At 36.9% G+C, this 121,896-nt stretch overlaps 7 protein-coding genes across 27 annotated transcripts; 3 read left to right on the top strand and 4 right to left on the bottom strand.

Annotated features, from left to right (window-relative positions):
* Positions 1–12,021: 12,021 nt before the first annotated feature.
* LOC110378548 (fork head domain-containing protein FD4) lies at positions 12,022–19,592 on the bottom strand. Its single transcript, XM_049835957.2, has 3 exons — positions 18,692–19,592; positions 13,479–13,637; positions 12,022–12,249 (listed from the first exon to the last, which is right to left on the bottom strand). Exon 1 carries the CDS (start codon positions 19,478–19,480, stop codon positions 18,695–18,697), a length of 786 nt encoding a protein of 261 aa, XP_049691914.2. The 5' UTR covers positions 19,481–19,592; the 3' UTR covers positions 12,022–12,249; positions 13,479–13,637; positions 18,692–18,694.
* Positions 19,593–67,273: 47,681 nt separating this feature from the next.
* LOC110378551 (peptide chain release factor 1) lies at positions 67,274–68,714 on the top strand. Its single transcript, XM_021337868.3, has 2 exons — positions 67,274–68,230; positions 68,316–68,714. The coding sequence occupies exons 1-2, from the start codon at positions 67,286–67,288 to the stop codon at positions 68,538–68,540; spliced, it is 1,170 nt and encodes a 389-aa protein (XP_021193543.3). The 5' UTR covers positions 67,274–67,285; the 3' UTR covers positions 68,541–68,714.
* A 451-nt stretch (positions 68,715–69,165) lies between these two features.
* Positions 69,166–70,799, top strand: LOC110378556 (peptide chain release factor 1-like, mitochondrial). The gene is made up of 2 exons (XM_049836583.2): positions 69,166–70,303; positions 70,459–70,799. The coding sequence occupies exons 1-2, from the start codon at positions 69,332–69,334 to the stop codon at positions 70,687–70,689; spliced, it is 1,203 nt and encodes a 400-aa protein (XP_049692540.2). The 5' UTR covers positions 69,166–69,331; the 3' UTR covers positions 70,690–70,799.
* A 648-nt stretch (positions 70,800–71,447) lies between these two features.
* Positions 71,448–72,631, top strand: LOC110378563 (peptide chain release factor 1). Its single transcript, XM_021337884.3, has 2 exons — positions 71,448–72,233; positions 72,395–72,631. The coding sequence occupies exons 1-2, from the start codon at positions 71,448–71,450 to the stop codon at positions 72,629–72,631; spliced, it is 1,023 nt and encodes a 340-aa protein (XP_021193559.3).
* Positions 72,632–72,724: 93 nt separating this feature from the next.
* Stj (straightjacket) lies at positions 72,725–89,071 on the bottom strand. Of its 12 annotated transcripts, none has more exons than XM_064043618.1 (29): positions 88,542–89,071; positions 88,147–88,228; positions 87,692–88,067; positions 87,489–87,620; positions 87,000–87,259; positions 86,711–86,857; positions 84,595–84,714; positions 83,460–83,642; positions 83,088–83,222; positions 82,840–82,932; positions 82,361–82,417; positions 81,650–81,676; positions 80,788–80,868; positions 80,633–80,707; positions 80,326–80,430; positions 80,092–80,163; positions 79,122–79,327; positions 78,657–78,814; positions 78,397–78,459; positions 78,173–78,266; positions 77,968–78,000; positions 77,124–77,228; positions 76,538–76,805; positions 76,244–76,366; positions 76,041–76,166; positions 75,798–75,909; positions 75,201–75,218; positions 73,986–74,392; positions 72,725–73,706 (listed from the first exon to the last, which is right to left on the bottom strand). In XM_064043618.1, exons 1-29 carry the CDS (start codon positions 88,652–88,654, stop codon positions 73,608–73,610), a joined length of 3,870 nt encoding a protein of 1,289 aa, XP_063899688.1. In that variant the 5' UTR covers positions 88,655–89,071; the 3' UTR covers positions 72,725–73,607. The 12 variants fall into 12 exon arrangements, with proteins under 12 accessions (XP_063899688.1, XP_063899690.1, XP_063899692.1 ...); XM_064043620.1 differs by having other exon boundaries at positions 84,601–84,714; positions 88,542–89,070; XM_064043622.1 differs by lacking the exon at positions 81,650–81,676 and having other exon boundaries at positions 88,542–89,070.
* Positions 89,072–89,339: 268 nt separating this feature from the next.
* On the bottom strand, positions 89,340–102,166 carry Ca-ma2d (Ca[2+] channel Muscle-specific alpha2/delta subunit). 2 transcript variants are annotated; one of them, XM_064043632.1, is made up of 19 exons: positions 101,489–102,166; positions 100,728–100,809; positions 100,338–100,448; positions 97,676–97,955; positions 96,934–97,457; positions 96,413–96,632; positions 95,728–95,864; positions 94,900–94,938; positions 94,485–94,631; positions 93,986–94,060; positions 93,410–93,591; positions 92,796–92,999; positions 92,439–92,593; positions 91,969–92,239; positions 91,459–91,765; positions 91,107–91,346; positions 90,770–90,890; positions 89,796–90,193; positions 89,340–89,505 (listed from the first exon to the last, which is right to left on the bottom strand). In XM_064043632.1, the coding sequence occupies exons 1-19, from the start codon at positions 101,563–101,565 to the stop codon at positions 89,401–89,403; spliced, it is 3,675 nt and encodes a 1,224-aa protein (XP_063899702.1). In that variant the 5' UTR covers positions 101,566–102,166; the 3' UTR covers positions 89,340–89,400. The 2 variants fall into 2 exon arrangements, with proteins under 2 accessions (XP_063899702.1, XP_063899701.1); XM_064043631.1 differs by having other exon boundaries at positions 89,796–90,226.
* Positions 102,167–112,072: 9,906 nt separating this feature from the next.
* LOC110378547 (glutaminase kidney isoform, mitochondrial) lies at positions 112,073–121,332 on the bottom strand. Of its 9 annotated transcripts, none has more exons than XM_049836567.2 (10): positions 121,118–121,332; positions 118,612–118,664; positions 118,137–118,181; positions 115,234–115,330; positions 114,794–115,154; positions 114,564–114,716; positions 114,128–114,408; positions 113,737–114,045; positions 113,498–113,652; positions 112,073–113,041 (listed from the first exon to the last, which is right to left on the bottom strand). In XM_049836567.2, exons 1-10 carry the CDS (start codon positions 121,295–121,297, stop codon positions 112,681–112,683), a joined length of 1,995 nt encoding a protein of 664 aa, XP_049692524.2. In that variant the 5' UTR covers positions 121,298–121,332; the 3' UTR covers positions 112,073–112,680. The 9 variants fall into 9 exon arrangements, with proteins under 9 accessions (XP_049692524.2, XP_021193533.3, XP_049692526.1 ...); XM_021337858.3 differs by having other exon boundaries at positions 118,137–118,184; XM_049836569.2 differs by lacking the exon at positions 121,118–121,332 and adding an exon at positions 118,828–119,200.
* Between the last annotated feature and the right edge of the window lie 564 nt (positions 121,333–121,896).

The following is a 121,896-nucleotide window of genomic DNA, read 5'->3' on the forward strand; positions in this document are numbered from 1 at the left end:
CTAACACAATCGTCTATGCCTATGTGTTTGGTAGTAGGAAGGTAGGAAGTATAACACAGGTTTCTGGAATCGGCGTGTTGAAAGAAAGAAGAGGAAATCTTGTGACTACCCAAATAACAGGAGATTGAAACCACTGCCCATAGACTTAATATTTTGTGTCCAAAGCTCAAAATGAGAAAAAATACTGGCGATTAATATAAAAAGAAGTTTTGATAACATATATTTTTTATTTAATGATCTCGGCAATAAACGACTAATGAAAAATAATAAAAGATTGTCGTGTTGAGAGCCGCTACTAAACTCTACCCGCGGACTTCTCTCACTGACAGATTTTTAATAATGACTGCGCTCCGTCAACAACATAAATCATAATATATGACGAAGTATTTTTATTACTTTTTAGGTGTTATCAAATCGAATTTATTAAAATGGAGGTGATATAACGAACTAAAATATCGCGTTGCGCAATTTGCCATAAAGCTGTACCTACTAATAATTTTAATTAATATCCGGGTGATAAAACCAATGCAAATGTAGGGTAGATTAAAATTTGAATATTTAATAGCTTCTGTATTTATTTATTTTATTAGCTCATGATTTTCTATCAACTACCGAATTCTCTGACGCTATGAATCTTGAAATTTGATGTTTCCTCAACCAGCTGCACTCGTATGTAATTCGCATTTTGTTCATGTGTAATACAAGCATACTACAGATATGTAAGACAGCCGCATGTCCATTTTATGACGACACATCTGCCACATTTCACGCTCACCTTTCCCATTTTCCATCGGTTCTTTCTTAAGCCGCTATAAAACTTTATGTTTTCGAAAAGAGCTATTCACCACTGAATCCATATACTGTGACATTGGTCATGCCGTCTGTCCATGTTTGCGTATTTGCACGTGCAAACTGTATACGAAATGGGTACTTAGGCGTGCGTGCTTTAGGGTGACAACTGCTTGCGCCCGCGCGATGGTACGCAGGTGTCTCCGCGACAAGCGACGGCCTGTGTGTCACGCATGTACTCGTAACGAAGCGTTCAACAATTCTTTAGAGCTGGTTATTAAAATATTTGTTGTTCCGATGTTATTTATTTGTATATGTGGAGAGGCTTTGTGGCTCGCCGACAGACGATCGCTGTGATGTAGGTGTTCGCCGGAGCCCTGTATGGCTGCCATTGTTGACGACTGTGACCAATTCTTGTATGTGAGATAATAACATCGCGAAATTCCCTTCATTTTTTATCTGTAGAATGTAAAAAGGTTAAAAATCAAGTTGAACATTTGAAATTTAATTTAATTTGACTTCATAACCCGCCGACACCTTGCCTCAATAGCAGTTTAGACGGCAGTATAAGTGTTTATAATTTAAAACTAATATCTGATTGATCAATCGTGTAACGTATTAACCATCGTACAAAGTTAATGGTAATGGAGATTGCTTCTCATTTATAGACACTCGAATACGTATGTGCATGTATCTGTTTACCAGATGTGGGATTCGAAATAATCAATTAAAAGGAATCGATTACGTGGGCCTGAAGCAGACGCGTCGGCTTCTGCGCTGACTCCTCGCCACATAGAACGAATCGACTCAATTATTACTAACCCGAGGATGAAAATTAAATTGGACCTCGGCTTGATGCGCTCAAACGATGAGACTGTTAAAACATTATGAGCCATACAATTTTTATCTCCCTCTCGGATCTTTAAACAGAGAGGTGCGCGGAGCCCGCAGACGCGCCGGCGCAGCGCGAGCGGGACGCATGCGCGCGACAGGGACGCAGTACCGACCGGCCGGCAGAGGTCGAATATAAATGTGGAATGTTTATGGTTCTACCGTTTTATTTTATTCCTGGGCCGGCAAAGCATTAAATATTGTTTCAATTGAAAGCGGGCAGATCAGACGGTAGTGTCTAATGAAGAATAGATTAATAAAACCCGACAGTTGATTGAGTTCGATTCGCAATCGTGTCGATGCTGCATCAACAGATCGTATCTGTAGCGCGCATACTACTTGTGTTACGAGTGTTGATACAAATCTAAGTAATAGAGGCGGCGGCTATCGGGAGATAGCGCTGGGTCAGCGCAGCGCTAGAGCGGACCGCCCGCGCACAAAGGCTTTGTCGCCACCGCTGGTCTTTGATCGGGCGGCGCGGCAGAGCGCGCGCGGTATTGTCGCGCGATTAGTCGCGGCGCCGCGGTCGCCACATTTGTGTCGCGAGTGTTGTGACACTGGCACACAGCATCACACGCGCCGACACAGACGCCGACTGTTTGCATTGTACTACGTGCCGTGACATATCGTTTGTCGGCCGGCCGCCGACGATGCTGCGCCATGACTTACGATGTTTTATGGAGCTGAGCTTTGTTGCCATTGAATGACTTGGATGTTAAGGAGGGTCGCGTTAACAATTACACAACACCTAGGCATTACCTATGTTCATTGTTCGAGCGCTTTATGTAAAGATGGGCTGAAATGACACTTCTAAGTAGACGCGTGATGTTGCAACACTTACAAAAGCTAAACTCATTAAGTTATGACATTAGACATCGTTCAAAGAGTTGATGTTGTTCATCTTTATACTGGACTCAATAAACAAAGACAAACTAGTTGGTACAGTAAGTAGAAGTAGGTACATATCAAGTATTACCGGGAAACTGTTAAGTTCTAACAAAAATTTGACCAAATTCAATCAGCATGATATGGACTTTCTAGAATATTTTCTGTAATGTTCATTTACTACAATCACAAAGTGCTTGTAAACACCGTAATTAAGCGGTACTACCCATGAACTTCCCTACCAACATAAGGTACGATTTAAATGTAGGTATATTTTCTAGTTTTCCACTTTATATAAAGTAAAATGTAACTACAACAAATGTTGTGGAACTGTAAGTGCTACGCAGTTCGTAGACAATGCTACGAACGTATTATTACGCTACGAGGTTTTAATTTCTGTTGCTACGAACTATAATTGTTTCATACAATGTTTGCTACGAAGTTCTTTGTTGTAGGTATTTTTAAAAGTAATGTTTTTTGTAACCTTTCTTCACATATTATCTTGAGTAACTTTTGTAGCACATGAAAGATATAATTTAATACATAACATAGCTAGTTGAATTTGCGACCCATCTGTGCGTTTACATGAATGCATTTCAGCGCGTATTATATACCTACCTACATATTGTCGTTATGTCTGTAGTCATAATAGGTGATGATTCAAATCCAGAACAGTTAAAATATTTTAACAAAATTAAGTTATTAAAAACAACGCAGGAAGTGTAATAAAATAATATATCATCGAAACAACAACTTACAGAAGTTTATTGCGTTTATACCGGATACAATGAGTGCAGTTCCCACACGAATTAACACAACGCGCTGTTACTTCATTAGATATTAATTTAATTAATTACATATATTATTTTCTAGCGAAGTAGGTTAACATTAGTTGTATAATTAAGTTAATGATGACTTCGTAGGAACAGTAGTTGAAACTGGTGAGAGTCGACTGTCAAGTTTGAGGTTCTGGGTTCGATCATTTTGATTTGATTGTATATAGTCTAGATTCGGTTTCGGATGTCATTTGAACACCTTTAGCAGTCTTAACGGCAGTCAGAAATAGTAGCAGTTAGAACCCAGAAAGTCTGCCAACCAGTATTAATTATCAACGGATATCGGGTTTCCCGGGTAACTATGTTGAGGAGGTAAGATAGGCAGTCGTTCCATGTAAAAGACTGGTACTCGGATCTATTTTGGTTTGACTGGACGCCGATTCCAACATAGTTGGAAAAGATAAAGCATGATGATGATGGCAATTAATGCTCCTCTTATCAAATTGGAATTTAATAATAAAAGTTATTGGTGGTTTATTTATAAAGTTTTTAAGGAATATGAATAGATTTAAACCACTGCTATCAAACCGGCAATAAAAGTAACCAATTGGCTTAAAAACTTTAATTTGATTTCAGAATTTATATTTAAAAAAAAGAAACAAGAAGAATAAAGAAATACATATCATTTTATTTTCTAAGAAGAATGACTGCCCAAAAGGACATGGAGTTTTTTTATGAATTTTCATCTGCAGGTACTAATCCTTTTTTATGTGTATTTTGTTGGGAAGCTATAGTGTATCGTCTAGTAACATAGGCAATATTTTCCACCTGGACACAGGTGAAACCGCGGGAAAACATATACAAAATATGTTTAGGGACTTATTTGTAGGTATATATAGAGCTTCTGTTATTTGCAGAATTCATATTACGAAAAAATATTGCATTTTAATCAGCATACTTACCTACTTACATAATAATACATTATATTTATTTTTAATGTTTAAAGGTAAACACAGCTTTAAAATATGTAACATAAAGTATAATACTTATATATTTTACTCCTTGAAGATAGTATATTACGTCAATGTCATATGTTACCATAGGAGCAAATAGGATATAATGGAAAATATTATATTATTGTATATATGTTGTCATATAGCCAGAAATGTGACGTCAATAGCATCCGTATATGGGAACACGATTGATTAAGATTTATTTAGTTAAAACCACATTAAGTAAACAATTATATGAATAGGTAATTCAACAATGAATTATCCTGGAAAATAGCGGTAGTTTACATGCACTATTATAAAGTAAAATAATTAAGATATACAGTCATGGACACATAATTAAAGACACCCCCCGACTCGAAGTGAAATAAATAGTTATGGTACTGACATGAGCTTAAGCACGGTATAAACTGTAGTGTAATAAATATTAAAACAAACATTACATTGTGTTATTTAAATTAAGGACAAAAAATATTTTCTTTCTTTAATACTTTAGATATAAAGCTCTATGGGAAATGAACACTAACTTTTGTAGCTGATACTTGGCTGGTCAGCTAATTAAAGACAGTTAAAGCCCAGTTAAAGCCCAGTTAAGAAAAAAAAACGAAAGATACAAATAGTTGCCATAGTTTTTTTTAGAAGTGAGTGAAATACTCATGAAAACTCGAATTAGGTAATAACTTAGGTTTATTTCATTAAAAATTTTCATTTTAGTCCTATCAATAACACTAGAACAAAAATTCTGGTAAGTAAAATGTTTTAGGCTTTTTAATATTATATTTTGACATACGGATTTATTCATTTTACTTGATCTGTAGTAAGGACATGGTAATAAATTTATTATTAAAGATTTCTTATCAATGGGACTAAAAAAGGCATGGTTTGAGAGCAACTCAAAACCGACCCCAAGGAAAACTTGTCCGCAAACAGACTTTAAGGCAAATAGTGAACCATTTACATGATTCGGTACTGGTTTTTTGGGAGTCATCTGATGCTAAAAGGACGAAAATTGTGTCTGCAGAACTTTTAGACTACAACCGGGTCGGGAAAAGCTGTAAGGCATGGGTATCGGAAGATGTTACTTTTGGAAAAGCACCGCGTGTCCATACTGTAGTTGGCTATTTCTATCAAATGTGAAAGGTGCAGTTAACAAGTGTTCAAAATGTATTTTTTCTCATTAAACAAAGGGATACGAATAATTCTAAAATAATGTATCGAAATTAGTCGCCTCCAAAACATGAGATGGAACCAAAATACACTAAGAAAGTTCTCAAACATAGGAGGCGAAAAAGTAATAGTGTGGGGCTTCTCTCCACTACTTGGTGTGGTGATCTTTTAGAAAGATATTATTAAAAATAGGCGAATTCAAGTACTATAATATTTTAGAAATAGCATTTTGTTATATGCTAAGCATAATTTACCGGTCCTTAGCGCTTTCCAAATTAGAAAAGTTCTGAAAAACACTGTAAGAGTAGTAAAAAGGACTCTTTGATCGAGCAACTTATGACGGTTTTGGTTTGGCCCATCGCAAATTTTATAGAAAAAAAACTGGTGATCGGCCAGAAAACACAATGGCGATAAGTCATACATGAAACATTGATCAATTTTACACAGATTTTTATGAAGCATGGAAGAAAATTCCCGTAGCGACTTAAGACAAAACTGACCGCTTGCATTAGGGATGTCGTGCTGTCATTGAGGTAAAAGGAAATAAACCAAATATTAGTACTCATTAGTATGCTTAGTTACAGTGTAGGGAATGTTGTTATAGAAAAGTACCATCAATAATATTAATAATTTGCATTTCTTCCTCTGAGCAAATGGAGTGTCTTTAATTATATGGCCAGGCCACGTTATGGTTCATACAGCTCGAGATTCGGATAAAGCGAAAAAAAACTTGTCGCGAAGGATCACTCAAGATAGTCTTTAGTTTTAATATTTCACAATGCCCTCTTAAATATTTTAAAATAGAAAATAAAGTTCCAGTAGCAATCAGAAAAAAGAAATACAGATGAATGTGAATGGTGTGAATGGTGTCTTTAATTATGTGTCCATGACTGTATATGTAAGATATGTACCTACCTAAGTTTTTTATACATACTAATTAAAGAAACCAAGATAATTTAAATTAAAAGTTTTCCAGCACTTTTCTAATTTGTTTATTATTATTATTAATTTGTATGTCTCTACCAGACCTCGGGACTACAGAGTCCCGGATTTTTGGGAGGCGAACGTGGGGCCGAAGCCAACACGCTGAAGCCCTTTTGAGACAACTTTAATGAAACGGTGACACAAAACCGACGATTATCCCTGTATACACTATAGAAATGTACCCAAGGACAATCCCCGGTTCTGTACTAAACTATTGCTAACTATGGATGAAAACTACTTGGGCTATTTTGATGGGATGCTAGTGGACTAGGAATGGGGAAACTACGGGAACTATGGCACCTGCCGATAACTATGTAATAAATACACGTAAAAATGGCAGGTGGAGACTCGCCAACTCACTTACTGGGCCCCCGGGAATCAGTCGCTAAATCGCAACAAGGGGGCAACAGGTACATGAGCGGCTGAGAAGGGTGAGGATAAACGCAGATCACGCGCTCCCTGTGGGTCCAGCATCACCGGCCCACTCGCCACTTACCACGAGGCACCTACCCTCCGAGCAGGACTAACCTTGCTCTAGCGACTCCACTCTGACCGGCCGATGAAGGCAAGCCAAGAGGCGGGAGACCTATCCCCCGTCATGCTTCACTCCGGCAAGCCGGAGATGGGGGACAGTATACTCTCCCTGGAGCACTCGGATATATAGCCCCGCGGGGTCGCTACTCCCCGTCATCCGCCTCAGATGCCCTGCGGGGCCCTCAGATGCCCTGCGGGGCCCTCAGATGCCCTGCGGGGCCCTCAGATGCCCTGCGGGGCTTATTATTAATATTATTAATATTTCTATTTCCTTAACCGACTTTAATTAAGGGAAGTGCTTAAAAAGGAGTTTTTAATTTATCTTAGTTTTGAAATTGCATTCCTGCAATAGGTATTTAGGTTATTTTTATTCAGGAAGGTAGGTTGATAATGAATACGGTACTTCCATGGAATATAATAATTACGGTCGCGCCATTGATAAAATGCTTATTAATTTAATACTTTGACTGTAGACGCTTTCCTCAAGATAAGATCTTGACTTAACATTTTCACCTACTATGAATATGTTGATAATTTTAAACGGTTTTCCCTACGATTTCATCCACGTCTCGGAAATTACGATTCGCACACCAGGATAAAAGGTACCCTACTATCTAGACCATCTAACACTGAAATATATAATTGGCATGTTCATGCAAACAAACGCTTCAGATTTATAATCTTGAGAAGGTATCATTAAAGGGCTTATTACACTTTACTAAATTCAGTCGTCTAATTAGGTTTGTCTAATTAGGTTTCTAAATAATTTAATGAAACCTACCTTCCTAAATGCGATTACATTTGACTGAATTTAGTGACTGAATCATTTAGACGACTGAATTTAGTCAAGTGTAATAAGCCCTTAAAAAAACATACCTTGAGAGTGTGTACAATAATGCTTAAACGTTACAGATATACGTTAAGATCATGTTTGATGTTCTCTCCTTTCAACAAAATCTCTCTTACATAAAAAAAACACACAATGGCTTTAAATAAATACACTCACAAATTAAAGGATAGATTACTTCGATGCTTTTTTTGATTTTCAAAAGGCAGCATATTTGGACTCACTGGAGAAGCTACTGGCGTTACTGCAATCTCCATTGAAGTCTCTGTTGAAGCTCTATGACCCTCAGTATGATTGGACAAGACAAACTTACCTGGGAACAGGGAAGTAGACGGGAAAGAATCTGCCAACGATGGGGCACTCGATGTCGGCTGGCCAGCGGGACACTTCCTCCGCACTTGCTTCGAGTAGAAAAGTAGTCTTTCCACGAGTCAGGGTGATACAGGCACTAACAGTTAGCACTTCTAGCGAGGGTTTTTTAATTTTATAGTTTTTCTTATCGGGCGACGGACCGCGGGCGATACCAATATTTTGACAGACAGAAGAGAAAAAAACAAAAGCGAAACCCGTCATGGCAGGAAAAATAAAAAAGAAAGAAATGAGTAAACAACCAAGAAGTTTGTACAATGTCTGAGAAAAATATTTATATACCAATTCGTAGAAATATAATTTTCATATCTCTATTATGTGAATCACTTACATACCTATGTTGTATGTATTTGTATTACGGAGAAACTATTTCCCTTATAGAAACACGGTTATATGACTTAATTAGTAATAAGTTAGTCACCTTAAACTGTGTAATTATTAAATAGAACATTTGTTAAATAATTAGTTGACAAGGAAACCAGTGTTTATTTACTTATTATTTAGTTTGAATGGCATGTTACAATGAGTTGGCACTCTGGCATGCAATCGGATATGGATTCCAGAAATGACGCATAAATATATTAATGTTTAAATGTATTCTTTTATTTTATTAAGTGCTTATTTTGCCTAATAATATTCTAAGCGATAAATAAATACTTACTGGTTAATTTTATAACTGGGTTGAAGTAGTCAATTTATAGAAATAAAATATGGATGATCAGTTTGAACACACGGTTTGAAATTATTTAGTAGTTAAAACGTTAGAGGGTTTAGGAAAAGCGTCTTAAATTCCAAAATGTCCAAAATTAAGAATTACACAGTACCCTAGTTTTTTTTTTTTGGTCTGGCATCTCGCAGTTCAGCCTAAAAGGCCGTGTAGGTACTGCATACCCGGACTTTCCCTGTGGATACATAGAATTTAAGACCTCTAGCCAGGCAAGTATGTTCTATCCATTTTCTTATTGATAGCTGAGAATAGTAGCAGTATTTTTTTACGGAAAATAGTAATATATTGAGCCAACAACCACCCAACCCAAATTCCACAGATATTTTAATACATTCTAAAACTTACCCCGCCTAAATTCTTGAGAAATACTTTCACGTATGACAAAAAGCTGTAACTTAACGATCGATATCTTAAATCTCGTTTGGGTGTAACTAATTTTGTTAATGCCTGCCTTCTCATAATTCACGTAATCGTTAAAGCAATTAAAATCGCATTATCCATTGAGCCCATTGAAGCTCAGTTGCCAAGAGAAACGTTCAAGCGGGAAATCTATATTTTTAACAAAAGACCATGCATAATACCTGGGCCTATCCATTCAAAGTAATTAGTGTGAATGGAGATTTTAGTCGAGAATGAAGTTTAAATTTTCTTTAAATAAGTGATTCCTGAAAAGTGCGTGGTATTCAGAATATTACTAATTCCGGTACTAGGTCATTCTTGTTTTAAATGCTACGTGCGATCTCGTTATCGAGTGAGTTGCAAGTTTTTAACCAAATCCCTCTGACGGCCTTAGACGTGGACGCACAGTAAAACTCAGGGAAACTCAGAATGACCTAAAAGTGTTTTGGTTCAGTACAAAAAATGTTATTTTCTCTTGAAAATTGAAAGTTGTCAACTGCACAAAAGATTCGGTACCCCTATATATAGGATACTTTTGATGATAACATTATGTTAGCTATAAATCGCAAGTCCAGACATTCGCGTTGCTATTAAATTATTATTTAATTTTTAACCGACTTCCAAAACAGGAAGGATATCAATTCGGATGTTTATAAATTAAATATTTAAATTTAAGTTTCCAAATAACAATATGTTTCACCTGTAACAACGTCTGTATTTAAATATTTAAAAATATTACAGGAAGAATCGACCTTGAATTAAATCAATTGTGGTTAGAAAATTAAATATACATTCTGGACCAGGAGTTATTCTTAGCTATAGGTATGAGATATTAATTTTGTCCAGAAATACTTCTAATTAATATGAATATGGATTTTAATTCATAATATAGGTATTTCAGTTACTTATCTGAATTCTGAAAGGAATTGTTTACCTGTGTACTTAGTTACTGTATGTACTGCGAACAGGAAAACCTTAAGCCTGTGCGCACACTGCAGATTATAGTATTGAGACGGCGCATGGTAGAATTTTTTTTTTTTAGGAAATCGTGAATTTAATCAAAGTTTTTAGTCGGTTTAAACCGAACAAATATGTAATCGTTGTTACGCGTAATTATGAGCAAAAATCAACTATCGGCCGGCTACGTCTCTGTAGTGTGCGCGCATTCTAGAGTAAGTATATTAAAAATAAATATACATACTAAAAAGTATACCTACTCTTAAATATATTCCTTTCGTTGGGGTGGGCTTACGTCTTGGATACAGCTGAATGACTGCATACCTAAGTATCTGACCTCTACAATCCAGTTACCTGGACAATTACCAGTGACTAGGTAAGACTGATTGTCAGACTTTCTAGCTTCTTATTAGCTTTAACGATTGCCAAAGCACCTATTTATCGTGCCTTTTTAACCACGGAAGAACTCGTTATGACACGATGGTCACCCCATCCACGGATCGACAGGGACAAGAGTTGCTTAACTTTAATTCCAACCCTAACACTGATATGGGATGAAAGGTGTCAGTGGATTTGGATGAGGATGATTTTTATGTAGATACTAAGCGTATCGTTCATGCTCACGTAAATAGCTATTGCAGAAAGATCTTTATGTAAGACTTAAAACTTCAAGTACCTAACGTTTCAGTATTTCTATTTGCATATAACTAGATAGATGGATATGAATATAGATGGTTATGGAGAGACAATCGAATCCCGACGAATGAAGTCAACAACAACATTATACAACAACAACAACAAGCGTGTTAAAAAGTAAGAGGAGATAAATGAAATGAAATAAAAAAAATGAAAATAAAAGAGTGTGGAGGGCGGGTGTCATCATAGGACATGATGACACCCGCCCTCCACACTCTTTAGAGCTCCCGCACGCTGCAAGTACACAAATTACAAAGATCAGGTATGTAGCCGGTATCAGAATGACTAAGAACACAAGTGGAAATCAAGATTTTCTTGAAAAAAAAAATGCCTACCCTACCACCGCACCGTGTCAACTGTCGGCCGATTGTTTAGTCCCCAGTGTCCCAGTGGCTTGTTGTTCATTTTAGAAAATTACAGGCCCTGAACTTCAACGATGAAGTAATAAATAAAAAAATCTGTAATCAACTTATGTAGGTGCTGGCATGAAACCGCTCGGTGCCTATTAATGATCATAATAGAAGAATATCTACTATACTTGTGATAATAATTTTTATTATAAACTTTTAACTGGCAATAAAACACATAATTTGTCAATTGAATTTTTCATCTGTTTGGAAAACATTTTCCTGTTCTTCTCTATATCCCTTTGAAATACACACAAAGTAGGTACATACTCGTCAATAGATAGGTACTATAGAAGCAGGTAAAATTGCGGGGAACATCAAGTAAATATCATGAAGTGAGTATCTTTTCCTGAATCGGTGGAGTATTTTTACCGATTTCAAAAAAAGTCGTACTCAATTTGATCTGTATGTATTTGGCCTGTATGTACCTGTAGGTATATGTATTTTTGTACGATATTTTTTTACCTTGCTTGAATTTTTGATGCGGTTTTCAGCATAGTATTTGTCAAACTTCCATCATGTCATCCTACATATCCATAGTCGAAAAAGGAAAAATAAAACTCTCACAAACAATTAACACGTATTTTTTCTATATTTTCTTTCACTAATATTTATAGCAATAAATTATAATAATTATATTCGTATTATACCGTAGACTGTACATATTTACAAACAGTTCATTCCTAACCTATATCACAGTTTACATTATAGTATCTACGTAGCAAAAGTAGGGAATCGTTTCTATTGACTTCGATTTCAAAGTCGACTTCGAACTTCGACTTCCAACTTCTTTGTTCTTACCTGCCAATACCTGAAATGAAAAGAAAATTGGCTTTAACTTTTGTCCATATAAAATTATTACTAGGAAAAATTATCGTAGATTCATTGCGGATTTCAATAACCTATGGGACCTATCTGTCAATTTTCTAGAGAACTAAATTACATGGTTGATTTGTGTCCAAGATATATAATTTTGACTATAATGCACCATTAGCCCAATATAAATAATATCGAAATTCATATCTTCAGTAAGCAAAATAACACATATACACATAAAAAATAAAACAAAGGTTACTGAAATCCGTAATTTGTGATCTTACAGGAAACTCTTTTGGTAACTTCTTGAAGCTGTAATTTAAGTACAAAATTATACGCTTAGTAATAAGAAGAGTTAGTTTTAACGAGAGCAATAAATGTAAAATTAAATTGAAAAAAATAATTTTATAATACCTACTGTACAACTCGTTGAATAGGTATAATTTAAAACTGACTTTTTGCATTTTTTTTACTTAATTTGTATTTGTAATGTTGTTACGCAGCAAACACTCGTAATAAAATGAGATCAACAGATACAATTAACAAACGAAGAAAAGATTTATTATATTATTTTTGTTCTATGTAGCTTAATTGTTGTTCCTATCAGCACTGGTAAAATTTCAGAACTGTTCTGAATCGTAAATTAATCGCCATATGCAAGATAAAAATGTGACCATCGCTGGGGTGAGATTTGAATTTGATTCCCGCCGATCGTCTTTTGTTCTTTATCCGGGTCTACTAGTAAGACCAACCATGGAAATTTATCAGGATGGCTATGCTATGATGCTAGGATATATGCTAGGAAAAAACGATTTTGATAACTCTTTTTAGGCATCAAATCCTACATATTTGAGTTACTGAAATGAAAAAGTAAAATTATAAATTCATTCATTCATTTTTCATTTCATTTATTATTCTATTCATTTTTGATGAAGATATTCATTATAATATGTTTCAGTAATATTTTGCACGCATTACATGAAAAATTACCGGCATTACTTTTGTTTATAATTTTCCTTTTTAATATTAATGCGTTTGGCATTGTATTATGTATTTACATTGGCTATGGATCTGAATTAAATGATTTTTATTTATTTATACGCTTGGTTTTGCGGTAAAAAATTTTAAGGTCAAAACGTTAACTATACCTACAGACGAAAATATCACCATTATTATGGATATAATTTGTCCGAAATAAAGCTTAATTTAATTACATAGACTCACCTCATTGTCATCACAAGTATATCAGAGGTCCTTGTCGTAAGCCCACTGAATCCCAGTCACTATTCATCTAACTAATTAACTTGCATACATGAACTGTCTCTAGACATTTTCTTACAACTAGAGCTAATTCTGAGATCTGTCTATACACGACTGCGACATCTGTGGACAAAGAAAATTTATATTAATAAACTGATAAACTTCGTTCTTATATAAGACTAGCCGTTTTCCCTCGGTTTTACCCGCGTCCCGTGGGAACTACTGCCCGTAGGTACCGGATAGCTTAAGTTCCCCGGGAAGAGTCTAGCTTTCCAACAGTGAAAGAATTTTTAAAATCGGTTGAATAGTTTTTGAGTTTATCCATTACAAATAAGTAATAGTACATTTTTGTTCTCTTCATATAACACTTATACTTATACATAGTATACATATTTCCAGAGATTTTAAACATACTAGAGTCAAGCTGTAAATTAGGTCTACACCTTTCTCAACACATACATGTATAGCAAACAGTAAGGCATTCATCAAACTTTATATTTCCAAATAAAGTCTTTATTTGTAGCTGAGAAAAGGCTTGCAATATTTCAAGTTTACAGTATCTATTGAAGACACTTGTAATAGAAGTTAACTCAACAATATAAAGTTCAGATAATAGCATCAGTCAGCCAAGTGTCTACATACGTATAACTTATGGACTATTTCACTGAAGTAATGGCATGCTTCCAAAATATGTTTTATTGGGAATTGTGTACTAGTGAAATTACTATCGTAATACAAGTACATTAAACATAATAAAATAAATAAATGTTTTTATGTTTAATCGGCATGTGTTGTGTAGAAATAACTTTGTTGTGGTATTTAGCATGAGAAAGCGGCCGCGCGCATTGTGCTCCGAGCTTTGACGGCGCGCCGGTTCATTTATAGTTTTCTTACTATTCAGAAACGCACAAAGTCATCAAACGTTGGTGGTCAGTGTCTGCCGCGTCATTGTTTAATGATACCACTAAGTATATGTTTGTACCTATGTATTGCATAATTAAATTATACATAGATATAAATTTTAGTTACACCTATTACTTTATTCGAGATAGGTTTGTTCTATAATGTTATTAGTAATTGTTTGCAATGAAAAAATAAATAAAATAACAATGCTTTTAAAAATATTTTTAAAAGGGGCAAGAAATCGACCACATCATATTTTTAGTAGTGACACTAAGTTTATTTTACTTTTATACATTTAAATTAATTATAGTAAGTAATTTAATAAAAACACAATATGTATGCAATACACATTATTATAATATTGAATAAACAGTATAATTCATTATTATATCTATTTTCCTCATTCTCGATATGTTAATTTCATAACATAGGAGCACCGACAGCCACCTAACTGGTCCAAAATGCTTATTATTTCACCGAATAACAATGTGATTATTACCGGGTTGCCCGAATATGGAATTTTTGCCTGTGGTAATACTGCGGTTTCAGGCAGGATCCCAAAATGAATGACTGTTTTCACAGGTACGATAGAAATCTGGAATTCCTCCTTCGCAATGCAGGAGGTAAATGCACGTTGCACAAGTAACTCAAATTAATGAATCAATTAATCCGTCCTAATTTATTTTTCCCCATCTCATCTGCCTAGCCTTTTCCCAACTATGTTGGGGTCGGCTTCCAGTCTAACCGGATGCAGCTGAGTACCAGGGCTTTACAAGGAGCGACTGCCTATCTGACCTCCTCAACCCAGTTACCTGGGCAACCCGATACCCCTTGGTAAGACTGGTTGTCAGACTTTCTGGCTTCTGACTACCCGTAACGACTACCAAAGATGTTTAAATGGCAGCCGGGACCTACAGTTTATCGTGCCATCCGAAACACGGAAGAACTCATTATGACAAGATGGTCACCCATCCACGGACCGACCGCGCCAAGCGTTGCTTAACCTTATGATCGATCGATCCGCGCGGCTTTGACTTAGCCACGAGCTCTTCCTAATTTATTTTTTTTTTTTCTAATTTATTTTTCCCCAATCTCACGAAAAATGGTTTACATGTCAAACACAGCTATGATACGATGTTCCATCATGAACTTCCAGTTTATAACTTCCGGCTCCATCATCAGATTAGTTCGACAGTATTATATTACATACCTATAGACAGATGGCATTTTAGATTTTAAAGATGGTTAAAAAAGTTACCTTAGATTCCAGTACATACTTTCATACAAGTCGACCTACTAAAATATATTAAAAATAAACTCGATGATAGAGAGAATAATTGCATAGAATTTTTTTTTCTATATGTATGTGTATATGTTACTAATTAAAGGGATCTTCATGATGACTCTAAAACTGATCTTAACAATCCAAACAAAATTATCTAGGTATAGGTAAGTTAACGTAGTAGCTACGTTTGTAACTTTAGAGTTATAAATGTTCACTTTAAATAAAATGAATGAGTATTGATTTTAGATTATTAAAGAAAGTTAATTCCCTAAAATGTTGAAATAAAGAAACCCGCATAAAAAATGAACCGAAAAGGCAGAAATACTTAAGTTGACCAGTGGCCGGACCTCCAAGCCAGATAAGCAATTAGTAATATTAGTTCATTAGAATTAGTGCTCATGATTTATTATATTAGCGCCTATCTAATTAAAGGTGTTATAATAAACTTCTGTGAATAGTCACCACAATAATATCTAACAACCCGTAATAATAATTGAAGATTTTCAAATGACCGCCGTGATCAAAAACTTATCTGCTTTCCGATAAACAGAGGAATCTAAGAATTGAAATTGGATTTTTGTCACTATGAGTGAAAAGTAAGAAAAGCAAGCTGAAAGGTGTGACACGTTTTGAGGGGCCAAAGTATACCGCTTGGTTTTAAGCGTCATCTTTCGCACTTTTGAGTAGTCGTCTAAATAATTTATTTATTTAATATTTGGAGAACCAACAGCAGTAACATTTAATAATTATAAGACAATTTATGTAACATGCAGCCAATTATAGGTTTCCACTTTAATATATAAATAAATATAGAATAAGCATATCTAAAGACTAGAATATAGAAAATAATATGTAGGTATATTATAAGCCCTCTTTGCAACGCCTGATAAAGGAATTTAAGCTGTAACTTAACTTTAGTACCAATACCTGTAAATACCTTGACGAGCAAATACATATTTTGAGTTTAAGTTTGTTTGCTGTCCTCATACGTTTGTACGAATCGAGCAATGACGCTCGGAAAACCCGTGCGGAGAATCCGCTGGAGTGAAAATGCTGGATAGTCACCCAACCTATCGTAGTTTAGTTACCTATTTGGGCAATATTTTGTTATTGTGTTAATTAAGTATATTTATAATGATTCAATGTTGAAATTTAAGCATATCTACAGTATATTTTCAGGAATTTACGCAATCACCTGAGAGTTCGTATTATTATGAAATGTGTACCGCTTAGTATGAATAATTAATTTATGTTTCACATTTACTTAGCTATAACTTCCTCAACCTCTATAAAAAGAATGAACGCGAATTAGAAAAATTGAAGTAATTACTCATTAAGTAATTAAAAATTATAATTCCCGTTGTATTCTTTCTCATTAAAATAACGAGTTTAGAAAAACTTAATATCTCCTTTAAAAGTGTACCTAATGTTTCTTTTTTATTCAGTTGCTGATTAAGACAATTAAGAAGGTTCTGTAATAATTGTTCTCTTTATGAACAACTTTAAACGGCCTATTTTTATAACTACAGAGTTTTTGTTTCATGTTTATTTATAGATTCTCTTACATATTATTATACACCTGAGGAAATTGTATTAAAAAAATCTCTCACAAAATGCATAATAAGTGCTACATAGCTTATTATTATAAGCGTGTAAATGAAAGCATTGTAAGCCTCGCTATATCTGTTACTTACTAAGTAAGTTATGAAAAGTTCTGAAAGTGTAAATATCTGAAAAGTAATTTTGAGTTTTTTTTGTTTGAACCATGAACATACAAAATCTATATGTATATAAATAAATTATTATGTCGTATAAAATTCTAAAATTAAAATCTGATAAAATTCTGCAGAGATATAAAATAAGCGACTTTCATAGGCACATATACATCTTATTTATTTTATGCAAAGAAGTAGAAGGCAGGTGCAAAGCACCTCGTTCGGCCATTGCTTAGGATACGTCTACATGGTGCATGTAGCTGGAGCAAGTTAACATGCGCAAGTGAGAAGTGACAAAAGCACGCGCGTAGGTATTTTGCTTTGGAATATGCGCGAATCGCTGGACCAGCACGTTTTTAAAATGCATGTAGCCTGCGCATGTGCCTCAACATGCGCAAGCTACTTCCACCGTGTAGATGCAGCCTTATTGACTATTCGAACTCACTAACAGGTCCAAGTTTCTTTTAGATATTTCTATATCTATAAAGTTTCTCTCTTTACTAGTAATTTTATTTCTTTTAAATTAGTCAAGTCCAAGTTGCGATTTCGATTCCAATTCAGGCAAGTAGCAAAGTAACTTTTTTACGAAAGTGCATTTAACTTTCTTAGAGTAGGTATTTTGAATACCACTTGACTGAGTAAAGGTGAAGAAAAACAGCTTGTGGAAACATGTACTGAAAAAGCTTCTCTGTATGAGAAGAAGTACCTGTACCTATCAATGGGGCAGTAAAAGTGACTAAAAGAGTATATATAGTAATTTTTTTTATCAGGAGTATTCGGTAAGATATTCCAAGGAGCGACTGCCTATCTGACCTCAACCCAGTTACCTGGGCAACCCGATACCCCTTGGTTAGACTGGTGTCAGACTTACTGGCTTCTGACTACCGGTAACGACTGCCAAGAATGTTCAATGCCATGATGATTCATCACATAGAGATTAAATAAGATGCAAATACTTAGGCACGATTAAAGCTTATTTTAAAAATAGTTTAATAATCTGGTCTATATTTCTTTATCATACTGCCTGAATGCTTTAAAGACAAAAGAGACTGAGCTAATGTGTTAATGTTAAGTGAACTCCAATAAGATTCCTGATACCAGAATTCTGCAATTAAGAGCAGCAAAATTGCATGCATTAAGGTCTATTTATAATCATTATTCAATTGATTGATTAATTATGGTTTATTTATCATACACCATAATTATCAAAGTATATTAGGATGAATAAATATGGATAGATGATAGATATAAACATAGAAATCTAATCAACTTACCATTCATGAATTGAGGGTGTAATGTGAAAATTGACTGGTATCTCGCCACGTCCATAGAGGAGGTAAGCAGGACTGTTGCAAGCCAGCGAGGAGCTCTGCGTGATACCTCTGCGCGGCGAGCAGGTACGGCGGCGGCAGCGGCAGCGGGCAGTGCGGCTGCAGCGGCGGCAGCGGCGGCGGCGACGGAGACGAGCGCCGCGGCTCCGGCTCCAGCAGAGCGTCTATCGTGAACGCTCTCCGAGGCCTCGGCCCCAGCGGCAACAGCGCTGTCGTATCCACCGCCTCCGTAGGCTCCGGACTCGGCCTCGAAATAAACGTCGACGCTGGACTGTACATGCTACTATTAGGCATCGTCGCCGGCGGAGGAGCAGCACCCGCCTGCCGCGCCAAAAACGCTCTATTGAAGCTCGCCAAAGCCGCCAACTCCGCATTCAAACTATCTTTCTCCCCTTTGTGCAGCTTGAACCTCTTGCGCCTCCGGAGCAGCGAGCCGTTCTCGAACATGTCGAAGGCCTGCGGGTGCAGCGTCCAGTAGGCGCCCTTGCCGGGCCGGTCCGGGCGGCGCGGCACCTTCACGAAGCAGTCGTTGAAGGAGAGGTTGTGCCGCAGCGAGTTCTGCCAGCGCTGCGTGTTGCGCCGGTAGTACGGGAAGCGGTCCGTGATGAACCGGTAGATCTCCGACAGCGGCAGCATTCGCTCCGGGGAGCTCCAGATAGCCATCGCCGTCAGGGCTATGTAGGAGAAGGGTGGTTTCTGATCACCGTACGACTCTCGTGTCGGCCGAGGCATGTTTTCGCACAATACTGTTCTGTAATGTCTTGTTTGTCACAAACTTGGGCGACACGTCTCTCACAGCGGAGTGGAAGATAAGGACTGGGTGAGTGAGCGAGACTGCGCGCGCGAGGCGGGAGTGGCCGCGCGCCGCGGTGCCGCCCTGCCCGCTAGCCGCCAATCGCGTGCCGGGAGCTTTGTTTGTTGTTTTTGTCGGCTCCGGACCCGTTACAGAGGAATTTAAATTGTTATCACGTTTACATTATACAAAATTTATTCGACACCGACAACAGCTTGAGCTTGTTTCGAAATTGCAATGATTAAAGTAGTAGATACTTATTGATGGGTGCGGGAGAGAAAGAGAAAGAAATGATGTCTAGCGCTGATACTTACGGCAGATATATTCGTTCTGAGCTAAATGGACAGTGGCTGATATTATTAAGAGTAATATAATGTTTCATCACATCGATTGAACATCGATATGGTATCGAATTAGAATATGTTATTTATTATAAATAGGAAGTGTAGGTAGGGATTGATCAAATTCTGTATGGAAATGCATCACATAAAATATTATTATACGTTGTAGGTAGCACTTAACAATAAATAAACTAAAATGATGGGTGTCGATTAGTCAGTTTAAATGTAAGTGCTGGCAGTACTTACTTACCGTGAGCAGCTCTAGTTTACAGTCATTATCTGGCTCTATGCGCGAGCGCAGAGCTTTGCACATTTTGTGCTTTCATCTTAGTCTACCATCCACATAAAATTTTACTTAGGTGTGTTAAAAAAAAGTAAAAATTACTTGGTACCATTTTTTTATTTAAATTGTTAAATATAATTTCTCAAAGAAGCGAATGATGAATATGTATTTACAGTTTTTTTTTAATGAATGAAATAACAAAATTACAGTTTGCTCCTTTGAGTATTACTTTTGAACAAACCAAACGATCATTCTTCAAAAATGGTCGAAACAAATCCAACAATTAGAATCTTATAAGAAACCACAAAAAAACGTGCGTACAATTCCAGTGGATGGGGGCCTAGTGATTCCCGCATCTTGTCGATCCGCGCCATGGCTCGCAGCGGCACAAACGCGCCGTAATGCCGGAGTAGCTACGGGGTAAACGAGCCGTTTAGGTGCAAACGTTGACGTGTTGCTTGTATAAATTAACCAAACACCTACATTTAGATGTCATGTCATACCACTAAAGTGAACGCTGTGAATATTACAATCTAGGGAAAAATTGCTAATCTCTTTATTAAGCAAATTAAATATAGGGACACGTCATTTTTCATAACTTGATTTCAAATCTCAAGATGTTGATGTGATACATTGCCTTACAAGTGATACTAAAATACGTGAAAACTGTAAATGAAAATATGAAAAAACTATCAAACCTAAGCATGTGATAAAAAGCAAGATAAAAGAAAGAAAGAAAATATAAAATTGTACGTGCAATAATGTTAGGACAGCGAGCTTCTATTCCTTGGGAGAGACTTGTAGAGCTGTTTGGAGGCCTCATTAACGGTGACTGGTTGACATAAGTCGTGTGTAACACATAGTCTGACAAAATCAAATCGAAATCAAAAGTCATTTAATCAAATTAGGCTGAAAATCGGCACTTTTTGAAGGTCAAATTTACAAAAGACAGCCTCCAAAACGCCCGCCCTTCACCACTTCCTATGTGTTTTTGCTGTGAAGAAGAAGTGGTGGAACAAACTTCCCAGCAATACAATTCTGTCTGTATGGTTTGAAGAACCACAGTTACTTCTTGGTTAATTCTGACATTCAATTTTATCCAGTTCAGCTCAAAGATTTAAATACCGTTTCCTAATGAAATCAGTTTTCTAATTGAAAAATGGAAATTAAAAATGAAACACCTTACCTATTTCTAAATGTAGAAGTAGGTAAACCTTACTGACTGCCTCGCTCGCTAAACCGATTAATATGAAATTTTGGGAACGGTTCCCTCGAGACGAGGTTAACTAACAGGAAACAGCCAGTATCATATACATATATTATGTATGTATCATATAACTTGCATAATTAAAGACTCTTGGGTATTAACATTTGCTTTGAGCCTTCATTATGTCTCACAGCGATCAAGATATTTGTTTGGATTCGCAACATTGTTAGCAGAAAATGAATAATAAGTGGAACAGTTTTAATGAAGTCGTCTGTATGTTAATGTAAGAACTTAATACGTGGCTTTTACGATTGTTTGCGATACAGCAATTCTCATAATGAGACGTTCATGAATTATCAAATGTAACGGACTTTAAAAGGTGTATGAATATTTTTACCATTGCTTTCTATGCACATTTTTGGGCAAGTATTTTTTGAAATGTCAAAGCTACCAAAAAAGGTAACAACTTCAAAAATAAATATGCAACTTGATTAAAAAAATTCGATCGATTTTTCCTACAGCACTTACGGTGGTAAACTAGGTCCACTCACATTCATTTTTTTTCATTTTTATAATCCGGTGCTGGAATCACGTCATTTGTAAGTAACGCAGTGCTTTCATCTCGCCGCCGATAGACGTAATAGAGGCGTGTATCGTTCACCGCTCTGCACGCTGACCACGTCTCGCCAAATTGTCGGCGTCTTCGCAAATAGCGCCATTAAATTCAATCGGTCGCAGCAACGAGACAGAAGCGTCACTTACTCGTCTCCTATATAATTTAGAGGTATTAAAGTAACATATAAGGTACAACACCGCAAGGTGAATCCTGTGCTTTGTATGCCAAATATGTCTCGTCTGCTAAGGATCGTCGGTCGGGATCGTGTTCAACCAGTAAAGTTTCAGCACCAATAAATTCTAAAATGGCCTGTTCAGCAATGAGGGGCCTGAGATGAATTTCTTAGCTTTAATTGGATGATGCTGTATATAATTATAGGGTTTCAATGTCTTTATGTGTTCATGAAACTTACATTTCATCGAGATTATTTATAAATTACAAAACTTGAATGCTTTTGAGAAGTTTTGTTGATGCTTTCATATCATATTTAATCGGAAAAATGTTGGTAGGTAGACTGAACTGTAGTATTGATATACGTATTATACATTGCATTTTATTTTACGGACATCGACAACTTTTCCATTAATATAAATAAGCAGTAATATTGCAGTAATATTTTGATTTGCATCAAAATAAACTCAAACGTTGCACATAAATATTTCACACAAAAATTACAATCAAATGACATGTTCTGTTATAAATCATACAGTAAAAAGTTTATAAAAGTTACGTTGCAGTCAGGGGTTACACAATTACAATGCATTGTTCTGTCTTTTAGTCACGGGTGACGCGACGTTACAGAAATGACACGCATTACACGACAAACTGTACGATTAAATAGTTATTTTAAAATGAGTCTGCACAATACAATTAATAATAACTGTATCATTGTTGTATAAATTCAATTATTTACGATCCCTTTTTTTTCTTCCCCATGGTTGCATGGTAAGCGAAATTCCGTGTCAGCATTTCTGTAGATGGGAAATGCAATGAGCGTAGCTACTGTAATTTGTTCGATTTGAAAACTGTGCCTCGTTGAGCTCTGAGTTGGCTTGTTGAGATTTGTAGGCTTTTGCATTTTCGTAGTAAGCAGTTTAAATTTCTCTTATTTTTTAAAAATATTATACCTATATGTTAACATGTATGTACCTACGTAGTAGACACACAACATCAGTATTTTCACTTTTTACTGTTTTACTCGGATGCATCCAGTGAGACTGAAAACCATCCCCGACATACCTAATTCGAAAAAGGTACTGATGGTGTTGAGTGTTGTTGATTTTCATTAATCGTTAGTGTAAATTGTAATATCAAGAATGCAATAGTCAACTAAAACGTCATTAAACTTTATAAATCTAAGGATTCTTAAAACATATGCAAGCTTTAGATTAATAGTTACCCATTTACCTGTACTCTTAAGAAATTATTTGCAGACAGTTAAAATTAAGATTTCCTGATATTTTAAGTATGACTCACGCCAAATTCTTCAAACCGGGAACTAATATTATAGCGAGACGAAATATAGTGATATCGTTCCCAGGCTCTTAAACAACTATGCATGCCCATTGAAATTAGTTCAGCAGTTTTGTAGGATCTGCGAACAAACAAAGGAATTGATGAAAAAACAATCGATTAACATTTTATTGTCTTTAATAGGCTAATGGATAACAGCCGAAAATCGATCTCAGTGGCGTGCACTTGGAGAGGCCTATGTCCAGCAGTGGACTGCGATAGGCTGATGATGATGATGATGAGGCTAATGGATAACATACACGTGGAAATATTTTTAACAATGAAAAAAAAACATGATGGTGTTACAATAAACTAGTTTTACAGAGATCTGACACACGGTTAAGAAAATTTTGATTGCTAATTGGACTGTTGATTGGACTGATTTTTTGTCTTTTAATACTCAGTTTCCGTCACATGAAAAATATCACTTTTCAGTATCCCAGTTTTCGTACCAACTTCATGAAATGACAAATATTGAAAGGTAAAGTATTCATATCAGTATGGCAGACATCACTCAAAATACAACGACAGATATCGATCAAAATACGTGGTTAATGGGTAAGAGGTGTTTGATTCAATCTAAGGTTGATCAAATTCATCATCGTCCGAGCCCTTTTCCCAATTATGTTGGGGTCGGCTTCCAGTCTAACCAGATGTAGCCGAACCAGTGCTTTTCAAGGAACGACAAGATTGATCAAATTGAACCTTGCAAAATTGAATTGTTCACCTGCGTATAGTTTTATATAATTTCAATCTTTATCAATGGTTTTGATCAGTGAGAAATAGATGAAAACTAATACATAACACAATAACAACTGCTGAACTAAAACTATCTTATATTCAGGGTTTTCACAAAAAAACTCGTTTCTGTCCAAGAGTTTATTCTCTGAAAGCCATTTTCCCAAACAAAGAGAACTGATACCCACTTTTCTGTTTCAAATCCACGAAAAACTAGAAACGATATGGTTATTATCTCTTAGATCGCTGTCACCTGTTGCAGTATCCCATGGAGTCAATCATAGCACCTCTGCCTAATGATTCTCTTTGTGGTCGCCGCCTGGACACAACGCGAAAAAAACTAAACACCTTCGTTCTTATTAAGTGTGAATTCTACAAATTGTTCACAAATATTTGCGTCTACCTGTGCTTTTTACTAACATTTGTTAGATTTGCCGTGACTGAATCAAGGACGCCATAAAAGCTCTATATGATTAAGCACGGTGAATTAAGAATGGTGCTTTAATACGTATCGGATCTAGCGCGGATTTTTTGAATTGTTTTTGGTTGATGTAGTGCGAGGGTATGCCTAAGTTAAGTAATGGATTTGTTGGAATGCAGCGACTTGGGTGAGCCTGGGATCTACTTGATGCTTTTGTCTTGGTTTAAAATTATTAAGACAAGTTGTGGGGAAACTTATTTAAAATTTTGAATGAATTAGCTTCACAAATGTTTATGTACTAGGTATATCGAGCATATAGCAATCATAGTTAATTACTTACAGAGAATTAGTTCAGCGATACCAATGTATATTAAATGAGAATACGAATGCCTTTGTCTATAGTTCTTGGTAATTTCTAATCTCATAAATAGCCGTCCTGCCCGCTCATCTGACTGTTTAGCAGGTTATTTTCTAATACTCGTATAACGTCCTTTTTATTGAGTGTAAATAATTGAGTTTGTATCAACGCCGCGCCGCCATCTGCTCGCTGGAGTTTTAACACTCCTTTTCGGATTTCCCACTTAACTTTAATGTACCCATAAAATTTTACGTATTTAAAGATCACATTCAAAATTGTATCTTATTTTGTTTGATCAGAATTGAGAATCGCTCGCGCCTCCAAATTGTGTATCACTTCGCCGGGATTTAAAGAAACTTCATTCTGGTTAGTATTTAGATTTAAAGAAACTTCATTTACACGACATTAGTCCTTAAGCGCCTCACTGGTTGGACACATTTTTATTTGGTTTGTGTCCGCTCGGATCATTTCATGTGCTGCCTCGTGAGTTCGGTTATTACAATATTTGTTGTTGAAGGTTATTTATTTGACTAGTTGTCAGGGCTTACGTCGTCGGCTCCGACTGTTGTCGAGTCGGTGGCATTGATCTCTTTGCCATGGTATTGAGATTATTAATCTCACGCGTACGATTCAGTTAGTGTACCTTTTGGATTATGCGTTCCTAAATTGGGGTTCGGGTTGTCTGTTTGTCTTGTCAGATTTGAGTGTCCTTTGTTCAGGACGCGATGATCGCGCACAAAACCTGTAATATACATATTTCTGTCCCCGAGCAAGATGTCCGAGGCAGTAATCCAATATTCATTACCCGTGCAATGTATACAGATAGCCGATATTGAACTTAATTTATTCGTCGTCCAGATGTATATTTTATTTTTTACGCATTTTATACCAACAAGCGATACGTTTTACAGCCCATTTGTATTGGTGCGCCAATAATGGAATCCTTTTGAATTCATATTTACGGTTTAATGCAAGGTCATTTTGCATTAAATATTTTGAGATCTTGGTGATTTATAAAGGTTCGTTATTTATTGCGCTTCAATAAATCATTGGTCATAGTAAAGTTGTGTTTTCAGTAGCCCTATTGCATGTGTAATAATATTTTTTCTTGATTCTATTCAACACTTGTATTCTTGCGTTTGTGGTCAATATATTAACAGTAATATAATGGACGTAATCTTGCCGTTGATTATTAAACGAACGGACACAATGGCTCGATAATCGGTCCGATCGGCCCCGGGGCGATTACCATTATTATTTGATATTGTTGTAGGTAAGTTGTACAATGCAGTCCTACTGCTGGCCAGCGCCACATGGTGCTGTCGCCTCAGGACACGCAACTTTTAAACTCACCGCAAAATTAATTTAATGTTCTATCAGTCAAATAATGCAACTACGGCGGATGTTAATGTGTAAAGAGCTTGTGCAAGAACGGATGTTCTAACATAAAAACGCACGTAGTTGTGTCAGCTTGCAATGATAGGTATAAATGAATATAAATGGAAGTATGCAATAAAAGGTTCTAGTGTATAAAAATCCTGTCCATTAGTAATTATCGTTTAAAAGCATTTAATTTAAAGATACATTGATATCTGAAAACAAATAAACTATTGAGACACGGACCCGGATATACATCGGTCAAAACAAGGGCTCTATGCAAGCGATATCTAGATCTGAAGATTGTTACATTACGTTACACAAAAGTGCGATAATCTCCTAAAAGGTGTTCATAGTGTTGTAGATAATTAATATTTAGAGTCGGCTTGGCGCCCCGCGGCGCGCGCGCACCTCGCCGCTTTGTGCCGCGCCGCCGACACCCGCATTTGTCATGTTAGCGCGCACCAAGGTGTGAATGACTTTTTTCTAACCATTATTAATGACAATGATAGAAAATATTGTTTTTTGTTGCAACACTGTTGATTGTTGTCAATTAGTTTTTTGTTGCATCATGGACTTTTGATTATGAGCGTGGCCGATCGATTCAATCGGATTTGAATTGAATGTTTGGATTAAAATATGGCGAGCTTCATTAAAGCTTTTGATGTGATTGAATACCGACGCTTTTGTGTCGAACCAGATAAACAATGGGTTAAATATATCAGAAACTTATCGGATTGTGAGAACCCATCGTATTTAATGGGATTCAGTGATATTACAGATTTATTCTCGGTGGCTAATAGATTTGCATAAACAATGTCACTTTACCATTATTTTTTCCACAAAGCGCCTTATTTCCAACAGGGTCGGTTACTTGTTTTGTTACTTAAAAAATGAGCTAAATCACGGAGCCAAGAAAAGCTCTCAGCCGTCGCTCCCCTCGCTCTCGGCTGAACAATGAATAATAAGCAGCAACATCATCTATCCATTTTCTTTTTCACCCCAACAATAACAGGGACGCTAAAAGAATGGAAACAATCGAAATTTAAATATTTCAAGAAAAATACTTTTCTTTGAGAGAAAATATTGGGCGAAGTGAGTTGTACGAGCGAAGCCCGTTGCGAAGTAGGTACTGGCGTGCTAGCCGCTCGTTTGAGATCGCTCTGAGCACCTATTCATTACGCGCCCAGTTTATATTATATTTTTATATTTACTTGTAAGATTATACGTTCAGTTAATACTGTGAATGGGCAGGCTATTAAGGCGTATAAACTACTTTATGACTTCATTGTCAACATTATAGGATAAGCTTTATTCCTGAGGAGATAATGATTCGCATAACACACTAGCATTCCTATCTCGCCTTCATGCACTGACCTGAGGGTATCATACTTTATTCATGAAGGCATTACACCTATATAAAATCAACTTAACAATGATTAAGTAAATGAGTACACGTTTTCTCCTGTATTGATGTTTCAAAATGGATCTCCAGTTCAGCTGGTGTTGCAGTTCTGATTCCACAATAAATCAACACGCCGTGATTACATTTAGGATCGTTTTAGAACAATAGCTATTATATTCTAAACAAATGGATTCTTTTGTGCCATAACAGTAAAGCATTGCTTCCGGCTAGAGAAGGTGATTTGATATAATTCTGACACGTTAACCCAATTTAGAAGCTATAATAAATAATAATAGGTGGTGTTTTTATAATTAAATACTCTGTTCATGCGTTTAAATTGAATTTATTGCTCGTGTGTTTTGTAAAAAACGTATCGTGAAGTACTTCGAACAGATGCTTCCTATATTTTATAGGAATGAACTGTTCATGTATGGTTAGCAATTACACATTAATACATATAATAAATGCAATTCAAGAAAAAAGTATGCATATGTTTAATTTACGTACACGGAGGTACATATTTGCTGCTTATGTTTAGAATTGAATTTTTTTTAAAGAATAAAATGGCTGAACAACCGATCTTCTGTAACTATTTAATACTCCAGTGATATCAGTTTGTTAAAACCCCACTGTATGTCAAATAACCATGACAATAAGTGATAGCGATGTATTTTATATGATTTATTTCTACCAAAACCTAGATTTGTAATCAGGTTTGAAAAATAGTTTTTACATGAAGTATCGGAACCCACGAAATGAGTAAAACTTTCACTAAAGACAGATTAAAAACAAAAAACCAAATGCCTATACCTACAAACCCAACTTAAACTATTTAACTGGCCATTTAACCGTACACCAGTGATAGCAGTAAGAAACAAAACACACGCTTTGTTTGATGACGATGAGTAAGCGAGCCGAGAGGCGTCGGTACTAATTAACGATACATTTTTTATATTTTATTTATACACCAAAATCTAGATTTACTAATAAGTTATGTAAAATATTTTTTAACATGAAAAGGCAGGACATAGTGGACAATACGATGAAAAAAATTACTCAATGTTTAACTAAAATATACATACAAAACACTATTTAACCAGCCATTTAACCATACACTAGTGATAGCAGTTAGAAACAAAACACACGGTTGGGATGACGATGAGTAAGCGCGCCGAGAGGCGTCGGTACTATTAACGATATTTTATTTACAATTAATTTATATCAACAACTAAAACTAAAAAGTTATGTAAAATATTTTTACATGAAATGGCAGGACACAGTGGATAAAATGAGCAATAATTTGAATAAAGACACATTAAAAACAAAAAACGAAATGCGTTTACCTACAAACCCAACTTAAACTATTTAAGTGACCATTTAAACGTACACCAGTGATAGCAGTTAGAAACAAAACACACGGTTTGTGGGATGACGATGAGTAAGCGAGCCGAGAGGCGTCGGTACTATTCACTATACATTTTTTATATTTTATTTATATACCAAAATCTAGATTTACTAATCAGATTTGAAAAATATTTTTAGGTACATGAAATGCCAGGACACAGTGGACAATACGATTAAAAAATACTCAAAGTTTAACTAAAAATATACATACAAAACACTATTTAACCGACCATTTAACCCTAATCTAGTGATAGCAGTTAGAAACAAAACACACGGTTTGTGAGATGACGATGAGTAAGCGAGCTGAGAGGCGTCGGTACTATTAACGTGTGGTTTAGAGATAACATCGGCCGACAAACTCGATTAGCGGCTCCACTGACTCGCTTTGCGTGTGGTACAAGTTATAAACTTATTGTTTTTGAATATTTATATTTTATTAAGAGTTATCTAACCAATATTATTTAGCATGTTATGTTCAAAAAAAGAATATCAAAAAGTAATCAAACGTAGAAGTAGTATAACACTGAACACTATTGAGTAGTTTCCAAAATTTATCCCGATCTTTCAAAATTATGTAATTAATTCCTGAAAGCAAAATAAAAATACCGCTGTTTGAAACGTATGAAGTGTTTAAGTTTAACCGATAACTTAAATGTTAACTTTTTGTATCTACATTGAGTCCTTTATGAGTCAGCATTTTTTACTGCAAATCTTATCTTATCTTTGCATCTCAACAACATTTTGACGTCATAATATTAGTCGAGTAGTAATCATAATCATTTTAAGTGTGATCCATTTATTAAATTTTATTTTGAACAAAATCACTTATTTGGACCACACAATATATCACATACATGAGTTATCTGTCCGTAACAACTTTTCATAATAAGTATTGAACATCAACCGGTTCAATAAGATTTGACAGATAAAATAAACCAATGCAGAATCAATAAGACTGTACTTAACTATGCCGAGTTTTGCAATGACTACGGCGTAGGCTTGCGCTACACGCTACGCCGTAGGCATCCGACGTATTTAAAAATTTAAGAACTTAAAGATAATTTCAAAGTCATAATGTTAACTAAGTCGAAGTTAATTACTTTGGTTTTCTCAAACAAGGCTTTGGCGGTAACGTGGCTGGCTCATAACTCATCGTGGCGCGCATCCTCCTTGGTAATATGGTACGCGTAGACGCGCCGGCGCAACGTGAACGAGACAGCGCTACGTGCAAGACAGAGACAGAGCACCCCAACTCACATAATACCCAATGTTTATAGCCTGAGAACTTCCTTTTAATTTTTTTGGGAGCACTATTTCAAATATTGTTTTAATTGATTGCTGGCAGACCATTTGGCGGCGGCGGCGCGGGATGAGCGCTAATTACAGGGGTTAACTCGCTTTTATATTATCTCCGATTTAAAAAGACAGTTTAGCTGCGGTACTTTACTGACAATAGTAATTTACTAAAACTTATCATGTTGATTCTTGTCGGACCGCTTGTGCTAGACAGTCGTTATAATAATAAGAGGTATGTTTGTAATCATAGCGGTACGAAGACAGAGGATTTTATGTATTTTTGTAGAGTTTTGTTCTGTTGTGTTTATCTTTGGAGCTTCGTTTTTATAATTGTGACAAGTAGTAAAGGGCTGGCGACACAATAGGCAAGACGTTGTTTACTAAATACGCGGTTCGCTACAAAAGTAGCTATAAACAATAATTGGCGGCAGTAAAGGCGCAAGAAGCGGCACCCGCATGTGCGCGCGCGCCGACCCGCCCGCCATTGTCAGGCCGCGGCGAACACTATAAATTTTACTCCAACTCCACATTTGCATATCAACAATAATTTTATCAGTTTTCGTGGTCACGTTGCGTCTTAACGTTATTAACTGTCTCTTAACTTATAAATGTTTAGCTTTCGTGAGTACCTTTCATGAGATTTATTATGATTATTTTTCCGACCCAAATATCGACCAATAGAATTGCACCATTCGACGTCACGTGGTACAACCTACATGGTATTATACTGAAAATTTTTTGAATATTTTCTCTGGTCGTTGCTACGTCAAACTGACAGGTTGTGGCCGACATTTGGGACGGAAAAATAATCTCCGAATACACACGAGCTTCATAATTATCTGGCATTTCCCTCAGGTTCCCTGCAAACAAATAAAGTCGTCAAGTTTTTCAGGAAAAATCACTCGCGCTTCGCGCTCGTTATTTTTTAACCTGAAAAACTTGACTCCTTCATTTGTTTGCAACGAACCTATCGGAAAATACCCGATAATTTTGAAGCTCTTGTGGTATTATAAGTGATTATTTTTCCGACCCAAATATCGACCAATAGAATTGCACCATTCGACGTCACGTGGTACAACCTACATGGTATTATACTGAAAATTTTTTGAATATTTTCTCTGGTCGTTGCTACGTCAAACTGACAGGTTGTGGCCGACATTTGGGACGGAAAAATAATCTCCCGAATACCACACGAGCTTCATAATTATCTGGCATTTCCCTCAAGGTTCCCTGCAAACAAATAAAGTCGTCAAGTTTTTCAGGAAAAATCACTCACACAAACTATCGGAAAATACCCGATAATTTTGAAGCTCTTGTGGTATTATAAGTGAGTGTTTATAATAATCTAACAAACAAAAGTTAGGAGCTAAATATTTCTAGACAATAGTTGAGGCGTTAATTTTTATTGTTTCTTTGAACTGCCACTCGCGGGTCACGCCTGCTCAGGTATTCTCGCATTTTCATAGCGGTATTGGAAAAGTGTGTTTACAGACATACTTATATGTTAATAGCTTAAGCCCGTGACTCCGTCTAACCCTTCTTCTTACCCTTGGAGACCAAAATCTCGTTAGCCCAAACCTTAATCCAGCCCATTATTGACTACGCTGATGCCTGTTATTTGGATGCCACCGAGGAGCTCTTAAACAAGCTTGAGCGTCTGCAAAATATCTGTATACGTTTTATCTTTAATCTTAAAAAATATGATCACGTCTCTAGCTTTCGCAGCACTCTCAAGTGGCTCCCAATTCGACTTCGCCGGAACACTCGCATTTTGTGTTCATTATTCAACATCCTCTATAACCCTAAATTTCCTTCGTACCTTCGAGAGCGGTTTTCCTTCATCCGTCCTAATGATGCGCCTTGCAGGTCACATCTTAGAACAATTCTAAAATTTCCTTCCCATTCCACCGACTTCTATTCCTATTCCTTTACCGTTCACGCTGTTCGGTTATGGAATTCCCTTCCCCATGAGATTAGAGATTGCCAAACTGTTGGACTTTTTAAGAGAAAAGTTAAAGAACATTATCTGACCATTGCATCATAGTTATTTTATTTATTTATATATATATCTAGGTATATATTATTTTATTTTTGGGTATATATTATTGAGTAGGTATATATTCATTATTTACGTATTGTTTATGTAGGTATTATACAATATACAGCTGTTTTCTTCCATTTTAATTTCTGTTTCCTTTGCTTTTTTTACACACTGTCTACATCTCTTTTATTCTCTTTTTCCTTTCGCAGGTATGCTGGAAGAGATTTCTTAAGAAATAAGCATTACCTTTGTAAATTCTTTCTTTCCTGTCATCTTTCTCTATTATGTGTGTGTACAAAAAATTTGTAAATAAATAAATAACTACTAATAGGAAACAAAACTATATACCGGCAGAAGATACTCTGTCTTTTTCAAAAACACCAATGCCTTCCCTTAAAACTGAAAAGCATTGGTGTTTTGTTATAAACCAAACGCTATAGTTTTCTTTTATTTCTACCAAAAAGATGTGACAAAAGTTTTATACACGATTTCAGTAACTCCACACTGAATTACGAAAAAGAATGCCTTTAATAACACTTTCTATCATTGCTAAGTTAAGAAGTTCACACTAACCTTACGCGGAGCGCAGTAACACCATATATTACAACTGTCCCTTCACGGCTCACAATACATTGAGCAATATAATACTTACAAAAGTACTCGTATAAAGGTATAATAGAAAGTTTATTGAAAACAAACGAGCGTCGCTCACATGAGGTGGTCTATCGTTAATCTTCTATCTAACGCGGCACAAGCAATGTCATGGGCATGGACGAGACAGCAAGGCGAATCAAACGCGGTTGGACACACCTCCAACCATTTTAACCATACTTCACGCGTACCATATACAAAGGTTTTTAACACATTAACTTTCGTACTACCTAATGTGTAAAACCATTAAGTTGATCGCATTCGAATTTCCTTTATTCGTTTGTAATTTGGAGACATTATGGTCAGAATTCGGAGACAGGTTGAATTCAGAAATGTTTACGCGTTGTGAAAGTGAATTAGCGGGGTAATGCTTTTTGTTCGTGAATTGAAGGAAAGATTTACTTTTTGTTGAGAAAATGTAACCTAACTATAAATTCCATTATAATAGTAAGCAATCGAAACGAGGATGGTAATTCGGAAAATATGTGTGTGCTGAGTACGAACTTCACACTGGCTAACATCAGTTGCGCAGTTTTTTTGTTTTTTTTTCTTATATCCACTTATCAGCTATGAGTTAAAGACCATCAGCAACATAATCAAAGCAAATATGTAGTAATAGTCATTTACATTCACAGAACTTTTAACTAAATAGTAAAAGTAAAAGACGGAAGTGAAAAGGTTTTCTTTCTAAACCTGTAAAACAATTCGGTCAAAAAATATTTGCACAGCAACCGTCCAGTCACTATCCCTCACTTGTAAATCTTAGCTTATTACAAGCTACATCATCTCAATTCCACATCGCAGCAGACTCCGCTTCCCCTATAATCAGGCAGAGATTCCCACCAGCTACGTCACGTAAACCTCAGTTCTAAGATTGTTTATCCACCAATTTCTCGAGATGGGACCCAATACAATTGTGTTTGTCAATGATAAATGGTCGCGCGCGGTGCTTTTCATCTCGCACGGTCAAAGGCGCCGCCACCAACCGACCACAGATAAATTTAAATTCTAATATTCAAAGCATAAGGTGTATTCCCGGTTGGCTATAAATAATTACAACACAGGACTAAATGATACGGTACTAATCAAGGCCGGGAATAAATGCGGATAATGCGGTTTAATATCGTTTGAAAGGAACCTTTCGGCGGGTAGTCGCATTCAGCTATAATGAGTTTATTCAGACTTTTAATCGAATGAATCGTGGTAAGCAAATAGTGGTTCTAAAGTATTAAGCCGGGTCGGCGCAGCGGCGTCCACTAGTTGCCTTTTCAATTTTTATACGAATGATAGACGGTCGTAGATAATAAATTAAAATTATTATTTTTCATAATTGAAGTTCTTGAATTATAATTGATGCTTGTTTTTATACGTTGTGCATTTCTGTTATGATATAAGAGTTTGAGGTGTTTTTAAAAATATGCAGAATTAAAATACTAAGCATTTTTAATTCTAGGGCTGAAAATTTCAGTCATTATTTGAAAAATACTCAAACACAAGCAGCAATTATAAAAGTAAGCAAGTATAGAACTTCCTGAATGAATATTAAAATTATACTTACAGCCAGTTTTTTTAACTGGTAAAAACATACAAATTCTTCCTGTAGACCAACTTGCATCTTAGATTGCAATTTAGATTTTTTTAAAGTTTCTGTCTTTCGGCCAAAGTCACCTACTCCAGCTTCAATATTTAAATATTTCCATGTTATATATGAGTAAACTTTTTTACATAGTCTTTCCTGTAGCTATGCGGTTGACTAATTATAGTTATTCAAAATAAAATAACATCGATCAAGTTACTGAAAACAATTTTTTTTGAAACGAGTTGAAATGTGATAAAATAACACTGAGGGTGAGTTCATAACGTCAGACCAAACTAAATGACACAGAAAGTTTAAATCCTGAACGATATATTATGAAATAAAAATCTCAACATGAAAACAGGCTGCTCCACAAACGCTGTACTCAAAGTAAGTACATTCGTTAAATATAAACAAGGATGGATTCACGACGGGCATTACCCGCATTAGCGTGTCGGATGCTGCAGCTCGCATATTTCATCACATCTTAGGAGATAATGCTCCCTTTAACAAAACATTAATCTAGGAGTCGTCGGAGGCGTGGGGCGGAGCACCCGCGGCCGGCCAATGGCGGCGCTCCGCGGCCGGCGCCCCGCGCACCTGCCACCATCGATTGTCTTACCAACGTTTAAGAATTGGGGACCATCTCCATATTATGAGCACATCCATGTTTGATATTTACCGTCTCCTTGTTGTATTCAATTGCTTGAAACATTCTGAAAGTTGATGCGAAAGTTTCTTCTTGTCTTTTGTAGTTATTTTTCGTTTTGTAATTTTCTGGTATTAGTATAATTACTGTAGTACATAAGTTTGTATACTGTAGTTGTTGTTATTTTCAGGTGATGCTCAATTCTTGTTGTCAATTTTCTGTATTTTATCTACTTTTTAGTGGCAATCTAGGCAAATTCATTATTTTTTATTTCCCTTATGAGTCATGGGTACACAAACGATTTTGGCGCAATGTAATTATAACAATTCAAGTGTTTATTTTCCCTCTGGTACAAACATATCATTAGAGTATGATGAGTTATTTGTACCAACATTAATTGGCTGATAAAATTGGATTCCATCTAAATTGGCGTTTGATCTTTTTTAATAATAAATATTTATACAGGTAGCAGCTGCACTAAAATCCTCGCTCTGATACCCAAATAATAATTAGCCTGCCCTTAGCACCTCAGTCGGCGTCCGAGAAAAAAGAGCCGGTCGAGTCTCGCTCGCGAACCAACATAACCTGTAATTTGGAAATTATTATCTAACACATTGTGCCTTTCTGGTTATCCCGCCGGTCAATTTGCCGTTTTTATGGCTCCCACAGAGCCGCGGCCTCTAATTATCTCCGCCACGATCTCGGCCCGAGGCGCGAGCGCGCCGTCGCACGCGCAGCTCCGATGTGCACCCTCCCGCGCTCGCACAAGGCACAAACTCCATCGCCCCGCGCTGTCCGCGTTAGCTTAGAAACATGGGAAAATAAATAGATACCTATGTTTTGAAAGGGTAACACGTCTGCGCGAATACTATTTGTTTTACTGCGAATTCCTCTAATAGTTTCAAATTATTTTACCACTAATGTGTACAGCTCTCAGTATCTTAATACGCATTCGTACAAACGACGTGGATATATAGCTATGATAAATTAGTGCTTTGACTTTGAACCGACCAATACGATTATGTTAATATTAATGAAACTAAAGTGATGGTGGGTAGGTAGTAGTTTGATAAAATAATTTAAAGTTAGTTAAAGTCATTAAGGTGTGTTCAGATGTGCCTTGTTAGTGATTGCCCCACTATAACGCGTCACAATTTCCTCTTTATATGCCTTTATATTATGCATAATGTCATAAATTTAAATTATAATCGGTGAGTTTTAACGCCCAATTTTTAAATTAGAGAAACGTAACGAACCGGGAAAACACGGTATCGTCAGAGTGGTTGGGAGCGACGCGGCCCTCAATGTTCGTATTCTATTAGGAAGGACTACTAATAAAATTAATTTATTTCTCGATTACAACAGTAACGCGAGTTCAAAAACGCGCCGCGGCCTCGGCTCATTAATCATATTAATTAAGACGAGGCGTAAGCGCTTTTGTTCGTGGCTCTCTCGATAAACGAGCGCCTTCTTTACGCTCGTACAGTGACGGCGGAGTCGTGCTCGGCGGCAATAACGCGGCGACTGTGCGCAGTGACACGCGGCGCGGTGCGTGACGCCACTCCGCGATTGGTCAGAGACAATATTGTTAAATGGTCCTGTTTCAGCCACCACCTTGTTATTAGAGCGTTATGTGTGTAATCGGATAATCGCACTGTTATACTCAAGTTTTATTGTTGGCACGCGGGCACGATTGGTTGCGCTAGTGCAATTATTTAATTCCATTGTTTTGATGAGATTGATGAATCGAAAGTGCGCTGTGAAGTCTTTGTTATTCACAAAGCTGTCTCGCTGGTAATCAATAAAGCGGCAGTCGTTATTCAGCGTGGGCACTCGCATACAACACTCATTTAATTGAATTCAATCTTCAAGAACAGCAAACGAAATTGATAGTTTAATGGATTACAGACAGTAACAACTGCTCATCATGCCATGACTCTGCAGTGTACCTCATTAGCAATAATACGATTGCGTGTCTGTCTGTACAAACCTTACCTTGGTATTATCGCCTAGTCTAGTTAAAATCAAGCTTAACGTTGCTTGCACTTGAGTTCAGATCTGGGTATTTGTTGCATGGCAGGTACTAGGTACCTACCAATCAATTATACTTAGGTAGGGGATTGCAAGGACTTTGTTTTATCGAACTCTTGCCTAATAATCTTCTCCTCAGTTATAAATAGTAACAATTGATCTTTTTGAAAAAGTATTAGTTTCAGGAAGCAGAAATTCAATGATAGTTATAGGTCAAGCTACCTTCACCTTTGTCGTTCTAATATTTATAGACATCCTTTCCTCAAGTTTTTTTAGACCTGGTATGATCTCATTGTGATTTTAAAGAATTAAGCTCAAACTAGTCATTAATGACAACTTTCATCTTTTAATCAACATAAAATCAAAAAACGCATCCGTATTAAATGTCAATATTTCAATATAGAAAAGTTGAAGGATTAAGCTATAATTTTATAATCAAATTAAATTATCAATCAAAACGTTTTTACGACGGGTGCCATTCCAACTTCGCAAGTTCAATTTGTATCGGGCAACTCATTAAAACAATTATAGTAATGAATAAAACATGTTACTTTGGTGTGATTACGAAATTATGTTTATTTTTGATTAGCTATGTGTTGGCTGCCAATAAAATTTGATTAGATTCATCCATCCAATTAAAGATTGATACCTGCTACTTTTGATACCTGTGTCGACAATTTTTGTTGATACCTCGCTTTGTAAGGTCATTACCTTGTAAATATGGAGTCTACGTTTGAGTTTTATGTCTTTTTAAGAACGTAGTTACTTCACGTTTTATGTGAGTTTGATATGAAAGCGTATATGTGAATGTTGTTATGCTGTCGCTGTGGCTACTGGTCTGCTACTGTGTTGGTAGATAGAAGTCCGGGCTAGACAGCTATATACTTGTATTTGATTGCATACTGTAACTGCAGTGGTGATGGTATCAACTGTAGCAAATATTGTAAGAAATCTCTTTGAAAATAATAACAAGTATGCCCAAACCATCCTGCCTAGGGTCTGGTGTCGTCTTGGTGGTATAGGCTAGTTTCAGCTGCATCCAGTGAAGCTGACTCCAACACTGTAAGCAGAAAGCTAGGTTGATGATACACTGTTCATTCACAATGGTAACAAATAAGAACCAACGCCTCTTTGAGGAGATCCCGGATCCGTACCATTGACCATTGTATTTATTTGTTTTCTAGTCTTTTTTTGAGTTTCATTTTAAATCATGGAGTTTGTAAGTAGAACGAAAGCCTAGCATTAGTGCGACTTTCCGTCTGCTAATGCAGACAGGAGTACGAAGATCGCCTGATAATTGTGCAGTTAAAATGCTGCGAATCTTATTAGATATTCATAGATAAAGCGGAGAAAATTACACCTTACCACCAGTTGCTTGTTTAGAGGCTACTCCATCATTCAAGTGGCCACATATGTTAGTGAAGAATTGCTTTCGCTAAAACGGTCCATTAGCCGTCGGAATTACTCAAAGAATAGATAAAACACAGCAGATGGAACCTTCTTGCTATTCAATTTTCTTATATGGCAACATTAAATACCTTTTTTGTATTCCTTAGTTGGTAACACATTCTGAATTTAAATCGATGTGTAAAGTTATCGTACATACGTTAGTAATTTCATAAATAATTAATTATTGTTGTTTAAACCGTCTTGTTGATAGTTTTTTATGTGTTTACTTTCGAATTAAATAGGTAATTTGTGATATCGACGTGCAAGAACTTTATATTAATTTCTAACATTTTATAGTTAAAGAAAAGCACGATATTAACCTTAGTCTAAATGCAACAACGGCATAAAAACCTAAACTACGACAAAACAAATTGTTTACTTTGCAAAAAAAAAATTGTGTTCAATTCCCTACGTACATTATGTTTATAATAAGAATATAGGTATTGATTTTTTTTATACGAAAGTAAAACACGTCGAGCGTTGGTATTTATGAAAACAAAATAGCAGCACTATAGTGACGAAACTTAGCTGTTACCTATTAAATTACTGAAGCCTAATCCTCCTCTACATATAAAAGGCAATAAAAAGCATAAATATTTTGCAAGTTTGTAGAGTTGTAAAAACTAATTGATATACCTATCTAAAATTTTAACGCTAATTTAATGAAATATTTACCAAACACAATACTTTATATTAGAACATCTGATGAAAGTAATGAGTCTATTCTAATGGTAGGTTCTAATGTAAGTTATTCCGTAGGCTCTTTGTTCACATATAGTGTTGAACTGTTTCATTGAACTGGCTTTTGTACACTTAACTTTGGTAGTGTTTTAACCTGTTTCAATAGGCAGAAAATGACAAATTACAAATCAAATTCTGTTGAAAAAATTACTACTTACGTGTGGAAAGTCATGTAAGCACGGAGATTTTAAAAAACATGATTTTCTCTCCAATTTGAACGATAGACACTGAATTGAAAAGTTAGATAGGTACCGCAGCCATACGCTTAATAGACTTGACACTTAATGTACCTTTTTACCGACGTTTATCTTGTTGATGAAAATGGGCTTCACTTAGTCTCTTTAGCGTACCTATAGAAACTGCAAACTTATGAGTTTCTAAACCGGTCTATTCTTATTGAAAATCATTTATTTTTCAACACACTTCATACATACTCGTACTATTAATTATTTTGTTTTATTTATTTCTTGTGGCCTTTTTGCCTCGACATCTAACAAAAACCTTATGAATTATTATTAAAATAAGCTTGCAAATAACCATTAGTTATTCAACTATTTATTTAAACAATATATCATGCGTAAGAGTATTGTGAAGTCAAACTTCAAAGTATGAATGCACGCCGCTAGGAGGCATACTTCATAAATTATTGTAAAGCCTGTGCTATAACAACCAGCTTTAAAATATCCTCTATCGCAAGAAAATTATATTAATAATCATGAGTGACTGAAAAGCAAGGACCGGCCACAAAATTTATGGTTTTTATGCTAAAGTCCTTAGCGTGGTTTAATACATTTCACTAATGAATAACAAAACAGGAAATAAAATTGTTTTGACAGCAGTATTGTTGCAAGAAACAATAAACAAGAACAATATATTTAATCGCAAAATATTGTTTTAATCAACTATTTTCTTTTAACCTTTAGAAACTTGCGCAAACCATCACGGGCCCAATTAAAATCGATGTCCGATATCACTCGGATCATAATTACAAGTTAGCTACTAGACTTGTCCAGTGCAAACAAGTTTCAGTCCACAAGTGATCAACTGATGGATGAGGCTTCACTCGCTTATTTTCGCCAACTAATTAAAATTTCGACGTCGCCGGTAAAGCGGCAATTACGGGCGAGATTGCGCGATATACGGCAAAGGGCCCGCTTAATAACTAATGCAGGTAACTTGAGAACATCCAGGGCTGGTCACACTCATGTTTGGGGGGTATTATATGAAAATTTGCCACTTTTATGGGTCTTCATACCGTATCCAGTGTGACAAGTGCTATAACAAGGGGTATTTTTTTCATTTTTAATTTGTTTTAAAATGATGATTTTATTAATTAAGAACACACAAATTAAAGCCATTCCTGATTTTACCTTCAGTAAAGAAACATCTAATCTCAATGGATGTAACTGCAAAATGGATTAAAAAAGCAATTAACAAATCAACGTGACAACTGGCTAAACAGTCTGTTTATCGTTTATATTTTGTTGACGTTCATTGGCAAAGCATGAAGAATATCTGCTTATTATCCACTGTAAGCGGCAATTAAGAGTCACCGAGGGAACGAGTTGTTATAACGCTCGCGGCCGAAGACCAACCTGTCATTACGCATGCGCGATGAGACGCGATTTTAAAACTTATAAATGGTTACTGTGACTGAGCATAGATAGGCATCGTAAACACTCGTTAGCTTACTTTGTGATAAATGGATAGAAAAGTTACTATCTATTAAATAATAATAAAAAAAAGCTTATGGTTAGAGCGACAGAAATATTTTCTCTAATATGTGACTAGCTGTTTCTTAATCAGTTCGTACACAACCGTTTTCAATAAATATCATATGAAGTACATACATTGTAACAAAGTTATAGTGCAATAAAATGGTAGATCTCTCCGTTACATTGATATTTGTATAATTGCAAACTATACAAAAGCGATTCATCATTGATTTATAACTACACTTAAATTAACTATTACTTTCGTAGTATAAAATATTGTGATTGACATCGATATTCAGTTCCCATCAAAGAGTCAATATATCAATCCGTGATACAGATGAGATGTAGCCCTATTGGATTTTATTGTACTTTCTCTTCATTACGAATTCAAATCGGTAGCTGTTTTGTGAGAATATTAGGAAGGTACTTAATATAAGTAGGACAGGCTAGAAAACTTATATCTACTTCATCACAAATGTTTGCACCAACCGAAGATCGATTAGTCATGTAAGTACGTAAGTATGTGGCTAATCCTGCTTAATGCATGCATTTATTTACAAGTTGTGTGCATTTCGCTCATACATCTTCCATGTTTGAAAACACCGTGTTCCATGTCACAAGTTTAATTACGAACGACAGTAATTTATGTACTGAACGAACAGAAATGCAGCGAACGTAAATGTTGATATTTATTAGACGTTAGTGTACCTTCTAAAGTACACAGCTTTCGCAAACAAAGGGTGAATTTAATTTGCTCGTACCCATCACTTGAGGCTACCTTTTGCACCTTATAAAACGTTTTTCTTTATAAAAGAAGTTGTGAATTGCAATTAATACAGAAACAATCGATGTAAGCTCGCCTTTTATTAAGTTGTTAGAGGATAACTCAACGCAACCATGCAGGTATAGGTAGGTACGAGCTAGCGAGTAATTTTATGATACAATGTGTATTCAATTAGCGGAATCACATCGCATGCAAGCAATTGCGAATGGTTGCAGCTATCAACTGCGCCACTTATGTGAGCGCCGAGTGATTGCCGCGCGCGCACCGCCGCGACGCCGCGCCGCGCCGCACGACACTCGATGTAGCACGCACGACGCTCTCATTAATTCAACGAAGAATTATATCTTCATCGACTACTGTGAGCCACTGTGCTTCCTCTCTGTAATTATCTCGTATTAGGGACTATTATCCTATACGATGCACTATCAATTTAATGCGTCGCCATTTCAATAATCGGCCTTAGACAATAGCCACCGGATTGCACACACATTATAGCACAATGTGAATTTCGCAAATATCCGCGGCATGCATGATGCATGAGCACCGTGAGCACGTTAACCATACCTTACGCGGAGTCCTTGTGTAATAACTGGAAATGCTATGAATTTATCATTAAATGACAGCCGTTTCCACGTCCGACGCTTGTGCGACGACGCGCCGCGTGGAGTTATTTAAATAATTCACAAATTAATGAAACGCTTCTGTGAAGAAAAATACATTTAATTTATTTGCAATACTTCAATGGCCTTTTCAATTCAGGTAGACGCGGCCCGCCCTCGGGGCACTCGAAAGCTATTTGCGATTATTTCCGAATTTCATTATTGCGTTATCATTTTGTTAATCACTGTAGTTGGTCGGGGGGTTTGCTGCCTTATATCTGATCGTTAGGGTCGATATTTAAGCGTGGCGATATTGAAAAAGTAAGGAGATGAAAGATGCCGCCACCATTTGTCACTACTTTCGGAACGAGGTGGCGCAGTAAAGTACCGGCCCGCCCTGTTTGCACGTCGGGCCGCGGCGTTTTCTTTTTCACCACGACGTCCGCCGGAATGCGAACTTAATGGTTCGCTTTTGAGACCAGAACCAATCACTCCGTCATCAAAATTATGGAAACATTACGCGTGGCCTGTTTGCCGAAAATCACGGGCGACCGATGTAGAAAAAGTGGATTAATGTAAAAACTCCTTGCCATAATGTTTTGATAACGGTCTTCGCGAACTTGCCACGCGAAATGTTTACAAAATCATGATCATTATCTTTTAATTATATGCATTCAGCAACACTCTAGGTGTAGCAATTACGTCTAAACTGTAATTATAATTGTTGTTTAGATAATGTTGAACTTGTAATTAATTTAACAAATAATTTCGCTCACGCTATTGACAATGGAAACCATTTCAGTATGTACACGCAAGCATTTTGTTTTGACTATTTTGTTTGTAACAAAGTTGTTGATTCAGACAGTCAAGCTTGGGTGCATGTATTCAGTTCGCGTGTAAACAGAGCGACATTATAAATAGCAATTAAATAATTTGTGGCACTAATATGTAGATTTCGGTGCGTGGATCTGGCCGTCACGTCGACCGGCCATTAGACGCAAAACGCCAAATCATTTACAAGAAAGCGAGAACCCGCCTCGTACTATTTACATAATTTATTCATTACGATGTCCAAGTGTTGTAACTTGGAAATTAAATAGTCTATTCGATAGATGGATATGTAGGTATATATTAGGACTAGCTTCTGCCAGCGGTTTCACCCGCATCCCGTAGGAACTACTTCCCGTACCGGGATATATAGCCTATAGCCTTCCTCGATAAATGGGCTATCTAACACTGAAAGAAATTTTCAAATCGGACAAGTAGTTCCTGAGATTAACGCGTTCAAACAAACAAACAAACAAACTCTTCAGCTTTATAATATTAGTATAGATATCTAAATCAAAGCATGGTTTATTATTGAATATAAGTGGGATTATTTATTACTTCCTTATCTTATGAGTAACAAATGGTAAATAAGAAAATACCAACATCCGTATGGTGAACCTCTTTATTTTTGGGAAGTAGCCAGATAAAAAAAGCTTTTATTTAGGTTAAACTCATTCCTTTTAAACATTTGTTCAAGTGAAGATTGATGTATGCACATTGGACATTTTGATACAGTCCTTTCACGAAAACTGCAGTTTCAGACTACAAAATGCTATAACGAAAGCTTATGGGAACTCACATTTCCAGCAACACTTTCAAGTATCGAGTGATACAACAAAACAAGTTGCAACGCTGCTCTAATGCGGCCATGATACAATCTTCCAAATATTAAACTAATATTTAGGCAACGCTTTGGCCGCTGCCGCCTCATTTGCATAAGGTGCGGTCTCGTTCCACAGCACTATGAGTTTTCCCAGTAACCACTACTTACAATGGGACTTGTCCCACGTTTCCATTATTTTGTACGACTTTTAACATGTTATTTTTAATCTGTGGTGACCATTATATGCAGAATGTTAACATTTTACATCTCATATTTACCCAGTCTTCATATGTTTTTCAAATCCACAAAGATTGCTGGCAGAAAAATGGATACTTACAGACGAACAGAAAACTACAAGACAAAGAACATTTCGACTTTTAGCATTAACGCGACGTGTGTGTTAATTTCAACATTGGTTCGGAACAAAAGATGACGAAAACAAAAGCCAAATCGTATTCCATAAGTCGGACTGGCCGCAAAGCTAGTAAAAAGTTTCTATTACGGCGCGTAAACTCTTGGTGGGACCGCGGCTTAAGGCGAGTGTAGCTGTAAATATCATAATCATAACCCATTAGTCTGTTAATGTTATGTCCCTGCCGGCGGGCTTTGACTCGTGTTTTATTACGCCGCTATTAATTGTGTACGATCCCCTGAAGAATTCCATAAAATAAGCCTTTGTTTTCCGCGGTACTCGTGTATGATAAGAAGGCTGTATGTGAATTGGCTATTTTGTTCAAACTTTTGTGTTTGTACTTTTTTGTGTGAGTAATTTACGTTCGTTTGTTTTTTTTTTCATTGTGTATTCAAATTAACTTCAGTTTGTATGTTTGTAGAATCTTTGCGATCCACTGTCCATGTGAGCGCCACGATACTTTGTCGTTTTTGAACATCCACACCAATTATCAAATGCAAAGAAAGAAACAGAAATTAAATAACATTTCATCATAGCAAATATATATTTTTTAATATTGAGAATTACATAAGTACCTGCTAAGAAGTCATGAACAATAATATAATTTTACCAAGAATGTAATTTTACTTAGGTACTTGGCTATATTAAAACTTTGAACGTAAGTATCTAGTACCTACGTATATTCTATTTTAGTTACTGTGTTTCATTATTTTACACGAGCAAACTTTTGTTTATGCAAACATATTTTAATTACACTTGAAATCCTTTACAAAATTCAATTTGCATTTTATGAGCAGAAATAAAACTTATTTTCCTGCAAAGTTTTATTGTACCTAAATGATAATGAAGCAATTTGTTTTTTTACACATTTACAAACAAACACAAAAGATTGTGTATTAAGACATCAAGTTCTGAAGGCCAGATATAAAACAATAGCCATGCAGAGCAAAAAAGACAGACAGCAAAGTTTAAAACGTGCCCAAAGAACAATAAACTTTAACTAACAAATAAAGCTAATCGTATCATTACTAATGAATGTTTTAATTAAAGTTCTCCGTTAGTTTTCGATCGAGTTAATTAACAATTTGCACTTAAGTTTTATTGCAGGTCACATTATTCTAAGAGATCACATGGCCGGTGGATTTGCTCTACAAGACTCCAATGTTTGCAGTGATCACATAAAAAAGATAATCAGATCGTAAAATGAGTCGGAATGTAATTGCATTACGATTAGCAACTTAGTTAGTTGATTAATGAGATGAGTGGACAGGAGACAAATACTTAACCACAGAAGGTTCACTTGTAATCATTATACATAATGATAATGACATGTATAGTTAATAATTAGGTCAACGATGAAGGTTATTGTCTATTATTTGGTGACAGTACCATCACTTTAAAAAATGTACACCATACTTGCTATCACAGAAAAAAGTTTTAAACTCACCAAAAATTTTCCACGAACTTTCCATAAAAAATGTCAAATTTTCTTTTAATTAATTTTACTTTTTTTTCTTCGACTATTCTGTGCCTCGTTCAGACTTAGCACAAGGCGGTGGAACTCTCGGAGGGCCGCCCCTTTCTCCTCCGCCAATGGACGCGCTCGTCGTGTCTCCGCGAGATGATCAGCGAGGCGCCTCGCGAACACGGCACGAGCGAACAGCGATAAACTTGTGACTTGTAGATCGGGGACAGAGATAAGTGTTAAGATTAGTAGGTAGGTATATTTCTTTAGGTTCGATTTTGAATGTGGAATACAGTACCTGTATGTATATTGTAGAAGGTTTGTGAAATTGTAATAGGTTACCTTTTGCATTTGGTTAATTATAGCTTCTTATAATACGCCTTTATTGTTTGATTTTCCTTCCACCACTTTGAGTCAGTTACCCAGCTATTTCAGGAGAAAAGTAGCGTTTAATTATCTCTCCAAGAACCAAAGCTCGATTTCACTCTAATATACCTATTTTGTGTTATTTAGTTTTGCTTATCGATAATTCGTTCAGATATTACAGCGAGTTTTGTAAGTTAACTTTCCCTGTAATCGCTCGTCGCTCGCGCTCTAAGCCCACGACGACAGCGCACACCGCTTTCATAATCCAATTAAGAATAATTGTCGATAAACTGACAGGCGAGATAGCGATTTATGTGGTGATATTTCAGCATCGTTAATAAATTTATGCTTGTTCTTGCCGTTTGATTGCGCGCCGTGTTTCCATTAAGTTTATTCGATTCGCGCTCCGAATGCCCCTCAGTATTGACAGCTTGTAATCTAACTGAAATTTACACTACTTCATGTCAAAATATCAAACGCACTTATATATTGCTTCTTAATTATTGCTCTGTGGATTAAGACTACTGTTTATTAAGTACATTTAAGTCGGCTTTGTGTCAGATGAAATATTTATCGAAGCCGCAGCGCATTAAATAAAATGTACAAGGGAAACAATTTGAGCTCCCGTTTTAAATTCAGTTCGATTACATAGACTTGACAGCTCCATAAAAGACTTGAATGCGGCTACAAATAATACAGGGTGGCAGTTTTTCCGCGGGTCGTATTGTCAGGTCTATTGATTTCGCGGCACATTGCGCGGCTGAGTTACGGGCTCTGCGGTGAACCCTGACTTACGGCCGCATCCTCCCGATTTATTAGATCGTTATACCGCATCGGGGCAAAATAAATTCAATTCCGTTCCGTTTTGCGCTCCGTATTTCACAGCGTGACAAATTTGTCGACGGTGCGCGCGAGCACCGCCATGCGGGTAACGTCTTGCGGTTTTGTTATATTTGGAGTCTGATGTTTGTACTCGAGATATTCTCAGAACTTCTTTATGATACTGCCTGAGAGAAGTTCATATGCAATTCTACATAATGTATTGTAATTATAAGCTATGTTTTTACAATTTATTTTACTAGAGCTTTAAAATTTTCCATACAAAGCAAGAAAGCTAGAGTTAAATAAATCGTAAAATCATAGATACCTGAATATTACTTAGTTTCTTAAGATCAACCACAGAATACGACAAAGTTTTTGCACTTAATGTCAATTTTCTGCATGAAAATAAGTATAAATCACCTTTTGAACATTTGAAAAAAACATTTTTAAAGATTTATGATGATTACCTACAACTTGTACCTTCAGTTGTTTCTTGAAAATTACAGATAATTAGATATATCGATTACGAAATAACTTTTAAGTAATCTGTGGTATCGAGTTATTTCTATACTTACATCCTTCTTTACTAGTTGTCTCGTTAACAGATATCCATTCTTAAAGATGATTTATATAAATGAAATTACATACATATTTAGTAAACAACATGAGACATGTAAGTATACCTAAGCTATAAGGCTAGTCACCACTGATGTAGCTTCGTATCTTCAAGGGTAATTTCTACCGTGTGCACGGTCATTAAACTTATATTTACTACATTGTTATCTGAAATAAATGGGCTCGTTTTGTCATGCGGGAACTGCTGTCACAACAAACATTATTTCATTTTACTTTATGATTCTGTAACGCGCCGTGAAGCAAGACGCACATTTTGGAAAAACCGATTTGAGCATAACAATATTCGACAGTACTGTAAGGGTAGATTGTGTGCAATGTTTTGTTATTAATGCTGTTACACTTTCCAGTTACGCTCACAAAAGAAATTTAAAAAATTATAATAGCAACGATTTCTAAGAGGAAACAACAATACCCCAGCAACACAAAATGCAATGTTACATTACTTTACCGGTGTTAGACACGGAATAATAGCATAGTATGTTGATAGGCAATTAATAAAACCTGCATCGAAATTGTAAAGTATAGTGTGAAATCCAGAAACTCAGAAGACGTACCGTGAATCAATAAACACATTCGGCACTCCCGTCGCATGATAGCCGACAATAAAACCCGTAAATAAGACGAGCCGAGGAATAACAACAGTATTCAAATTTCGAATTCGTCTCGGATTTAAACAAAAACGTTCTATTTAATAGAGGAATGTGCACGGCACGGGTGTCGGTAATGGTGTGTGTACGGCTCTCGGTGTGTGCCGCTCGAATCGATTTGGTTGGTAATCGAGAACGCGTGCTTGATCCGAACTATCGGTGGATATCCACGGCACTGTTCCGGTTGATTTTGGTCAATCGTCGGTAATCGAATTTGGATCGTTTGGTTCGCGTGCGCGCCACCCGCGTCCCGAGTCCTCTGCAATCAGCGATTCGATAGACCCAATGTATTGTTATAAACATTGCATGCGTGTTAAAATATCTCACGTTTTCAGATATGTAAAATGATATTCGTTTAAATAAAGTTAACGGAATTTCTGAATTATTGATGGATTGTCTAAGCATTTTTATTGTAAAATCAATTTCAAAGCCAAACCAAATTAAAGTTACATCAAAAGCATCAACTATGACCTAAGGCCATTAAATATAAGATTGATTGAGACAACTTTTTATAACTTAGCATCAATTACAGAAACATTTACATGTAGCCTGCCCCTTATACGCCTTGTACGTCTCCCCTAAAATTGTACAAAACGCAACCGGATGTAGGGAACAGCCAAAACGATACAAAACGTATGGGCGGGCACAATACAAGCCACACTAATGATATTATTATGCCAATAGATATGACGAAAACTTACATACGGTTTATCAAACTATTCATGACAGGGAGACTTTGTGTAGGAACATCGATAAAAACGATGACTTTAATGTTTTGTAAGAAGGAACTTTAACTGTAGGCAATATAACAACAAAGTTATCTAATAAATAAACAACTTACCAACAACTGTTATGTTCTACATACATAATTGAAAAACTTCGTCCATTGTTTCCCAACAGCGATCAAACAGTTTTCAAACACCACACAAATTCGTGGACGATGTGTCCGCACAATAATAAATATTTAAAGAGGTTAGCAGGTGCAATACGCCTCAAATTGATGCCCAAATAACAGAGTACGGTCGAGCTCAAATAATAATAAAAAACAGGCTCGGCTTTGAGAGCGGCGAGCCTGCAATTTGAGAATTAATTCTATCACATTTCGCCCGCATCTCGGCCAATTCGCCGCTTTATGGCTTTCCTGACACCGCAACAGCTGATTAAGTATAAAACAATCTCGCCGCCCGCAATCTCGCGATATTATCGGGTTAATCAACAACCTTCAGCGTTTTTTATCATTATTTATATACACAGTGTTTGTTTCGTTTGTAATATAAACGCGGCCCTCGTGCGCTGTCCCGTTGTCTGGCGGAGATCCCAATGATTGGCAACATGACTAATGACCTCCGATTGTACCATGATCTATCTCATATTACCAGTGAACCTTGAATCGTACGTTTAATATTGAAAGATCGTTATGTTATATTGGAGTGTTCGGATTAATCCGACTTAAACTGAGCAATAAACGCCTCGCATTCGGACGTAGGTGTTATAATTATTCAAGTCTAATTTTTATTTTGATAGCGAGTCCACATCCGGGAGCACATTCACCATAGATTAATATCACATTAATTAATATTCTCAAGGTATCAGAATGTAACTGTCTGTCCTACAACTGAGTTATTGGCCATTGATTTATAAAACTTGCGAAGCTAATCACGTTTAATGGCCCGATAATTGATGATAGATGAATGTTTGAGCCTAATTGGAGTAATAAGGCAAGTAGAACGAAGTAATGAGCTCGTATAATGAGCACTTGATATATGCATTCCTATTTGATTGCCGGTTGGTGGATAGTTGTATTGCGAAATGCGCAATTAGTGCAATTTATTACAAAAGAATTACATTCTAGCTTTTCATTAAAACAGCCTTTAGAAACAATAATTACATATTCTATGGAATAAAAAAACTGTTGAGCTGATTTTTGTGCTTCCCTTATGTAATTTATCAACAACTATAAGTGTGTGAAAATAATAGCTTTTAGGGTAGCGAAGTTAATAATACGTCATTTGTAGTTTTAAGTTGGTCGATATACTATAGGAGGACCTGATATAGTTCGTATTGAAAATCAATTTTACATAGTTAGATGGACGCAACATTGAATCAAAGAGCGAAAGCAATTTTCAAAATATTTTTATCGTCGAACACGCTTAATTTGAAGGATCCATATAGCCCACATTCCTGGTTAAACTGGCACAACCCCGAAACCCACTGGTCTATTCACTGCATTCTATTCGACGTGCTTTTAATTAGGTACCAATCAGTATACAGCGTGACTAACCCGCGATTCGTCACGAAGGATTAAACCTATCGACCTGGCTCACCATCCCAGGAGGTCAAGGTCAAAGTAAAACCTCCTCGGACACCCGACATAAACACTGGTTGTAAATAACATCATTTGATTGGTTCCAATCAAGCATGGTCTCGATTAAAAAATATATTCGAGACTCTGGGCCGAATTAAAATCTTACCACGCTCAATTTGAGTCGACACTTTATGATTTTTTTGTTCTTTACAAATGGAAGTGTGTAATGTGTTGACATGCTGTGTTACCTCATACGAGTTTGAAATAATTCCAATCCGCCATCGTTAATTGAATTAGTAAAGCGAAGTAGAACAAATGGGAAGGGGTAGGCTTTTATGATGGTGTATAATTACTTGATAGACTATTTTTACCCGTATTAAAAATGTCTTACTGAGAAATGTTGTTCGTTTGGAATATGAATTTCCAGATTTAATTAAAGCCTGTTAGCATATTTTACTAACTTTACATTTGGCTTCTTTAGGGAGAATTTAAAAACCACATCGATTTTGCATTTCAAGAATTACATTCTCTATTCATAAGATGCATTAATATTGTTACAACGTAATTATTGTTACTTTGGTCTGGACTCGCTCAAACATAAAAGGTTCTATTGAGTGAGCAGTCGCTCTATTCATCCCATATGTGTTCTATTACACCTAATAATTATGTATAACAATGAAGCACAGAAAACAACGGAAGCCATGGAAGTGCTAATTCGAAAAACACAAACCGCAGTGTACTATAATGAGCACAAAGACGTCCCTCGTAGTGAGCGATGAAATGACTACTAAGGGCCTACAATTAGTGAACGAAGCAAAATGGCTGACCAGTCAGCCATCCTAACAGGACCTCCCTCGCCCCTTCGGCAGTTCTACGAAGACCCGAGGCAGGGGACACTTGGGTGATGTTCGGAGGCCACGCTTGCTTGGACGTTTGCCCTCCCCCGAGTTACACGATGTGCGTGTGTGTTAATTTAATTTTCTACTTGCAATAATTGCAGTTAGCCCCGGGACAGACAGGCGAGGGCTCGACACGAAATACTAGAGTTGTCTTTACATACATCGAGCGGACAGTCGCGTGTGTGTACCCGCACGGCCGGTCAAGCGTACCACTGCCACTTATGCGATTAAAACTTTATCATGACAGTTATGCTACTTACCAATATGAGGATTAAACTGGAAACTGATAGCTCTATAAAAGAAAAAGGACTATGCTTAATGAATTTAAATCATACGTGTAATTTTAAAAATATTTACTTCAGCACGATAATGTTTTAATGATATGGCAATTAGGGTGGTATTTTTGATGATGTGTTCAGATGCTGGTGGTTTATAGAGCTAATTATTATTTCTTTACGTAAAGGTTAGATCAATATAGCGATGTGCATGCACGTAATCCGCAGTATAACTGAGTCCTTAGACAGCGTGGGTCGGTGCCGATCTGTGTGGTAAGGTGTAAATGATAATGGTGCGCGTAGCGGGGCGCCCGCGCGGCTTTGTGAGCGCCGCTTGCATTTGTCATGTTAACACTGAACGTGTGAAGAGCCCTTATTAATGACGAACAGATTACACCGGCTCAAGCCGCGGCCGCATTGTTGCCATTGTCAGCGCGGCCTCGGTGTGGCCACATTGAAAAGCGCTTTTTCTTCTATTTGCTTTGGGCTTCATTCAAATAATAGGATTTTCGGTTTGTAAAGGTAATAAAGCAGCAAAAAACCTTTTGAATAAGCAGGTAGGTAAACATAAGCCGAGCGACAAAAAAGTCAAACGTGTAACGTGTTTAATTCAAGTTGAGTTGACGCAACTAATTCAAAAACTTTATCTGATTGAACTTAATTTTAAAGTGTTATGTTATAATAGGGATACACAAGATAATTGAACTATTTGTATCTAATAATATGCGACCAATGTTTTTGACTAATAAACCGTTCGTTTATGGGGCTTTCATGGAGCAATTACCAGCGGGGGTCTATCCTAAGCCGAGAGGTGTAATGCAATAAACCCATAAACTGCCGGCCGATGCACAGGTGTGTGAAGCCATTTATGATTCCTCGCTAACAGCGATTCTTTTTAGGATAAATGTATCCATTGCTTGTTGGATTAGTATTGCTCCCGAGTGAAGGTGTAGTAGACACGCAATGGAAGGGTAGATGTCGGCAGTTAAGACGCTATAAGTTCCCGAATGGCGTTTTTTTCTTCACACAGAAGTTTTGTGGTATCGTTTACAAATTTATTGTACTTAATTCTGGGAACATTGTGTCGTGCGCGCTCATTGAGTTTTGTTGTAAAACGCACCAATTATTTAATAAAACCTTTTGTGATTTAGGTTGAATGAACGCTTTTAGACGAGGCCGAAATTAGACCACGGCTAATTTGTTTTGTGAATATTGCTCCTTATCTTACGGCCCTATGTTTTATTGCGTATTATATATTTTTATCGTATCTTTCGGCTTTACAGAAAATATGACGGGATATTATTTTTTTTGAGCAAATGGAATATTTTAATGTTAATTAAAAGCGAATATAAATCCAATTTCACCAGCTTAATAAAATGGAGTCGTTACCTAATAATTTGTCATTAAACTGTTTCCATGTAAATTAATGAAGCAATAAGTCGGCCTGGTTAAATGTAAAGCAATAAAATTAACATGGACATAAAGTTCTGACGTACCGCCACATTGTGTCACATAATCGCGGTTTGCTCTCGAATGCACCGATGGTTAATAACCTAGAACTCAACTTCCTGTATGCGGTGAAAATAGCATGTACTGAGACTATTAAGTGCTTATTGATCATCTCCGATTTAATATAAGTAGGCACATAAATGTAGCAAAGATCAAAGACAGCTGAAATCTTATGCCGGCAGGAAGCTTTTGATACAAATAAATTATTTCAGTACCTATTTGAAATCTTTTATTGTTAGCGTAGATAGTATTAATCAAAAGTAACTTATTGTCTTAAAAGATTACTAGGTACATTATTGTTTCTTCATACAAAGGTTGCTGGAAAAACTAACCAGTAAGAAATTATGCTACATTTTCCTGCCTTTACGCAATTACATTATCCGTAATTTTCATACCAATGCAAGAATGCCTATCAATGGAATTACTTTACACGCTCAATTTCCGATTGTCTGTATTACAAATAATTGACAAACGACGACGTGCGACCATTCTCTGCCGAGTGCCGGTAGAGATTATGCACGGGTAAATACATTATTAAAGCTTGCCCACTGCCGCCCTGTGTTATCTTTTATTCAGAATATTCATATAGGTATTATAATAATAGCTTTTATTGGCATAAATACCCTAAGATTACAAGCTAACAATTCGCACTGAAAACAATGTCTCGTGAGCGCGGCGCTCGGCGCAGACACAGCCTAAAGGTCGTATGAAGATATATTAACGTGGCGTGAAAATAAAGAGCAAGTAACAGACACAAATACGTATCATAACACAAACGGATCTAGTATTTCGTGATCGGGGCGTGTTCGTTGCGTATTAATGTACCCGCGGAACGATAAGCATCGCCGAGGCTTTGTACCGCGCCGGCCCATTGTGCGCGCCGCCCGCGCCGCCCGCCGCCAGAAAAGTAATTCTTAATAGACAATAAGCCGGCGTTTAGCGCTTTTATTTATGTAACACAATACTACGGTTTGCGAGAGATATATGGATCGCTCGCATCCAAACCACTTAATGTACGCGCAAAATGCTCGCCTTTTTCCTTTTGCTCGACTTTAATGATCCTTAATGTGAAGGGTATTTAATAAACATTCGGCTGTTTGAGGAAAAGTTTTACATGCAAGTGCCCGTCTTCGCAGAGTCATTTTAAGTAATCACCTCCAGAAATAATATGAAAAGGTTCACTGCGGTGCATAACAAGAAAAAATTAACGTATGAAATATTGATTTGCTAATCGAGTATGACTTGAAAATGGTGCGGTGAGCGTCCAATGAGTAATAGTGTGTTTGTTCTTTTGACAGCGTAGGCTGGGGTTAAGGAACTGTTGAAATAAAACTTGACCACAATTTAGTCATTACAATCTAGCAACATGAAATGTATTTATTGCTATTCATTTGAAAGGAAAATTTTCAAAGCAATTCAAACATGATTCTAGGAAAAACTGGCGCTTAAGAATTAATCGAAAGAGTTATTAAAGTCACGTAAGTCACTTTAACCGTCGGCCATTAGTCATGAAGTTTCGATCACTCTTTCCGCTAAAAAGTAATTTCAATCATTACCCGCGTTTACGGTACTGGATATTAATAAAGTAGCTATTACCATCGATAGATCAAAGCTTGGATTCCGAGTTGCGTATCATTACGAATGCACTGACCATTGAATTGTGAAACGAGTCGTTTGCACATAAATGTCATCGGCTGTCAGTTGTCATACCCGTGGGCTGTCAGCGGTTGATCACAGAACGGTAACGTGAATCGATTGATAGCCGGGGAAGGCTAGACGAAATAATTATATGATGCTTGTCGATGGCCTGTCAAGAGCCTTGTTCATACACGATTTCCTTTATCGATGAGTAATCGTAATTGTGGAATGAACACTGTGTTCAGGTTGTGTTAGCATTGCTCGAGGGGTACTTGTAAGCCGTATTATTTCGATTATTTGTAGGCAATTGTCGGCACGTGTAGGATACTCAGTAGACTCAGTAGAATGTAGTCTTAGAAAAACATTCTAATAAATATGGTATGTTTTATTTATCAATGCTTATAAGGCAGAGTCATTCAAAACATATTTGACTAAGTAACTAGATTAATTAGGCGTCAATTGATGACCCAAATAAGGGAAAGAAAACCACAACCGTAAATAATATTATTATAAGTAATATTAATGGGAATAACACAAAGATAATAGCAAAACAACTGTAACACTCAGTAACACACCCATAACAAGAAGATCAGACGTCACTATGACGTGCGTATACGCAAATATCGTCTCGGTTCCTACTAAAATAATTACATATACACAATAACATATTGGTTACCTCCCTATATGTAAATTTAATTATAAATAAATTTGCGGTTACTTATTCATTTAGTATTTTCCTCAATTTTCGTGTAAAGAAAAGTCCCCTTTTATTTATTCTTTTTTATATACCTAGTACTTCCGACAGTAAACTGGTAGGTGACGATAAATTAAGGTACGTGCTACATAGTGAGAGGTTCCTCGGCAACTTATTCGGTGTGCGAGCAAACCTTATCAACGCGATACATATTTTTAAATACTAATCAATCATTCTTCCACGCGAGGTCAATAACCTAAACAAAAGAACTACGCCCCGATTTAAATACGTTCGAAGACTTTGTTGTTTTACTTTACCACGCTACGCAAGTTTCGTAGCGCAAACAAGCCTACGCCACCGTAGATAATGTAGCATCGAATCCATTATTAGGTGTAATAAAATCACTAATTAGACCTAGTTTCTGACCTGAAACGCACTGGTCTGTCATCAAGTGCCCAGTTGCTAGTTATGTTTGAGTTACACGTAGGGCCACGAAGCCAGTGGATAAATTAGCCGGTGAGCCGCCGCTAATTGCACCACAACACAAATATTTAATAACAATCCCAGATCCTCCGAGATGACCACTTATCTGTTCAATTGGAACAGTCGCTGCAGTGGAGTCGCTGTTCGGTTTACAAGATTTATATTTTTTTTTTTATGGACGTCTATGAATTTTGGAAAATTACTAACTCAATATGATTTATTATTCTTTTGTCATGCAGATTCTTTTGTATTTTTACCTATAGTACAGTGTATTAATTTTCTCCTTATGATTGTTTGTAAAGTTGAAGAAAAACAATTATTTCCTATCCTAAGTAAGTATATTAACATCATCACCAACATCGGAGCGATGTAAATAAAGAAAATTAATAATGTTGCAGCTGATACTATTGCATCAATGTGTTTATCATTCAAGCGCTTAATTCTAATTTCTTTACAGCTGAAGTAACATATAAAAGTATTAACATCGATACGTTTCTACTCAAGTTCTTATAAAAAAAATCGGTTAAAGCGACTCCATCGTCCCTGTTGTTCAAATTATCGCTGCACGATTGTTAAACATTATTACGTCGGGTGTTGTTTAATAGAAACAAAAATATCTGGCGGCGCGCCTCGTGTTTGATCTCGAGGTGTTCGCCCGTCGAGCGCGATTAGCCCTCTCTCAACGTATAATCAAATGTGCCTCGGGCCACCTCTACCCAGAACAAAGCCGGGCCAAACTCCTCCGTCGCCCATCCATTGCTCGTTTGATACGACACAACTTTCATCTGACTAAACAAACTTTCTTTTGGATGTCGGGTCTTTCGATACTGTTGTAATTTTCTTTTTAAAAAGCGACCAGTCGTATTGAACAGCGGCCGGCATCGGCGGACGAAGCCTCTCATTTGGCCGCCATTTGTCGGCCATTTCGGTGTACCGATCATAAATGGAGCCCGCTCCGGGTCACGTTAGCATCTCGGGAGAAAACGTGAAAAATCACACTTCGACGCGTGAAATTACTATCGATATACGCGGCCGGTTTAACTTTACGAATCATGTTTTAACGAGATTAACGAGAAGAATAGGGATTGATGATGATTTAGTTTTTGACATCATTAGAATGAGTTAAATGCAAGACAGTGTAGTGATTAGCAATCTTTTATATTCTTAGTATCTTCATTGCTTTTGATGGAAAGCTGTTCTTACAACTTTTAATGATCTTAGACAAGATTGCAATTAAAGAACACTTTACATAAATAGGTAGCTACTGGCATTCGGAAAACCAGCTCCAATTGGAAGGACCCGTTTGATTTTCAGAATAGAGGGTCCAATCTTTCACACATACAACAATAAAACTTAAACAAGAATATAATCCATCACATGACAATATTTTGTACCACAATTAATGTCATCACAATTTAGTCAAACTGGGCAAAGTAGATCACGAGTACCACTTAGTACTCATCGTCGTCATTTAGCGAGGCTCGTGAAACCCTGGTTAGGCGCGCTCCAGGCATGTTATACATCAAGCGGTCAGAACAAGGCTTCAAAAATTACATAGCGCTGCACAGCTCAAACCTTCGTAGTGCTGCGATTTATTTATTTCACTTAAAGTGCATCGTAAAAGCTCGCTATGAGCACGCCGCCAGAACACACGATGCCGCAAAATTCATTTATCGAACATAAATGAATTTACCAAGAAATATGTTTTACAATATTATTAGCTCGTTATTTAAGGTTGTTTAATTTTAATGGCATAAAAATTACTTTAATGATTAGCCGACAAAGGAATGTCAATTTTGCTATTATTGTTTTTCTATACCTAGGTAATCAAGGTATGTATGTGATTTAGGGGAAAATCTTAACACAATGAAAATCAATATGAAACAAGAAATGTCATCATCATCTTGAACATTTCTTAAAAAATACTCTAAAATTAATATTTTCACTGCAAGAAAGCTCCACAGTGCCCATACAACACACAATAATATGCCAAATTAGCGAAATTATCTCCACCGCGATTAAATCCTTCACTGTTCAAATGCGCCGACGCACTCGTCCTCGCAGACGATCCGGCGCAGAGGGAGAGAGACAAAAACCTCCGCGCTAGACAGAGATAGCCGACTTTCGAAAACACTTATTTATAAATCTCCTTCTTGTTTTTGTTTCAGATACACGTAAGAGATGGTCGTAAAAATTTCGACTCGTATTAATCTTATTTTCGCTCGATAAGTTACCAAATTTGTTTATACGAAAATCGTTATCGGTTTCAGGAATATTTTTATTTTTTCCTATAGGTAGAGAAAGCATTTCTTTTAAGAATAAGGAACATTTTATCTGGCATGATTTTTAATACTACTTTTAGCTATATTTTCTACTTACTTTTGATCTGGTAACATCCAAAGTAAAGTCTTGCTAGAGACACATTTTGTAAACGAAGTAAGTATCTAATTACTCCGGATCCATCTCAAAGTCCATCAGGCCTCCAATCCGACACGATGCAGCACAGGCTAGTATGCAGTAACCACATATTAACCTGGCTTCCCGCCCCGCGTTTACAACGAGGCCTAATGAGCCTCCCAACACATGATGGATGAGATCCCCAAATCTGTTTGATTAGCATTGCTTAAGAGTACGCACACACTACAAACTAAAACTTGTACTATAAACAGAAAAACTATTAGACAAACTTTTACTAGAAGAAGGAGCTGTAAATCAACACTTTTTGAAGGTCTTTACAAAAGACAGTCAACAAAACGCACACCCTTCACCACTTCCTATGGGTTTTTGCTGGGAATAAGAAGTGGTCGAACAAACTCCCCAGCAACACAAATCTGTCTGTACATAGTCGGCCGATAGTTGGTTTGGGCTCATCAGTAAGAAAATGAAAGGAAGTATATGTATACACTGAACAACTATCAGGTATATATCCGGAATCAGCCCGACTAGAAACACCCAAGATATTTTCACGATTTTTTTCGGGCGAGTGTTTAGTATATAGTGTGCGCGTAGGCTTAAGCCGCTTCATTTCAACCAGCCTTATTAGGAGTTCCACTGCTCCATTTTTGTATAAGGTCACTAAAGATTATCAATTCTTTCGAAACTAAATTAAAGTAATATCAATCTTCTTCTATATCCTGCAGGGTGAAAAATTCTGTCGGCGAATGATTTAAAGGAGAAATATATGATCTGTGCCAAAAATGGCGGTGTACCTGATTTAAGTCTTTTTCTTCTTTATAGCATTTCTTATTAAACTTATCATAATTCTGATAAAGAATAACCAAATTTCCCTTATAAGAAAAAAATAAATAGGAACTCCATTATTTACAGAGTATGTTTTGGTAGAAATAGTGGTAGTGGTCGATTGAATAGGTACTTTGTTCAGGAATTACAGCTTATAGGGATCAGACAATGAAATACTTGGAACTCATGCCATGCTGTAATATCATCATGCATTATAACTGTATAAAATAATATCTAAAAACCTGCACACAGAATTTGCAAATATATAGAAATAAATGGCTACCGATAAGACAACGGCGTGTGATTAGGGCATTAACTACTCTTTTCTCTATTCTACATTCTCCCACTTCACCTTCTTATTTAACTCCTCACTTCCAATATATGTATTCTCAACAGTCCAAAAATCTTCGCTCTTCAAATAATCGTCTTCTGCACTGCCCTACTCACCGTTCAGACATCATTCATTCTTCCTTTTTCGTTAAATCCATTCTTCTCTGGAATGAGCTTCCTCTGGAAATCAGGATGGTTAACAGTCGATATTCCTTTAAAAGGAAACTACGCGACCACATTAACAAGAAATTGGCAGAATCGCTAATATAGCTTGTTTTCTATTCTTTTTTATTCCTTTGTCTCTCATGGCAAATGTAATATGTATGTATGTATGTTTATATTTTATGTTTATGTATTATTGCCCATATATTCGATATATATGTTTTTTTTTCTTTGCATGTAGATTATATTAAAAACTGCACCTACCACTGCTATTTCCCCACCACCCAAAGGTAGACTGGGAGAAAACGCGTAAGGCGTTAAGTCCGCCATTGTACTATTTGTGCAAAAAGTATTATATATAAATAAATAAATACTGTGTTAATCAATAGTAAACAAAAGTGGTGCCATCTGTTGTGAAGTAGCAGACACATGATTCATTTTCTAAATACAAAACACGATAGTCCTATAAAGGAGAGATAAATTATTCGTAGTCACGACATAAATAAAATTAAATGACCAAAACGTTTCGGTTAAATTAAATTCGATTCCATTTACAATGTTGTACAACAGCAAATCACAATCAATTTGCCACGAAGCGTGTATCACCCCTTTAGCATTGTGGCTTCCCCCGGGTTCCGAGTGTTCCGACACAAGAGACAATATGGCATCGCTGAGTCTGCGTCACGCCGACTTCTCGCCTCCTCGCGACACTGTAATCGAGGGGGACGAACCTTTGTCATCCTACCCCGCAAAAACAAACGACAAACAATAACCAACCCTAACTCAACCACCAAAAGTCACTATCTCTTTATCAAGAAATTCTGCAAGCATCATAAATTTTATGGCATTTTAATACAGCCATAACAACATAACAATAATAGGGTAAATGTTTTGGTAAGTCATAAATAAATTGAATTACGTCCCGCTGGGAGACGACAAATTCGGCGTCGTAATTTAATGTTGTTTATAAACCACAATTGTGACAATTCTTGTAAACGGACCTAATTAAAGTATTTTATCAAGGTACTTATGTTGTTGTTTGTTTACAGGTTAAATATAAGCAGACTGATGTGTTGTGCCTACCGACCTGAATTATTTTGCACAACAAATTACTGAATTGTTCTGAATTTATCCCTACACTGACGTGGATACCAAATTCATGCAAAAGCTATGTCCTGATTTTCCTCGCCAAACAAGTCTCAGAATGACTAAGCTCTGGTATGGTATAGGTACAAACGTAAAAAAAGCTGAAGTACCTACTAAAAAAAGGAACTTTTCCTATATTTATACGGGTAGGTACAAAGCTGTATAAATGTACGGACCCTAAATAAAACACCAACCAACGCATTGACATTTAAAAAGTTAGTGTTACGTAATAAGGCTGCAGGTCAAGAAGTTCCGTCTATAGTCAGTCTATACTTAGTCTATGCTACTGCCACGCTGGCCGGCAAGACACGACAGAAAACAATCGCAGTGTTTGCTCGCCTCGGCTAATGGGCCATTAGCTGGCCGTACACGCGAGCCCAGCTTTGCTTTACTTGACACTTAACAATATAGAATTAAAGCAATTATTGTGTGCACTTCTGCTAGCGAGCGTACTTAGATTTTTTGTTTATTCTAATTAAATGTTTAGATTTAAATGCTAGGTCCGCACCGAGAAATCATTGTAAAAACAAACGCGACTGCTGCTGTGCTAAGCAATTACTAGAAGTAGATAATTATTGCCTATGTTTTTAGCATTAGATACTTACTGACGTATTTACCGGTTATTTAGCTGACTTACCTTACATTCTATTTCTAGTTGTAAATGCCAATTAGAACGTTTTTTTTTTCTGAGCCTGAAAGCTTTTGATAAGACATTATGAAAAGCAAAACAATGCCTACCCAGTTACTCAAAAGAACAAAGCATATTTATTTCACAAAGCAACCATTAAAGGAACTGTAAAAGTTTAAATATGTACTTGTAGGTGAAACAATAAATCGAGGGGATTTATGCGGGCGCAATAAATGTCTTCCCCAGTAAAAGTAAAGTGTGAAGTGTTGTTAGCGGTTATATTGCACAAACGTGGGATATTTATTTAAGAGGCAGAAGGCGAGTGCCGAGGACTGGGCAAACTGAGCACTCTGAACGGCAATGGGCCAAGACTAATGTGGACGGAGTGGGCGCACTCACACATAGGCCCTTCACTGAGGGCTGAGGCTTCTGTGAGGAAAATTTAACAGTATTAATATAAGAAAGCTCTACTTTACTTAGCTATTTGTTTTCATTAATTGGAGAGAACGCTATTTGAATCCAAATTAGTGAAATTCTAAAACCATATAGGTAATGATACCATGAGTTAGTGACCTCTTATAGGTAGTGGCACATATTGTGTTACATAGGACCTGTACAGTAACCCTTTGCAGCATTTATTAAAATACTAGAATACGATATTTTTACAGCAATATTCAACGGCAGACCATTAAACAAAACCTATAAAAAAGCTTGAGCTTAAGAAGGCAGTATGCCTCAGTTTTAGTGCCGGATATATCACATCCGTCGCTGCCAGGTACAGCTACATTCTCAGGAATCTTAGCACAGAAAAACTCGCAATCGTTCGTTAGTATTTATTAAAAATACTTAAGAAATATTGAAAACATAAAAAATTATAACGACCATCCTTTATAGCTCCTCAACTGGTCATAAAACAAAATTGTGGCTTATCAAAACTGTAAAGGGAATTCGCGTAAATCGGTCGACGGTTTCCATGGAGGCTTTTACGAGGTTATACCCTTATTGTGAATTTAGTGAACCAATATTTACTGGGAGCGGGAATGTTGCTTTTCTCCCGTCAAATGTGCCGGAACCCTCTGGAAATAAAGTGCGAGCCAATTTGCTCAATTACTTACTCTAGATGAAATATTTGCGCGTTGGTAACACTTGGATTTGGTGCTTTACACGGAATTGATACGAATGGTAGGAGGGCAACCATTTGCTCAGCATTGTTAACATTTAAATTAGTTACGCTTAGTTACTTTAGGTTAGGTATACGATAAACTAAAAAATGGTTAGCTTGTGTTAAAATAATAATTCAAAATACGGGTATTAGGGATTGGCATTTGACGTGCGGGCTTACCAAAATAAATAAATAAGGGATAGGTAACTGAAGTTTTTCAATCCTCCTATAGATATACTAGACGTCCTCCCATATATAGTTTTAACTTAGTTATTAAAACGATTTCTCTTTGACTTCTTGTTACTAAATAAGTTGACATGAGTGAGCATCTTTTGGGAACCGTCATTAGGAACGCACAAAATTATTTAGTCAAAACCACAGATTTATTCAAATATAGGTACGTCTTATTATCATACCGTTGGTTTAACTCTACCAAATGCAACATGCACAAATGATACAATTTTAGATCTTGAAAATCACATACCTACACACGGTAGGTTATTTTAATTAGCTTCATACATGTGTGCTGGTACATACCTACACATGCACGAATACATTGAATATAATATGCTTGTTGGTTGGTAGGTACGGGAGCTCGCTTGTAATTATGTTGCATTAGCTAACATTATCGCTTACACTGCTATCAATTTAATTCAATGCCGTTTGAGCAAACTACGGTTGACTACCGCGATTATAGTGCCTACTTTATGGGTGCCGGATAAACATGTTACGCAACATTGACGTATTTTGTATTCTATTTTCATTACAGTATGAATGGTTTTTCTGCTTTATTTTTACACCTAAAATAAAACATCTTACATATACTGGATGGATACTCAGGAACTGGCCACAAGCAGCGACCGATAGGGAAAGATGGAAGGCTGTGGGGTGGGGGGGGGGCTTTGCCCAGCAGTGGGACAGCATAGGCTAAATAAAAAAAAATATATAAAATATACTAGATTTCTTTTTTGTATGTCTTAAAGTAGGTTGTACCTAAAGCCTACGAAGACTTTTAGCAGGTAAAATGTTCATAAATTTTCAGTCGCCGCATCAGTTACAGATGAATGCTCAATTTCAGACAAAGTAGCAAACAAGTCATCTTAGTTAATGTTAACTGTTTCTGCCTGCAACATGCCATAATTTCCACCACAGCCGACGAAACAAAGGAAGCTCGGTGTGGTTGCACCGTCCGTCTGTCCGTCGTCATTAGTACTAATAACTCTATGCGCGTAACAACCTACAATAACGCAGAAGTGACGTCCTTGCGGTTTCTAGAGGAAACTCCCTTTGAGCCTCCTAATAATTCTATCAATAGGCGCATCGCTGCGGTCGATGTGGTAATCGTGTCTAGAATATGTTTGGAATGCAACCATTCAGGGGTTCTGACCATCCATAACAATTGACACAGGAAGCTTCAGACAGAAGAGCAATTTCAATGCGGTCAGACGGTTACAACATGTGTAATTTCCTCGTTGTTTAGGTTCGAATTTTAATTGCATTTTTAGGGTTCTGTACGTCAAAAGGAAGAAATGGTATCTACCTACCTTTATAAGATCATTTATTGTCCGTTTATCGAAAGACCCTGTTTAGGCAAAACTATTGATGAACTAGTTATTGATCTATCGGTAGTCTATCGCACAGAATCCTCGGTGAGCGAGACCTACTCGCACTTGTCCAAGTTTTTTTGTACCCCCAAACCAAGCAGTCATTCCTTTACTAACATTTTAATTTAAACAGGTACTTGATACTTTTAGTAAGTTTTAGGTAGGCATTTGTGTACCTAATTACCTGTAGAGGTAATTACATGTTTCGCCGAAAGGTTATAAAATTGTGACAATATTTAATATAATAATGTTTGCGGGTTTTCCCTACCTGAGTATTTATTAATTATTATTGAAGACTTACTCGCGATACGTAACTATAGGGCCCACATAACCGAATGATATGAACAATAACCATACCATAGCGAACTTATTACTTAGGAACCACACTTAAAAACTCAACAAACTAGGTAGGTACGCATGTTTTATCCTGTTTACTTGCCTAAATGTACCTATCTACTACGAAATTAAGTCTTATCCAGTCTCTCCAAAGATTGGATAGAGCCGATTTTATTCTCGAATCTCTTTCTACCTTGAATTCTTCCAAAAAACCTACCTTCATATATTAGGTAGAGTAGTTAGTATAAGTACGTACTTAGGTACCTACTTCCTGAAGCGAAGAAACAAAAAGCACTCGACAAGAATGAGTTGAAGTCGTCGTGAATGGCTTTAAAACGAAGGGCAGGTCTATGGTGACTGTTTTTTTTTTTAATTCCAAAAATGTATACAGATGCATCCTTAGCCTAGGTATAAATTGCCCTGTTAGGGCGCAGCAAATTAACTTAAGAGGACGAATTGGAATTTTTGGCGCCAAGGATGTCAATTTTTCTCAGTAAATACAAAACGGATCAAAATACAACTTGGTTACCTGAAAGTTCATGATATAAGCCTTATTTTGTTAGTTGTAGAAACATGATTAGGTAACTTTTATAACAGAGAAAAATATATCAAACATACCTCTTTTTAAAAAGAGATTCACATATTATGGGCAAACGGGACCGATTTAAGCCTCTTAACTTTTTTAGTAGTTGAGTATATACATACTCTTTAAAATGGTAGTAGGAATTTTTATTAAATTATCATTTCTAAATATTAAAATTACAAAACCATTTTGTCGCTTACGACTTTTAGTTATAAGCTAGCGCGCGTATTGTTATCCTCGCCCCGCTCAGACGCTCCGACCCCTTTTGGCGCCTTAGATGCGCGTGCCGGTTATGGAATTATTGTTGACCACTTCCTCGCCTTAAATCTACATAATTGTATCGGAATATTTTCAAAAATAATACTATTTAATTTAATTATATTAGACTTACATAAAAATACAAATTCCAATATAGATGTTTATATATTATAATTATGACTTAAAAAAAAAATTAGTTACAAGAAATTTATAAGTTTATAAGAAATTAACAATGTCTAGAAATCTACTATTTAAAAGTCGAAATGTCCGAATAAAGGGTAAATGATTATGATTATACGCTTTAAGGGAAAGGACACACAGCACCGACCAGTGTTGTCACTGAGTAGACTTCTACTTTTGTACACCTCTATTGTCGGCGGAAAATGGTAGCTGTGTTTAAAACCTGCCTCTCAAAGGTCATAAGTACGAGTGTGCGAGTTTGTTTCCAATTCTTGAGATCAACGGTAAAGGAAACTATTGGAAGCAGAACCCAGTAGGTATAGATAGGTACATACTTAGGTAATTTAGAAAGGGCTAGCCAGGCAGATGACTTGGTATTTATCCAAAGTTATCTGCCTGGCAACTTCTATCAAATAGATCAAGACTAAAAATGTTCCGAAAAAACAATAAAAAGCTTACTTATACATAATTCCATTATTTTTTTGTGTAAATCCATTTCCACATTAATTCTAGTCGGTTATACCCATACGGCATCTGTTGCTCATTCGAAGAACTAAAGTTTACGATTAGTTTTGCTACTCGACAACAGATGGCCGATTTTGGGTTGAGGCTGTAGATATGAATAAACGTTTTTACTTTCCTAAAATTAATCTCAATCATGTTATTTTTTTATTAAATAATAATAAAATATTCATACAACGATCGAGTAAAAAGGTTTTATAAAATATTCCGGCTCCCGCTTTTAGTACTGACATCAAAAGATTGACAATTATAAACGGTCTACGGCTTTTTGTCAGTTAAAATAGTGAGATGTGATTTTTCTCATTTCACCGTTCAAGCTTTTATAAGTGCTTTAAGGCTCCAGCAGACCGGATGCGGATGCGTAACCACGCGCGTAGTCACGCGCGTAGTTACGTAACCATGAGTTGTAATGTATGGTATGAGACAGGCCACACCGCTTGCGTAACGTAGACACGCGCGTCGTTACGCAAGCGGTGTGGCCTGTCTCATACATTTCCATACATTACAACTCATGGTTACGCCGTAACTACGCGCGTGACTACGCGCGTGGTTACGCATACGCATCCGGTCTGCTCGAGCCTTTATTGGATTACACAAATGCTTCCCTTAAGAATTTCACTCGGTCGGCAGATTTTGAAAGTAAAAAGTTTCGTGTCACTCAGAAGATATTATAGCCCACAGAATGATTTTAACTTGTCCGACGTTGCTGTACAGGCTTACTTTAAAAAGCTTCTGTTTGAACATGAAGAGCTGTACACTAAAATGAAAAGGACACCTGAAGAATCAAAACGCTTTTTTGAAATCAAGCCAATTGTCAATGTTTTACAGCACCGAATAACGCTATATGAAAACATCGAGTCTCTTCAAGATCTTGTTAGTAAACAAAAAAGCAAGGACGACGAGGATATGAAAAAAATGATAAAAGAAGAAGCGCAGATATATATGAAGCGTATGACAGACGTCGATCGTGAGTTACAGTCGATTTTATTGGAGCCGCAGTTGACAGAAGGCGCCGTGCTGGTGGAATTAAAGGCTGGCGAAGGAGGGCACGAAGCAATGTTATTTGCGCGAGACCTATATGAAATGTATGAACGATATGCAAAGTATAAAGACTGGGATATTCGCATGGTGTCTGTCGAAAAGTCAGACATTGGAGGTATTCTGAAGGCTTTAATGTTTATTGAAGGTGTTGGTGCGCCAGAATTGATGAGAATAGAGGCCGGTGCACATCGTGTACAAAGGATTCCGACGACAGAAAGGGGTGGCCTTATCCACACAAGCACTGTTTTAGTATCAGTTTTCTCTAAACCAAGTAATATGGTAGCAGATATTTCCAAAAGAGACTTGGCAATTGAATACAAATCGAGTGACAAGACTGCTGCACGCAATGGTGTACGTGTCGTTCATACGCCAACCGGAATAGTAGTGGAATGTAGTGAGAAACGGTCAAAGACGAAGAATAAAGACATTGCTATTGAAGCATTAAAGACTCTTTTGTTAAATAAGGAACAACAGGAACTGAAGATTGAAGGAAGACCAAAGGTATAGATTTTGTGAAAAATAAGGTTGATTAAGTTTTTTTGACGACGATACAATTAATTACCTAACGAGATCACCTTCATTTCAGATGGATGCTGTTGAAATAAATGATACAATTCGAACATATAATTTCCCACAAGATCAAGTAACAGAGCACCGTGAGGGTGGTGGCACTATTCATAGACTTCAGGCTTTCATGGAAGGGGATTACAAACTGGAACAGATGCAGCAAAATCTTTTGAGGGAGTACAAGCGTCAAGCATTCTTGGAGGAAATCAGTAAATTTTCTGAAAAACCGTCCTGTGACAAGTAACCTCTGATATTTCCATTAGGAAGCATTTCCAAAGATTTTAGTTAATTGGTATGGTAGACGGTAAACATCAAAACATAACATTGTCTAACTACATGAATAGGCACTTATTTAAAAAAGAGATTAGCAAAGTCTTTCATAGCATAAATATCATGTTTTGCTCCTACGCGATCGCAGGTGGAAACTTGTAAGAAATAAAATATGGCATTGGCTATATTATGTTATATTCTGATATATTGTATCATTATTATTTAATTAAAGAACTTTTTATAACATAAAGTGACATTAAAATTAATTGGGTACAAGATTATGATATTACATTATGAGATAATTACGCAAGTGTTGTTAAACTCCAGGAAAAAGGGCTGGCTAGCGTTCTTGATTATAAGCAAGAAATAGATCGAAATAGAGAAAACTTCTATTCGGCAACAGATGGCAGCATGTGGATATACTCGTTCTCGTTTGTATTTTAATTAAAGAAATATTTTACGAACTTGAAGCTAATAATTTACAATGAAATATTAAAATAGATACTCAAAAAATTATTAAAGCCAATAATTAACGAAAAAATATTATAGATTGGCAATTTATGAACGAAGTTTAAAGCTGTCCTTGTAATTAATGTCAAATGTCAGATCAGCTGTTCCATCAAATTATAACCTATAAAAAATAAACCGATTCAAAATAGTGTAATTTTAAAATTTCCTGAAAGATTGTATTTCAGTGTATATCAAGTCGGACATAAACACAACAGTCGAACAGTGAATAAATATTTTTTTTCCTTCAGTTACATTATGTCACTTACAAGAATAGTATTTTCACGGTCTCTATTCACCGCTGAAAAGCTTACTTTATTTCGAAGATGTAGTTCACAAAACGGTGTCAACTTATCAGATCCTGCTGTCCAGGTTTACTTAAAAAATGTGATGTTGGAGCATGAAAAACTACTCATCAAACTAAAAAGAACGCCAGAAGAGGCCAGGCGGTTGTTTGAGATAAAACCAATTGTAACTGCGCTAGAGCAGCGGATCACCTTGTATGACAACATCGAAAACCTCAAAGAGCTTAGTAAAAAACAGAGCAATGAGAAAGATGACGAAATGAAGGAGATGATAAAAGAAGAAGCTCAGATATATTTGAAGCGTATGACAGAAGTGGATAATGAGTTGCAGTCGATTCTCTTGGAGCCCCAGCTGTCGGACGGCGGAGTACTGCTGGAGGTGACGGCTGGCGCTGGCGGACAAGAAGCTATGTTATTTGCGCGGGAACTGTTCGACATGTATGAGCTCTACGCCAGGTACAAAAATTGGGAAGTTTGCATTGTTTCTCTTGAAGAATCAGACATTGGAGGTACTAGGAAAGCCTCAATGTTTATTGACGGGCATGGCGTGCCAGAACTAATGAAAGTTGAAGCTGGCGTGCACCGTGTACAACGTATCCCTAGTACCGAGAAGGGTGGACGTATTCACACAAGCACTGTCTCGGTAGCAGTCCTTCCGAAACCAACAGATGTAGAAGCCAATATCCCAGAAAGGGACTTGGTCATTGAAACCAAACGTGCAAGTGGTGCGGGTGGCCAGCATGTGAATACCACAGACAGTGCTGTCCGTATAATTCATACTCCTACGGGTACAGTTGTGGAGTGTCAAGAAGGTAGATCACAAATAAAAAATAAAGAAATTGCTATTCAAAAGTTAAGAACACTTTTACTTGAAAAGCAGCAACAAGAGCAAACATCAAAAATTAACAATGAAAGGAAATCACAGGTTTGTTGTCTTTTTATACCTCTTGTATCAATTGTCAATGGTTATCACATTGGATCAAACTGGTAACACAAGGTGTCTTAACCTTTGGATGTCTTCAACTACAATGTTGCCCTAATAGGATAAACCTCTTAATAGAACTTTGCAATTGTTTACAGATTGGCTCCAGTAACAGAAATGAGAAGATTCGGACGTACAATTACCCACAAGACCGCGTGACAGAGCACCGGGAGGGTGGTGGCACCGTTCACAATCTACAGGGCTTCATGGAAGGCCAACACCAATTGGAACAGATGCAGGAGAATCTGTTAAGGGCCCAGAAACGTCAGGCATTCTTAGAGGAGATCAGTGAATTTGCAAAACAAATAAAATCAGCAGATAATAATTAAAACCTTTGTGTGAGCAGTCATATTAAATTATTTAAGGATAGGAATAGCATTGACATTTTATATTAGTTTTGTTTGAGAATTAATTAAATAATTTTATTGTTAGTCACAAATTGTCTTCTTTTTATGGATATCAAATTATGGGCTACTTTTTGGGCTTTATTAAAAAACATTGATACTTAAATTTTTTCATCAGGCATTATTATATCTACTGGTCCGGGCAAGAAGGCTTGTATTTATAGTGTGTCCCTTTCTAAAAGGTAAAACCTTGACAAATCCGATAGCCAAGTCAGCTACTAGTAAACAAAGTCAGCTTACCTTCAGTCCTTCAGGGCATTTTATTGTTAGAATTTTTTTTTTTTTGCTACACCATCTAGAAAAGAGTATGATGCTCAGATCACTGAGAACTAGAACAATCTATTGTTTTGAAATGTGCATTTCATGTTATAACTTAGGTATGCAAAACTCTTTAATATCTACTTTTTTCACATAAGTAAGTTTTCAATAACGATCCTGGCAGTATGATTTAAAAACTTAAAAAAAAAACTTCACTCAAAACGCTTTTTAGTTTCTTTTTGTTTTATTCTTTGAGAATAAAATTTTTACTGAATTATTTATCGTGTTTCTTATAAACTATGTCTGTTTCAAGAATATTTTCTTCCATGCTAACTAACGGTAAAAATATTAGATTACTTCGAAAGTGTAGTTCACATAATGGTGTCAATATAGCCGATACTGCCGTCCAATCTTTCCTAAAAAACATGACGGCGGAACACGACATTCTAACCTCGAAAACAGAAAGAACACCTGAGGAGGCGAAACGACTGTTTGAGATAAAGCCAATTGTAAAAATATTGGAGCGCCGTAACAACCTTAGTGAGAACATAGAAATGCTAAAGAATTATGAAGACCAGAGAGACGACAATGAGAACAAAATAGAAGGTGAAATCCAGGGGTACATGAATCGTATGACAGCAGTAGACCGTGAACTGCAGACGATACTCTTAGAGCCGCAGTATACTGAGGGTAGTGCGCTTCTGGAGCTGTCGGCCAGCACGGATAAACAGGAAACCATGGTATTTGTGGAAGAACTATTCGAAATGTATCGAAGATACGCTGAGTACAAAGACTGGGAGATTTACGTTATTTCCCAACAAGAGTCGGAGGCTGGAGGCCTCGAGAAGGTTTCAATGTTCGTCGAAGGCGTTGGCGTGCCTGAACTTCTGACAACGGAGGCTGGTCTGCACCGTGTTATAAAGACCTTCGAAAATGAAAGCGGGAGAAATGTTCACACAAGCACTGTGTTAGTAGCAGTTATGGTTAAGCCTACAGATAAGGAAGTAAATATTGCCGCAGAAGACATTTGTGTTGAAAATGTCAGTTACGAACCAGATGACAACCTGTACCCTGAAGCAGCTGTCCGCATCACTCACACGCCAACAGGTACTGTGGTCGAGTGCCAAGATACTCAATCATACAAAGAAAATGCAGATATTGCTCTCAAGAAGATGGGAATGATATTATTAGGAAAGCAGCTAAAAGCACAGGTATGTCCTTTTAACCATATACCTGTTCAGTTGACTTTTTTTACAGCAGAGATCTAGGTATTTTAAACCGACTGCCCAAAACGAAGGAGGATATCAATTAGGTTGTGTAAATAAGGCTTTATGTAAGAAGCTTCTTTTTAATTATTATTTTTTGTTTACAGTCTAATTTCAGTACAGAGCATGAAGAGATCCGAACATACAGTTTCCCGGAAAACATTGTGACGGACCATCGTATGGGTGGCTTGACTTACAAAAATTTACATGACTTCATGAACGGTGAAAACCAACTGGAATTTATGCAGGAGTATTTTCTGAGAGAGAATATACGCAAAGACTTTTTGGACCAAATCAGCCAATTCACCAAAGAATTTGATATGAAATCTGCTGATAATATGTAAACATTAAAAAATCTTTTCAATAATCTTAATCATTTATTTATTAAAACCAAACAATCACATTTCAGTAATTCAGTAAATAGTCGACTTCTAAGACATATACTTAAATGACAGAGATTCAAAATACTAAATTCTAGTAATATTACAAATATTTCATCCAGTGGTGTGAACCTAGGTAGGTACTGGCTCAATGCAAACAAATTAACTTTATTGAAGATTTGTCCTAAACTGTTTGTACCTATATTAATTTTGCATATTATTGTCAAAATAATACGTGGATCCTTTAAAATGTTCACCAGCAGGACGGAAATAATTAGTTAAACATTCAGATAGGTATAAAGCAAAATTTAAAACATTAGGTACGTAAGTTTAAAATCATGCAGCCAAACGTTTTACAAAAGCTATAATTTTTATTCTAATTTTTTTATTATTATTTTGTTCACAATTTTAAAAAGTTAACCCCACATGCCAAGGGGGTAATTGAATTTGTGATATGATTTTTTCATATTGCTTCCTATTGTGGCACAAAGGGAGCACACTCGTATCATTTAAAATTTGATATGTGGGAATGACATGTAATTTTTTTAATATCTACCTATTCTAAAAGCAGAGATCAATACAATTCATAATAATCATAACAAAACAATTGTAATATAATGAAGAGTTATTTCCATCAATATATCTTTGAATTTACTAAGAAAAAATATTCCGATAAACTATGACACATTTTAACAAAACGTATAATTCAATCTATTAATATCGTACCTATTTAAAACAATACCCGACTCTCCGACTTGTCGTATTGGCTATTTAAAAAAATTACCTAAGCAGGTATGCACTTGCACACTGGTTGACATTGCAGTTAGGGTTCCTTTGATGTTATTGGCAATGCCAGTCAGGTAAATCTTCGACGTCGATGCACCTACATCGACAGTCTGGCCTCTTTATGCTTTGCCTACCCTAGCTTTGAACCTACACTTTACGCCAGATATTTGACAATCAGAAAGATACTCAGCGAAATCCATGTCTTGCTGTTGCCAGGTAGACTGCCTCGTCCGCACATGTCGATGTTACTCTCCTGAAAACACATTAATTGTTCAAATATTTTGTTTGGTTATCAATATTGTTGTGGACTAGAAGGTGGTTTTCCCATCGAAGGGTCAGTTTCGTATCGAGTATTAACAGTATGGTTTCCTATGTACCTATTTATCGTCACAGCCTTAAAACTTCTACTGTTGAACAAAATCTTCCCTTTCCTAGATTGTTTAGTATATAAATTAAAGTACCTTCCTATCTATTTATCTAACTTGGTTCGTTAAACTAGGAAAGTATATGAATTGAAACGTATTTCACTGACCTCAGTGTGATTCCTAATGCACGAAGTAGGCTGCTTCCTATACAAGGGATGCATATGCTTCAGACATGGTAGTGACTCGTTATAGTTCACTTCTGTCGCATCCACCGACATGGCCGCGACCTCATCTTTTGGGCAATTGGCGTCTACTACGATCATTAGCATGTTTGTATAGTTGACGTGTTGAGCAATGAATGGTCGGCCGCACTCCGTCACTGGTTTGTTCAGCTTCTCGTCTAAGTTGTTATATTCTAGCTGGTACAAGTACATCTCTCTGTCGCAAGGAGTCGGTCGCGTTCGGTTTATGAGTACCAGCTTCTCATAGTCTCGCTCTAATACTCGCATGTTTGGAGGTTTCGACATGTATGGGTCATCCGTTTCTTCATCGTTTTCGTAGCTCTGGTATGCAACTGTCGAAAAAACGCTATTAATTTCAAGAACGAGATTATTAGAGTCCCCATGCAGAGCAAACCAAGAGAGCTTGTTAGAAATACGGCAAAAGGTTTACCTTGTATTAAAAAAATATAATAACATGCAGAAGTAGAGATTGTTTTAAAGTAAAAATAAGTCGGCATTTCAGAATTACAGCGAAAGTGAAAAAACGTAATCGTAGTAGAAAATATTTACAAATCAGTAACTGCTATACAAAAAAGATAGAAATAGAGTAAAATATTATGTTGGGTCCCCAATTAAAAGAAAAATTAAGATGCGAAAGTGTCTCTTCAGCAAAATAAATAAAAACATTAATTTGACTACCTACCTAGGGTTCTTATTAATAAGGTTTAATTTTATCTGAATAAATTATTTAATTAAAAGTACATAGGTAGTATCTATCAAACATGCAATATCATCGTAATTTGGGTACCGTATTGTACAATCCCCCGAAAATCGAACAGTTGTTCTTCAATAGTTGGTTTGGTCTTATTAGTTTTTAACAACAGGTATTTATATCTAATTTTAAAAGGTCTAAGATCTAGTCTAACATCATGCACATTCCGGTATTCTATCAAGCCTACTCTCATTTCCACGAGCCAATTCTTATGCGAACAAAACTTATCTAAACATCAGCCTTGTTTCAGTCTCAAATAAAAGCTCGGACCGAGAATAAGCTTGCCTTCTATTGGAGCACATAACTAAAGTATCAAAATATAAATAAACTATAAGAGAATTATCTATAGGTCGACACGTGCGTATGTGCTCGCTCTACATAAAACTCACCAGTGGGTGTAACATTCTCTGAAAAAAGATGGAGTCATTACTACTTTAGTAGAAATATCTAAGTCCAATTGTTGACTCCATGAATGAATTTTGCTTTCGCTACAGATATCGTGAGAACCAGCTACGAAGTAATGTTGGGTGCAGTTGAATCGCGGTGCACACTCGCATGCACCCAAAATAACTTTCGTGTGTTGTGAACAAGTGTCCCAAGTTTTTATAACTTGACTATTATTACGTGTTCGTTTAATCTAAGTTTGACTAACAACCTAATAGTTGTGAACACAGATTTATTTCCGTTTCGTAAAGATATTCCATGCACAGAAACATTGATAAGCACAACTCTGTATCTCGCCCAAATAATGTTTGCTTCCAGTTAGACAACGTACCATTTCTACTAAGATAATTGTATTTGTCTAGTGCTCGTTGTCATGCAGATTGACAGAACATGCCGACAACGCAAGAGCAACATCGAATGCGCAGATACACAACATTTATGGCCTATCGATCCAATATTTATTTGACTGTGGAATATTCTCGAACTATCCTGGCACATGTATGAACATGGAACATGGACTTGTATTACAGTGGGTTACGTACCGTCATCGAAGGAGTAGCTGGATGCTTGAGCCAAACCTGTCGTTATGGAGTTGTAGAACCAAACCGTGGTAGCTAGGAACCACGCCATCACGAGGCGCAAGTTTTCAAGGGGCTGAAATAAGAAAGAATCTGCTCAGAAAGCACCAAAATCCGCATAGGAAATATTGATATATTTTTTTTTTTTACTAATACGACATGTTGAACTGTGGTGTCATAAAATGTAATTGAAATAATTGATGTTACGGTAAAGAGCATTGTCGCTGGGTTCGTAGTTTTCTTCTCTCTAAAGCAGACCGCTTGATAATCAACAATATGCACTGCCTTGTACACCTCATCTTCAACTAATCTTGACATGATGTCCGGTCGAATCTACAAATGAATACAAACGTGTACTTTAGCTATTCTGTATTGGAATTTAAAGTAGATTCTTGTCTGAGATATCTTACCCTCCCGAAGAACTGGCCAGTCTGTGTAGAATCTTCACTAACAATTATCCAGCCGTTGTTGTCCACCAAGTAACAATCCCAGTTGTCTGACTGGCACGTTGTACACTCCTTGTTATGTTCACACTAAAAGAGCAAAGATTTGATTTATAATAAAACATTTAAGTATAATCAGCCATCAATGGTGATGAATTATGATGAAGACCAACTGTTGATGATTTTATAACTATGGGACAGTAACCAAATTATTTTTGTGAGAAGCCATCATTGAAACAATAGAAAAAGTGTAATACTTACCGAAGACGTAATATTATCAAACCATTCACTGAGCCGCTCATGTTTGAACTGGAAGCCAACGACAGCCGCCGGGGCCTTCCTATGCCCATCTCCGTGGAAGACGGCATGTGATGCTGTGACCAGAGCCAGGCTGACGTTGAGGGGGAACTTCACAGTACTCAAGTCTACACTGTAGACATAGCTCAGAGGATCTACGTAGTGCTGCTCGACTGCGCGTCGGTACCAAACTTCTTCGATCGCTCGCGGCCATTGCTTGCCGAAGTCTGGCCTGAAAAGTGGTAACGTAGGTATCATCTTCTAAACCTTTGATTTGTTCCAAAACCTTAAAATAGGTTTATAAGATTCGTAATAATACTCTCCCTCGTAATCCCTCTTATGTCCGTTATTGACTCTTATGTACCTTTACTATTTATTCCCTTTAGTAGTAGGTATCTTTATAAACTTCTTTATGTTTATACTTAGAGGTCTTAGAGATAGTCTTCTACATACTTCCTTACGTAATCTTCCTATGGACTACCCCTATGTACTGCCTTATATACTCCCCTATGTAGTACATACCTTAATGTATCATCGAATGGTATCTTACTTGTCATTGTCATGTTCTTTGGGTGGATGAGTCTGCCAGCGCGTTAGTCCGCTGTGGGTAGACAGGAACGCCACGATGTACCCAAACCGTTGAATGAACTCCACCCTGTTTAAAATTAACTTTATTGTATATTTTTTATACCGTTTTTTTTATATTGACTTTCATTTCTGAAACGCTGCTCGAAGAATATTGTTTTTGTATTTAATAGGTTCATCCTAAGCAACATTTTCTTTTGGCATTTACAAACGTACAATAGGCTAGTTTCCTAAAAAATAATAATTAGTCCGTCTTGTAGATTGTCCAAAATTAAGCGATACGTATTTTTTCTTTTTTAAATTGGATCAGAACTTGTTAAGATATAGCGTGTTATAGTTGAGTGTGACGTCACAAGTTGCTACAATTTTCAGGACACTGTGACGTAAAAGGCCCCCACTCCTAATTTTTGAAGTGTATTATCTTTGTCATTTTATGTTTAATTAAAAAAAGAAAAAATACGTATCCAATATTTTTTGATTATCTAAAAAGCGGACTAAATATTATTTCATTATTTCGACCCTGGACACTACCCTATTAATACAAACCCATCCGAAGCTGCTTGCTAGAGAAAAATTAACACAAAAAAAGTCACGGTTTCCCCCTTATCTGAATTAAAGCTGATGACTTTAAATCCTAGTTGCGACGGACCCATTACAGTACCCTGTGGCACTCTTTTGTATCCCTTCACGTTTTCAGTTGAAACCATTATTTTTTCACCAATACATTTCTTGTCTTTTAAAAGTAACCATCCCATCATCATATATCATGCAGAATATTGGTCCATGTCGAAAGTACGAGTATACTTTACCTCGGCAACAATCCGATCACTTTTGTCAATGGGCTATCCGGGTGAAAGTAGTAAAAATGCATTCCAAATAAATTATATTGTTTTTAGAAATCATAATTGTGCTTCAATCAAATACTCCCTGTGTGTGCGCTAAATTATCCACTTGGTTAAAAATGTGAAAAAGAAAATATAAGTAATTTTAGTTAATAAAATGAAAACTACTTACGCTTTCTCATCAGATGCAGAATCGGATATGCTCTTGTTAAACCACGCGGTATTTCTCGCGTCGTATACCAAGGCCTGCATCAAGCCATGATCGCCTTGCGGGAATAAAATAACATGATATTATTGGCGTTGCCGGTAAGAAGTTGAATTCAGTATAAACAGGCGACATTTTTTTAGATGAGTAACATAAATGTAGGAAAACAATCAAGACAATTTGTCACTTACAATAATACTCATTCCTTGGGGTGCTATTAGATACTTTGCTCCTTTCTCTCGTTTCTGGTGTTCCTGGTGAGCAAAACATATTGTTAATCGCGAAATTGCTTTTGTCTTAAGAATCTTACTTAAACTGTAGTTCTTTTAGAAGTCTCAATATTTTGTAAAGCAATAACTCTTCATACAAAATATGCTGTTCACAATCTTGACCTCATTTAATAATTTCATCGATAAATGATTAAATGGTTCCTAGTTAATCAATGATTTACCATTGTTATGCCGCTCATGTCCAGGTTTATTCTTGTGGTGCTCCGGAGGCCGAGGCTTGGCAGGCCAGCGCCAGCCAGGCTTGGCTACGCGCTCCAAGAAATAAAGAAGCTCTTCCTCCGCAGTTGCAAACGTGCGTTCATAATGCCGGCAGTACATCCTATAAAGAACAACGCTCTATTTATTGACGGATAGGTAATTTTTAATCACTCATTAACTTGTAATGCATCAGAAATAAATAAATTCATAAGAGATTGGCCTATCGTTAACTCCCATTTCCGAACCAACTATTCATATATCAGACTACATTTTTGTCTAAATAGAAATTCTTTCATTAAGGCTTGCGATCTATTCCGACCTTCCTTCAATTCCATCAAAATAGGCATCTTCGATCCACTTTTATCTTCTTCAAGTCCTTGTTTCAAATTCCACAATTTTATTTCTATCTGGATAATAGGCTTACTCACCAATCAGGATGAACGCTCCACTTATCCGACAGGTACTGTCGCGCCGAGATGTTCTTGGAAGTCAGAGACAGTCTATGGATATCATCAGTCGGTGGCGGTGTGATGCGGTGGCGTCCATAGTTCTCGGGTATTGCCACTACCAGCGTGAAGGGGGAGTCGCTTATGCCAGTCCAGAAGTAATGCCTTTTTGCTCGGGATACTCTTTTCTGGAATATTATTTAGGTAAGTTATACAATGTGTCCCGGGGATAAGTGACCGCCCGAAATTTTTTGAATATTTGTACAAAATTAAGGATAATTTCCTTTATATTTGGGACTTACCGCCTTTGGCTTTTTTTTTATGATTTTTTGTAAATACTGTGACGTGCTGCAGTTTTTTTAAGATATTTCCTAAGTTTTTACATCTTTTTAAATTCTTTGTTCTTTATTGACTAGCCGACATCATAGTTTATCAATTAAAATTATCAAACATAACAAAAATGTAATAAAACATTTATTAGAAAAAAAAGAAAATAAAAATTCAAAGAAAATAACGCCTTTTTTTCAGTTTTTTCAAAATAAGTCCAATAAATGCCCCCTTAATATCACTTTCTTTTAATTTATTAATAAACTACATGATATTTCCTACAATAGCTCACAACAATGTTTGCTGCTATTTCAAACAAATGCAAAAATGCAGTCAGTTGAAATTTGAAAAAAAAGAGCAAAGCCTGTTATTAACAGGCCTGACAATATTTTTTTTTTAATGATTTTTTTCAAAAATATAAATGAAATTATCCTTAATTTTGTACAAATATTCAAAAAATTTCGGGCGGTCACTTATCCCCGGGACACATTGTATACGTTATTATTGTGTGTAGACAAACTTATTCTACGTTTATTCAATCTGATGGGACAAGTTCTCTTTTGAATGATCAGTTAGGAGTAAATAGCAAAACTACATATCTACTGTCTGTGGTTAATTAACTTACCATATCGTCCAAATGGTACTTGACACTCATCACTTTGTTGCCTGTTTTCTGATCGATAATTTCTTTTCGTAGCTGTAAAAAATAATGAAATTAGAACAAGTTCTTTGGAATTGTTAGGTTATGTATTTTTTGATGAAGAAAAAGTATGTAGGTAGAAAAGAAAATATGATCTAAGGCATCGTTACAAAGTCTATGTTTTTCTTATAAAAGTAATTGTAGTATTGAGACACTTACTGCTGTTAGTTCTTTGCTGAAGTTCCTGGGGCCTCTGTCATCGTCAAAAAGTTCAACTTCTATCATATCGACGCTGTTGTAGCTTGGCTTCAAGATTTGTTGGAACTGGAAAATAATTAACCCATTAAAAATAATTGAAGTTCTTCTATTAAAAAAAACTTGCTTGTTGCAGGTAATTCTGTCATTAGGTATATTGTGTAAGGAATTTTCAATCTTTATCAACAAAAACATTTTTTTTGTACTTCGAAAATAATAAATTATGTTCATTATAGCAAGTGTAGGTTGAAAAAATATAGGTAATACTTACCACAGGCCTCAGATCCGGGTGTATCAAGATGTATCCATTGTTTGTAACTATAAACGCGTAGCCATTCACACCGATCTACAACATCAAATCGTAAATAAATACAAATTCATTCTTATAGAGATGTTTATTGATAATATGTAATTAAATAACTGTACCTTATAAGGTGTCATGAGAGCTTGTATTTCAGAAAGAGGTACGTCAGTGCCAGCGATTCCCAACAGTCTAGCTATACGCATCTGAAAACATTCGCAAGGCAATACATAACACTGACACGAGTCAACAGAAACAAAACACAACACACTTCACATTCAATTGTTTACTATTTATTTATATTTTAGTCTCAGGCTATCTGCAAATCAATATCGCTAAAGTCTACGTTACCATTGTATAAATCTACGTTCGAAATATAAAAAATATTATAAAAATATGCTGTATGTTATTTTTGTAAGTAAACAGTCAAAAATTGTTCTAACTACAAGGTATTCCGCATCTGGCGACGTATTGGCCATCAGACTACAGTTATTATACAACATTATGACAATCTCGTAAAACTAGCAATAAATTACTGATTCTTTAGCATCTAAGCCCCGTTAGGCGAAGTTCTATATATTTATTTATATAGAACTATATTAAGGGATTCTAATTTTATATCCACGGTTACAGGTTCTAGCAAAACTACTCAAATATTAAATAATTTTATGTTAGAAAATTAAAATTCTACACTTTAGATTCTAAAAAACCCACTACCATTTGATTGTAAGTATACAAATACCCTTTGGAATGTATCCTTGTAAATATCTGTCGAAATTTTAAATTAATCATAGAAAGACAAAGATATTGCGACTTATGCTAAGCAGTGTAGACCTCAGACTGTATCCCTTAGTTAAATATGTGAACAAACATTGAAAGCAGCACCACAGGCATGGCTGGCATGGCACCCGCCGCGCTCGTCCGTCGTCTGTCAGGCATCGTCTGTCACGTCTCACGGAGGCATATGGTCTATGAGCGGTGGCCTACCTCTTTCTGGCCGTTCTCCTCTACGGACTGCGATTGGTTGTGGACGTACGAATGCAATAAAATATAATAACATATAGATAAATGCGTTGGAACAACTTCCGCTAGAAATTAAAATGGCTCCTCTTTTCGAGATACTAAATATTTCTAAAATTGTTAATATCAAAAATTGCCATTCTTAAGAAGATATAATAATAGTTTAAACTCAATAGATACTCAAGTAACAAAAGCCCCATACTAGTCATGTGTACGCCGGGCTGCACGATACTCTTATTCAAAAATATTTACATTTACTTGTCGTCATAAAAGTCAATTTTTAAAAAATTGTCTCTACGAAGACATCACTATATTCAGGCAATAATACTTTATTTCATTAGATAGTGTGTGTAGTGTATATAGATCATAACTCTTGCATAGAAAATTAACTTGATGATTGATAGAAAAGTCGTTCATAACACCCTAGTGGTCTACGCCTACGAGCTAGTAGAAACTACGTCACTACAGTAAGCCAAAGGGTCGGACAACACATCGGTCAGGCGGTGCGGGCTGCGCGCGCGCCGCCTCCGCGCACACATCTATCGAGGACAGATGCATCGCTAACGGGGCCAAATAACACTGTACCGTTACTGAAATCCAAAAAACTAAATCATAAAAACTCTCTTGTATCTTGCAAAACTTTACAATTAAATCATCAAAACTTTCTAAGTGTAGTACCTCTTTCGTAACCGATACCCAGTAAGCTTCATTTATCAGTACATTCTCTGTGATGTTCTGAGGGGAAACCATCAAACAAAACGGAGTTATTAATAGACATTGACATGTAAAAGAAGACAGACAATAGAGTAAAGTAATAAGAAGAGATAGGGCTTACGTCCAATTAGTAGGAAATATAAAACCAATCTGTAAACATAATCTTTTGAAACAGATAACAGGTTTATTCGGTTCATGCCACATGGAAAATTTAGAATTTGGAAAAGACGTAATGTACAGCTAAATAATAGAGACAAGAGAATAATTTGGCTAGAAGAGAGAAGAACACATAGGTACACTGAAAAGGATAGTTTAATTAATAATAACGCAAATTAATTAGGGTACGCAAATCATTCTCTTTCCCGAATATTTAAGTGAGATATCAGACACATTTGGGGACTTTCAAGTACAGGGTTAAGTAAAGTGCGCGGGGGATAGCTCACCTCGTTGTGTCGGAGGTCGTACACCGGCATGGACACCGATGTCATTAACTGATACTGGGAATTTCCGAGCTCACTGTACTGGCCCTGTTTCATCTGAAACCCATACCGATATGTTATTAGATTGTATTGTTAACGAATCATTTACAAATTCTCTAACAAACCTAACGTTGGTTGCACTTAGATTTTGTTCTTATACCTACTTCTTTAAGCACAATATTATTTGGTTTATTAAATGCCCTTTAACTGACCTGAGTAATTCTCCATCGTCTATCCTGTTCTTTGTCCGAATTGAAGAGATTTTTGTCCCTCCGCTGGCTCATGAAGCGTTCTTTCTGCTCCGCTCGCTCGCGTTGCTCCCATAGATAATCTGCTACCTTCGGATCCTACGCGTTTAGAAATTAAAATCACCATGATAAGTGAAAGAAAAATACTACGCATGTGTGGTAAGTTTGCCTTACTATAATAGGCTTGCCCGGTAAAATAAACGGTGTTCGTAGAACTTCCCATGACCTTGATTGGTGGGAACACTCTAAGGATCGAGAGGAGTGGAGACAAAATGGGGAGGTCTTTGCCCAGTAGTGGGACAATAAAGGCTAAGAAAAAATAAACGTAGAACTTACAGTGACGTTAGCATAGACGGGTGTCCAAACAACAGGATGCTTTTCTCTCTGCAGCACGAGCGGGCGCGCGAGCACATTCACATGTTCTAGAACGCGCTCGCGCACCTCCGCTAGAGTACTCAGATGCACGTAGAACCCGCGATTTGCGCACGCCATCCACTTCACCTCTCTTACGTCTGCGACCTACATAACCCTCAATGTGTTACTAAACATCCTTCATAAGGCTTGACACTAACGACGGCCTTGTGAGTGCTGCATACATTGTCACCTAGCTAAGTGCCCTGCAGCATGGTAAGGCTTTACAACATTTATATTTGAACTATCTACAACAACAGCGATGTTGTGGTCTAGGGTTCGTTGAATTTGTTAAATGTAATAGAAATGGTAAAGAGATTCTAAAATTACTGTAAGAAGAATCAAAGTAAGAGGGTAAGAATAAAATGCATGTCCCAAACAACACTACTTAAGAAACAGGTTTAAACAACAGATCAATTCATTAGATAAATGGTAAAAATTTACGTTAAATACTCAATTTTAATTGAATATTATAAAACTTTGGGAACATTCATTAAGCGAAAATCCAACAGATTTACTGAGAATCATGGAACCATAAACAGTACGTTGACCATTTTGAATTGGACAAGCATAGGTGAAACACAATAATTTAAACAGGGACACCAAACTTATCGTTTTTCGCTCAATAAACGTTGGTTTAGTTATAGTGTATTTGTACGATTCAAATACAAACTATTATTATTCTATTTTGTACATCCCGATATTGAAAGAGTAGAAGAAAATTATAATGACCCAATAGTTGAGTTTGAATCGTACAAAAGTGTGAATCCAGACGTGTCTTCACCAAAGTACAGTACAAACACTTTATTTAGCAACACACTTGACAATACACTGCACACATGTATGGACCCACAATAAAAAACTAACACCACGAACATGAACTACAAGCAAAAGCACATTGAGATTGGAAACAACGAACTACAGAAACACAATGCAATGTACAAGTACAATGTACAATATTATACAGACAGGGTACCACATTCTAGGCGTACTGGCAGATTGGTACGAAGGAAGGTCGCACAATGACTACGACACACAGTAAGACTTGAAGTGGTACTACCTTTACCTCACGCCCTATCAGGTACGTAAACACTCTCACTGGGGTCTCATACTTCCAGTTGTACTTCTCAAATATTTCCTTGTAATTGTACGGTACGCCGTCTGTTACCAGCATTATTGCCTGGAAGTGACAAATGTTTTATCTGAGTATGCCAAGATGTCAAAAGGTCATAAAACTGTATTTTTCATTAAAGTTGCAGCTTTCTTCTTTGCAGATTTAAAGGACAATGCCGGATTTTGTATGGACCCTGTCCCCACCCACCAACAGACTTGAAACTAGTGTCATCGGAAGCGCATCCTTCGATAGATCATGATTATCAAAACGATTTACTCCAAATGTATGGGGTTTTGGAAATACACGACATTTTAGTATCCACAATTAACGTAACGTTAGGTTAGGTTAGTAGGTATACACCGTGACTTTTTAGTCGTCTTACAACGGCAGCCGATTGTAAGACGACTAAAAAGACCGATTTTGAAATCTATCTATAAATATATAAAACTCAAAGGTGACTGACTGACTGACTGACTGACATAGTGATCTATCAACGCACAGCTGAAACCACTGGACGGATCGGGCTGAAATTTGGCATGCAGGTAGATGTTATGACGTAGGCATCCGCTAAGAAAGGATTTTGATCAATTCTACCCCCAAGGGGATAAAATAGGGGATGAAAGTTTGTATGAAACTTTGTCAATTTTAAACCGATCGGACTGAGACTTTGCATGCATAAAGCTACTATGGCGTAGGCAACCCTTAAGAAAGGATTTTTATATATTCCATCCCTAAGGGGATAAAATAGGGGATGAAAGTTTGTATACATCTTCTTAGATTTTATGAAGAAGTCCTTATGACGAATCAGAATTTTATGATGACGTTCGCTTAAATACGATTTTGATTAATTCAACCCCCACGGGTGATAAAATAAGGGATGATGAAGGATGTAAAATGTATTAGTTTGAACCTATCAGTACGTAATGGAACGAACAAAATAATGTTTACTTCTAAATGTTGAGAAGTCCTGCGGTGCCTATATCTCATTATTATTGTCGTTATTATCTCAAAAGCCTTTGTCCCAATTATGTTAGGGTCGACTTCCAGTCACGATGCAACTGAGTACCAGTGTTTTACAAGGAGCAACTGCCTATCTGACCTCCACAACCCGGTTACCCGCTCAACCCAACACGCCTTGGTAAGACTTACTGGCTTCTGACTACCCATAACGACTGCCAAGAATGTTCAATGACAGCCGGAACCTACAGTTTAACATCCCCTCCAAATAACGGTCATTGGTATCCAAAATATACGTAGAAAGTACATACGAACTTAGAAAAGTTGCATTGGCAGGCACTTGCCAGACCTGGAATCAAAGACGCACGGTCATACTTGAGAGATTGGTTCTCTACCCACTAAACCACCACGACTTCCACTAAGTCACCACGACTTTGTAATCTATTTAATGTTTTTTTAACGTAATAATACGTGTGATATTTTTTCCACACACAACTTAAATGCGGACTAATTAGAATCACTACTTTTATCCCTATGGTCACGTCTATTGCGGTTCAGTTCTCAGCGTTTTGTTTAGTCTGCTGTGCTTTTGCCGTTAAAGTACAAAAATTAAATATATGGAACGTTTCTAATGGTTATGCGTATTCCGTTGTTTTCAAGTCAACGGGCCCTTAAAATTCAATATCAGACTATTCAGATCTTTGATTTTGCTGACCCCGTAGTCGCTCCCATAAGGGACAGGATCCGCGTACGAAGTCGCGGGCAGAAGCTAGTTTTTTTTTTATAGAGAATATACAAAAAGAAAATTAAATTAGACTAACTTTGAGATAGATTCTTTAAATTAAAAACATCAAAATCGGTCCACCCAACTCTGAGTAATTGGTTAACAAACTTGAAGTTAATTGATTATTAAGGATACTAAATTGTCTTATAGTTCCTAAACCCCATACTTTTGGAATGTGTCTCCATAATAAGAAATGATCTATTAAATGAGGCGCATCCAATGACACTACTTTCAAGTCTGTTGGTGGGTGGGGACGTTTTTAGGCATTGTCCTTTGTAGCTCTTGCAAGATCGTAAACGATCTTTTATCTTGATCAATTACCTGGTTGCAGTTTGCGCCTCCACTGTTATTTCTATATATCTCCAGTAGCTCGAACGCTCTCGTCAATGCAGCTGAAAAGTTTGCTATCTCCTGTGTTTCAAAACTATCCATCGCCAACTTTAGTTCCCGTATATTTCCCAGAGTGGCCTAAAAACAACGAATAGATGTGATGTTATGTTATGGAGTAGATAAGAAAGTTATTATAGTCTTTATCTCGATATATTGTTTACATACTATGTTCAAACAAAGTGCTTCTAATAAATTACACTATCTACACATTTTTACATGCCTGCACTAGAGAATCTTCAAAACACGGTACGATTTCTTCCACGGTGTCAGCAAAAGTTAGAACGTTGACAAAATCATTGTTGCCGAGCGTGTCAAGTATGTTGGTAACGACGTGTTTAGCGATATCCCGCCTTTGCCCGGTCATTGACCCGCTTCGGTCAACTAAAATGATTACATCCTTTGGACTTGCTGCCGCTTCCATGTACCACGCTCGCGTTCGACAATCGTAGATATCCACGGGGTCAGCCCTCCATTTCAATGCTTAAACATTATGACAATTCGATTAAAAGAAACCAAAACACGAGAACTATAAATCAACGTTAAGTAATAGGACAGTTAGGGCATATCAGCACTTAGAATGTCATTAAATTAACCAGATTGACCATCATTATTTGGTTCAAATTATCTGGCCCCTGGCCCTTAACATTGACCCTATCAATCATTCGGAGATGGTGTAACTGTGCTTTTTATATTGTATGTGTTTGATTACCGGGATAATGTCTCATGAAGCCAGTAGAACTGCCGAAGTATTGCCATGACAACGTCGGGTCGCTCTGGTAGTTGTTAATGAAGTGAGTGTCCAGTCCCTCCGACCAGTGGATTCCCTTGATAACTTCAGGTGCTGCAATAAATAAACCGTTGCAAGTATTCCGTCCGCGTAATATTTATGATTACACGGTTATGGTTACTCACCCCAAGCATAAACATTTGTTGGAACATGTACACTGCTAAAATTAGTATTTACTGGAATGTTTGAGAAGTGTGGGTTTTGTTGCGTGTGCGCATTCTTTGACGGCGGTCGTACTATCCAACTTTCCTGACCAAAGTCTGTTTCAGGCGTTGTTGTGATTGACACCTCGTCCCATGGTTCCTCCATTTCTTTACTATTGTAGAACTGAAAGTCTTCAGGAACTGGCTCATTTTGTTTATCGAACGCCATGTTTTCAGCAGCTTCCACTATCCTTTTGACGGCGCTGATCTTCAGTTCCATCATAGCGCGTATATCGTCTGACATGCTCTGAACTAGTTTTTCACCATCTCTTGATTCCACTTGAGCGGATTTAAAACTCTGGGTGGAGTAAATAAAAATATTTTACTAACTTCCTACATAAGCTCAATACTTATAAAAATATAAAACGTATACATACATCCTGAACTTCTTTCTTCCTGGTGATAAACTCTCCGAAATGATACAGCTCAGTACCAAGCTTAACCGCCCATGCTTGGACCCTACAAAGTAATTGATTGACAGTACTATAAATCAAATCTACAAATCATATCGTGTCAGGGAACATTTGCTCAGCAGCATTTCCGAGTTACTCGTTCTTTATGGTTTTTTTACGATGTTAGCATACCGATATTAATAGATTCCTTCTAGTTCAAAAGCAAGTTGAACTTATTTGTGAACTATACATTATTCTGTTACCATGATTACAAATTGTAATCAATCATGTATTTAGCACGTTAATTAACGGAAGCCATTGGTGTCGGTAGATGGGTGGGGAAAATTAATAAATCAAGTAATTAGAATATAATTACTTACGAGTTGAGCGATATTTTGCCAGCGGCATCATATTGTGCACTAGCCGAGCAGTCCCTGGAGTCCAGGAACAAAACCAGCAGAAGTAACACGAAGGCGCCGACACACTTGCACATCAGAACCACTGCGTTATTGAGTTCACTGACTAGAATTGCGGCAGAACATGTTACGTTTCTAATCTAATTATGACATTGATGATGTTTAGGGATTCCGATGTGTTAGACCGTCGAGAGGTACGGGGCGACGAACATTGATAAGGTTGATAGGTATGCGGTGTAGTGCGCAGACGCGAGAGAGCGCGGGGCGGGCATGCGCGCTGGTTCCCTTGCGCGGCCCGACTGGCGACCTCCGAGCCGCGTTGTTTGTGTATCGCGGCTGTGGCGCGTTAACGTAACTTGTGGATTCACACGCCACCTGACACGCATCGATTGGTATCGCCCTCAGCACTAGGTCAGCGTGTCTATAGGACGCGTTCCGAGCTTTCGTTCCCTGCTATTTGTTATGCTTCCGCTTCAGTACGTTAATCGGGATTGCGGGTAGTAGAAAATGTTATGCTTTTAGGTAGGTACCTACTTATATGAGATAAATAGCTCCTTATAACAATAACAGTTGATTGAATAATGGGCTTTTATGCCACATCTCAAATAGGCTATATAGAAGTGGGTATATATAAATATATATAAATAAAATGATGGTTAATACGTTGATAATCTTCAGTCAAGGTATAAATAACCACGTTCTAGCGGCCTTTTCACTAACATCTTTACAGACTGTGATCATAGAACAAATAAAATACCAAACACGGGTGCAACAAGTTTTATTGCCAAAGTAACAAAGGTACAAATGTATGGAGTGTTCCGCGTCAGAGGCTGGTCTTGGCCAGCAAAGTCAACACTGCGGCTAATAGAAGGACGGCCAAGTCGACTCGCGCGATACTCCCAATACCGCATGCTGTTATATTTCGCTCCTGGTGAAAAAGGCGTACTTTAATATAAAAAAGAAAAACAAACCAAAATAGACTGATGATAAGGGTTTGACGTGACCATTTTCCCTAATGTATTATTTAACCCACACATTGCAAAAGTATATTTAGAATTCAATTTTATGGGATCAGACTAAATAAAATTACTCCACATCGCGCGACCTTTCGTAAAAACTTTGAACTTTGAAATATGTTTTCTAGTAGGTAAAAAAGTGATTTACTTGACTGATACATTATTAGGAAAATTAAAGCTATGCGAAATAGTTGAAACCTACCCCGTCGTGGTAAGTATAGCAGCCTTCAAGACGTCTTCTATATAGGGCGCCTAGATTCAGCTTGTGGCAGGGCTCCTTACTGGACCGTGACATGAGCGTCGGTTGCGGCTTAGTATCGGGCGGTTCCGTACAATTCGAAGAATAGTCATCTTGTTTCTCCACCACCACAAGTAGCAAGTTTGTCTTAGGAATGTACGAAGCCCAGTAAGCAGGCCAGCACTCCCCGGGCTCATCTTTTTGTACAGTCGGCGAAGCTCCAGCCGCCTCCAAAAAATATTTCTGATTCAGTATATAAAGCGTTATACTGTGGTCGCAGGAGAATGGGTGCTCGTCGGAATTGTCCTTCGCAGTCTCTGTTTCGTTCTCCGGTAAGGGTGCTGCAGTCGTGGTGGGCGGCTCTGTGTACTCTTTGTTGTTTAGATCGAAATACTCTGCGAGCGAGACGACCATGCGGTTACATTAAGCAGAAGAATTAGACGTGCTTACATTATATAGAAGGCTGCGAGATGCAGCATGCAGCTAAGGTGCTCAATAAGCTCTAGATTCAAGAAGGATACTTTCATTATTATGTTTCTACATATTTATATACTTTTAGTAATAAGCCCCCATTAGTTCCTTGTTTACTTAATTAATTTTACTATGAACATTCCAGTAGCGGTTAAATTACTGCACGAACTACGACTTTACAATATTGAAGCGATTAGTTTGAGATCCCTCATTTCTTCTAACTATTCTCAATCTTTTGAACATCAAAAGCTAGAGGTTATTGCCAACTTAAACTTATTTCAAGAAATTATCTCAAGGCATGATTTTATACATAATCCGACTCTAACCTATCATTTAGGTCGCGCTGATAACCTTGAAGCTCAGCATATTTTTAAAAGATTTTTCAAGGTATGATTATATTAAATTCTCCTTTTAGAGTACATTCAATCAGATTTTTCTAGGACTACAAATTAATTCTAATATCTCACCATGGTCCTCAACGATGATGCCGGCGCCATAAGCGGAATAGTCTTGATTGTAGAAGTTAGTTAACAACAACAGAGCTTCTGTCACCAGCCAGTTGAAGAAGTTGAACGCTAAACTAAAAGGCTGGAAAATATTGATGATATTAATAACAGAGTAGAGTTTAATAAAAATAATCAGTAGATTTTTATAAAATATCGTGTGAAAAGAAGGGGACGCTTAGTAGACAGTTTCATCTAGCTACTTGAAGAAGATATGTACATCAGAAAACACTGAATTCTCTCAGTTATCTATTAGATATTGCTTCACGGAAATCGTCGAATTCATAATGGATTCGCTTACCGTTCGCAAAGTCCAAGAACTGCTTTTCTTAAGTAAAACTGAGTACGGGCAAAGAGCTTGGTAGTTGAAAACTTCCACATGTTCGTATATGCCCATATCCAGGAAGGATTGCAGGACATACTTCTGCACCGTGCCGAAGAACTGGCCCACCAGTTCCTTTTCCTTAGCCAATACGATGTAACCAGAACTATCTATTACATAGCAGTCATATTTCTCGGAATCCGGTCGACATGTTGGGTCCTAAAAAATATCAAGTTTTAATTAATCAGCTGTTCCTATTAGGTACTTGTATAAAGCATTCCTGGCTTGGGTTTTGGGAAACCAAACCTTCCAAATCAGATTATTAACATACCTTCGACCCATCCACGTCAATATTCGTAATTTGCAAGAATCTTTCATAAAACTTCAAATAAGAGTACTGGAATCCAACAACTGACGCAGGGGTCTCCGAATTGCCATCTTTATAAAATATCGCGTAACTAGAAGTTATGGTTATATCTCCATCTTCATTGATGACTTTTGGAGGATTCTTTATAATGTCATCGAGTACCGGCAGGGGAGTTGCTACTACTAGGGACTCCTTGTTTATCATGTGCTGTAGAACTGCAGCTTTGTACCAAGTCTCCTCTATTGTATTGTGGTAGTCGTCACCGAAAACGCTGTAATCAGTGATAACAATGATCATTATAGATGTACTTACTATATTTTAAAGCTCAGAATAAATATAAAGCTAACTTTCTGCTTTTAAGGCCTTGTCCTCGTGGGATGTTGTCGTAAATTGACATTGCTTGCATGTTACTCGACAGCAATAGGGTCTTAAATTCAATTCGTTACATAATAATATATTTTCAAATAATCTTACTTTCCATCATACTCCTTCCTTCTGTTACCTTGATCGTCCACTTGTTCATTCTTGTCAGGATCAAAGATATAATGCCATCGTGTCAATCCACTTGACGTTGCTATGAATCTTACGCTTACATTGTACTTTCTAGCTAAGTCCCATTCTTCATCAGATGCAATCCAGTTCTCGAAGTATGGCGCAGATAGTTTGGCATCAAACACTAATTGTTTGACTAGATCTTCATTGCAATAGTAATCATCTTTGCCCAATGGTGTCATACCGCAGTGAGCTGTTGGAAACAGATTATTAATTATTAATTGTGACATTTCAAACACTGATTGACCATACAGTAGTCATGATAAAAACGAACGGAGAATAAACCTGTCGTTTTTAGTAAGAGATAGTCAATAGAACAGCAACTTTCTGATATACATTGTATACTTACTAAAATCTCTATTTACAACTTGATAGACTTTGGAGGTACTTACTTTCCAAACTAAAATCTGCGGTTTTATTCTCTGTTGGATACTGCTCTTTCCTTATATCAATTTCATTCTTAGATAAGCCAACCAAAAACTTCCAGGCTTCCACTTCAGAATTAAGTGACTCGTGTCCCTCCAAGTAGTGGTATTTGCAGTAAACCCTGCGGATTATCAAAGCACTTTGCATCATCATATAAGACCCTGAGATTAGCACGTTTAAGCGAACAAACAAACTGTTCAGCTTTACTACATTTTAGATTAGCCTCTTGAATGCCGCTAATTAGAGAACAATAGAAAATCCATTGTGTCTCGCGTAGATCTGCACACACTGATACAAGAGGTTAAGGGTAGAACCTTACTTACCAGTCTGGATGAACCCTGAAGCTATATCTAAAATAATCAGTGACATTGATGCCAGTCAGTTCCTTCCCTTGTTTAGCTTCCAAAGGATTATCTTTGAGCCATAATTCCGTGTCTCCGTATATCTTGGGCAGCGATATGCCCATAGAAAACGGTGTTCCTTCAAGTTTGTTGAAAAAGTAGTCATGGCTTACTCTGGCTATTCTCCTGAAATATTCAAAATTTAAAACTATAATTTCAAAATATACAGTTAAGGTTCAGTTCTTTTTTATATAAAATTACTATCACGTTTTGTATTTTGCCCAGAATCATTAACATTCTCTCCCTTTTACAGCATTGCAATTTCTATGGTTGAGTCTGACTCCTCGTAGATTTCATACCAACCCTATGTCGTCGTCATCACAGCCGAAAAACGTCCACTGCTGGACAAAGGCCTCCCCCAAGTTAAGGTTGATTTGCCCATACTAGTTTTGAACTTACCATACCGTACGTACCATATTACGTGTTTACGTCATAGAAAACTCTTCATCTATAGGTATATACTTTTTTCATCATCCTCCTCCTGCCCTTATCTTACTTTTTTAAAAGATTATATTAGAACAAAAGCACAAACCAACCTCATATTATCATAATGGTACAACACTGGGACTTGCGTCATGTTGCCATCTGTACCATTCACGAGATTGTACCGCAAGTTCTTGATCTGCTCGCCCAAGTCTCGAGAGCCTTTGCCATCGTCTACTTGTTCTACCTCCACGAAATCCACGCTGTTGTAGTTCTTTTGTAGGTCGCCGTTTATCTGGGGATATTGGTATTATAAAAGATGAGTAGGTACAAAATTATATTAGTTAGGCTAACGTTGATGTTTCAAAAAAGAAACTGATAGCAGATAAAAAAAAAACGTGGAAAAGCTAACAAAAAGAAAGTTAACACAAAAAGTGTACCTAATTTTGAATCTAGAATAGCAGTTAGTTCGCAAGAATGGCACAAATACACGGACAAAAAAGCTTTGCTTTTTTCAAGTGCCGTGTAGTTGTAATGCAATTATTGTGTCAATTTTTAGCATTAACCTGATTTAAAGGTGCAGAAAAAAACAGAAATTATTACTAACTTCCTTACAAACTCAACTAACCGTTCTCATTATAAACTTCTATAGAAACTGAGCTAAAACGGGATTTGTAAGAGATACTCACTGTAGTAGTTAAGAGTGGATGCAGCAACAAGTAGCCATTGTTACTGACGATGAATGAATACCCGTTCACACCGAGCTGAAAGTATCAAAATGTCATTGTGAATAAAAGTTTTGCATAATAGACACAGATGAAGTTAAAATTACAACAAAGGCATTACACTATTTTAATAGAAATAATACTGAACAAGGTGTAGAAGTGTAGATACACCTACTTAGGAAACATAAATTGTTGCGAGACACTGACAAAGGAAAAAGAAAGAATCTACATGAAACATAAGTAGCAGCAGCAGGTGGCTTTTTGTAATTTTCTTCCCATGGGGGAATGCAAAGTTTCGACGAGCGTATACACATACACACATATAAAAGTTCCAAAATTTCCGAAAAGTAAAGAAATCTGCCAATTTAGTATAACTAAAAAAAATCTCTCCAAAGGTTCATCCGTTTCCTTATGAAAGCATTACAAACACAGTAAGAAATACTTTCGATTCAAAAATAGTTACCTGATGTGGTTTAGCGAGTTTAGCGATGCTGTCAATAGGCACGTCAGTCCCCGCCACTCCAAGCAGCAGGGCGTCATTGTTCTCCTCATTGTACTTATAGTCGAACGCCGGGATCGCCACTGACGTCACCAGCTTGTCTTCATCAGGCTGGAATAGTGAGCAGTCTTGGTTGACTTTCAGTAATATGTACGTAAGTACTGGATATACTTTTATACTTATTTGAATATTATTATAATGCTATTGGAAAATTGGTTGAAAAATAATTACGACCTTGTGGTACATAGTTTTTTTTTTAAGAAACTTCTGATATATTTATTTAAGACTGAAGACATGCATTACATGATTCATGAAGATGTCCACAAGAAAAACTTGAAAAGTTACAGAAGCTATAAGTAGGGAATATAACGATAATTACCTTTGAGATATCTCCACTTACGCCCCATTTACTGGTACGCTGAAAAATTTCAACAAAAATAATTGTAATTTTATAAATAGGTACCCATATAATAACTTGGACATTGTATTATATTCTGCTGACGAATACTTCTTTAGAAATTGTTATTTCATAAAAGCAATTCAAGTTGGCTATGTTTTCCTGCATTTGTTTCCAATTTCAACAAAGTTATTCCTTTACACCTTCGCTCCAAAGTTACTCCTTGCCCTAACGGCTAACAGAATAAATGAAAATGTTCTGAAAATATGCGTTAATCGCTCTGCCGAATAGAAGTTCATTTAGTATAATGTTTATGACAGACCATAGGTACGTTTAAAACGAAACGTTTAGTGACATGGCGTGCCGCGTTGTTATTTCATAAGTTGAGTCACTCGGTAATCAATATTGTAGTAGCTACAAGTAAACAAAACGCCCGCAGACATAAACAAGTGGCTTGTTTATAAAAAGGTATTTTCTTTTATTTTTGCTCAAATTCATTTTGTTCTTCTTCTTAGAACTTTCTAGATAATACAGATGCTTAGATCGTGGGTAAAGGTACTTTTTGTATTTTTTCTAATTGTTTTATTTTTCGTTTAAGGTACATCTCCAGCGGGGCCAGGGCCTGCCGGGGCTGAGGAATAATTCGAAAGAGTTACCGCGGCCCTGCTACATAAAAGGCCTACGAGAGAAAATGATAGGTTTTAGTCAGTAAGAGTCTGACACTCCCTCACCGCTGCTAACCCACAGCCGCGGGAGAAGACATTTGATGATTTCCCATAAAAGAGGGAGCTTTTGCTTGATGATACTGACCGTATAGTCAATGTTGGCGTGAGTCCAGGTGGGCGGAGGCTCCTTCTGCTCTAGGATCATGGGCCGAGCGATCACGTTGATATACTTGAGCACTTGTTGCTGTACCTCCTCCACAGAATGAATGTGCACGAAGTAACCTGGTAGTCAGGAATTAGTTGGTTTAGTAGCCATAAGGAATGAGGGATTTGCATGATTACTAAATGCAATTCGAGTTGTTTTTCAATTTGAATTTTTTGTTTATGTTACGAAAAGGTACGTGTGGTTATGGTTGGCATGTTAGCCTAAACGGATAAAATTATTTGCCATTTCATCAACATTCTTTCTTTAAATACTAACTGCAACGCCTTTACAATCAAAAAACATTCCTGTTCCAAAATTAACTCCTTCTAATAGGCTCGATGACATGCGTATGCGTAATGAAGCGCGTATTACATAACCGCTTGCGTAACGACGCGCGTGTCTACGTTACGCAAGCGGTGTGGCCTGTCTCATACATTTCCATACATTACAACTCATGGTTACGCCGTAACTACGCGCGTGACTACGCGCGTGGTTACGCATACGCATCCGGTCTGCTCGAGCCTTTAAACATCAGATGTTGAAACTGTATGCACAGGTATGTTCAATACAAAATGTGTGTCTGTGCAGACCCGTTTCAGACTCAATCCAACAATGTTTAGTTTACCTCTATTCAAACACGCCATCCACTGTATTTCGCGTACATTGGTGACTTCCTTCCCTATGAGATAGGTGAACACTCTGACGGGGATGTATGTCTTATTGTCCACCACCTCCCGGTTGTATTCCTCGAACACTTCTGTGAGGTTGCCGGGCACATAGTCCGTGATCACCATCACTAGTTGGTTGCAGCCTTGTGTACTGCTCACGTTACAGTGTTTCCTTCTCTGAAACAGAATAGTTGTATTAAATTGAGCCTTAGTTCTTTTGAGTGTCAAAATAATCTTAAATGTGATTCTGATAAAAAACACAGCACAGAAAATGCCAACAAAGTCGTGAGAAAAGTTTTAATTTCAAACTTCATAAAATATCATCATTTTCTGTTGAAATAGGATCCCAACCTTCATGTCACAAAGACAAAGTGCTACAAACGATCCTCATTTTGAGAGCAAAAGTTATAAGTGATCGTAGTTAACTTCGATAAAGTTGTGTCCGAGCGAGCAAACGAGTAATAAACACCTCACTTACCTCTTTGAGTGTTGTAAAAGCTTTTATATACGCCGTCGTCAAGTTCGCGTAGCCTTCCAACTGAACTTTATGGGTTTTCCCTCCATTAGTAGGCTCAAGAGTATCAGTAAGAGTCTTCAAATTTTCGGGAGTAGCCTGAACCAGATCCACGAAACATTCCACTACGAAATTGGTCGCATTTTTGAAAGTGTATACGTTGACATAATCGTTGTTCGATAAGGTGTCCAAAAGGGAACGCAATGTTCTTCTTGCTACGTAGTTCTTGAAACCCGTCATTGATCCGGAGACATCAAATAGGATGATCATGTCTTTGGAGCAAGTTGCAGCTTCGATGTACCACGACATGACTCGACAGTCGTAGGTGTCCACTTCATTGGTATTCCACCGCATTCCAGGGTAGAACCGGAGGATACCATGTGAACTGCCGAAGTACTGCCATGATAATGACGGATCGGAGTTGTAATTTTTTATGAAGATTTCGTTCAACTCCTTTGACCATAATATGGAATTTAGAGCATTTGTCTCTGTAAAAATAAGCATTCATTTTATAACAAAATGATAAAGTATCGTTGTTAATTTCAGGACAATAAAATAACTGACACCCACGCCTCATGATATATTGCCAAAAACGGCAGCGGTTTATGAGGGCCTTGGGACCGTTTGAAATCCGACGCTCATTGGATTACACAGTATAATACTTATTAACAATGAAGTATGACATGAAAAGCAATTTAAATATTACCTATATCGAATATATTCGTCGGGACGTGAACACAACTGGTGTTAGTGTTGACATTGATATTGTAGAAGTGGGAGTCCCTCTCTAGAGACACGTTCATGTATCTTGTACTGTTTATGACGTATCTGGGGAGCTCCGGCTCCTCATGGTGAAGACTTGGGTCATCGTTCTCGTCTTCATAGAAGAACTTTGAGTACTTCGCTGAACAGTACTCGAATTGAAGAGTTTTGTTGTGCGTATAGTTGAAGTTCCTCGCCAATTTTTCTGCCGTCGCGTGAATGCACTAAAACGACCAATATTAGATGAATTTCAATAACTTATTATAAGCTGATGATTTACTTACTAGAGATATAGTTTTTGTGGTTATTACGTCAAAATTTTATCTTTCTATTATATTATCTTTATTTTTCATCTTTAGTAAACAAACCCACAGATAGACAGTTAAATTGAAATCCACACTATGTAAATGGATCTTTCACGAATCAAATGGCGTATCAACAACAGATTGTTTTCAAAGTTAACCCTTATCATGTATCTGTCCGCATAAACATATATGTTGTTATAATAAAGATACACGGCACCCTACGCACCCCCGGTGAGCTTAAGTGGAAAGTCGCTCTTGACAGAACATTTAGTTGCCTTCATACGTACCTTTTTATGTACGGGTATGTACCTTCGTATGTCTCATTAAGTACGGAGGAAAAGATCCCTCTAAATCGAATTTAAAGCGCAACCGTGTCTTTTCGGAGATGCTCTCAATTATATGTATGGTATGGTTGTGTTTCGGTAAAACATCTTGGTAATCTTAGATAGACTCTTGGAAAAGCAGAAATGTTATAAATTGTGCAAAGAAAGAATGTCAATAGCTTCCTAGTGTACCTTTTTATGTACGGGTATGTACCTACGTATGTCTGTCACAATGTCAATGTCACATAGTATGAAAGTGTGGGAGAAAGTTATTGAAAGAAGGCTGAGAGAAGAGAGTGATATCGCACGAAATCAATTCGGTTTTATGCCTGGTCGGAGTACAACGGACGCTATATTCTGTATTCGCCAATTGTGCGAAAAGTACAGGGGTGCACACAAAAACTTGCATATGGTGTTCGTTGACCTCGAGAAGGCATATGACCGGGTGCCTCGTGAGGTTTTGTGGTGGGCCCTTGAGGAGAAAGGTATACCAGGGAAGTATGGGCAGTTGATCCGAGCGATGTACGGCAGATGCCGTACAGAAGTCCGGTCCGCAGCGGGCACTACCACCAGCTTCAGTGTAGGTGTTGGCTTACATCAGGGGTCGGCCCTCAGCCCGTATCTCTTCCTGCTTGTAATGGACGCGCTTACGGCAGATATACGGGAGGAGGCACCCTGGTGTATGCTTTTCGCCGATGACATTGTTCTGGTGGGGGAGAGTGGGCCAGAGGTCCAGAGTAGACTGGAGGCATGGCGGCTGAGACTGGAGACAGTGGGTTTAAAGGTGAGCAGGAGTAAAACCGAATACCTTCATTGTGATTTTGGCGGTATTTCGGGACCCATGACCATAACCCTAGCCGGCATGCCCTACCAGTTTGCTCCGACTTCCGGTACCTTGGTTCACTCGTCCAAAGTGACGGTGAGGTGAACAGGGACGTTACGCATCGGATCAATACTGGATGGATGAAGTGGCGACAGGTAACTAGCGCTATTTGTGACCCGCGGATGCCCCTCAAACTGAAGGGCAAAATTTACAAATCCGTCATTAGACCTGTCGTCCTGTATGGATCGGAGTGTTGGGCATTGAAAAAGAGGGACGAGAAGAGAGTGCATGTAACAGAAATGAGAATGCTGAGATGGATGTGTGGTGTTACAAGAATGGATAAAGTGAGGAATGATTACATTAGAGGAAGTCTGAAAGTAGCGCCAGTTACAGAAAAGATGAGAAGTAGAAGATTGTCGTGGTATGGACATGTAATGAGGAGGGATGATACGCATGCAACAAAGTGGGTGCTAAGTATGAATGTAGATGGATGGAGAGGAAGAGGAAGACCTAAGAAAAGATGGATGGATTGCCTGAAAGATGATATGAATCGGAAGGGAGTGAGTGTCAGTATGACGAGTGACAGGGGAAAATGGAAGAAAATGACATATTGCGCCGACCCCAAGTAATATTTGGGAACAGGGCAGGAGAAAGAAGATGTACCTACGTATGTCTCATTAAGTACAGAAGAAAAGATCCCTCTAAATCGAATTTAAAGCGCAACAATATCTTTTCGGAGACGGTCTCAATTATATTATATGTATGGTTGTGTTTCGATAAAACATATTAGTAATCTTAGATACATTCTCGGATAAGCAGACGTTCAGACGATACTTAACTGAATATGAATATGCACATATAAAATTTGACAACAGCTTCTCAGCCTTTTAGGTCTATGCTAGTGTATACTGTTATTAGGCCTTATCATCATCTTTTACTATATGTAAAACTACAATTTTTCCACTTAAATATTTGATACATACGTATACGTATATTTATATATCAAAGCGCAAAGCACCTAGTGTGTAGGTAGTTAATATGTATTGCATTTATCCGATCATCGATAGCATTACAGACGATGTATGCCGACCAACTGAGGTCAGAGCGATATGGGCTATTACGTAAGTAAACCCTGGAGTTACGACTATGGCTTACCTTGACGGCATTGATTTTGCGAGTGAGCATTGTGCTAACAGAACGCAGTGACGAATCCAATATTTGTTTCCCATCTTTTCTTTTCACACTCGCATTCATTTGTTTGTATTTCTGGAAAATATTTATTTTGAGAATTCTGTAAATAAGAAGTAATACTAGGCGAACCTAATACATGTTTTTATCACGGTAACTGAGAACAATAATAAATTTTGAAAAATATTTTAAGCGTGAAACTTGTCACATTTTTTTTCATGTATAAATTTTCTTTATTTCATAAATACATAAGTTTGGTAAAGTCCAAGCAAGCTATTATGTTGGAATAATAAATGCGTTGTTTATTTACTATTGTCACAAGTACAGAAGTCTGAAGTCATTGTAAAGTTTACTCACGATTCTAATCTGATCTGCTTTGGTTAGTGCTTCGTTCAACTTCCATAGTTCATCCCCCAGAGCTCTCGCCCATATTTTTACACTAAAATAAAATAAATATTCAAGTTACAACCACCAAGTAAACAGCCAGTAATTGAGTAAAACAAAATCGGTTTTTAATATTTCGTTTCCCAAAAATAAATATAATGAGCAGTCATGAAGAAAATTCAGAGCCCATTATATTTGCGAGCGGCCGACGGGAGGTAATCCGGCGACCTTTGGCTCGTAAATAAAAGCCCGTTTACGATAATGAACAAAATAAATTCGGCGTTCTTCTTTTAATATAAGGGCATAACTTTCATAAATGCTGTAACTAAGTGAACATGTTCAGGTGTTGAACATGTGACGGCATTGTATGTGCGTCACGTAGTCGTCCCCTGTCCGGCGCGGCGTCCGGCGTTGTATCGTAACACTCTTTCAATAAACTTTGTAACACGTACTCCAAGCGTCCGTATAAACTTCTGTTGTTTGTGTTTTGTCCCTTTCTCTAAGCTGTGTCGTATTATGAGCTTTAGCAGAATAACAGTTTCTGTACAAACTGAAAATAGCCGCCGTTTTCAGAGAGATAGTAATACGGTATCAAAAAGTTTTTCAGTTATCTGTTTTTGAACAACGGTTTCAAACTACACAAATTATTCAGAGTATTTCCAGAGAGTACACTTTATATGAGCTTTGTGTTGGGAGCTCAGCAGATTTCACAGAAGATAATATGATAATCTTACGTGTCTGCCTTCCAGGCGGGGACAGGTTCCGGTATGAACAGCAGTGCACACAGTAATGCGAACTTGAAACTTTGCATATCTGCGGCGGTGAGTCACGCGCGCTTACTAAATATCACTCTCCTCTAGTAACCGTCGTAAACTACGCGAATATTACAGGATAAGGCACATCGTTACAGAGTTTTGTCACTTAAGTAAGGCTTGTCACGATACATCACAAAAATATATCACTCTAAGCGGCTAACGGGCTAACACGTATCTATGACAGATAAAGAACAACCGAACGAAAGGTAACAGAAAGCTTTCCCGACGAGAGATAACGAGCAAGGCCACTACAATTTCGAAGCACAGTAAACATTCAGTCACTAAATACTTTCACGTTAACGAGGTTATTAATAGTTTACGTATAGTTTTTGAGTAGAGTTTAGTCGTCCATTTACGCGGGTTCACAACACGAGTTACATGGGTGTTTGAGAAGCGCGGGGTATAGTTGCGTGCGAGTGCAGCGTGCGCGGGCTCGCCGGTGCGGGCCGGAGCGGCGGAGAGCGCGGCCGGGCCGGGAGCGGGCGTGTGTCGCGGCCGACGCACGTGCTGCGTCTATTCTGGGCGGGCGCCGGCGAGCGTTCGGGCGGCATCGAGCGGACCCGAACTAGGTCGGCCCGTGTCTGTCCACACACTGCTACCGGCGCGATTCCTACCCGCTCGCCTTCTACTACTTATAATTATAGAATTTACAACTTTTTGTCTATACCACCCTACGGCTGAATAACGTGATTTACATTTCTATTACCTCTTAGCTAATGAGAATTCGTTTACGTCAATGCCAGATTAGAGACTTACTTCTATTTATTTTGTTTGATAGAGGGCTTGAGGTAGATTTTCTCACTCTTATTTTCTCACTCTTTGTTTTATAACTTTAAGTTGGTCTAGATCCTTGGTCTTAAGTAATCTCTAAAAATATTTTGATTTTGAATAACAATTCTTCAATAACACATACAGAAACTTCTGAGAATCAATATGAGTACAACTTTTCAGTATTCTATTTTTGAACACATTTATATGCAGCGACGCTGATGCGCTCTTCATGTTTTGGAGCCGCCAGTCTTTGCCTCTTGAGTCATAAACCAATATTTATTGCATTGCCGGCAATGTTTCAATATAAAGCGAGTGCATAGTACTTACAAAGTATTCTGTTTAATCTGTCATTTAACGTTCGCTACGCCTGGCGTAGCACTCGTAGCAAACGAAGGAGACACTTTAAACGTTGAAGCGGGTTTTTGTATGAAATATTCATAAAATGGCTATAAAATATGACTTCTTACCTAAAGTGTAAAACAAAATGAACAAATCATTCCTTTGCTGATTAGAATATTAAATAATATTCTAACTTAATCAAGGTTTACTACGTGCGACGGTGCTACGAACTTTTAATAAAGTTGGTACGATACGACTTAAAGCTCTTGCGTCACTGAATCTCATATTTCTTAGTAATAAAGAATATAATTACCTATGTAACGTAATTACGTTTTTCATTATCTATTTTTAGAAAAACAAATTAAGACAACAATTCGTCAAAATGTGAGGAAAATGAGCGCGAATGTAACGTGAGGGCTTCATTACGCTTCGTGAAATAAACCGATTTAATATGCAAAGGGCGGGCGACGCGTGTAAACATTACTTAAATATAAACATTCGGGTGGGTTAACACTTCACAAGACCCGCGCGGTCTATAACTGCTCCCTACATTATTTACACTTGAAGGTTTCTCTTTTGGATCGTTATCTTTAGTGGCTTTTAGGAATGTTAACAAAAAATGGTGCAATTTTTTTTTCATTCATGAATCGGATAGATTTGTGTAAGGATTTTATACAAATGATCTATTATATTTTATATTATAGTTAGTAATAGACGCACAAGATTTAAAATTCACGTCTCATGTAGTAGTCGTTATGTGGATTTTCCGCTTTCAGAGCTTGTCGCGTTTTGTTACGCGGGTATCATCAGCCATCGTTGACAAGATAGGGTTCCCCGTATCTTGATGAAAATGCTTCCGGTCGTCAGATCACTGAACTCTTTGATGTCTAAGTTAATCTCACTGCCAAAACCATAAAAACGTAACGGTACCGTAGATCAATCCTTTTGATTAGATGATCGGCTACGCTTTACAAAGCGCTTTCGATTAAGTTAACATTAATTAAACAAGATTGAGGTTTGATAAATTGAGCGAGGGCTTTCTTTACGGCTATTCTGAGAAAAATATAATGAAAAAGATCATTCCAAATGACCCAGATAAAACAGAAATAAGAAAAATATTACTAAACAAAGTAAAAACTTTAATAAAATCATACTAGTGCTAAATTACATCGACATTCGAAGCGAGCAAAGATTCTCGGAAAATGGAAGCCATTTGATCAAGCTTTGCCAAGAACTTATTATACTCTAGTCTTTGTTGGAGAAAATTCTTCCTTTAGTTAGAGAAACCGCACACTACTGACTAAGCCGATGGTTGGCATTTTTTTTTTAATAAAATCTTGATTCCAATCAATGTTTTCAGTTGGTCTGAAACCGGCTAAATACCTGATCTTTTTTATGAGCGTACTTTCATTAATCTTCTATTCTTCATACTGATTTATGAGTCCAATCAAACCATCCTACCGACTAAAAGTATGCAGTGTGCACTCTTATACTTATTCGAAATACAATTGCGCAGTTCGACTGTACAAACAGCCATTATCATTCTGCTTTCATCCCTAATTGTGCGCATAAAATACGCTAACAAACTAGTTGTTAGAAGATTTGTTCTACTTAATTATTATTCGGAGCTTTGATACTTGAAACGCGACTCAAGTGGCGACGGAATAATTAAGACAGAAGAGAAGAAAGAAACAAATTATCTTGTAACGAGAATAAAATCTTTTTAGCGTAGTTCAATTTTCGCCTTATTTACTGTCAAGTTGGCTTGGTAAAGAATTTAATTTTGCTATACAGAACATGTTTACGTAGTCATTGGTTGCAAGCTTTTTAAGCCGATTAGGATGATACGCAGTTTTATAGATAAGTTTATCTAACGTAGATATATGCATATCGATCCTTTGGGCGGCTAAAACATACTTCAGTCTTCAGTAAGATTTGATTGTTTGTTTCCTGTGCAACCAATGGCAGGTAAATTACATATAGAAAGAAGGATGCAATTAGACCACCTAGACTCCAATTAGACCATTTGCAATATGAATGTTCTTACCTATGTTAGATTTCCACTTAAAACATTATTTTTCAAACGTTTTCAATAAAAAAGTATTAAAAGGAGACTAGGTGCCTGCTTCTCAAATATACAAAGTTAAATTGTTTCTTTTTTAAAGCTCCCCCTCTTTAAGTTGAAGGAACTCATTCTTCAAGTATCATATTATTTTTCTGAAATACAGTGTCCCTATTGTACCTATATCTTATACAATATCACTATAATGGGTATTTCAACAGCACGAAATATTTGAATGCGTCGCGGCGACTCAACAGCAGACATCGGGGGAGGAGTGCATTAATTTAATAGCCCCTCGAGCGCTGCTCATTTCTTGATGATGTCATAAATATAAAGCGAAATGGCGCAGTATTTTGACCTTACTTGTGTCGCTTAATTTACGTTCCGTGTTGCGAGATTGTCAAGTGCTGTCGTTGCGTATTGTTGCCAATGATGAAGTGCCACTCGTGTGAATTAACTGCTATATTATTTTTATTGACTGTTCAAAGTCTTCAGTAGAAGAACATTTGCCGACTTATATGACGCAATCCAACGTAAAAATTGAGTTTTTGAAAATCCGAGCGAGATAGCGGCTTAGAAATTTTCATACAATTTTTCCGTTTTCCCCCTAACAGGGGCAGAAATTCTTTGGATACCGAGTATAATGGCATGCACTTGAACGACCTCGCCATCGGGGTTTTTTTCATATCCAAGAGGTCAAGATGCATTTATTATAATGATCCTGCATATTTAATTCTATGAAGAGCGTGAGAGTTTTGTGCTAAACTTTTTTATCAGGTGCTTGTATATACAGCTCGTAATAGTTTTACAGAGTCCTATCTTTTTAAACTTGAAAGTGGGTGTGTAAAACATTACTATACAGTTATTTTGAGATACATTAAATGGGATTCATAACTAGTAAATATCTTTGGGTACTTTACTTATTACTACAAAACTTGAAAAAAAAACTTCCCAAGATCCAATTATTTTCGCTGAAATAACAGTAAATTGTAACAAGACTGTTTATTGGTCGTTTTGTAAAGTAAAAGGTACTGGAAAGTTAATTTTCCAATGTCCATGGCTTAATGAAGGTCCGCGCGATCGAGCTAATTAAAAGTTCGTAACTAGACTCGGTGTTAAGTGCCGTGAACAGATTAAAATGCTTCGTTAGTGTAATAGCATTGAAAAGTTTGTTGGAAAAAGGTTTTATGGAACTATAGTTACTTACTTGTTTTCTTGTAAAAAAATTTCAACCGGCGGTAATTAAATAGAAACACAGTTTAGATCGTTCTCGCGTACTAACTCTCGTAACAATGTCACTCACAAATGTATGTGCTCGATGCACGACACTTAGTACTAACAGCACCGATAGCACCGATAAAAGCTCATCGATGCACATGCGTGTGTTAGTGTCATTTTTGCGAACGTTAATATGTAGCTTCACAACTGTTTACAATTATCTAAATAATATATCTAAACTGTAATAAAAGCTTTACTATATACTTAGATAGAGTCGAGTTTTTGAAATTCCTATATCTACTTTGAATACCTACCACATTTAATAGCCCTCTTACACGTATGGCTAGATTATATAATGAGAGGACCATTGTGACAGATTATCCATCCTCCTCCGAGCCTTTTCCCAATCATGTTGGGGGCGGCTTCCAGTCTAACCGGATTCAGCTGAGTACCAGTGCTTTACAAGAAGCGACTGCCTATCTGACCTCCTCAACCCAGTTACCCGGGCAACCCGATACCCCTTGGTTAGACTGGTGTCAGACTTACTGGCTTCTGACTACCCGTAACGACTGCCAAGGATGTTCAATGACAGCCGGGACCTACAGTTTAACGTGCCATCCGAAACACAGTCAATGGTGTCTAAGATATAATACTTAGAAAGTACATACAAACTTAGAAAAGTTGCATTGGTAGAGGAAGTGAAGCATATTTGGAATACCAGTTTGTTTTTTGAAAATAAATTGAAGGAGAAACGGGATAGCTCAATAAAAAATACATTAAATTATTGTCAAAATATTAAACTTTAATAATGAGAACAATCAAATATAAAAAATACCAGGTATATTATCAAAATGCCTATTAAACTAAAAATACTCCAAAAACGTGATTTGACTTAGGGTGCAGATAATTTGAAATATAGTATTCCAAATTATATTCATATTTTTTTTCTTTGAAAATTGCTAACACTTTTTCTTAGAAAACAATAGAATTCAAATATTTTTATAGTCATTGGCTCTTTACAAAAAAAGAAACTTACAAATAAATAAAACCGACTCCCAAAAAAACTGAAAAGCAAAAAAAACACGGTATTCCAAATTAACAACACACCAACCTAACTAATTGCATGTCAATTTTTTTATTCTAGAAATATTCACAAAATCATAATAATATCTTAAACTAACAAGGTCACTCCGCAATTGAAATAATTACAATAAAGATTTAGAGTGTTACAGCAAATGATTACCACTGATTGCATTCTTACCGAAAAAGTTTTCAAATCAGGCGTTTCGTTCGCTGGGGGCTGGTAGCCGAAATGTCAAGATGGCGTCCTGTTTTTAATGCTGTATGGCTTTGTTTATCGTTTGACGTTATGTTTACGGCATAAAAACTCAGATGGCGTTTATATATATTTAGATATCGAAGTATTCCAAGTTACCTGCAGTATTCCAAATATGCTGCAGTTCCTCTACTTGCCTGACCTGGGATCGAACCCGCGTCCTCATACTCGAGAGGTTGGTCCTTTACCCACTAGGCCACCACGACTTTTTTTCATTGTGACAGATTATCCCATCGATATATTCTTTATGAAGTTCGCATCATACAAACGCTCCCTACTTAAACAGTGTGAATAGTGCCCATTCGTTATTACTTTAATGTGTATTTTAATTTTGTTAGTTTAGTTATTTTTGTGTGAGTCTCAAATGAGTTTCATGTTTATTGTCATGCACTCCTGTAATTTGTACAATTGCTTGTGCTTTCAATTGTTTGATTGAGGTTTTGTATGACATTGGGTGATTGTATTGTTGGTGTGCTTATTTTTAATAATTAGATAAATACCATGTGTATATATATATATAGATAGATACTTAAATTATTCAGACACCGATCATCATCATCAGCCTTTTTATTGCCCCACGGCAGAACACAGGCCTCCTCTCACACAGAGAATGATTAAGATTAATCACCACGATTTATCAAGGCGGATTGGCTATTTCTTTATTTATAGTCCAGGTTTTCCCAAGGTCACCTTTTCACATTATTATTTACACTAGTTTTATCTATACAAAAGCTTAATTTAAGCAACCAAATATAAATCGTTAACCGCCAAAATATACCTTATCCAAATGTACGAACAGTTCTGTATTATAATTTCCATTATAAATCCTTACCATTGAAATGACAAATATTTGTTAAATTTTGATTAGTTTCCGTAATGTACCTCATACCAGCAAACCACAAATAGTATTACCTACGTATTTCAGGTATTCTTCGTGGTCGGGGCAATTTGTGCGTATTCCGAACAAACATTTGTATTAAATTCATCACGGTCCCTTCATATTTTATTGACGCTGTTCAGCTCCCATCATTTTCATTGATATGAATAGAATAGAATAGAATAGAATATTTTTATTTTGCAAATATGGGTATACAAAAGTTCTTATAATTATAAAGTTCAGCCATATTTTACCATTCGGCATGCAAACATTATTATCTACTATTATAAACATTATTACCTACTATTAATCTATTATTTATAATCACAATATTATATGAGATCAATTAACTTACTACTAATTTTACAATTAAACATTTATACATACAAATTATAATTTTTCTGCTAAAAAATCTGATATAGTATAATAAATTTTATCATTTAAAAATTGGCGTAACTTTCTCTTAAACATTGGTGTGCTTAAGTCTTTCCAGGCATTTGGTAACTTATTATATATTATTGGGGCCATGCAATAGATACTGTATACATGTATATACATGTGGTAACAGCTTTAATTATTAATTACTAGCCGTTTTCCTGAGGTTTTAATTGCGTCCCGTGGGAATCGCTGCCCGTACCGGGATAAAATAAAGGCTGTGCTACTCGGAAAGAGTATAGCTTTCATTCTGTGAAAGAATTTAGTATAGATTATTACGCTATTGTTATTGTATCTTATTTATTACTTAGATTGAATCTGTAATACTCAGCACATTATGTGATACGCATAACATCACTTTTTTTCTTGAAGTAATGAACGATAAGAAAATAACGTCAAAAAGCTAGAACACATTTTTCAATCCCATACTCATATAATAAATGGCCCACAGCTAGCACTTTCCACAAAGCAATCAGTTCTGTGTGGAAGTATAAATCGTAGTCAACACTGTTTCCGAACAAACACATTTTCAATCGTTTGCGAGTTCTACAAACAATACTTCAAGATGCCCGGAGCTCTCGGCAATAAGGCTGTTGTGTATTTTATTCTATTCCATTACCCTGGTACACAGGATGACAGCTACCTTTAGGGAGAAAGGAGGGAGAAATAAATGCACGCTATTTCTCAAATCTAGACAATGAAAGATTACTCGGTCCTACAGTTCCTTTTTAGGACGCAAAGATTTGACGACAGTAAGATTGAAACTGTTGTAAGAAATACACTTATTATGAGGTCAGATATATAAGACTTATAAAAGTTTATGTAAAAAAAAAACATTTTAAACTTTATAAAAAGTCCTGGATGACGTATCAAGGACTTTCCTAACTAATAAGTTATGCGTATTCTAGTATGATAGAAAAACTTTTAACGACGACTTCATTAAAACTTTTCATATCCAGTTCAACCAAACTTTTGTATCTTACTTGATATGCCCGAAATGTGGTTCGCTAAAATGTTTACGAATATAATATTGGGTGAATTTCAGTTGAAGTACGTGAGGCTGGCGAGTCTGCAAGGACAAGTCCGGGGCGTCGGGCAGGCGTCACCCCGTCACCCCGTCACCCCGTCACCCCGGCGCCAAGGCGTCGAGACGCCCGCCAAGCCCACCACTACGTATTAAGGGATAACACTAAATTGATTTACGCGTTTCATAAGCCTGTAATCAGTACTGAACTATGAGAGGATAGTTATTTTTGGCATATCATGTTTGTACTTCTAATAGTAATTTATGACTAGCTTTAATTAATTTTGCTATATTTTGGTAAATAAAATAAAAACGGCATAAATTAATAGTTATAAAGCTTCTGTGAAATATGTGAAACTTTTGATAAAATAAACCTACTTTAATTCAGACATGTATACTTTATACCTTGATTAATGATAGCCGAAGAGATACTCAGTATTAATCTAGAGTCTGATTTATCTCCCACGCAACATTCTAAGTATGTGTTTCAGTGAAAGCTCATTTATTACCTAATCTTTATTGAAAGGACGTAAATAACGAGGATTGAAAAATGGTGAAAATTAAAAATTAAACTTTTGTCATGGTCCTAGAAGTTGGTGTCTGCAGGTCTGTTGACTGTTTTATTTTCCACTGACTTTTATAATCAGGTCAAACAAAATTTACCGACTTACGAAAAAGGAGAAATCTAACCAGAACATCAATACAAATAATTTAGTTATGAAGAGCTGTAATAATTTCACGAATATTCTGCATCCCTCCTGAAACTACAAGCAAAAATAAGTTTCGGTTTTTACAGACCCCGCTGCGGTCTTAAACTTAGCGGTTTTGCTAAAACCTTTGAAAAACAATCACAAACAAAGAGCAAAATTATACATTTGATTCGCTACTCCGATATTCTAAATTAAAGGATGTAAGATGTCTTCTCTAAAACTATAACTTTGGATTTGAATTATTTATCCTGTTGTACAAGAGTACGGATTATATACCCCTACTCGTGTCAACACGTACCTCTTAATTATTTTATTTTTGTATGTATTCATTTATAAGTATTGTATTGTCATTTATTTACGTATTGTATTTTTTACGGGCCCTCGTTGCCTGAAATAAAGGAACAAATAAATAAATAAATATACGGGTTTTAAGGATGCAAATTTCAAGCTACCTTTGGATATTATCAACGCCGCCGGTGAGAGTTTCTGCTATTCGTGAAAAGTAATGTTACTTAGATCCATTTTCACCAACAACATAAACGTCAGTTTCCTTTAAAACAACTGTTTACTCTGATTATTTTTCCGACCCAAATATCGACCAATAGAATTGCACCATTCGACGTCACGTGGTACAACCTACATGGTATTATACTGATAATTTTTTTTGAATATTTTCTCTGGTCGTTGCTACGTCAAACTGACAGGTTGTGGCCGACATTTGGGACGGAAAAATAATCTCGATACACGAGCTTCAAAATTCTGGCATTTCCCTCAAGGTTGCAAACAAATAAAGTCGTCAAGTTTTCAGGAAAAATCACTCGCGCTTCGCGCTCGTTATTTTTTAACCTGAAAAACTTGACTCCTTCATTTGTTTGCAACGAACCTATCGGAAAATACCCGATAATTTTGAAGCTCTTGTGGTATTATAAGTGAAAATAGAACGGGAAATAATAAAAATATTGTTTTAAGAAAATTGACGTTTGTGTTACCGGTGAACTTGGGCCTCAGTGTGTTTGTAGTTATTACGGGGTTGTTTTTAAAACTCTTTTTGCATTATGATTAAAGACCGTTATTCGTGATTATCTTTTTTTTACTTTTTTTTTTATTCATTCTACCTAATATTGTGTTACGAGAGCCTAAACACCTAAGTGTATGTTGTAAAAGCAATTCTGACATATTAGGATAAGTGGTATTTGTTCAAGAAAACAAGGAATATTAAGTCAACAATTTATTTAATTGACAAACATTTGGACAACATCAATAATGGCATAGTATAGCATCTATTTATTGTCAGATTACATGTAATTACTTATATTTTATATTAGTAATTATAACATTTTTAACATTCCCGAGTTTTTCATTACATACATACATTATTTGCAAATAAATAATTCATATTTTGTTAATCTGGAGTTTTTGACAATAGTAAATAGTGTGGTAATTTATATAAAACAGATAATTTAATCTGAAATAATGAATATGTAATTTGTTTATTATAAATGGAATGTTAAAAATACAATATTTGGGGAATTACCTCCAAGAATCAGATGCTTACAGATTAACTATGAATAGAGAGATTATTACACCGAGATACCGTAATTACATCATGATAAGCTTATGTTATTTACTTTTCAAATCTCGTAAAAGTTTCTGAAATAGTAGCTACACACTACTTTATGTATAACATTAAAAAGTAATATAGATTTCATACAAATAGAGATTTCTGTGTAGGTATGCTTTGAACACTACTTATAACTAAATAGGTAACATTTCCCAAATTTCTTCTCAATATACTGAGTTTATTTCTCTAAGCATCTCTTCCACATACTGATTCTTTCCCAAGATGTTGCCTTCTCCATTCAAGTTATTTTAATATCACACCTTTGAGCTCAGTGCAATCATGCTGGTCAAAGCTTATTCTATACAGTATCAACCCTCCAATAATTCCATAACTAACTACGATCCATTTATGAATTTCTCATATTAATATGAATACAAAATACCATTTTAGTCAGGATACGCAAGTGAACATCATAAAAATTACAAATATTCACGAGAAAAGCTGTCCAAACGTGAAATGCATTATATTTTTCTACTTAAATTAAGATATAGGTATCAATATGTACTGTAGAATACATCAATTGATTTCTACCAAAGTCAACTCAGTATCGAGTGCCGCAAAATATACGGTACCTGATATTTTGGTATTAGCAACCATCTAGAGAATGAATCATCATTTTCATACAGTTACCAGGCACGATACAGAATTGCCTTTCAAAAGTAATTAAAGTGACTGCGTAGTCACGAGATCATCTCATTACATCCTAGTAGTTGAGATTCTACTTTTCTTTGTCTCCATTCCTGGTCACTATCTCCTCGATGCTCGGGTCCTTTACCGCATCATCGGCGTCTGGTTTGACTTCTAAAATGTCATCGACAGTAGAAGCTGTCGCATCCGCAGGCTTGTCAGTTGGGTGTGCGAGTTCCCACTCCTTCAGATACTGGACGACGGCGGTATGTCCGAAAGTTTCGGCCTCGTTCAGTGGGCGGCTGCCCCAGCGATCACGAGGGTCGTGCGGGACTCCGCACTGAGCGAGGAGAAAGTCTACGCAGGAGAGGTGGCCCTCCGCTGCAGCCAGATGCAACGCGGTACGACCATCGTAGTCCGACAGAGTCATGTCCATGCCTGAGAGGTGGTGCCTGGAAAACGATAAATATTTACTTATTTGACTAAGTGTCCTGATGCAAGAACAAAGATACGTCGTGACAAACTACTTTTGCGTTCGACTGTACATAGTGTAATGATGATCTTGTTATGTTAACTATTCTAGCGTCATATGTATGAGCCGCTGTTAAGCATTGCCTATTCAAAGAACAGCTCTTCAGGTATATCGGTTATAACAGACCCATTAAGCACTACAATAAGCAGTACTTGAGTGTGAATATGGAACATAATGTTCTGGCTGATATATCTACTAGATAAGCAGGTACTAGTAGGTACTTGTTTAGTTATTGTTGAAAGCAATCTATTTGTTAGAGTTCACCGGTACGGGAAGAAGTTTCGGGTCAGACCTTTGGCTGTTAAACAATAATATACGTATCAGCGGTAATGTCTCATCAATTAATGTATAAAACTACGTTTATAGGTTTGGCTACCTCCTCAGTGCGCTGAGATCTCCACTCGCAGCAGAGAACAAGAGATTGACGATGTTGAGGCCAGTGGATTCGAACTTGTACCGACGAGGATCTTTCTTGTGACTCGCGTAACGAATGTTGTCGTACTTGTGGAAATTAAACCTCTTGATCATGTCCTGAAAAAAGTGTACGTAGAGATTTAAAATCAGAATTATGTCAAGAGTATGAACATGAGAGTAAATTGTGTAAATAGAACTTACATCACAGAATTGCAAGCCTCGGCAGCTGTTTCCCAGAGGATCCAGCGGTGGGGACCATGTGCAGATGCCCATAACATTAGGAACAACTATGAGCATGGCTCCAGACACTCCAGACTTCGCTGGAAGTCCCACTTTAAAAGCGAATTGTCCTGAATAGTCGTACATGCCACAGCTATGCATCAGAGAGAGCACGTTGCGTACAGAGTCTGGCCGAAGAACTTTTTCATCGGTGATTGGGCAGATACCTCCATTTGCGAGGGTGGCAGCCATAATTGACATAATGTCGCAGTTGGCTTCCATCGAGCAACACTGTAATTAGGAACACAATTAGTTGAAGTCTTCGGTAGAAGATACATGCATTAATTTTGAAAGAAGTGCAAATAGTACACACTTGGAAATAGAAGTCCATACACTCTCGGAAATTAGTTTTTTCTGGGTAACATTTATGTTCCCTCATGTAGAAGCCAAGCGCATAGTTTCTGTCGGCAGCTTCGCGTTCAGACAAAAATACTGCATTGTTAAAGCCCAGAGGTTCGTTGCCAGCCAGTCGGCTAAAGAATGACATGACATAATCGAACTTTTCAGCGAGTGTCATTTCGGGCCTGTCCAAGGTCTTCAGTAATGAGCATACTAGAATTGCGCCCGCATTGATCATTGGATTGTGCGGCTTCACTGTAAAAAAAAGTCAAAATATGATTTACGACGCGCTCACGGCGTACTTGGCAGTTGAGTTTGTTGATTCTAATTGTTTATGCGTGGCAGGTTTGTCTCGATCAAAACTCACAACAACAAATACTAATCTGAGTGGAGGCGTTGTTGGTACGTACTGTTATAGTCTAGAACGAGTTCATTGAAGTTGCGGCCGCTGGGCTCCGTGCCAACATATTTGTGTACCACGTCGGGACCCAGAGTCTCGAGTGCCATGGCGTATGTGAGCGGTTTGCTGCATGACTGTAGAGTGAATGGGACATTCACGTCACCTAGGGAAAATAATTATATAATAAGTCATATGGAATTTATATAAATATTATGTTTCATTAAATAATTGCGGTCTCACCGATGGAAAATCGTTGTCCATCGATAGTGCAAACGCTCACTCCCCAGTTTTCTGCGCTGGCCCTAGCGAGCTGCGGTATGTAACTAGCTACTTTTCCGTCGGAGTTACTCTTGGCAGCCCAATACATTTCTTCTACGTCTTTAATAAAGTCCTGGAAGTCTGGAATTACAAATTGACTGCGGAAAGCCCTCGTTATCAGAACTATGTTGGGAGCAATTACTTCTTTGAAAGTCTTCCTGTCTAGTTTTAGTGTTTCTGGGGAGCCACCCTCGAAATTGGAATCTTTGTGCACTTTGTATAAATTGTGCATAACTTCTTTGACGCGAGAGTCATTTTTTCTAATGCCGGTTGTCCTCAGGGCCTGTAGATAAGTAAGTCGTTTATTGAAGTATTCGTTTCATGAATTGGAAAAAGAACGTAGCTTGTGCCTAAGTACTTACGGCCAAAAATTTTCCGACTGGCAGAAGTCCTGTGTCTTCATTTTTGAACATGTCGAAGAGGACATCGTCAGCGTTTTTATGAGGCCCTTCGCGAACTCTGTCGGTGAACAGAAAACTCATTAGTTATCTTATATAAATATTTTATTTAAAAACCATAGGCAAAACATAAAATAAAAATATGCTAGGCAGAGAAACAATTCCTGCAAGGCTTTAGATAGGTAGCCAAAAAAAACGTAGAAAAATCGTAGGCGTCATGTATTTAATAGAAAGACTCGTCTAGCTTGTGATTTAATCGGCTTACTCAGTCTACCGAGCAGCATAGTAACTACCTATAGCAAAATAAGTAAATGTTACGATTTTCTGTCATGAACATTTTAATTATTATGAGAGGGTTATACAGTGTTCTACTTACGCCATGCTACATCTACAACACATTTAACTATAATCTACTCCAGAAAAGAAATACACTCTTTTGCAAAAAAAACGGGCACCTATGCGAAATCTTAGTTTTAAGGACTTTACGTGTATTTCAAAGGGTTTTGATGATTGTAGTATGTTTCTAGCATCAAAACAGTTAGCCGAGGATGCGTGAGAGTGTATTCTAAATTTGAATTTTGTACAATTGCTAAGAAATTGGTTAAACCTTGTTTTGGACTAATTGCTAGCAGAAAGTTCGTCGGTGTTTTGAAAAGTTTTTGAAGTGATTTTTAGAAAAATAATAATGCAGTTTTAATTAATGATTAATGTACTTTTTTGTTAGAATAAAACATTTTTGAAAAACTATGCGTATTTGATAAAATTTTCACCTGCTCTAAATGGGCTATACTGATGGTTGAAGGCAATGTTAAGAGTTTCGGTATTTAAGTGTAAAGCGTTCTATTGTTTAGATATTGTACCCACGTGTTTTAAAATATCGCTTTTTCATAAATAAACACAATTTAGAAGAGTATCAGTACCTATGGCTGCGACAAAACCAATTTAAAGTAAGCAGTGCCGATTACAACTCGTCTCCTATCGGACTTGGACATTTGAAAAATACCAAATTTTGTGATAAATGTTAAAATTAACCACATGAAAAATGATGAGGAGGGTTAAAGCTATCTAAAAAGTCAAATTATTGCCGCGTTGAAGCTCTCGATAACTCCATAGGTATCGGGTTACTAAACGACGATTTAGCTGAAAGGGTGTCAAGAATTCAAAATTATTGGCCAAACGTATGGTTCTTAAGAAATGAGCAGATAGCCAATTATTGTTATGATTTAAGCAAGAAAGTGCTGTAGATGCCAGAAAATCACATTGTAGGCAAGTTTATTTAATAAAATGTCCGTGGGATGAAAACACGCTATTTGAACGCTCAGACTCATAGATCTTCAGAGGTCTACGGAGTTTCCCAAGAGACGAGGTTGTTTAAAAATCAGTGATTACGAGACCTTAAGACCTCGTGCTCACAGTTTTTGTGCTATTTTCTGTATTTTGTAGAATTTCAAGACTTTTAAAAATGTCAAAGTCTGATAGGAGACGAGTTGTGATCGGCACCGCTTACTTTAAATTGGTTTTGTCGCAGCTCAAAGTACTGATACTATTCTAAATAGTGTTTATTTATGAAAAAGCGATATTTTAAAACACGTGGGTACAATATCTAAACAATAGAACGCTTTACACTAAAATACCGAAACTCTTAACATTGCCATCAACCATCAGTATATCCCATTTAGAGCAGGTGAAAATTTTATCAAATACGCATAGTTTTTCAAAAATGTTTTGATCCAACAAAAAAGAACATCAATCATTAATTAAAACTGCATTATCATTTTTCTGAAAATCACTTCAAAAACTTTTCGAAACACCGACGAACTTTCTGCTAGCAATTAGTCCAAAACAAGGTTTAACCAATTTCATAGCAATTGTACAAAATTCAAATTTAGAATACACTCTCACGCATGCTCGGCTAACTCTTTTGATGCTAGAAACATACTAAAATCATTAAAACCCTTTGAAATACACGTAAAGTCCTTAAAACTAAGATTTCGCATAGGTGCCCGTTTTTTTTGCAAAAGAGTTTATATGAAGTGCCATCATGCAGGGATCGTGTGTAGTCAAGTACTGTACTGTAACAGACGCGATTGTTCGCGAGTATGCAATTAGCACAACGTCGTTAATAGAGCAATTATATATTGGACAAATATTAAGTGTTGTGTTACCAGTAATGTACACCAACGCCCCCGAGTGACGTCACGAGCTATTAATATCAGCAGCGTGACTACGTAGGCCGCGGGTGTGTCCGCGACGATCACACTTCGTGACAAAGCCATTTACCATCACCTGATGGTTCTATTTTTAATTTGAACACGAGAATACCAAGAAAACAAGCAAATTCTGCAAAATTTTGTTACGACACTCATTGACGAAAGCGGTTTGATAGCCAAAACAAATGCAATAAACCAAGAAGACTGATGCTATAAGCGAGAAGAAAACAAAATGCTACGAACGTAATATCGGTATACTCATATTTTCTTAACGTTGCCAGGAAAATTAGGAGAGCCTTACTTTGTACTTCGTTAATTTTAATGTCTGTTCAAACTGTTTAAGTTTCTAAACTACGCATGTCTAAAAGCGTATCTTACCTCTAGTTCATAACATAACAAAAAATACATAATATGCTTATCATTACAATATTACTCAGACACTAAGGATAGGTTTTTGAATTTTCAGGAACTTCTTATATGAAACTTGCCTATTGCGAAAATCTTACTCCAAAATACCGTAGGACATAAACCAAAAATGTGCACCACAATTTAGAAAAAAAAAGCCAAAAAACTCGCCAATCTGTTGTAGCCAATTAACTACAAATCATAGTGATTCATGCAAAACGCCGGCGGGGGTAGGCAGTGCCCAGTACTCACGATATGGGGTCGATGTTATGCACGAACGAGTACTGACGGATTCTGCTGCTGCCATGTAACGTGAACAAACACAAAAGTGAATTCCTTATCACAGTCTCGCATGAACTTGACCGACATTTTTCATACGTGCGTTTTTATCTAACAGATTTTTATCTGTCTGCGAATTCGAATAGTCATCTAATGTCATTTCTTTTGCAGACTGAGTAATCAATATTTGCGTTACGTCCTACGTATAAAACGTTGCGTAACTCAATATGGAAAAGTTAGTTATTACAGATCTGAAGTGTAGACTATACTAGAAGTGTATGGGTGCCCAGTTTTAAATGTCAGGGGTGAATTGAACAAGTACCGGCGCCGGCCTGTTAATATAGATCAATAGGAGTTCATGTGTGTTATTAACAGCAATTGATTTCCAATGAACGTGTGTGTATTGACACTGTTTCTGCATTGATACATAATAATATGCACTACTTACTTCAGGTCCAGGGACTGTACGGAGTAGAAGTGGGGGGCCGAATTGCGCCATTTCTGAAAGGAAATTATAATGAATTTATTTAGGGTTGGTTTTAATGGGTTAATCCCGTATTCCCACACACAGAGACGGACACAAAGGTTCCTCTGTCACCGGGGGGAGGTAAGACAAGGGAGGGACACTCACTTCACGTTTGACTATTACATAGTTGGGTCTCACTTGGCTGTAGTGCCTGCAGGTGCACAGGGAGCGGGGTCGCGCGGCTGCGAGCCGGCACAGCTGGCGGGTGCTCATGGCGGCTGTGGGGTACTTTGGAAGTGCCGCACGACTTGGTACGGGCGACCCGCGGCGGCGTGCTTGTGTCCGCTCTCGAGGCGCAGGCGCCAACTGACGTCGCCCCGCGCAGCGCACCTCGCGCTTATCTACTTGTTTACGTTCAGTGTTTACACGAGTACCACGCGTCACGTTAAATTTTATAAAATGTGGTAATGGAACTCCTGAATCACGTTTATCTTGTAGACTTAAGCTACGTTGTGGGGAATGCCCATCATATTTTCTGATAACTGCGTCGTAATACTCACGAATTTGTTAATTGTATTTGTGAAAACGTCACAATGTAGGATTGCCGCTATTTTTGGTTAATTTGTGTTTCAAACGGTTAGGCAACATTTTCAAGGGTTAAGAAACTGAACGTATGATACGTTAAAATGGCCAATTTTTAGGTATATTCTGTACATTAAACTATAATTTTGATTAAAGCAAGGCTTAAAAAAGGACAAAACTTTATTTACCTCTAGTTATTCTTACTAGTTTGACTATCGTGACTTCGTGAGCTACGAACTAAGTGATTAGATTCTGTATGAAATACGGTTAGAGGATCGTAGCAGTTCGTAGCACGCGTAGCATGCACTCTAACTTAACGCATGGAAACGAGTCTGTACTTACTTACACAAATATTAAGTTAAGTATATCATATTTAATTTTGTTGTTTAAAACAATATCAGTTCGGTATTGGGGGTATCAGTAGATGCTTTATAAAATGCTATAGAACGTTTACTCTACAACTATAATATTGTGATTCTAAACACTTCAAAAATAAAATATAATATTTAACCCTGACCGTAGGTATGACCCTGACCTTATATAAGAGAACTTAGCCTTATGGAACATAGGTATGAGTTTAGATTTGTATGAGCCATAAACTCTCGCTTTATTGACTTGGCGTTTCTCTATTCGATTCCCCGTAGCATGCTGCTACGAGTTTTAGGTAAAAAGTTACTCAGCTTCATGCTACTTGGAGACAAGACGAAAAAATAAAGAGGGTATCGTTAGAAGCGTTCATACACTAATGGAATAAGTCTTAAACGATATCGTAAAATACGATCGTAGTTGGGCCCATACATAGCAGATATTTAATAGGCAAATGGTAAAAACAATACTCTCTGCGTACAAATTAAATTATATTTTGCAAGATGAATTTAATCATTTAAGACAATACCGGTTTTCGTTTTGTAATGTATTGTAATCACAATTAATATATTGTCTGTCTTGAAGAACAACAGCTTGGCATAACCATCTTCTTTTGGTTAATTACGATAACAAAGTCAGATTAATTTGGTGCAATTATTAAACACCTTACCTTGTACCTTGAGACAGGTTAATAAATAATATTATAGACTAATGACAGTCTAATATAGGTGGACATGGTGGATAGAACAACTGCATACTGAAATATATCGCATCAAATGCGAGTTTTCAGTACCTGTACTAATACTATAAAGCTATTGAGTTTGTTCGTCAGGAACTACTGGTCCGATTTGAAAAATTCAGTGTTAGATAGCCCATTTAACGAGGAAGGCTTTAGGATACTTTTTATATGGATTCTTGGAGAAGTTAAGACAAGGCGCGGTTGAAACCAATGGCAGAAGCTCATCTATACTAATATATTAAGTATAGTAAGCTGAGGAGTTTGTTTGTTTGAATAATAATATAATCTCATGAAGTACTGATCCGATTTGAAAAATATAGTGTTAGATAGCCCATTTATCGAGGAAGGCTATAGGCTACTTTTTATCAGAGTTCTTGGAGAAGTTCCCACGGGTGAAACCGCTGGCAGAAGCTAGTATTATTATAATCCAAGACAAACATGCCTATATATTTATCGTATCTGACCCAATTTCGAAATAATATTTCATAATGTGATAGTATTTATTCTTGGAATCATGCACGTGACTTCTCTCTACAATTTTCTGTACACGTAAATATGAGCTTTTTCATTTCGTCTGTCCTTGGTCTTATAAATACCAACTACGTTGTTTTGAACCATTTTATTTGTCACTATAATAAAATATCTATGAATGATTTATAGTACGTCCATGTATTATGATTAAAATATGTGTTACTAATTGTGAAGGGAAAGTGAAAAGCTCGATTTGTTGCTGAATGAAACACACGATGATTTGATGATGAATGAGAAACGTGCAAAAACATTAAGAATTAAGATAATCACCTCAAAACCATTATCACATTCCATCACGAATTCTTCAAAGCCACTGTTATACAAGTACCGCATACCCGTGTAGCGGGACGTGCGCGCGCGCAAGGGATGTGCACGCGCCGGGACTCGCGCGAACTGAGCCGATCGCCGTGCGAAATGCTCGCCACTTCCGCGCAACGCACACTGAGCCATTCTCCTGTCTGACGTTTATAAATACCTACTACATCTGGGAGTGCCAAATTAGTAATAGAAGGGAACACTTGTATCTTTATATTTAGTTTACACTGTGATGTGATTGTTAGAAAATAATAACACTACCTACGTTTTGGACGGCTCAACAATGTCTCTTGCTTTTACGTTGCACTTTGCTGTCAACAAAAATTCAGGTGTAAAGATATATTTTTTTTTATTTATGTGGCTTTACAGGTTGTATTTAGCCAGTACAAATACAAAGCACATGTCAAACTAAGTAAATACCTAGTTTTGTTATTGTGAGTTTTAAATAAGTAGCTTTCCATATAATGAAGCTCTGTCTCGTATCAAAACTATCTTTCAAAACATCAGTAGAGTAACTGGTGATTTCCCAACAAACAAGCTACTCTTATAAAATTATACGTTTAAGGTCTAATTTCTTATAGTTGCTTTAAAATCGCTTTCATTATGTCAATGTTCCTTATTATGGCACAATATAAGAAGATTTGGCTAATATTACCTTTACTCTTATAATTTGGTTGGGTTAACCATAACAAGTCCAAATTACATGATTATAATAAGGATTGAAAATGTGTTAT

This window comes from Helicoverpa armigera, chromosome 3, assembly GCF_030705265.1.
Source record: "Helicoverpa armigera isolate CAAS_96S chromosome 3, ASM3070526v1, whole genome shotgun sequence".
Lineage (NCBI taxonomy): Eukaryota > Metazoa > Arthropoda > Insecta > Lepidoptera > Noctuidae > Helicoverpa > Helicoverpa armigera.

Coding starts and splice junctions, on each gene's coding strand:
- LOC110378548 (XM_049835957.2), bottom strand. CDS start 19,480: ATGCCTCGGCCGACACGAGAGTCGTACGGTGATCAGAAACCACCCTTC.
- LOC110378551 (XM_021337868.3), top strand. CDS start 67,286: ATGCTTCCCTTAAGAATTTCACTCGGTCGGCAGATTTTGAAAGTAAAA. Junction 68,231..68,315: donor AGATTGAAGGAAGACCAAAG/GTATAGATTTTG, acceptor CCTTCATTTCAG/ATGGATGCTGTTGAAATAAA.
- LOC110378556 (XM_049836583.2), top strand. CDS start 69,332: ATGTCACTTACAAGAATAGTATTTTCACGGTCTCTATTCACCGCTGAA. Junction 70,304..70,458: donor ACAATGAAAGGAAATCACAG/GTTTGTTGTCTT, acceptor AATTGTTTACAG/ATTGGCTCCAGTAACAGAAA.
- LOC110378563 (XM_021337884.3), top strand. CDS start 71,448: ATGACGGCGGAACACGACATTCTAACCTCGAAAACAGAAAGAACACCT. Junction 72,234..72,394: donor GAAAGCAGCTAAAAGCACAG/GTATGTCCTTTT, acceptor TTTTGTTTACAG/TCTAATTTCAGTACAGAGCA.
- Stj (XM_064043618.1), bottom strand. CDS start 88,654: ATGTGCAAGTGTGTCGGCGCCTTCGTGTTACTTCTGCTGGTTTTGTTC. Junction 86,858..86,999: donor TTGAAGATTCTCTAGTGCAG/GCATGTAAAAAT, acceptor CGTTGTTTTTAG/GCCACTCTGGGAAATATACG. Junction 83,643..84,594: donor TGATAGGGCGTGAGGTAAAG/GTAGTACCACTT, acceptor AGGGTTATGTAG/GTCGCAGACGTAAGAGAGGT.
- Ca-ma2d (XM_064043631.1), bottom strand. CDS start 101,565: ATGCAAAGTTTCAAGTTCGCATTACTGTGTGCACTGCTGTTCATACCG. Junction 97,956..100,337: donor GCAAAATCAATGCCGTCAAG/GTAAGCCATAGT, acceptor TGGTCGTTTTAG/TGCATTCACGCGACGGCAGA. Junction 97,458..97,675: donor GACGAATATATTCGATATAG/GTAATATTTAAA, acceptor TTATTTTTACAG/AGACAAATGCTCTAAATTCC.
- LOC110378547 (XM_021337858.3), bottom strand. CDS start 121,297: ATGGCTCAGTGTGCGTTGCGCGGAAGTGGCGAGCATTTCGCACGGCGA. Junction 118,665..121,117: donor AATGTGATAATGGTTTTGAG/GTGATTATCTTA, acceptor ATTTCCTTTCAG/AAATGGCGCAATTCGGCCCC. Junction 118,185..118,611: donor GTACAGTCCCTGGACCTGAA/GTAAGTAGTGCA, acceptor GTTACATGGCAG/CAGCAGAATCCGTCAGTACT.